The sequence below is a fragment of the Tripterygium wilfordii genome, chromosome 3, assembly GCF_013401445.1.
Source record: "Tripterygium wilfordii isolate XIE 37 chromosome 3, ASM1340144v1, whole genome shotgun sequence".
Taxonomy (NCBI): Eukaryota; Viridiplantae; Streptophyta; class Magnoliopsida; order Celastrales; family Celastraceae; genus Tripterygium; species Tripterygium wilfordii.
In genome coordinates this window covers 12958030-13092868 of record NC_052234.1, presented here as the reverse complement: position 1 = coordinate 13092868, position 134839 = coordinate 12958030, and the positions used below count along the sequence as shown (strand labels likewise).

General features: G+C 38.1%; 22 protein-coding genes, 1 long non-coding RNA gene and 2 pseudogenes across 46 annotated transcripts in view; 9 read left to right on the top strand and 16 right to left on the bottom strand.

Moving 5' to 3' along the window:
- LOC119988325 (probable LRR receptor-like serine/threonine-protein kinase At3g47570) overlaps window positions 1-2560 on the bottom strand; it is a 3394-nt gene extending 834 nt beyond the window's left edge. The window contains exon 1 of the mRNA XM_038833323.1: window positions 1-2560. This exon is cut by the window's left edge and continues 168 nt beyond it. Coding sequence (XP_038689251.1) covers window positions 1-2500 — 2500 coding nt within the window. The 5' untranslated portion in view covers window positions 2501-2560.
- Window positions 2561-4779: 2219 nt separating this feature from the next.
- On the bottom strand, window positions 4780-6176 carry LOC119995671 (leucine-rich repeat receptor protein kinase MSL1-like). The gene is made up of 5 exons (XM_038842172.1): window positions 5830-6176; window positions 5706-5778; window positions 5219-5443; window positions 5027-5135; window positions 4780-4913 (listed from the first exon to the last, which is right to left on the bottom strand). The coding sequence occupies exons 1-5, from the start codon at window positions 6174-6176 to the stop codon at window positions 4780-4782; spliced, it is 888 nt and encodes a 295-aa protein (XP_038698100.1).
- A 3441-nt stretch (window positions 6177-9617) lies between these two features.
- LOC119988334 (putative receptor-like protein kinase At3g47110) lies at window positions 9618-12844 on the bottom strand. Its single transcript, XM_038833335.1, has 3 exons — window positions 11313-12844; window positions 10299-11225; window positions 9618-10204 (listed from the first exon to the last, which is right to left on the bottom strand). Exons 1-3 carry the CDS (start codon window positions 12826-12828, stop codon window positions 9765-9767), a joined length of 2883 nt encoding a protein of 960 aa, XP_038689263.1. The 5' UTR covers window positions 12829-12844; the 3' UTR covers window positions 9618-9764.
- A 335-nt stretch (window positions 12845-13179) lies between these two features.
- On the bottom strand, window positions 13180-18576 carry LOC119988392. 9 transcript variants are annotated; one of them, XR_005465593.1, is made up of 9 exons: window positions 18309-18576; window positions 18148-18217; window positions 17760-17858; window positions 16902-17446; window positions 16514-16612; window positions 16311-16359; window positions 15975-16217; window positions 15651-15765; window positions 13180-15537 (listed from the first exon to the last, which is right to left on the bottom strand). It is a non-coding gene; the product is annotated as an uncharacterized LOC119988392 (long non-coding RNA). The 9 variants fall into 9 exon arrangements; XR_005465603.1 differs by having other exon boundaries at window positions 13180-15765; window positions 16514-16627; window positions 16902-16990; window positions 17185-17446; XR_005465592.1 differs by having other exon boundaries at window positions 13180-15765; window positions 16902-16990; window positions 17185-17446.
- Window positions 18577-20571: 1995 nt separating this feature from the next.
- On the top strand, window positions 20572-24124 carry LOC119988922 (putative receptor-like protein kinase At3g47110). 3 transcript variants are annotated; one of them, XM_038834191.1, is made up of 3 exons: window positions 20572-21032; window positions 21126-23322; window positions 23446-24124. In XM_038834191.1, the coding sequence occupies exons 1-3, from the start codon at window positions 20628-20630 to the stop codon at window positions 23874-23876; spliced, it is 3033 nt and encodes a 1010-aa protein (XP_038690119.1). In that variant the 5' UTR covers window positions 20572-20627; the 3' UTR covers window positions 23877-24124. The 3 variants fall into 3 exon arrangements, with proteins under 3 accessions (XP_038690119.1, XP_038690128.1, XP_038690111.1); XM_038834200.1 differs by having other exon boundaries at window positions 20572-22344; window positions 22456-23322; XM_038834183.1 differs by having other exon boundaries at window positions 20572-23322.
- Window positions 24125-24212: 88 nt separating this feature from the next.
- Window positions 24213-27744, bottom strand: LOC119988941 (putative receptor-like protein kinase At3g47110). The gene is made up of 2 exons (XM_038834211.1): window positions 24948-27744; window positions 24213-24866 (listed from the first exon to the last, which is right to left on the bottom strand). The coding sequence occupies exons 1-2, from the start codon at window positions 27679-27681 to the stop codon at window positions 24484-24486; spliced, it is 3117 nt and encodes a 1038-aa protein (XP_038690139.1). The 5' UTR covers window positions 27682-27744; the 3' UTR covers window positions 24213-24483.
- A 1551-nt stretch (window positions 27745-29295) lies between these two features.
- Window positions 29296-32650, top strand: LOC119987567. The gene is made up of 5 exons (XM_038832506.1): window positions 29296-29616; window positions 30332-30371; window positions 30439-30599; window positions 30681-31382; window positions 32153-32650. The coding sequence occupies exons 1-5, from the start codon at window positions 29398-29400 to the stop codon at window positions 32378-32380; spliced, it is 1350 nt and encodes a 449-aa protein (XP_038688434.1). The 5' UTR covers window positions 29296-29397; the 3' UTR covers window positions 32381-32650.
- LOC119995670 lies at window positions 32456-35988 on the top strand (annotated as a pseudogene).
- Window positions 35989-36580: 592 nt separating this feature from the next.
- On the bottom strand, window positions 36581-45653 carry LOC119991905 (putative serine/threonine-protein kinase). 6 transcript variants are annotated; one of them, XM_038838477.1, is made up of 9 exons: window positions 41211-41456; window positions 40893-41059; window positions 40550-40662; window positions 40266-40476; window positions 39611-39848; window positions 38974-39124; window positions 38089-38371; window positions 37896-37962; window positions 37563-37802 (listed from the first exon to the last, which is right to left on the bottom strand). In XM_038838477.1, exons 2-8 carry the CDS (start codon window positions 40963-40965, stop codon window positions 37907-37909), a joined length of 1125 nt encoding a protein of 374 aa, XP_038694405.1. In that variant the 5' UTR covers window positions 40966-41059; window positions 41211-41456; the 3' UTR covers window positions 37563-37802; window positions 37896-37906. The 6 variants fall into 6 exon arrangements, with proteins under 6 accessions (XP_038694416.1, XP_038694397.1, XP_038694405.1 ...); XM_038838488.1 differs by lacking the exons at window positions 37563-37802; window positions 37896-37962 and adding an exon at window positions 36581-37480 and having other exon boundaries at window positions 41211-41457; XM_038838464.1 differs by having other exon boundaries at window positions 37896-38371; window positions 41211-41455.
- Window positions 45654-48073: 2420 nt separating this feature from the next.
- Window positions 48074-50755, bottom strand: LOC119995201 (protein yippee-like). 3 transcript variants are annotated; one of them, XM_038841629.1, is made up of 6 exons: window positions 50677-50755; window positions 50369-50536; window positions 49322-49365; window positions 48600-48708; window positions 48426-48481; window positions 48267-48357 (listed from the first exon to the last, which is right to left on the bottom strand). In XM_038841629.1, exons 2-6 carry the CDS (start codon window positions 50462-50464, stop codon window positions 48273-48275), a joined length of 390 nt encoding a protein of 129 aa, XP_038697557.1. In that variant the 5' UTR covers window positions 50465-50536; window positions 50677-50755; the 3' UTR covers window positions 48267-48272. The 3 variants fall into 3 exon arrangements, with proteins under 3 accessions (XP_038697556.1, XP_038697557.1, XP_038697555.1); XM_038841627.1 differs by having other exon boundaries at window positions 50369-50541; window positions 50677-50751; XM_038841628.1 differs by lacking the exon at window positions 50677-50755 and having other exon boundaries at window positions 48074-48357; window positions 50369-50464.
- Window positions 50756-52120: 1365 nt separating this feature from the next.
- LOC119995195 lies at window positions 52121-54607 on the bottom strand (annotated as a pseudogene).
- A 700-nt stretch (window positions 54608-55307) lies between these two features.
- LOC119987606 (chlorophyll a-b binding protein CP29.1, chloroplastic) lies at window positions 55308-56549 on the bottom strand. Its single transcript, XM_038832522.1, has 2 exons — window positions 55982-56549; window positions 55308-55822 (listed from the first exon to the last, which is right to left on the bottom strand). Exons 1-2 carry the CDS (start codon window positions 56480-56482, stop codon window positions 55463-55465), a joined length of 861 nt encoding a protein of 286 aa, XP_038688450.1. The 5' UTR covers window positions 56483-56549; the 3' UTR covers window positions 55308-55462.
- Window positions 56550-57372: 823 nt separating this feature from the next.
- Window positions 57373-60540, bottom strand: LOC119984373 (E3 ubiquitin-protein ligase AIRP2-like). Its single transcript, XM_038828289.1, has 5 exons — window positions 60069-60540; window positions 58871-59021; window positions 58641-58707; window positions 58234-58465; window positions 57373-57695 (listed from the first exon to the last, which is right to left on the bottom strand). Exons 1-5 carry the CDS (start codon window positions 60131-60133, stop codon window positions 57485-57487), a joined length of 726 nt encoding a protein of 241 aa, XP_038684217.1. The 5' UTR covers window positions 60134-60540; the 3' UTR covers window positions 57373-57484.
- Window positions 60541-61262: 722 nt separating this feature from the next.
- On the bottom strand, window positions 61263-63653 carry LOC119986138 (probable envelope ADP,ATP carrier protein, chloroplastic). 4 transcript variants are annotated; one of them, XR_005465207.1, is made up of 3 exons: window positions 63140-63653; window positions 62101-62783; window positions 61263-61656 (listed from the first exon to the last, which is right to left on the bottom strand). XR_005465207.1 is itself a non-coding variant. In XM_038830699.1 (3 exons), the coding sequence occupies exons 1-3, from the start codon at window positions 63491-63493 to the stop codon at window positions 62580-62582; spliced, it is 459 nt and encodes a 152-aa protein (XP_038686627.1). In that variant the 5' UTR covers window positions 63494-63653; the 3' UTR covers window positions 61263-62579. The 4 variants fall into 4 exon arrangements, 3 of the variants coding, with proteins under 3 accessions (XP_038686627.1, XP_038686635.1, XP_038686617.1); XM_038830699.1 differs by having other exon boundaries at window positions 61263-62624; window positions 62724-62783; XM_038830707.1 differs by having other exon boundaries at window positions 61263-62909.
- A 1312-nt stretch (window positions 63654-64965) lies between these two features.
- Window positions 64966-67915, bottom strand: LOC119986120 (vacuolar cation/proton exchanger 3-like). Of its 2 annotated transcripts, none has more exons than XM_038830673.1 (10): window positions 67507-67915; window positions 67333-67400; window positions 67166-67194; window positions 66705-66901; window positions 66264-66608; window positions 66066-66182; window positions 65921-65974; window positions 65717-65833; window positions 65530-65620; window positions 64966-65438 (listed from the first exon to the last, which is right to left on the bottom strand). In XM_038830673.1, the coding sequence occupies exons 1-10, from the start codon at window positions 67780-67782 to the stop codon at window positions 65377-65379; spliced, it is 1356 nt and encodes a 451-aa protein (XP_038686601.1). In that variant the 5' UTR covers window positions 67783-67915; the 3' UTR covers window positions 64966-65376. The 2 variants fall into 2 exon arrangements, with proteins under 2 accessions (XP_038686601.1, XP_038686608.1); XM_038830680.1 differs by having other exon boundaries at window positions 64966-65433.
- Window positions 67916-71971: 4056 nt separating this feature from the next.
- Window positions 71972-74892, bottom strand: LOC119986822 (protein N-terminal and lysine N-methyltransferase EFM7). The gene is made up of 7 exons (XM_038831519.1): window positions 74705-74892; window positions 74539-74600; window positions 73528-73661; window positions 72845-72990; window positions 72663-72734; window positions 72449-72556; window positions 71972-72365 (listed from the first exon to the last, which is right to left on the bottom strand). The coding sequence occupies exons 1-7, from the start codon at window positions 74763-74765 to the stop codon at window positions 72202-72204; spliced, it is 747 nt and encodes a 248-aa protein (XP_038687447.1). The 5' UTR covers window positions 74766-74892; the 3' UTR covers window positions 71972-72201.
- A 2698-nt stretch (window positions 74893-77590) lies between these two features.
- On the top strand, window positions 77591-79356 carry LOC119984451 (GDSL esterase/lipase CPRD49-like). Of its 2 annotated transcripts, XM_038828410.1 has the most exons (7): window positions 77591-77812; window positions 77933-78010; window positions 78147-78287; window positions 78363-78439; window positions 78538-78663; window positions 78770-78920; window positions 79197-79356. In XM_038828410.1, exons 1-7 carry the CDS (start codon window positions 77702-77704, stop codon window positions 79206-79208), a joined length of 696 nt encoding a protein of 231 aa, XP_038684338.1. In that variant the 5' UTR covers window positions 77591-77701; the 3' UTR covers window positions 79209-79356. The 2 variants fall into 2 exon arrangements, with proteins under 2 accessions (XP_038684338.1, XP_038684328.1); XM_038828400.1 differs by lacking the exon at window positions 79197-79356 and having other exon boundaries at window positions 78770-79153.
- Window positions 79357-79493: 137 nt separating this feature from the next.
- On the top strand, window positions 79494-82581 carry LOC119984448 (GDSL esterase/lipase CPRD49-like). The gene is made up of 5 exons (XM_038828392.1): window positions 79494-80453; window positions 81241-81318; window positions 81533-81673; window positions 81770-81990; window positions 82114-82581. Exons 1-5 carry the CDS (start codon window positions 80343-80345, stop codon window positions 82325-82327), a joined length of 765 nt encoding a protein of 254 aa, XP_038684320.1. The 5' UTR covers window positions 79494-80342; the 3' UTR covers window positions 82328-82581.
- Window positions 82582-84021: 1440 nt separating this feature from the next.
- Window positions 84022-89522, bottom strand: LOC119995283 (LIMR family protein At5g01460-like). Its single transcript, XM_038841739.1, has 14 exons — window positions 88922-89522; window positions 88705-88790; window positions 87689-87804; window positions 87433-87543; window positions 86999-87097; window positions 86768-86890; window positions 86240-86302; window positions 86093-86157; window positions 85792-85901; window positions 85574-85688; window positions 85377-85442; window positions 84710-84820; window positions 84546-84612; window positions 84022-84458 (listed from the first exon to the last, which is right to left on the bottom strand). The coding sequence occupies exons 1-14, from the start codon at window positions 89269-89271 to the stop codon at window positions 84411-84413; spliced, it is 1530 nt and encodes a 509-aa protein (XP_038697667.1). The 5' UTR covers window positions 89272-89522; the 3' UTR covers window positions 84022-84410.
- A 7278-nt stretch (window positions 89523-96800) lies between these two features.
- On the top strand, window positions 96801-111660 carry LOC119991164 (symplekin). 2 transcript variants are annotated; one of them, XM_038837402.1, is made up of 27 exons: window positions 96801-97206; window positions 98439-98598; window positions 99353-99445; window positions 99520-99622; window positions 99741-99909; window positions 100204-100381; window positions 101123-101251; window positions 101338-101895; window positions 102090-102698; window positions 103775-103843; window positions 104716-104832; window positions 104921-105166; window positions 105715-105762; window positions 105855-105992; window positions 106901-107065; window positions 107165-107227; window positions 107307-107414; window positions 107516-107599; window positions 107693-107740; window positions 108342-108416; window positions 109504-109599; window positions 109676-109756; window positions 109841-109912; window positions 110527-110571; window positions 110657-110740; window positions 110859-110962; window positions 111086-111660. In XM_038837402.1, exons 1-27 carry the CDS (start codon window positions 96992-96994, stop codon window positions 111228-111230), a joined length of 4002 nt encoding a protein of 1333 aa, XP_038693330.1. In that variant the 5' UTR covers window positions 96801-96991; the 3' UTR covers window positions 111231-111660. The 2 variants fall into 2 exon arrangements, with proteins under 2 accessions (XP_038693330.1, XP_038693339.1); XM_038837411.1 differs by lacking the exon at window positions 96801-97206 and having other exon boundaries at window positions 98461-98598; window positions 99524-99622.
- Window positions 111661-112521: 861 nt separating this feature from the next.
- LOC119988621 (carboxy-terminal domain RNA polymerase II polypeptide A small phosphatase 1-like) lies at window positions 112522-116061 on the bottom strand. Its single transcript, XM_038833728.1, has 6 exons — window positions 115649-116061; window positions 114943-115071; window positions 114741-114861; window positions 114573-114654; window positions 113101-113254; window positions 112522-112989 (listed from the first exon to the last, which is right to left on the bottom strand). Exons 1-6 carry the CDS (start codon window positions 115934-115936, stop codon window positions 112870-112872), a joined length of 894 nt encoding a protein of 297 aa, XP_038689656.1. The 5' UTR covers window positions 115937-116061; the 3' UTR covers window positions 112522-112869.
- Window positions 116062-119173: 3112 nt separating this feature from the next.
- LOC119992172 (dnaJ homolog subfamily B member 1-like) lies at window positions 119174-122595 on the top strand. The gene is made up of 3 exons (XM_038838838.1): window positions 119174-119456; window positions 119555-119976; window positions 121996-122595. Exons 1-3 carry the CDS (start codon window positions 119292-119294, stop codon window positions 122432-122434), a joined length of 1026 nt encoding a protein of 341 aa, XP_038694766.1. The 5' UTR covers window positions 119174-119291; the 3' UTR covers window positions 122435-122595.
- Window positions 122596-123648: 1053 nt separating this feature from the next.
- Window positions 123649-126563, top strand: LOC119992183 (PHD finger protein ALFIN-LIKE 1-like). Its single transcript, XM_038838850.1, has 5 exons — window positions 123649-123913; window positions 124005-124037; window positions 124555-124777; window positions 125266-125386; window positions 125957-126563. Exons 1-5 carry the CDS (start codon window positions 123829-123831, stop codon window positions 126200-126202), a joined length of 708 nt encoding a protein of 235 aa, XP_038694778.1. The 5' UTR covers window positions 123649-123828; the 3' UTR covers window positions 126203-126563.
- Window positions 126564-127802: 1239 nt separating this feature from the next.
- Window positions 127803-129366, top strand: LOC119995398 (myb family transcription factor PHL7-like). The gene is made up of 6 exons (XM_038841878.1): window positions 127803-128277; window positions 128370-128446; window positions 128549-128588; window positions 128681-128738; window positions 128821-128890; window positions 128966-129366. Exons 1-6 carry the CDS (start codon window positions 128172-128174, stop codon window positions 129344-129346), a joined length of 732 nt encoding a protein of 243 aa, XP_038697806.1. The 5' UTR covers window positions 127803-128171; the 3' UTR covers window positions 129347-129366.
- A 1585-nt stretch (window positions 129367-130951) lies between these two features.
- On the bottom strand, window positions 130952-134235 carry LOC119995467 (probable 2-oxoglutarate-dependent dioxygenase At5g05600). The gene is made up of 3 exons (XM_038841979.1): window positions 133622-134235; window positions 131798-132131; window positions 130952-131498 (listed from the first exon to the last, which is right to left on the bottom strand). Exons 1-3 carry the CDS (start codon window positions 134143-134145, stop codon window positions 131250-131252), a joined length of 1107 nt encoding a protein of 368 aa, XP_038697907.1. The 5' UTR covers window positions 134146-134235; the 3' UTR covers window positions 130952-131249.
- Between the last annotated feature and the right edge of the window lie 604 nt (window positions 134236-134839).

The window sequence follows — 134839 nt, the reverse complement described above, 5'->3', positions numbered from 1 at the left end:
AATGGTAATGGAGGTAATCCAGAGCAGATGCAACATTGATAGCTATATTCAACCTCTGGATAAGGCTTAATTTCTTAACTTGGTATTGCACATCAGGTATTGGATGCAGCCACTGGTCTAGATTTCCGTTGGACATGAATTCAAAAACTAGAGCTTTGAATTCATGGCCTTGATGATCAATGCTTGAGCAGGCAGTGATGACCTTAAGGAGGTTGCGGTGTCGAATGTTTCTCAAAGCATTGCATTCATCAATGAAGCTTTTCAAAGCTCCCGGCTGTTGAAGGTTTAATACCTTAACTGCAATGGACTTTCCACAACCAGGAAGAATTCCCTTGTACACAGAACCAAAACTACCTGAACCAATCAAATTTTCTACGGAGAAGCCATTTGTTGACTTCATTAGTTCTAGAAAAGACATATCTGGTTCCCATTCTATAGAGGGAGGAGCAGTTGCTCTGCTCCTTTTGTTTTTCAGAACACAAATTGTGGCTAAAGAGCACATGAGACCAAATGCGAAGATAGCTGAGATAGTTACAACAGTAATTACTTTGGTGGAGAGATGCTTTCCATCTCTTTTCCAGACGCATTTCTGTAGTCGTAATTCTGCAATGCCACCACAGAGCTTATCATTTCCTGTGATGAAGATTGCACTCGCATTTGCAAAGACTCCTCCTTGTGGCACTTCCCCTTCGAAGTCATTGTTTGACAAATTGAGATACCACAGAGATGAAAACTTACTGAGAAATACAGGAAGCTGGCCAGACAAGTTATTTTGCGAAAGATCAAGATATACTAAACCCTTTAAAGTTTCCAAAGATTGAGGTATCGTTCCGTCAAACGTGTTACCCTCCAAATGCAAGTGTTCCAAACTAGTACAACTGCTAAGTGTGCTAGGAATTCGACCTGATAATCTGTTATGGGACACGTCCAATTCCATGAGATTGTTCAAGTTTCCCACTTCAAGTGGTAGTGAACCAATCAAAGAATTATAAGACATGTCCAAAGCAATTGAAAGGGAAGGAAGACCAAGGATCTGCTTGGGTATGGTGCCACTAAGATAGTTCCTTGAGAAATACACATCCTGCAAACGTGTGCATTTCCCAAGACTTGCAGGTATGCTTCCTTCCAACCTGTTATCATCCATGTATAGCTTGGCCAATTTAGTCAAGTTACTTAGAGAGGATGGGATTAGCCCTGAAAACCTGTTAGAGAACAAAAATAACCCCTCTAACTTGTGAAGGTGTCCAATACCCTCAGGAATACTACCGCCCAAATTGTTTTTTTCAAATCCCAAACCGGTCAAGTCAACAAGGTTCCCAATCCCAACAGGGATGTTTCCATGAAGAAGATTGCCCCCAAAAGATAACTCCTTTAACCTAACTGAAAGATTGGCTATGGAGCTTGGCAATTCTCCTGTGAAGAAATTACTTGAAAGACCCAATACCTCAATAGTAGTAGAATTAGCCAAATCACTCAGAAAACTCAAGTCACCTCTGAGGCTATTCAAATGAAAGTTAAGTCTAATTAAATTTTTCAAGCTTCCTAGGCTTCCTGAAATGGTCCCTGTTAGACCATTTTCACGGAAGTCAAGCCTCTCAAGTCCAGAAGCATTTGAGAATGACTCAGGGATTGGTCCTGTAAAACTATTAAATGGACCGAGAAATGCTTTTAGCTTAGGAAGTGTAAGGCCAATATCCAGAGGCAATTGCCCGTGTAGTTTGTTTTGAGCAACTACGAGACCATATAAAGAAGATATATTATAAATTGATGAAGGGATCATACCAGAAAGATTGTTTTGAGAAACTTGAAAAGAACCCAAGTTAGATAGATGGCCGAGTTCATCAGGTATGCTTCCTTGGAAATTATTTCCTGAAAGGAAAAGACGTTGCAGAGAAGAGAAATTCCCTATCCAAGTTGGAATGTTTCCAGTAAGGTCATTGAACCCCAAATTCAGAACTTCTAATTTCGATAAGGTACTAAGCTGGTCAGGGATCTGCCCCACAAGCTCATTGTACATCATATGAAATGCTCTTAGTCCTGTGCAATGTGTAAGATTAGCTGGAATTCTTCCACCCAAGGTATTGGAGCTCAGATCCATAGTTTGTAGGCGCAACAGACGACCCATTTCTTGAGGAATTTCGCCATGAAAGCTGTTGCTTGTGATGTTGATTTCAGTAAGGAATGTGAGGTTTCCTATGGAAGGGGGTATACGCCCAGCTAGCCCACGGGACGCCAGGTTCAAAAGTACGATTCTGCCATCAGATGAATCGCAAGTAACACCAACCCAGTTGCAGAAATGTATTGAATCATTCCATGAGCTCATTAATTGGTGTGGATCTTCATCTATCATCTCCTTGAAATCAAGTAAGGCTGATAGCTCAGTCACATTTGGTGAAGTTGGTATTGCTGCCGATCCCAAGTTGGCGATCAGGCTTAGAAAAAGAAATCCATGAACGAGCACAGACAGAATCGAACTACAACTGGAACAAGATTTCTTCATATTTTTTTTTCGGAAAAATCAGTTATTGGTAGTTCATGTAGGTAAGTTTCCTAATAATGCTGATCGTATTTGGAGATTATATTATGGACCAAATCACACCAAAATGATTAAGATGGGCTTGTCTCCTTCCATAGAGCTCTACTTTAGAGCATCCACAATGGGAAGAATTTGAAGTACTTGAGATGATACTTTCTTGATAAGTTAAGTGCTAGATGTTCACAATGGGTATAATGGAGTGTATTTCAAGTACTTGAAATGTTACTTTTTTGATAAATATAGTGCTACATACACACAATGGGTGAAAAATTACACTTGAAAATTTAGTTGTGGAAAAGGGATACTTGAGAGTTGGAGTATGTATATAGTTGATGAATAGTGAAGAGAGAGGTGATGAATAGTGAAGAGAGAGGTGATGAAAAGGAAGAGAGAGATGATAAAAAGGAAGAAAGAGAAGATGAAAAGAAGAGAGAGATATGAAAAAGAAGAGAGAGATGATAAAAAGGAAGAGAGAGAAAATAGAGAAAGTGAGTATGAAGTGTTGGAATGTATGGAGTGTTGATGAATAATGTATATTGTGGGATTCACTCATCCAATTAAATTGTGCCACATAGGATAGATGAGAAGAGAGAGAATGATTTTGAAGTGCTGGATATTTGGTGCATCACTGTGGATGCTCTTAGTAGGGTCTTCTACTCGTCTAAGTTATGAAGTCCTTGGTCAATGAAGTCAACGGTAGGACCGGCTCATTAATAACATTTGAAATCTGATCATGTATATTTTTCCTTATGAGTTAAGACAGACAAGGAAGGATGTAAACGTCCATATGCTTGACTTAAAGCAAAATTTCCCAAAATGGACCATTCTGCTACGCTTAGATTCAAAAATTAACCGTAGCGATGACAAACGCCAAGAGAAGCCTCCAAAATAAACTCTCTGTGGAAGTGTGGAGCCACATACATTTTACTGATATGAGATAATATCTAGGCAGCCAACCACCTTCCAGAGATGGGAATCAGCCCTTTGCCTCAGTGGCATAGCACCTGGCTGGTCTTGGAGCCGGCCCAGGTTCGATTCCGATCCAACCCCCACCCGCTACGGGAGCCTACTTTAAAAGTAAAAAAAATAAAATTTCAGAGATTACATATATAAGCAAGATAAAATGATATTTAGCAAATTAAGATATTTCTTACATCTCATATTCAGATTGTGACAGGAGGGGACAGACTTTACAAAATTCAAACCGTTTGAAATGTCTTCATTGACAGACTTTACACATTAAGGCAAGTAAGGCAACTGAGCAATACACAATCACACGAACAGTTGGCATGCACAATTTGGAGACAATGAAAACTTCATATTAACAAGAATTTAGCCAGGTAATGACAAAGAAAGTACTTATCTTCTTATTTCACGGTTTCTTTGTTTATGCTTTTCATCCTCCGCTGTCAACAGCTGGTTATCTGCCCTGTTTCAATTGGTCCAGCCACAGTCTGCCCTGCATCAACCATTCATTTTGATTAGTTCCAGTAGCCACATAAGGTCACTTGATAAACCAACTCAATCAATGTAGCGGGAGCTCATTTGGTGCATATTTCCATTTAAATTACTTGAACTGCACATAGTAACAGCTACTTTAATAAGTTGCTGTAAGAAATAGACCTTTACCTATAGTTAAAATGTTTGTGCAAGTTTCTTCTTCAATCCTTATTTAATGGTCATAAGAAAATTTAACAAATGCTTGTTGATTAGTACAATCCCCTATTCCCCTGTTCAATATGTACTTTTCTATCAAATTTGAAATTTGTATTTCTAATAATAACCATAGAAATTAGAGAAACGACCTGGGATCATGGTGCCCAGGGCCACTGGCGGATTTAGAAAGACGCAGTTTGAGATATATAAGCACACATCATGCTTATTAGGCAGCAGCCCGTGCCAGACTCTTGAGCTGGTCATGTCCATACTATCTACATATCATATTTTGACTTTTGAATATAATCACATTAAGCACCCCGCAGTTGAAGTTTTAATACCTTAACTGCGGCGAATTTTCGATCCCCCCCTTAACACAGCACTGAAACTACCCTGATCAATCAAATTTTCCACAGAGAAGCCATTTGTTGACTTCAGTTCTGATAAGATAAATCATATTCCCGTTCTTTAGAGGAAGGTCCACTTGATTTTTCTCCGCCTTTTTTTAAGACAACAGAATGTGGCTGAACTACGATGGAGACCAAGTACAAAGATGGCTGAAATAGTGACAGCAAGAATTACTTTGGTCAAGAGATGCTTTCCATCTCTTTTCCTGGAGCATTTCTGTAGTTGTAATTCTGCAATGCCACCACAGAGCTTATCATTTCATTGATAGAGATGGCACTTGCATTTGCAAAGACTCCTTCTCGTGGCACTTCCCCTTCGAAGTCATTGTAACTCCGTAAGAAAGATCAAGACAACTTGGTTATGAAAACTTACTGAGAAATTCAGGAATCTGCCCGACAAGTTATTTTGGGAAAGATCAAAATTTACTAGACCCTTCAAAGTTTCCAAAGAATGAGGTGCTGTGAATTTGACCAATAATCTTCTTGTGTATGGTGCCATTAAGATTGTTACTTAGAAATTCATTTTCTGCAAACTTCTGCAGTTTCCAAGACTTGGAAGTATGCTTCCTGCAAGTCTATTTTGCTCCATGTAAAAGCCGAGTTAATTTAGTCAAGTTACCCAGGGAGACAGAATTAACCCTGAAAACCTGTTATAGTTCAAATGCAAACCCTCTAACTTGCGAAGGTTTCCAATAACCTCAAGAACATTACCGCTCATATTGTCTCTTTCCAATACCAGATTGGTCAAGTCGACAATGTTCTCAATCCCAAAAGGGATGCTTCCGTGAAGAAGATGCCCCCCATGGCAAACACTTGTAACCGAATTGAAGGATTCACTGTGGAACTGGGAAATTCTCCTCCAAAATGGTTATACGAAGTTGGATACTAGTACAATTAGCCAAATCAATTAGAAAACTCAGGTCATCACCAAGGCTATTCTCCTCAAAGGAAAGACTAATTAAATCTTTCAAGCTTTCTACGCTTCCTGAAATAATCCCGTTAGACCATTTTGAGCAAAGTCAAGCGTCTCAACTCTCAAGCCCGGAGCCATTTAACAATGACTCAGGGATAGGTCCAGTAAATCTATTAATTCCACCAAGAAATACCTTCAGTTTAGGAAGTGTAAGGCCAACAGCCGGACTGCCGGAGGCAACTGCCCGTGCAGCTGGTTTTGAGTAACTGAGAAGAAGTACAAGGAAGATATATTATAAATTGACGAAGGGATCATACTAGAAAGATTGCTTACATAAACCTGTAAAAAAACCCAAGCCGGATAGATGACTAAGTTCAAAGGGTATGCTTCCTTGGAACTGATTCCTTGTAAGTGAAAGAAGTTGCAGAGAAGAGAAATTCCCTATCCAAGCTGGAGTATTTCTCTTAAGGTCATTGACTGCCAGATTCAGAACTACTAATTTTGATAAGGAACAAAGCTGGTCAGGAATCTGCCCGATTAGCTCATTGTTACTGACAACAAATTCTCTTAGTTCTTTACCATGTGTGAGATTAGCGGGAATGTTTGCGCCCGAGTTATTGTAGTAGCTCATATTCAGAGTCTGTAAGTGTAGCAGATGACTCATTTCGTGAGGAATTTTGTTTAAATGTTAATAGATAACATATTGGGTTACTTTGAAATATAAAGTTAGGCTTTGTTTAAAATATTAGTTAAACATTGAATTTTATTAATATCATTGTCTGCTTCCTTTCTATACTTCTATTGAAGAACAAAAACAAAGGTTTTGGCACTCCCAAAACTCGAACAAGACCGGCAATTTTTATATTTCAGTCTTAGTTTCATTTCCTTTGAGATTAAAGAGAAAAGATAATTTAATGCCCTAAGAACTATCATGTATATAATGAAAACTCAAAATTGCAATATAGATCCAGTTAATGTCCCGTGTAACTGTGCAAGGCTCATGTAAATTGTAATAGAGAATGCTGTCACAGATCGCAATCCTCGGCTCATCATTGGCAGTGATGAAAATCTCCGGTCCCCTTGCTTTCTTAGATATGGATAAAACAGGTTGGCTGAAACCCAGATTGAAAAAAATAAGCGTGGTGGGAGAAAAAAATGTTCAGGTAACTGAGAGGGGTGGAATGGAAGAAAACAAAGAAGGTAATCTGGGTAAATTTCCTATCTTTGTGACAATGCGTGTTCACGTAATTGAGCACACAATTGAAACCTATTGAAATCTCTTCAATTGTAGGTCAGTTTTGTCATACCACCAAAGTTAAACTAAGACACAGAGCTAGACAATCACTCAAACAGTTGGTGTGCAACAATTTGAAGGCAAATCAAGCTCGATATTAATAAGAGTTTATCCAGTAAATAACAAAAAGAAAGTCACTTATCTTCTCATTTCGCGGATCTGCCTTGTTCCTTCTTGTCTTCCTTTTTTCCCAATTGGATAAGATTCTTCTTTTCTTGCTTGCTTGTCCTCTATCAACAGCTGGTTATTTGATGCGATTCAATTTTATTTTTTTTTTGTATGGCAAACAAAGAGACAAGAAACACCACTTACAAACCACACCATGTCAGACCAAAACAATGATCTGGGGGATCGCACCCACTATACAACCAATATTGCAGCTCTGGAAGTCGGTGACTGGGAATGCTACCTGAAAGTCTCAAGGTAGCGGCCCATTTGGCGAAGACATCCGCCCAGACATTTTGATGTCTGCTAACCTTTGAAATAGACCAGCTCTTAAGCTTGTCTAGCTGATTGCGAGTCCCCTCTATTAGATTTTCAATAGCCCAAAGAGAAACCAAATCCGGTTGAGCAACCGCATTAACAACAATCAAAGCATCCCCTTCGAATTGCACCTCCTGCAACCTGAGATCTAGACACCGTTGGACACCCAATCTCAAAGCCAAAGCCTCACCAACAGCTTGATCTACCCGGATAGCACAAGAAACTGAAGCAAAAATGATATCCCCACCTGAAGACCGAGCAATGGCAGCTGAAGCAGTAAGGTTGTGACCCATAGCTGTATCAAAATTTACCTTGATCCAATTCAAAGGAGGTGGAACCCAATTTGGATGAATAATATTTTGAACATAGCGAGAAATCCTCCAAGCTTGGCAATGTTGATTATGAACATGCTGAATTTGAGCTACCAACAGGTTAATTGATCTCACTGGAGTCCCATGAAGAACATCATTTCTATACCTCCAAGTATGGTCAAAAGTCACCAAAGCCAACAATTGAAAAGCTTGACAATCCTCTCTAGAAATACCAATCAGATGGGGATTAATCAACACCTTGACCCAATCCGCCCTTCCTCCATGAGCCAAGGTAGGCACATTCGTGATCCATCTAGAATTGCTCCACACCAAGAGAGAAATCGATCATCCAAACATGAGGTGATCCAAAGTTTCCCTTTCAAAATTACAAATAGGACAAAGCTGTTGTTCCTCTGAAATATGCAAAATACCCGACAATCGAGCCCTAGTAGGTAGAATATCCCAGATTATTTTCCACAATAACAGATGAAATCTAGCATGAACCTTCATCTTCCATAGTTGCTTCCAATAGATATCAGAAGGCGACTCCAAATTCATTGGAATAGTGGCATTTGCATTTAACATATGATGTGCCACTTTTACTGAATATACTCCAGTATCATTAATATGCCAAATCCACCTATCCTCACCCAAGCTTTCTGATAAATGAATTTGAATAATATTATCAACTGTTTCTTGCATGAATAGCCTCTGAATCAATGGAATATTCCATCTTCTAGGATTAAAAAGCATTAAAGAGTCCACTGTGGAATCATCTCTCATAATGGAACTATTTTGTCTGGCAATTGGTTTATAACCAATCTGGGAAGGAATCCATGGGTCATGCTAATGGAATATTCAATTGATTCAGCTAGAGTTTTCACTGCATCAACAATTCATCTTGATAAGTTTCAGCAGCCATATTGACACTAAATGACTAAATAATTAGATCCAGATCCAGGCCCAGACCCAAGCCCAAGCCCAAGCCCAGCAACAAGCAGGCCTAATTAGTCACTAGAAAACTGACCGGTCGACTAATGTTAGGTTTGTCCAACTTATATACGTCCAACTTTTATACTGCAACTCAAGCCCTGAATCCACCGATGTGAGATTCACCAATGATGTTTACATCAATCACACCCCCTACGACAAGCCGCTGCTACCCCCTCTGGGCCCCGACTGACACGTGTTTTCGAAACCTACTCTGATATAGATCCAGGCCCAAACCCAGCAACAAACATGCCTAACTAATCACTAGAAAACTGGTTGACTAATGTTAGGTTTGTCCAATTTATACACTGCAACTGAGGCCCTGAATCCACCGATGTGAGATTCACCAATGATGTTTACATCACTCAATAAACCATCTCAATCAATTTGGTAATCATCATTGCTGTTGAATGTAATTGTGTGTACGCCCAAAACGAACTGTCTTTTGGTTCCATAATTTTTATTCCCAGGTTTACCACTGCCTAGAAAAACCTTTCACCAACAGAAAATCGAATGTCATGGACTATCCGGTAGGGAATGGTTATGGCGACTGGGGAGAATGGGAGTGAGAAAGATGGTTGCTGGCAGGGGAGAAGTTGTGTTTGTCGGGTCTTTACTGTTTAGAAAAGGGAAAGTCGCGTTTTGGCCCTTTGGGTGCAAGGCATTGGGGTGAGCCATGGGCCTGAGCTTTGCTGATTTGGATATCATGGGCTTCGGCATTATTGGGCTGTTTTGGGCTTAAAGAGGGAGCTGGACCGGGCCGTTGCTGGAGCCTGGAAGAGTAATTAACATCAGCCCAGGTCTTGAGTCTAGGGTTTAAGCGTGGGCCTCGGCTTTTATGGGGTTTGTTTTGGACTTGAAGAGGAAGCTGGACCGGGGCGTTGCTGGGAGAGTAATTATTGGGATATTTAGTCACACCCATGTTTTCTAAGCACACCCGAACTTACTCGACTTGGGTTGACTTTGCTTTCACTCGTCTTTTTTTAGGCAATAGAATGTAAGCTGACGATGATAACATCTTAGGCAGAGCCTAACTCCATGGTTCAAATTAAGCCATATCGCGTGCGGATATACAATCACATTTCACTTATACCACACACATTATTCACTTCAAATGATGATACATCATCGCTAAAGAAGATACCATTCTACAGCCGGTATATTTGTGTCTTGGTCAGGTCCTCCTTCGGTTACTGTCCTTGGACACAAGGAATGAACTTTTAATAGCACCCAGTTTGTTGACAACAGCATTCATAGGAATCCGATTTCCTGGCGATGTTTCAGAGCATGAAAGTCCAATTCTCATTACTGAAACCAGGCATTCCTCTACTTTGCTTCTGGTGCTGGCTTGGGCTTCATATCGATTATACATAGCTTTCTCTTCTCTGTCATCTTCATTTTCCATTTCATCATCATTTTCCCCTCCAACAAGCATTGTTGGGTCAGCAATTTCCATGACATGATCAGGCAAGGCCATAGCGACAAACTCGTGAATTCTCATATTGTTTTTGAACATGTCATCAGTTGGTCTTTTTCCTGTAAATAACTCCAGAAGTAGTATTCCATAGCTATAAGTGTCTCCCTGCAGCGAAATTTTGCTTCCCACACCATACTCTGCAATTTGTTACCATATATTTCATTAGAATACAAATATGAATAGTTAGAATATTTCAACTAGTATTCCTTAATTACAAAATACAATATATACCTGGAGGGATGTAGCCGATTGAACCCTTTAGCCCAATTGAAAAGGTTTGATCCTTGGATGCTTCAGAGAGAAACCTAGTCAATCCAAAGTCACCAACATGGGCTGTCATATCTTCGTTGAGGAGGACATTGCTTGGCTTCAGGTCACAATGAACAATTGGAGTGTGGCAATGGTGATGGAGGTAATCCAGAGCAGCTGCAACATCGATAGCTATATCCAACCTCTGGATAAGGCTTAATTTCTTAGCTTGATATTGCACATCGAGTATTGGATGCAGCCACTGGTCTAGATTTCCGTTGGACATGAATTCAAGAACTAGAGCTTTGAATTCATGACCTTGACGATCAATGCTTGAGCAGGAAGTGATGACCTTGAGAAGGTTACGGTGCCGAATACTTCTCAAAGCATTGCATTCATCAACGAAACTTTTCAAAGCTCCCTGCTGTTGAAGGTTTAATACCTTAACTGCGACGGGCTTTCTATAACCAGGAAGAATCCCCTTGTACACAGAACCAAAGCTACCCGAACCAATTAAATTTTCCATGGAAAAGCCATTTGTTGACTTCATGAGTTCTTCATAAGACAAATCTGATTGTGATTCTTTCGAATGAGGTGCAGTTGATCTTTCCCCCTTTGTTTTTAGAGCACAAAATATTGCTAAAGAACATAGAAGACCAAGTATAGATGCTGCTGAAATAGTTACAGCAATAACTGCTTTGGTAGAGAGAGATATTCTGTGTCTTGTCCTGGAGCATGTAGGTAGCAGTAATTCAGGGATGCCACCACAGAGTTTATCATTTCCATCGATGGAGATGACAGTCAGATTTGCGAAAATTCCTTCATTTGACACTTCACCTTCAAAGCCATTGTTTGAAAGATTGAGGTGCCTCAGAGTTGAAAAGTTACTGAAAAATCCAGGAATCTCGCCTGAGAAGCTATTGAGTGAAAGATCAACATCCACTAAACCTTTTAAAGCTTCCAAAGATTGAGGTACTGTTCCATTAAACATGTTACCTTCCAAATGCAGATGTTCCAAACTAATACAACTGCCAAGACTGCTGGGAATTCGACCTGATAATCTGTTATAAGAGAGGTCCAGTTCCATGATATTCTTCAAGTTGCCCACTTCAGGTGGAAGAGAACCAGTCAAAGAATTGTGAGACATGTCCAAAGAAATTGAAAGGGAAGAAAGGCCAATGACCTGCCTGGGTTTGGTGCCCTCAAGATTATTACTTGAAAAATTGACAGTCTGCAAACTTCTGCAATTTCCAAGACTTGAAGGTATGCTTCCTTCAAGTCTATTTTCTTCCATGAAAAGCCGAGTCAATTTAGTCAAGTTACCTAGAGAGGATGGGATTAACCCTGAAAACCTGTTATAATTCAAGAATAAACCCTCTAATTTGTGAAGGTTTCCAATGACCTCAGGTAGACTCCCGCTCAAATTGGCTCCTTGCAACCACAAATTGGTCAATTCAGTAAGCTTCTCAATTCCAGAAGGCATGCTTCCATGGAGAAGATTCTGACCCAAAGTTAAAATTCTTAACTGACTTGAAAGGTTTGCTATGGAACTAGGCAGTTCTCCTCCAAAACGATTATATGCAAGACCCAATACTCGAAGCCTAGTACAATTAGACAAATTACTTAGAAAACTCAAGTCACCAATCTTTCCATCTCCGAGGGTATTATCATCGAAGTTGAGTCTAACTAAGTTTTTTAAGTTCCCAAGGTTTCCAGGAATTGTCCCAGTTAGACCATTTTCCGCAAAATCGAGCACCTCAAGTCCGGAAGCATTTGACAATGACTCAGGGATAGGTCCTGTAAAACTATTAACCCCACCAGCAAATATCCTCAGCTTAGGAAGTGCAAGGCCAACATCAGGAGGCAAATGACCGTGCAGTTGGTTTTGAGCAACAGAGAAATAGTACAAGGAAGAAATATTATAAATTGATGAAGGGATCATACCAGACAGATTGTTTCCATAAACCTGTAAAAAACCCAAGTTCGGAATATTGGCAAGTTCAGCAGGTATGCTTCCTTGGAAATTATTCAGTGGAAGGGAAAGACCTAGCAGAGAAGAGAAGTTCCCTATCCAAGCTGGGATATTTCCAGTAACGTTATTGGCCCCCAGATTCAGAACAACTAAGTTTGACAAGGTACTAAGCTGGTCAGGGATCCTCCCCACAAGATCATTGAACATTATATCAAATTCCCTTAGTTCTGAACAATGAGTAAGATTAGCAGGAATATTTCCACCAAAGTTATTGTAACTCATATTTACCTTCTCCAGGCGCAACAGACGTCCCATTTCTTGCGGAATTTCGCCATGAAAGCTGTTGTTTGCAATGTTGAGTCTAGTAAGGTATGTGAGGTTCCCTATAGAACGTGGTATAGGCCCACCTAGCCGGCGAGATGCGAGGTTCAAATGTATGATTCTTCCATTAGATGAACTGCAGGTGACACCAACCCAGTTGCAGAAATGGATTGAATCCTTCCATAAGCTCATTACTTGGTTTGGATCTTGAACTATCATATTCTTGAAATCAAGTAAAGCTGATAGGTCAGTCTCATTTGCAGAAGTTGGTAGTGCCGCCGCCAATGGCAAGTCAGAGCTCAAGCCGAGCAAAAGAATTCCTTGAAAAAGTGTCAGCAGAATCCAGTTGCTACTAAAACTATAATTCATCATCTTTTTGGGAAAATCGCTATTGAAAGTTCATGTAAGTAAGTTTTCTAATATAGTCAATTGTGTTTTTATGCTTCTCAGAGTGCAAAAATATCCTTTCTTCTATGAGGAGCCACATGCATTTAAGTATAAGATAATCAAGGCAGCCAACCACTTTGATGTCCCTTGCAAAGTTATGATGATATTTAGCCAACGACTTGGTTACATGCATTTAATTTTCATTGGCATCATTGGAAGGTCACATTAATTTGTTGATAGCGACTGAGGTGATGGACTTAGCAACCTATTGAAACGCCTTCATTACATATTACTTTGCAGTTTTATCATACCGTAAACGCAAGCTAAGAAACTGAGCTAGACAACTAGTCTGTTAGCACCACAAGAACACCAAGATCAGCAGCTGGCTTGACCTGAAAACACTGTCAACACTCCAGCACCCTGCAATCTTCACTTCAGAAGTTCAACAACAAGGTCAGCAGCTAGCTAAACCTTACACAGCAAGACAAATTCACGAAACAACAAACTGAAGTGAAGTAGAGATAAATAACTGATCAAAGGTTGTAACTTGCAGAGAGAACATTCATCTATTCAGTCTGCAATTTGTAGTACAGTACAGCCACACACGAACAAACACAAGCTTTTAGATGCAAACTAGTTTTTTGGAACTAGCTAGCCCACGTGGCTTACTTACAAACATAAACTAAAACAATATAAAACACTAGCATCCAACCCGCGCTTTGCGGACACGTTTTTTATTGGTTATTTCTTGGGCTGATTGTTTTCCGTCTTCTCCCTCGTAGTTAGTTTTCTTTGGTATTCTTGGCATTCTATGGTGCTTTCAAAATTGGATATTGGTTAACATAGGATTAATCAATTTTGTACAGAATGATTAAGGGCTCCTCTTTAAAATGATGACAATGGAAAACCTAAACTAATCCATAAAAATAAACCTTGTTCAGTTAGACAGACGTTGATTTTCCTTTCTCCTCACATTGTTTATGTTCATCAACCAAATCATGCTTACAATACAATAAGTATGGCCTTTGGTGAACTATGATAAGTAAATAGAGCAGGGCAGTAATTTTGGTGCAGCATCTTGTTCGTGGAAATACAATGAAAATCCACTAAAATTTGCAATAATTATCTATATTATCATGCTAAGCATTGCGTGTCTCGAATTTATGCTTTGTACCCGTTTTCTCAAAGGGTTTATGTCCAGATCCACAAGTTTAGAACATAAATGTCGTGCATGTTACAACAATCTAATCTAATCAAAGAATCATATGGACATAATGGAGTTCTGGAGTCTGGGCTGCAATCCATTGTCGGAATATAAATTAACTCAATTAACAAACCAAAAAGCAAATCAATACTCTGAATTCCCAATATTTCCCTAATAAATGTATATTGGTATTGCAAGAGAATTAAGATCGACAAAGAAGCAACCTTTCCTTTAGAGATAAACATCCAGTTAAAAATCATGAAAGCAAGCAACAATCATGAAGAATTTCAAGCAGCTCCAATCATGAAGATTTTCAAGCAGCTCCAGTTAAAAATCTAAAGCAAGAACAATCTCAACAAAAAAAAAAGCATAAGATAAATGGGATCCGCATGTCACTGGCAATTAGCAGAACAAATGCAAAATTAATACTTAAAGTTCCCAAGACCTTAAAGAAACTACTACTAAAAATATAAAAACTTAAAAATCACAGAAAACAAGTAGAATACAGCAAGATTGATACTTGGAACTTACATGGATAGTTTAACAATTAACATTTGAAGAATTAAACCACCAAAAAAAATACCCATGGGCCATATCCCAGCAACTTAAGATCCAGTGCTTCAAAGCAACCCCGAGCAAGAGAATTAAGTAAAAAAATCACAACATAATGAAATTAACTCACATAAAACATCCTAAAGTTCAAAGCTCCAAAGCAACCTAAATTTGGAAAAAAAAACCTCACAATAGAATAAAATTAACTCATAAAAAACAGAGAGAATAAGCCATAATTGGGTAAAAAATATTATCAACATTGTTAAAAAACTACTATGTTTACAATATTATCAACATTGTAAGTTATTGCAGCTTTTGCTAATTCATTTTTACCAACTCCAGTAGGGCCACAAAAGAGCATTGTCGCCATTGGCTTGTGGATCCTTTAGTCAAGATATGTCCAGTATGTCCTACTTTCTATAGTTGCTGTAAGTCAGCAGTAGAATTTCACATAAGAGGATATGTAATTTGTATTTAAGATTCATAAATCTTACGAAAGGATTTTGCAAATAAATAGCAACTGGAATCTTTCTTATTAAGATGTTAAATATCATCAAAATTTCATTCGTTGACACTATGAAGCAAAGAAATGACTTACAGAAGACTATTCTAATGTGCAAGACCACATATACTTAGTCGTAAGGTAAATGAACATATAAAACTATCCAACCTGCCCCACATTTGGAAGTAATTCCTCATATTTCATTGAGTGGTAGATACTTGATCAATTGTTCCGTCTGTGTAAAAATTTAGGGATTTCTCCATGGACTGGAAGCTTATATGATCTGCCAAAACAAAAATATTGTCCATCCAACACTCACTTACTAATAGACAATACAATATTGTGAAAGGGCAGCAAAAATGCTATTTGAAGGAGTTTGAATTTCAGGAGCAGAACCTCCTTCATCCAATATTCCTTGATTCCCTCACTCCATAGAAAGAAAAGCAAATGGGACTCAATCCTTCGATTCCCTTTAGTCTAGTAATGAGGAAAGCGCGAAGAAGAGGAATACCTGATCTAAGAGAGAAAGTTCCTTAATAGCCATGTAAAATGCCCAATAAATTGGTTGCTAACATGCATAGAGTTTTGAAGATTATAAAACCCTTAAAACCCATGAAAGGCCTTTTGTTACGAATATCATCAGAGAGAAAAAAAATTTAACACTGAGCATGAAATAAAGCAGAAAGTTAAATAAACAGATGTAAGGCATAAGAAACTTACAATGATTCAAGCCTTTGATCCTCAAATCTTTCTGTTCATAGAGCCCAATCTGGATTCGAGCTTTTTGAGACAATTTATCCCGAATGTAAAGCAAAATCAGCCAAAAGAAACCTCAGAAATCCAATAAATACAAACAAATTGAAGTAGATCTAGAGAGAAAAAGGAAATAAACTTAAATTAGGTTCATATGTGTATCTACCACTCGTTCGACCCAACCTGATCCACCTCTCACAGGTGCATACACTGCATATGAAATACGTTAAATATGTTGGTAATTCGCTAGTCAGAATTGCCAAGGAAGCTGTTGAGCAACTAAGGATATGTCAAAATATATACCTGATACCTCATGATAGTGAATCCAAGGAAGCTTTTGAGCAATGCAGCGCTGCAATGCGCCCAACACAACCCAAGCAATTGGTTTGTAAAGCAAAAATTGTATAGTGAAATCCATTTGTAACAAACAACCGCTTGAGAGATATTTAGACCGAGCAGGAACAAAAATCATATCTAGATGCAATCATCTTGAGAGTAAAACTCACCCACAGAAAAAAATTTGGCGATGCTTCAATGGCGACTTAAATGGCATTGATAGAAGCTTCTAATTGCACCGAGCCACCAACTTGCAGAGCATGCCCTACCTACAGATATCGAAACTACAAAAGAATTAGTTCCAATTCCATGAAAAAGATTTGTGTGAAGTTATTTTTTTTTATTAGAAATAGTATCATTCATTCATTCTTATTATGGTAGTATGCTGAAGTGAAGAAGGTGGACAAATGATAAGAAGAACAGAAAATAATCAGATATGTAGAGACATAGATAACCCGTGGAAGCTATTTCTAAGTTACGCTTTAACACCAGAGGAAAATGAAGAGCATGACCTACCTGCTACAGATACAAAAAATACAGAAGGGAACATGAAAATACCTTTGAAATTTTATATTCGTTTGGCTTCTTCTTATGATGAGAGGTTAATTAGCTTTGTTTGAACTGCAGTTGTTGGACACGAAAATACTCTGATATGGAGATGCCAGAGGAAAACCATTACAGGAACAATAAAATACGGATGAATATATTATTTGACTATACAAATTATGATTAGCACGAAATATACTATATGAATGTTAGACATAAAAATGAATGTTAAGTATCCAACTCATTAAACTATGTTCCAAGAAAAAAAGGGTCAAGAAGATATACAGTAGCTTACTTAAAAGGCATTTTGGAGAGGATCCATGTAATCTGCTTGTTTCTTCCTGCATGCCAACCTGGTCTTTGGCTCATTAAAAATTATAGGGGCTGCTAGATGGTTGTAACGAATCCTATATTTAAGATATAAGAATGAAGTAATCAGATAGTCATACCACTCTGAAGATCTAATGAGATATGGAGGTTGTTTCATTCAGCAAAGTCAAGCAATATCCATTTGTCACTACATATTCACGACTTGCATCTTTGGTAGCAAGCTTTGCCTGGAAAGCAAAGGCCGCCAACAAAATTCAGTGACAGGATTAAGGGGAAAAAGATAAGCACGATGCATTCTTGGAAATTCTTTACACAAAAAGACAGATTGGTGACACTAATTTCAAGTATACTGTGTTTACTATCTTCCTACAGTTCCAAAGTAAACAAACAGGTTACTACTTTTTTTTGATAAACAAAACAGGTTACTACATGAGAGTTACACTCTGGTTATTTTGGCGAAAATATCATTCTCCTCCATCAAAGCCCTGTATTTATATACTGCTCATGCAGAGTTCCTGATTTCTATCTCCTGTGGCTCACCTAAAAGCCTTTAGAAGGTGTTACTGTACATATCGCAGAGATGGCAAACGTAGCATAGCATTTGAGGAAGCAAACGTACCATAGCATTTGAGTTTCTGCCTGCCATAGATAGATAGCATATCAGGAAATAGATCTTAAGATAAGTTTAATCTTTTGTACTATCCAAAGAAGCTCTACAGCCTATAATTGGCAATAAGGCAAAGTTTGTTTTCTGTTGTATTAAAAATCCTTCTAAACCACGAACGAAGGGCATTAACATTGGATGGGGCAAATGGTTGTTTACTGTATATCTTACTTAGATAAAGAATATAGTAATTGAATTTAATTTGAAGCACAAAAAAGTAAAAAAGTTCCAAATGATTCATGGCATAATATCTCAGTTATGAACCTGTGGCAGATACTCATAATGGAAGAGGACAGCGAACCACAGGTCGAAGCCAAATAGCAAAAAAGCCGGCCTGCGAAGAAGATACTCAGGTAAGCCCAGACAAAGTAAGAGAGATAGCCTAAGCCACAAAGAAAATTGAAGGCAAGATAATGACGAACAACCTCCAAACAACAGCAATACCAACGAAAGATGAATCTGAGGTCCTGAGCTGAGGAAAAAGAACAGTGGGGAGGTAATTCGAACAACTCGCAGGGATTGAAGAGCTGAGGTAAAGTTAAGGCATCGAGGACAACACACCGATCGATGTGGTCCGCGAGAACTGATGATGCAAGAGAATATTGAAGATGCATGAACCGCAGAGACGCAAGAACCGAGGCAAGCTGACCGAAGTTGGACGGCGTCGTTTTGGGCAAAGAGGCGAGGCTACAATCCAAACACAGACGACGTCGTGTTGCTCACAAAGCTACAAAAAGAAAAAATCAAGAGCAAAAAACGACGCCGCAGCGCCTCATCAGCCAAAGGAAAAAAGGAGATACGACAAATAGAGGCATAGTAACCTATGCTATTGAGATGTCATAAGAAAACAAAAGGCAAACCCAGAGTTTAGAAGGACGAACCAGACGCGCAAGCGCACGACACAAGAACAACAAAACAAAGTAGGCACATACAAAACGACGTCGTTTTGCTGGGTCAATTGCTCAACAAAACAAAGACCAATCGAGACAATATGGAAAGGAGGGGCAACTCGCCAGGAAATCACTCTAAATCTTTGAAGTTTATATATACGTAAGGAAAAAAGGAGATACGACAAATAGAGGCATCGTAACCCGTGCTATTGAAATGTCAGAAGAAAACAAAAAGCAAACCCAGGATTTAGAAGGACGAACCGGACGCGCGAGTGCACGACACGAGAACAACAAAACGACGTCGTTTTGCTGGGTCAGTTGCTCAACAAAACAAAGACCAATCGAGAGAGTATGAAAAGGAGAGGCAACTCGCCACGAAATCACTCTAAATCTTTGAAGTTTATAGATATGTAATAGATAGATAGATAGATAGATATGTAAGGGAAAATGCAATGGGAATTAATTTGCTGAGTCAACATTTTTGTTGACCCGGTCCCACCTCTATTACACAAAAAGTCAAGTCAAACACGAATTCTAATACAGCCACATCAGCAAAACACAAATTTCTATAAACTTTTTCTTCCCACACACTTTCTCTTTCCACCCAACCCAACAACATTCCATTCCTCCATATTATCCACAACAAAACTACATCAAAACATCAAATATCAATACATCCACATCAGCAAAACACTTATCTCAATACAACCATATAAGCAAAACACATTTTACAATACAGCCACATCAGCAAAAGACAATATATTTGTTGACCCAATACCACTTCACCATTGCATTTGCCCTAATAGATAGATAGATAGATAGATGTTTTGGAAGGTCAGACACGTAACAAGCTAAGTCAAACATAAATTAAACTTAGTCAAGTAAAAAACAAGAAATACATCACATAACTAAGCAAACCTCACTGCGATTCAACATAGTCAAACAGTTGGTGTGCAAAATTTGAAGACAAAGCAAACTTGATCTTAAAGAACAGTAGGCAACGAAATGACAGAAAATCACTTATATGTGGATTTCTTTGTTTCTTCTTTTCTTTCCTTTCCGATGTGAACTGCTGGTTATCTGCCCGTGTTTCAATTGGGGATAATGTTAGAGACCCTTAAAATTTGATTCTCAAAAATCCCCCAAATCTATGTGGCATTAAAATAGTCAATTGACTAAAAACACACATGTAGGCCCATTTCATATCCAACACTACACATTAAATGGAGGTCTTTTGGGGGTCATTTTTTGAGGATTTCAAGTATTATTCTTCAGTTGGTTGAAGCCATCTCAATCAATTTGCCAATCATCATCAGTGGTGAATTTAATTGTGTATATACTGTATACCCACTTCGGGTTGAATTTGCAATTTACTTGAGAGAAATGAATAATTTCGACCCAAGGGTAGAAATCAACGCTTAATCAAATTTCAGGAAAAATACACTTCAAACCCCTTACCGACCGATTGACAAATTTGTAATCGCATTGAATTTTCGCTTTGACCTCAGTGCCTCGGGTCTCTTGTCTTCAGTAGAGCGTAAGCCGACAATGATGTTAACAAAAATACAATCTTTACTTAATATCCTAAGCAGAGGTCAACTTCATATGTTCAAAATTTCAAAGTATCCAGTATTTCTTGTTTTTTTTCCTTTGAATTTAGTATTCAATTTTGATTGATATTAACGAAATATCATCACAATAAGATCTGGAAGTAACGTCAAAGTGGTTGGCTGCCTTGATTATCTTTCCTCGTAGAAGAAATGATATTTTTGCACTCTGAGACGCATAAAAACACAATTGACTATATTACAAAACTTACCTACATGAACTTTCAATAGTGATTTTCCCAAAAAGATGATGAATCATAGTTTTAGTAGCAACTGGATTCTGTTGACACTTTTTCATGGAATTCTTTTGCTTGGCTTGAGCTCAGACTTGCCATTGGCGGCGGCACTACCAACTTCTGCAAATGAGACTGACCTATCAGCTTTACTTGATTTCAAGAATATGATAGTTCAAGATCCAAACCAAGTAATGAGCTTATGGAAGGATTCAATCCATTTCTGCAACTGGGTTGGTGTCACCTGCAGTTCATCTAATGGAAGAATCATGCATTTGAACCTCGCATCTCGGGGGCTAGCCGGGCCTATACCACGTTCTATAGGGAACCTCACATACCTTACTGGACTCAACATTGCAAACAACAGCTTTCATGGCGAAATTCCGCAAGAAATGGGACGTCTGTTGCGCCTGGAGAAGGTAAATATGAGTTACAATAACTTTGGTGGAAGTATTCCTGCTAATCTTACTCATTGTTCAGAACTAAGAGAATTTGATATAATGTTCAATAAGCTTGTCGGACGGATCCCTGACCAGCTAAGTACCTTGTCAAAATTAGTTGTTCTGAATCTTGGGGCCAATAACGTTACTGGAAATATCCCAGCTTGGATAGGGAACTTCTCTTCTCTGCTAGGTCTTTCCCTTCCACTGAATAATTTCCAAGGAAGCATACCTGCTGAACTTGTCAATATACCGAACTTGGGTTTTTTACAGGTTTATGGAAACAATCTGTCTGGTATGATCCCTTCATCAATTTATAATATTTCTTCCTTGTACTATTTCTCTGTTACTCAAAACCAACTGCATGGCCAATTGCCTCCTGATGTTGGCCTTACACTTCCTAAGCTGAGGATATTTGCTGGTGGGGTTAATAGTTTTACAGGACCTATCCCTGAGTCATTGTCGAATGCTTCCGGACTTGAGGTGCTCGATTTTGCGGAAAATGGTCTAACTGGGACAATTCCTGGAAACCTTGGGAACTTAAAAAAGTTAGTTAGACTCAACTTCGATGGTAATACCCTCGGAGATGGAAAGATTGGTGACTTGAGTTTTCTAAGTAATTTGTCTAATTGTACTAGTCTTCAAGTATTGGGTCTTGCATATAATCGTTTTGGAGGAGAACTGCCTAGCTCCATTGCAAACCTTTCAAGTCAGTTAAGAATTTTAACTTTGGGTCAGAATCGTCTCCATGGAAGCATGCCTTCTGGAATTGAGAAGCTTACTGAATTGACCAATTTGTGGTTGCAAGGAGCCAATTTGAGCGGGAGTCTACCTGAGGTCATTGGAAACCTTCACAAGTTAGAAGGTTTATTCTTGAATTATAACAGGTTTTCAGGGTTAATCCCATCCTCTCTAGGTAACTTGACTAAGTTGACTAGGCTTTATGTTGAGGAGAACAAATTGGAAGGAAGCATACCTCCAAGTCTTGGAACCTGCACAAGTTTGCTGGATGTGAATTTCTCAAGTAACAATCTTAATGGCACCATACCCAAACAGTTCATTGGTCTTTCTTCTCTTTCAATTGCTTTGGTCATGTCTCATAATTCTTTTACTGGTTCACTGCCAGATGAAGTGGGCAACTTGAAGAATCTCATGGAATTGGACTTGTCCAATAACAGATTATCAGGTCAAATTCCCAGCAGACTTGGTAGTTGTATTAGTTTGGAGCACCTACAACTGGAGGGTAACATGTTTGATGGAATAGTGCCTCAGTCTCTGGAAACTTTAAAAGGTTTAGTAGATCTTGATCTTTCGCACAATAGCTTATCAGGGCAGATTCCTGAATTCCTCATTAAGTTTTCATCTCTAAGGCAACTGAATCTTTCTTACAATAACTTTGAAGGGGAAGTGCCACGAGAAGGAATCTTTGCAAATGCAAGTTCCATTTCCATCAATGGAAATGATAAGCTCTGTGGTGGCATCACAGAATTACTACTACGAAAATGTTCCGGGAAAAGAGATCGAAAGCATTTCTCCACCAGAGTAATTGTTGTTGTAACAATTTCAGTCATCTTTATGTTTGGTCTTCTGTGTTGTTTATCCATATTTTGTTATCTAAAAACAAAAAGGAGAAAATCAACTGCAACTTCGTCTGAAAAATGGCAATTAGATTTGTCTTATCAAGAACTCATGAGGTCAACAAATGGCTTCTCCGTGGAGAATTTGATTGGTTCAGGTAGTTTTGGTTCTGTGTTCAAGGGAATTCTTCCTGGTGATGGAAAAGCCGTTGCAGTCAAGGTGATAAACCTTCAACAGCATGGAGCCTTGAAAAGCTTCATTGATGAATGCAATGCTTTGAGAAATATTCGACACCGTAACCTCCTGAAAGTCATTACTGCCTGCTCAAGCATTGATCTTCAAGGTGATGAATTTAAAGCTCTGGTTTTCGAATACATGCCCAATGGAAATTTAGACAAGTGGCTGCATCCAACACCTGGTGACCATTATCAAGCTATGAAATTGAGCCTTATTCAGAGGTTGAACATAGCCATCCATGTTGCGTCTGCTCTTGATTACCTCCATAACGATTGTGACACGCCAATTGTTCATTGTGACCTGAAGCCGAGCAATGTCCTTCTTGACGAAGATATGATTGCCCATGTTGGTGACTTTGGGTTGGCAAGGTTCCTCTCTGAAACATCAGAATATTCCTCCAAAAATCAAATGCTCTCAGTTGGGCTGAAGGGTTCAATTGGCTACATCCCTCCAGGTACTTTTGTTTTTTCCTTTTCAAACAAATTACTCCTACCAATAATCAACATAGCTTTGCTAAAGAAGATAATGCACCTTCCAAATTCACCTATTTGCATCCTAATCTGGAAACTAATTGCAGAGTATGGCATGAGCAGCCATGTTTCCATACTGGGAGACATCTATAGCTATGGGGTACTGTTGCTGGAGATGTTTACAGGAAAAAGACCAAGTGATGACATGTTCACACATGGTACTAGCATTCAAGAGTTTGTATCTCTGGCTTTGCCTGAACGTGTCATGGAACTTGCGGACTCAACAATGTTCGTTGGGAATGATGAACTGGAAAATGAAGGTTACTCGGAAACAGAAGGGATACACAACCAAAGTACAATAGAGGAATGCTTGGTTTCTGTGATGAGAATTGGTCTTTTATGTTCTGCAACGCCACCAGCAAAGCGGATGGCCATGAATAATGTTGTCAATAAGTTGCATGCCATTAGAGACTCATATATGAAGGACAGGAACAAAAATGTCAGGCAGACACAGAGGTTAAGGAAAATGGTTTTGTAGTACCTGTTGGTTTTTGAGACTCAAGTCTGCCATGTTTCTTATTCTACTTATGTTTAACTTGGTCAATGTTTGACCAAGACTTGTTTTACTTATAAACAATAATGTTGATGCCAGGTAAACTAGTTTAGTCTAAGAACTAGGTTGTTGTCTTAACCTTGTTTTATCTCTGTGTGTAAGAACTTGAACGTGTGCTTGAAGTTGTTGTTCTTTCTCCGTGAGAATACAAAGATTGAACTTGTTCTGTGTTATTATGACTTTCTATTCAAGAACCGCATCTGTGTGAGTTACAAGCTGAAAACTTTCTTGTACTCTGAAAGAGAGTGAAGTCCAGGTACTTGATCATGGTCAACTTAGAAGACACTGTCTTAGAAGCTGATCATCTGTGTTTGATTTCTACAGTACCTCACATGATCTTCTGGTATGTTGTATGTTTATATATACAGTGATGACCCCTCATATATACCATGACAAATTGGAACTTAATAATACATACTATTCCATATATCGATATTGATGCATTTCGTTTATTGTTTGCTTTACTTGTATGAGTTTTTGCCTCTCACATACTTATAACCTGCTTGGTTGGTTTATATAGTTCTTAACAGATCTAATAATAATGCTTCCTGATACGCTGCAATTCTTTCTCAACATCCCTTATGTCCATTCGCTCTCTGGGTGACTCCATTGAGCAAGCAACTCCAATTCTGAGTATGGCAATCAAGCTCTCATTCATTCGGTCCTTCCTGATGTGTCCCGTGATAAAAGACTCTTCAATGGTTATTTCCTCTTCTTCTACACCGCCAGCAACAAACAATGGATCCAGAATTTCTGATAGTCGTTCGGGCAGATCATTCTTGACAAAATTGTGGATGTTTAATCCATCTTTAAACATGTCATCTGTTGGCCTCTTTCCAGTAAACATTTCCAGCAGGAGGATCCCATAACTGTACACATCTCCACATGTTGAAACCTTGCTTCCCATGCCATATTCTGCAAAACTCAAATGCAGAATCATTTATCTAGTGCAGCACTTAAATAGATATCATAACCTAAAAAACAGATTATGTTTACCTGGTGCAGCATAACCCATTGTCCCCTTCAATCCAACAGAACTGGTGTGATCTGAAGGGCCCCTGTTCGTGGCATCTGGAATGAGCCTTGCTAACCCAAAATCACTGATATGAGCGGTAAAATTCTTGTCAAGAAGAACGTTACTTGGCTTCAAATCACAATGAACAATTGGTGATGGGCAATGGTGATGGAGATACTCCAGAGCAGAAGCAACATCAATGGCAATGTTCAGTCTTTGGAGAAAGCTCAACATCCTCGAATCGTTAGATACATCATTTACAGTTGAGACCGGATGTAGCCAACTCTCCAAACTCCCATTGCACATGTATTGGTAGACTAAAGCTTTGAAGCTGTTACCTTGAAGGTCAACACTCGAGCAAGCAGTCAAGATTTTGACAAGATTCCGGTGCCGTATGTTCCTCAAGGCTTCACATTCGGTGATGAAACTCTTCAAAGCCCCGTGTTGATGTAGGTAGATTACCTTCACTGCAACAACAGTTTCATCTGGACCGAGCAGTCCTTCGTAGACGGAGCCAAAGTTACCAGCTCCAACCAAATTGGCAGAGGAAAATCCATCTGTAGCTTTAAGCAGACTTTCAAATGAAACCTTCAGAAATACATCTTTCTCCAGCATTGGTTCGTGGAAGGCACGGGATTTTGTCTTTCGCAGTCGATTGATAACTAAAAGAGACATGATCATAACTAGTCCTACCAGTCCAGAGAGTAATGCAATCATCAACTTTAGTCTTTGAGATGATTTTCCTTTCTTTGAACTAATGATTGCACATTGTTGCAGATTTAATGGAGGTATGCCTCCACAAAGCTTATGATTTCCGATCAACGAAACAGCTGTTGCATTTTTAAAAATCCCCTCCATTGGTACCTGACCATCAAAATGGTTGAAAGAAAGATTCAAATTTGTTAAGGAAAGATTCTGAAGAAACTGAGGAATTTGGCCTGATAAGTTGTTGTGCGAAAGATCCAAGTCCCTAAGTCCTCTCAAGGAGCTAAAAGAAGAAGGAATGGTTCCTTCAAAGAGATTTCCTTTCATGTGCATGTATTCCAAGGCCACACAACTGCCTAGACCACTAGGAATTTCTCCAGACAACATGTTGTCAGAAACATCAAAGTACCCAAGATTCTTCAAGTTGCTCACTTCTGAAGGCAGGGGACCGGATAGTCGATTTTGAGCTAGACTTAGAGAAATTGTAAGAGAAGAAAGACCCATAACCTTTTCTGGTATGGAACCATTGAGACAGTTTTGAGAAAGGTCTAAATCCTGCAACTTCTGAAGGTTCACAAAAGAAGAAGGAACCAATCCAGTCAAGCGATTCTTTTCAAGATGAAGTGAAAACAACTGGGTTATGTAGCCAAAAGATGATGGAATTTGGCCTGAAAATTCATTTTCCGATAAATCCAATCGTCGTAACATCTTAAGCTTACCAATGCTGGAAGGTATACTCCCTGTGATATTATTTTTCCCCAAGGTAAACTCTGTCAAGTTAACAAGTTTCTCAATCCCAGTAGGTATGCTTCCAGATAACTTGTTCCCACCCAATTTCAATTGCACGAGTTGGGTTGAAAGGTTCGTTATAGAATCAGGAAATAACCCACTGAATTGGTCATTACTCAAATCCAGCACCTGCAAATTCCTACACTTTGTCAAGGAATCCAAGAAGCTCATGTCGTCAGCTTTTCCAGTCCCAAGAGGATTGGATGCAAGAATTAGAGACCACAGATTAGATGAGCCTCCGAAATCAATTTCGATTTTTCCAGTGAAGTTACTGCCATTGATGTCAAACTCAAGAAGATTTGACGCATTAGATAATGAGACAGGGAGTGATCCAGTAAAAGAATTGTGACCAATATTCAATACTTGCAAATTAGGAAGCGTAAATCCCAAGTCTGAAGGCAGAGTTCCCTGCAGTTGATTAAATGGCAGGGTAAAGACAGTAACTGATGACAGATTGAAAACTGAAGGAGGGATTGTACCAGAAAGTCTATTTAGACCAAGTCCAAGGAAATTCAGTGTCTTTAACCGGCCTAGACTATCTGGTATATGCCCCTCCAAACTGTTAACTGACATAGACAGAGATCTAATAACAGAGAGGTTGCCGAAAGAATCCGGGATCGTCCCACTAAGATTGTTGTAGTGAAACTGAATTCTCTCTAGTTTTTGCAATGATCCTAGCTGAAATGGGATTTTTCCAGTTAATTTATTGAAACCTAAACGAAGCCATACAAGACTTGAACATCCAGAGAGATTGGCTGGAATCTGTCCAGAGAATGAGTTGTTGGAGAAGTTAAGGTACTTCACTCTATCTAGACGGCCTAATTGAGAGGGAATTTGAGCATGAAAGTAGTTGTTTTGGAGGTTAATACCAGTAAGGAAGGAAAGATTTCCTACGTGAGGAGAGAGTGAACCAACTAAATCATGAAAGCTTAAGTTCAAGGTGATGACTCTTTGGTTAACGTCATTGCAGATCACACCTTCCCAGTTACAGAAATGGAGAGAATTGTTCCAGGAGTTGAATAAGCCAAGTGGGTCTTGAGTGATTTGAGATTTTATGGCAAGCAATGCAAGGTGGTCTGTGTCATTTCCATTCAAAGCGGTGGTTGCAGCAAGAGTGGATTGTGGTGTGTATAACAAGGTGATGAGACATGATAGAAGAAGTGAAGTGGAGAAGATTGTGAATTGCAGAATTGCAGAGTTGCATGGAATAGAAATTGTCATGGCTACTGGCTATGAGAAAGCAAGTGGTGGGTATTTGAGTAGAGAAATAGATGGATCGAGAGGTGGCTATTATGTCTGCTTCTTGGAGGGACGATTTATAGATATAAGTTTTAACCTAAAGACTATATATATTTATTTATTTATGATTTAATGTAAAGATTACAAGCTTGAAGCACTTCACCAACCCTGATATGCTCATAATAATATATGAAGAAAAAGAAAACACTAATTTCTCGGAAACTCTCACGTAGACTCGATGCCCAATTGGTCAAAGATTTGGCTTTCAAACAATCAAGTTTGACTTCTTGATTCCCTACTTTTGATCTCAGCCGTAAAATGACTTAAAACGGATGCATAAGAAAATGCCACGTACTGACGTACAGCTCCCTAGCTGGTTGGGTTAGACTCGCACAGACGCACTTGCAAGTCTTGCATGCTTTTCTACTTTGTATTAATTATCTCTAGACCTCGTATATTCGGTATGATTTTTAGATCGTGGTTTGGGTATAGTTATGGAAGCCAGGAAGTGCAACTTTGGTCATCAAGCATATCACAAGCGATGACTTTGACTTGTTGACCTTGTCACTTGTGCATTGACTATATAGCACGAAACACAAAAAGAAAAGGGCAAAGCCCCTTACAAGGCCCACCCATGGACTGGTGGTTCATGTCCAGTCCAGTCCATTATGAAGGGTTCATAGAAGGTCGTTTTAAAGAGGAGTGGGAATGCAGTCAGCATTAATTGGACTGGTTAGGAATTAGGATAAGGAAGATAGAAGAAAACTACTGGTCTGGCCGTCTCGTGGTCCATCCCTTAGAAGCATAGAGTCAACTCAACTCTATAATGGATTAATGAGCTGCATTTTATGACTTGAATGAGAGGCTCAAAATAGCAAGTATCGACTCTCAAGTCTTGCGTATCATCCATCAGCCTAGACCCTAGTTGCACAATTTGATTCTCTTCAGTCTTCTCTCGGTTGGTTAGGGTCTTAGGCTCTATAACTCTATGGACTTGGGCCCACTAAGCACACTATACTAGTCCACTACATTAGCCGGTAGGCCCAAGTAATTAGCCTTTGGCAACAAGGCCACAATCTATATAGTATTACTAGTCAACTACATTAGTCATTAGCCAGTAGGCCCAAATAATAAGCTTTTGGCCCAGTAGGCTCCCATCTGAAATCGTAACTGTCGACCAAATGTTTTGTAAGACCCAACACTCCAACAGCCCAGCTACACTAGGCCCAAAATAGTAATCCTATAAATAAATACTGATGATAATAGAAGAACCAAATGATTATCACATAATTATTTTATTTTTTTATAAATAAATTTCGTCGGCCAATGAAGAAGAACCACAGGAGCGGTGGGAGAGTATATAACAATCAATCAGGTAGGACAGTGAAGACAGATGGCAATAAATGGAGCGCAAAAATCGAAAGCGGTGAGGCAACGTACCGTGAGGTTAAAATGGCTGATCGAAGAGCTCAAGTCACTGTTGGTTGAGATTCTCACGTGAATGTGCAGATTCAACACACCACGTGGCACAAGATCCGCTCATTCTTGTTATTTTCCGACGAGGACCCACCATTATATATGACACATCATCGTCGCAATAACCACCACCAGAATCTGATTGCTTTTACAGAAACAGACGAGTAGCGCTTTCACTTCTAGACTTCTCTCTCTCTGCGTCTCTTTCTCGCTCTGTTAGTGATGAAGATTCTAACGAGTTCTTGCTCCAAGATCGTCGTCGACGGGACGAGAGACAGCGGGTTCCTGTTCTCGAGGAACCTCAACCTCAGTAGACCGGAAATTTATGCAGTGTTTTCGAAGAAAGCTTTCAGTAATGTCAGGTTCTTGCATGTGGTTTCGATGCAACACAGGGGAATCTGCGCGATTTCAGCATCATCTTCAATCTCGCCGGGGCCTGAGGTATATGATTTTCTCTGTCGGTGTCTATGTTTCTTGTTTCATGGATTATTGTTTGTGGATTCTGGGGATTTTATTTGTCAAGTGTTTTTACTTTCTTGGTTTGTGAAACTTTTTACGGCTTCTCGGATTCTTTTCTTGCTATTTTGGTGCTGAGATAAGGCGTAAGGAAGTAATAGTGAAGTGGAATACTTTAGGAGTGTATTTGCAGGATTCTCAAGTTGTCTTTCCTTTGCTTGTATATAATGGATTGCATTCCTGGCACTACGAAACATGTATTAGCTTTTCCATTCAATGCGTTCTGTTCTTGATTTTAATTGACTTTCAGTTAACGGATCAAATTTGTACGATTTACTTTAGTGATATCAATTTCCCAGCGATTTGCACAAATTTGTGGTTCTTTTTTTCCCTAGTATTTTTGACTCAAAGTAACCTTCTGATAAAATCTATGAGGCACTGGTGCCTTGATCTTTTAGCTTCTTTACAAGTAATAATAGTGTTGCATGGTTGGAAAATTATTGTGGTCAAAAAGCTTTTTGATGATATATGTTCAACCTGAAATTTCATTTAGCAATTAAGCACCATAAATCTTTCCCCAAATCTAGTTTGATTATCAGAGAATGGAGACAAGAACAATATACGAGCTTTGATTTGGTATGGTTAGTGAAGCTTATTGTCATCTACTGAAAATTTTCTTTTGTGATATCTATTTGTGTAGGCAGACCTGGAAACTGCCGAAGCTGAAATCCCAGAGAAAAGTAAGTGATTTTTTGTTGTTATGAAATTTGCATTTCTTAGTCTCAATGTGAGTCCACTGCTTTGCAGATCAATGGAAGACCATTCATGTCAAGTTTCAGCTTCAGAAGGAGTGTGTGTTTGGAGATCAAATTTTCATTGTTGGAGATGAACCTATGTTCGGCTTATGGGACCCTGAAAGTGCAATACCACTGAACTGGTCAGATGGACATGTTTGGAATGTTGATCTGGTGAGTGGAAACTCAAGGACCCAGTTTCATTTTTGGTCATTATGAATACTGATCCTGTAAATTTATCTTTGGTTTCATCAGGATGTACCCATTGGAAAGCCCATCCTATACAAGTTCATACTAAAAGGAAGCACTGGGAATATTTTGTGGCAGCCAGGCCCAGACAGGGTATTCAAACCTTGGGAGACTATGGAAACAATAACTGTTCGTGAAGATTGGGAAGATGCTGACCTTCAGAAAATAACAGAAGAAGCGGCTGCTGTTAACTCAGAACTGTTAATTGCTGAGAATTTTACTTATGAAAAACAGGAACTGGTCCCCAATTTAAACCAGGGAGGTATTGTTGATGACATTTCTTCTCCGACTAGGCCGTTGACTGCCACACATAAAGAACAAATTGTTGGTGATGTTGCACCTCCACAAGAGAAGTCAATGGCTATGGTGGCAGATAATATTGAATTCTCAAAGGGGGATTCTCCAATGAATTCATTGTATAAAACTGTTCCTGGTGAAGAGAGAATTAGTCCTAAAGAGGAATTTATGACCACTGCAAATAAGAATATGGTGATTGAAGAAGGTATTCTTGGTAATAATGGCAGATCTGCAACACTGAACAACTCTGAAAGCGAGAGAAATCTGGTTACTCAGGAAGGAGAACCAGTTCTGGTACCTGGCTTAACCCCATTATCAGTGATGTCTGCTGAACCAGATGAAGACGAGAGAAGAATTACCATTGATGGATCTGTTGATACTAGTGAAGTTAAGAGTCCCAACTTTCCAGAGGTAACTGCTTGATGAATGTTACCCTGTGTTTTCATTTTCACCCTTTGTTTTTTCGTTCCCATCCTTTTGTCTTCTACTACGTCAAAAATAACAAAGATGTTCCCCTTTCATTAGCTTTTCCAATATTAGGGAGTTCTTTGTCCCAAAACATCTGCTTTCAGCTTGTATCTTCTTGAAATCCATGCTTGCTAGAAAGAATTTTTAAAGGCATTGCTTATATTGGCAAGGCAGTTGTCTCACTTTCTCAATTGCGTTGGTTATGGAAGATTGGAACAACAGGTACCTAAATGCCAACGTGTTTTGTCTCTCTTTTGACGTGCCATTGGCAGTTGAACAATTGGAACCGTATTAATAATGTATCGCTGCAGTCTGCAGAAATATTTGTGTGCAAGTAAAGAAGTTTTGAGGTACTCCTGCATGGTGTGGAACATTTTTTTTTTTTTTTTGCTTGAATGGGAGATGCTGTTTGTGTTGAATTGAGATTGTCTACATTTCTTTGAGAGATGCAAAAAATAATCACAAGCATTTTCATTGAGCTTGAAAATTCATCAGAAATGCATTCATCATCTGATCATTAACTGCTGCCAAAATATTGCTCTATCCAAGCTATTTGGTTAAACCCTTGCCAACATGGTACTGCAAAAGCATTGCCTGCTTCTCTTGACGCAGATTTAATGGACTGTTGTACTGTTCGCATATGCAATTCTTGACATCCATCTCCCACCTTGCATTCTTTCTTTTCAACTTGACTTAGACATTATTATATTCAGTTTGATGAGAAGCATCAACCTGTTGATGATGATCTGCATCAAGAAGGAATGACTGGAATGTTTAGTGAGGGGGATGGACAGCCTGAGAACGAAAAACTCCTTTCAGCGAAAGAACAGCAACCGGACACTCAGCTACAAAACCATAATGTGTGGCACAATGACATCAGCTGGGGCCGTACAGCACTACAAAAGCTTCTAACAAGTATTGGATTTCTGAAGTTCCAGTAGTGGGGATACTCTGTATTAGATTCACTCAAGCGTGTAATTTTTGGCTCCTCTGCTGCCTGATTTTCTATATGAACTATGAAGTGGCAAGAAGGAGTTGGGGGACAGACATTTCTGGTATTTGTTGTTTGTAAAATCAGGGCATTGTATGTCAAATCAAAAAATAGTGTGTATATTGTTTGAGGGCAAGTTTTGCATTACATATTGATTCAGAACATATATTGTTAGATTTTGTGAATTTTACTGACTGCCATCCATATGTATATTGCTGGATGAAATGTTCAACAGGGAGAAATCTCACGGAAGTACTTAGTAGTGCTAGTATTGCAAGTTATGTATTAGAAAAATGAGATGATAATTGGTGTAGATTTTTCTGCAGAAAACTGATGTCCGTTATTTACAGCATTTCCGGGCTTCAGTATTTTCCTGGAAAATACTTTCAGCCTCAGGACCAGCCTCAGGACCAGGAGGCTGGTATCAGTATGTGATTGTGCTTCAGTATTTTCATTGGATCAATTGGTATCAGTGTACAGTGGCCTGAGGCTGAAAGTATAGAAGGAATTGCTGGACTTCATTGGGAAATCCCAGATCTCTTTGTTTTTCAATCCCTGATGATCTTCATGATGGGGAGTTCATTCTTATTCCTGTGTGCAGCGATTACCTTCATTTTATTTGTACCAGCCAAAACCGAAAGGGTTATCACCAATCAGGTCACTTTTATGAAAAAGAAGACACTGCTTCCACCATGCAATAACCTTGAGAAAGTAGTGAAAGGGTCTCTGTGTTTCCTAGTTCGGATATGTACGGTACTCGAGATCGGAAGTTTTCTTTGTAGATTTCAGGTTCCGTTTATCCCACTTTCGGGCCTCATGAGCTTCGGCACAAGCATGATTCATGGATTACCAAAAAAAATTCGCCATAAAAAGTTAAAACACATTCCCGCCCAAACAGCAGCTACACCCAGAGAATTATCACTCGCGAAATCTGTGCGCATTAAAGAAGGTGACGCTGTCTAGAGCGTGAAAGATCCTGTGCACTCAAAAGTCAAAACCATTGTACTCAATCAGACGGTGACGTTTTTGCTCAATTTTTTTTTTTTTTTGAGTACAAGTATAAACACAATATACGACGCATCACTAGATCAAACCTATGTCAACAGACCTCACGTAGGAGGCACAAATCAAACCCACGTAGGGGTTGACTATCAAGCCCATATAGGGGTAGACGAAGCCCACATACCTCCTTGTAAATATTCGGAGAAGGTGGGATTAGGATCCACAAATTTCATAAACAACGCTTTACGTGTCAAGCAATACGTGTTCGTATGTATTGATGAGATTTCCTTTTTAGATGAAGAGAAACCTTTAATCGCCTGTTAGACTGACTGAGGTCTGGAAGGAGAGAGCGAAAAAGAATCTTTGCCATTCGACTCTTATTCGAAGTTCGATGCCAATTCGGTCGAGGACTCCTCCGGAGACTCGTCACCGATTTTCGGCTCCCAATCTTACAGCGTCGGCGGAGATGAATCCTTTTCTTCTCAGCAGGAAGTTAACGGAGGTTTTGGGGCAACTGAGGGCTCGATCTTGCCACCGTCGTCGGAGATGGAACCGGAGGAGGATTTCGCACTGAGAGAGTGGCGGAGGTGAGCTAGTGCTGTCAGTTTTCGTTCTACTTAACTACTCCTTGATTTTTTTTTCTGTCATCAGTCACGAGCTTAATTGAGTATTAGAACTGCATCACGTAGATCTCTTGAACTTCCGTATTTTATGTTCCTAGCAAAAGATTGTTTGATTCGTTGCTCAGCTTCGTTATTTCTCGTAACAAGCAGATTTAGTTTTCAATTCGTAGCTCAGCTTCTGTACCTTATGTTGTTTGTTTTTGCTTGTAATGATCTGTAGATCTACCATGATCATGTGTTTGCGAATGTCATGTAAAATTGTGGATGAAAGAGCAGGAAAAACACGATCAGATTTGAAGATAAGGAGAAGCAGGAGAAAGAGATGTTGCAGCTGATAATAGCAGAGGCCTAGGAGTACAAACCTGAGTTCTACAGGAAGTACCAACTTGCCGATGAGAACAACAAAGCTTGTAACAGAGAGAAGGAGAAGGTGAATGATGTTAAATACTGTTTGCACTTTTGTGATTAGATGTTTATATTGACAATTTCGGAACATGATTAGCTGAGCCGTATCATATATTTATAGTTCATCCAACACTCATCCATAAATTCAGTGAAATTGTTGACTCAAAAAAACGTAGGCAAATGGAAAACTATAAATAAAAAAATGGAGTTTCTGTTGAATCTCATTGGTCAATGCTAGTGACCTTATTTGGTTAGTTGTAGAACTAGTAAGTCATAGTAAAGGAATACGGTCAAGTTATGGAGATTACTGATAAATCTTCACTTGAGTTCTTTGTTTATTTGGTCGCAATGAGCATAAAGTTGTGGGTAGTGTATATGGTAATGTGATAGGTGTGGATGCACTAGCGAATGAGTTGCAAACTGGCAATATTTTGGCAACCTCTTCCTATTTGTGCAATGTGGACTTGGTAACTAGTTGTTAATTAATGCTGATTGAGATGTATAAATGGCACATATGCTCAACTATGTTCATATCACTTCTAGTTCATATCTCTTTGACGTTAAGTATCATTTCATTTATCTTTTCAATTTGAAGAAGCGGGATTGATCTTTACATCAAACTGTTGGCCAGAATCACATATGCTTATTCATGACTTATTGTCAGCTATATTTGGCAAGCCGAGATAAGTTCCACACTGAAACAGGACAGAATTTTTGGAAGGCAATTGGAGAACTCATTCCACATGAGGTACCAACTATTGAGAAGAGGGAGAAGAAGGATCAAGAGAAAAAGAAGCCCGCCATTGTCGTCATCGTGGGACCCAAGCCTGGGTAGCCAACAGATCTCTCAAAGATGCGTCAGATACTACTGAAGCTTAAGCACAATCCACTGCCCCATATGAAGCTCCTCATGCTCCTTCTGGTGCTGCTTCTACAAAGACACCAGCTGCGGTAACTCCCGAACCTAATGCTACTGCCTGACTGAGGTGCTGATGGCAGCAAAATCTGTGAATGCATGTAAAGGTATGCCCAATACCTAACTAAGGCCTCTTTTTTCGGTTTCCAAGAGGTGTCAAACCAGAAAGAAAGATACCGGGTCATCCCTTAAGAGATGCCTAAAGGGCACAAAACCAAAACAAGAGAGAGAGCTGGGGTTAAAGATGGCACGGTTTTAGCTTTCCCGCTTTGATCAGGTGGCAGCTGTCGGGGTACTAGTAACTAGCGTGTGGTTCCTCTCTCTTCTTCTCTAACGGCTGTCGGTCTGCGTGGTCTTGAATAGTGGTTCCTCGGTTGCCTTCAGGTCTCGATGCCGCATCTTCTGGTCTTGGTTCCTTTCGGACGTGCAGGTGGATCCTATCTCCTTCCTTCTTTTGTTTTGGTTCCCGTGCGTGTAGGAGGTCTTTTCTCTTTGGTCTTTTATTACCATATATTCATTGTTTGAGCATAGCTTGCAGCTTAATGTTTCCTATATTAAAAATTTTGTTACTTTTATCAGTTTGATAGGTTATTGTTTTGATTTGGTGTGGTTTGTTCTGCTTGTGCTTTTAATTTTCTTGTTTGAAGCTTTTCTTTGAACATGTATGGCTTTATCTTTGTGCTTCTAATCTGCTAATGGGGTTGCTGCTTTGAGCTGGTGCTTGCATATGAAGCTTTCATTTCCAATGACATATATCTATCTTGCAGCCATGCAGCGTCTGGATGCAGTCATGTAGTTCTCTCTCCCTCCTTTTTTTTATTGGGATGGAAAGTGCGAACAGTGGAATGGGGCGGCGGTTCGGTATTATACGGTGTGTTTTGGTTAGGGGGTCCCACTCCCACTGATGCTCCCGCAAAGCCAGGCAACATGGTTCGAGCTTCGAAAATTAGTCAGCTTTTACGCGGGGGTGATCATGGGCCGGGCCTGGTTTGGGCTAGATAGCTAAATCAAAGCCCGGCCCATAAAGGTCCTAAATGTGGGAATGCTTCTACAAAGCCCAGCAATATGTTTCGACTTTCCAAAGTTGGTCAGCCTGTATGCGGGCGAGTGAATCATGGGCCCGGCCTAGTTTGGGCTAGATTTAAAAATATGTTGCATCTCGGGCCACGCCAGGCCCACTTAGTTTATTACACAAAAATTTCTATTGAAGCCCGGTCTAAATCTAAATAAGCTATAAATCAAAGCCCGCCCCTTCAGGGAAAAATAAGTGCGGCTCAAACATTTCTATTGAACCCCGGTCTAAATCTAAATAAGATAAATCAAACCCCGGCCCATAAAGAGGGGCCTAAATGTTAACCCAGTACAATGCCCAGCGACATGTTTCGACTTCAGAGTTTCCAAAGTTTATCAGCCTTCACGAAACTGAGTGAATCATGGGCCGGGCCTTGGGCTAGATTTAACAATATTTTACATCTCGGGCCACTCTATGCCAGCCAAGCCAGGCCCCCTTAGGTTATTGGACCAATATTTCTGTTGAAGCCCGGTCTAAATCTAAATAAGCTCAATCAAAACCCAGCCCTTGAGGGAAAAAAAGTCCGGCCCAGAGAGAATGGCCTAAATGTTAACCCAAGTCTGGTCAATTGAACCGAAAACAGTCAATGGCCCAGATTGGTTTGGGCCAGAGGCCCAAATTATTTTGGGCTTGAGGCCCACATACGTTTGCAAGAGAGACCCAGGTTCCTTTGGGCCTGAGGCCCAGATTTGTTTGGGCTGAGGCCCACATATGTTTGGGGGTGATGCACAGATTAGTTTGGGCCAGAGGCCCACATACGTTATGAGGCCCAGATTCGTTTGGGCTGAGGCCCAGAAATGTTTGGGCCTTAGGCCCACATACGTTTGAGGCCCAGATAGAATGGCATAAATGTTAACCCAAGTCTGGTCCATGCGCAAAACTAATTTCCAAGCCCGTGTTTCACCTGACGAAGTGTTCCGTGCGGCCGTGCGCCTCGAATGGTCTTCATGCTTCAACATTAGTGGGCCTCTTACCTTCATCTCATGTGAAGCCCAGCATCTGTTCCAACTTCCAAGGTTAGTGCGCCTCTACCTGATACCGTGAAAAGTCCAGTATGTTTCAACGTTAGTGGCCTCTACCTGTTAAAAATTTATTATAACGGATAAACCAAACAAGTAGCCCAATCACCGCATGATTTTTCTATTCCAGTCTACTACATATAAAACCCAAATTCAAATAGTAAAATGCTAAACAGAGTCCTTCACAATCACAAAGGACACTGATCATTTTCCAACACCAATCGTCTACAGCCCAATAAGAAAATTAGCTGCTAAACAACTCTAATCTTCCACTCTGCAGTTCCCAACTCCTAAGCCTCTTTTTCTCAAAGGGAAAAGATAATAATTTCTATGGCCTGAGAGAAAAGGCATAAACTGATTTTTATTTTTGATGAAAAGAATTTCTGAACTAATTACCTGTATATGACTTTCAACTTAGATCTCTTTACCTCGTATTCTTTCAGGAGGCGTCCCAATCGCAAGGGGAGTAAGCATCGGGCTCTATTTTTGAGCCCACTAACAATGCATGCAGGAATAAGAGACAAAGCTCAGTTGAACATCATTATCTTGGAAGCATATGTGTCATACTAGTTGAGCTATATACATGGCTTGTGGTTATAAGAGGATCGACGAATTGCTTACCCTTGTTTTTCTGAGAAGATGATGTCTCTTCCGAACTACCTACACCCAAGTGCTGAGAAGCATGTACCCTGTACACCCCTGGCTCGGTTAATACTTTCTCATTAAGGTGAACATCTTTGGCAAGCATCTGTTGTACTTGCTTCATGTTGGGTCTCTGTTGCGCAGCTGCTTGGGTGCAAAATAGTGCAACTTTAATGAAGCGAATCACCTCATTTTCTGGATATTCTGTCAATTCTGGATCAACCATATGCAGAAGCCTTTCCTCTCTCCTCAGCTTCCATGCCTGCATCAACATTTGAATTTCAGACCTTATATTTTCTGTGAATATGTTAAATATATAATAATATGATTTTTGTAAGATCTTGATAAACCAATTACATAATATTCCGTATGAACACCACATAATAAGGGCTCTTTTTACATGTTACAGTAAGACTAACATTAACCGAGCGATGGTGTGCAAACTCTTCATCTTCAGCATTGACATGGCAGAGGGGCATAGTACAACAATGGAACTAGATTAACAGTCTGTCAAGCGAAGGCTTTAGAAATGATTGGCTACCAATTCACCTAGCTACCAACTAAAGACCAAATGGGCCATCGCATAATTAACCAAGTTCATAAGTATAATTTCTCATAGAATCATCCATCCAAATGATATAGGAAAAATCTGACGAATGAACAAAAGAAAACACTTCCAGAAGCTATCCAGTAAAAGGTAACATGTGATGCATTAAAAATACCAGGAAAAGTTCTCAGCTGCTACTAATCCAAAATCATTGAGTGACAGACTAATCTAACATATACCACATTACCGAACTTGCAATAGAATACTATTTTCTAAATTAGATAAGTCCAATCAATGAAAAGAGTTAGGAAGGATACCCATTCAGCAAGAGCCAACAGATCCTCCTCAAATGCTGCCTTGCTACTGCTTTTCCCACTAATTATTTCAAGTAGAAGTACTCCAAAACTGTATACATCTGCCTTTTTTGTGAGCTGTCCTAGAAGAGCATAATCTGGAGCAAGATATCCCCTGTGTGCATATTAAAAATGTGGGGAAAGATTGTAAAAATCAGCAAAGGATTGCATAATTCTATGCAGCATGATCTGATGCAGCTTATGTCATGATATAGTCTCTTCTTTAGTTAGTTGAGGTTTCACTTCTTTCAGTGTTTCAATTACTCTATACTGCCTCACCCCCATCAAGGTTCTTTTACCATTTGAAGAGGTGAAGAAATATCCAGTCTCACTCCTCTAGAATGGGCAATGAAATACACGATGAACTCCACAAAAATATTTGATTTCACAAGAATACAACAACCTAGACTGGATGAGCTAATCTCGTTTGACCTGGTATTACCCATATGTAGATGATTATAATAATTTCTAAAAGCATCATAACCGCTGACTCTAGGGGTCACCACCGAAATCCTAATCCAAATCTTCTTTCCATCAAATTTCTCGAAGGTAAACAGCCTATGGAGTTCATGGATTACAAAAGATAAAAAGTTATACTTACATTGTTCCTGCCACTCTAGTGCTAACATGAGTGACATTGTCAGGAAATAGTTTAGCCAGCCCAAAATCCCCTATTTTAGGGGCAAAATTTTCATCAAGAAGGACATTGCTAGCTTTTATATCTCTGTGTACAATATGTGGTTCAGCTTCTTCATGAAGAAATGCAAGACCAGAAGCAGTGCCCAGACAAATAGCAGCTCTTTGGGGCCAGCTCAGAGTAACATGTTTACTTCTTGAGCCTGAGAATGAGTGCAGAACATTAGCAGAGAAAAACCATAAAATTCCTATTGGCATCCTTATCCATCAAGCTAGACTAGAGAATAAAGAATAAATGAAAACCACCAGGCTAGACCAGAGGCAGAGAGAGAAATAAATCAAACTCATCAATTGTAAAGTAACCGAAAGAATATGTATTCTTCTTCTTCCAAGGATCCCAAATTTGTATGATAAATTGGGTTTGGTATTCTCATCATGTCAAACTAGCCCAACAAAAGAAAATAAACCACAAAGAGCATAAGCACTTTGAATAATATCAGGTGGTTAACCAATGACAAGCAGATGCTCAACTATGCAGGTCATGAAACACGAGAGTACTGAAATATAAAGAATTATGTAAGTTCAAAAATGATCAAATAACTTCTAAATTCTGATATTACCTAGTAAGACACTTGCAAGGCTGTTGTTCTCCATATATTCATAGATCAATATTCGATTATTTCTCTCAACACAACACCCGACAAGTTCAACAAGGTTTGGATGTCGTATTGTTGAAATCATTTTTATCTCCGTTAAGAACTCATGCGTTCCTTGTTTAGATTCTGCAGAAAGACACTTGATGGCTACTTGAGTACCATTTCTTAAAACTCCCTGCGATCATAAAAAGGAATGTAAGGCAATCAACAAAAGAAAATCAAAACAAAAGAATGATCATTGGTCTCACCCTATAGACAACCCCAAAACCACCTCCACCAATCCGACATGATGGATGGAAATCACCTGTTGCTGATCTCAATGAATTATAAGAAAATTGCCTTACATTGTTGGTGGCAATCTCTAACATGCACAAATAACACAAGAAACACGAGCATGTCAGAAAATATGAGTAAATCCCTAATCACAGGTACAAATTAAATAATGAAACCAAAAAAAAGCTATAGAATCACAATTAGATGCAATACTGTGACGTAATTGATTGAGCTAATTAGAATATAAACACATCAAACTCAAACAATCAATATCTAAAACTCAGTACACAATTTGGATCTGTATCTCCATTTTCATACCTTCTCCCTCCGTCTGACCTCGCCTGTCCGTTTGTTTACAGCTGTTGAATACACCAAAACAGCTACTCGTCATTACACCACAATTCAAACGCCCTTACGCAGTAAAAACTTCCAACCACACATCTTCTTCAACGGATTCAACCCTGAATCATCACACAAGTCGCCCGCTGTAGACATAACAAGCACAAACTACCATTCAAACAACAAAAGCAATACATAGCTCAACACAACAACTGAAATGAAAATCAAACGCATGAAACTGCAAAAAGACGCAAGAACAGTAAGCAATTGAACAGTCGTGGAATTAAAATCCCTAACCTAATCCCTAGAAGCTTTTCTGGGACGGCACCTTGTACAAGAAGGAAAAGCCCTTGAGACGAGTGTTTGAAAATGAAAAGGCAATAACAGTTTCCATAATTCACCAAATATAATAAAAAAAATGTTGGAAGGGTAGGGTGAGTGGGCCGTGCGTCTGCGAATTTCCACGATTGGTTAATTATTTTACCACAAAAGATCGGCAAACATTATTACGCAATAGGCATAGAAGAGGATGAGAGTGCGCGGGTTGGTGAAAGAGACGGCGAAGACCCATTTTAAAGCTCCTTCTCGCATATGGACAGCGTGGCTTGGCTATACAAGTCATTATCTGTGGACTTATTATAGTTGGAATTGTTGGAATCGGACAATATTTGTCAATTTTGTCTGAGCCGATATTCCTTGGCCATTTCAATGAACCACAGTGGGTCGTTCCTTTGAATGCTTTCTTTTCGTATGTGAATGTGAATGGTGAAACGTAAGTTCTTATGTTGGGGTCCAGAAGGTTCAAAATTCGTTGGGTGGTTGACCTATATGCATCGTTCAACCAATCTCACAATGTTTGATTGTATGCAATTGTGAATGTATGACCAATTCGCTTGCTTTCTATTTCATTCACCACAAAACAATGATTACACCAAACAAAATAGGTACTGATTTTCTCATTTGCTTTTATTACGTAAAGTTCTATTTTGTCTGCTTTGACTTTATTATATTTTGAAGAGAAGATGTGCTCAACTTGTTAGATCTCGTAGGGTATGCCATATGATAAACATCATTTTCCCTATTTAAAGCATCACTGTCCTTCTAGTCCGAGTTTTTATGCTCCCAAACAACACGTTGTGAGTATTGTGCATTGTTTGAAATTTTCACCAAATCACAAATTTCCAAATTTCGAGTTTTTTTTTTATTTTTTTTCATAAGATCCGTTCTTTACCCAGCAGTAATCAAATACAATTTGCAACAATCATAAAAATAAATAAATAAATAATTTCCTAGTGATCGAATGTGCCCACCCACTACCCACAACGTCTATCACTCTATTATTCAATTTTAGCCATCAATATCAATCATTGTTTCTCTCCATTTTCATTTTTATATTATTTTAGAATCATATCTTCTTCGAAAAAAAAAAGAGACAAATGTTGACGGAAGATATTAGAATTAAACAATATGTAGCGGTCTTGCCAGTAATCACTTTTGTTTTATATTATTTTGCAATGAATAAAATCTCCTACCAAACAAAGAAATACGAATGGCATGACAGGCAACAACGGAGATTAATAATGTGCATAAAGAGACGCCATGCGGATATGACTCTAGATGCATCCATGCATAACGCGATAAAACAAGAGTTTTCATGTAGAACCTGTTCCCTGAGTAGGCTGGGGGTACAATGGGTCATCTGTCATGAAGGCTGCTGGCAGGGGAGGAATTCCCTCTATTACTCCCACAACCATTGCTTTCCATTTCGTTCCTATCAGAGAATTTTGAGATACTGTTGACGGGGAACTCGAAGCTACTAGCATTGCTACGAGGAGAGTCTGAAGCACTACCACTCCTTGAGCCTCCAGATCTCATGCTGTACACAGAGGAAGCTGGAATATTTGTCACAATTGGCCGTAAATTACCTGAAATGCTTTTTCTTACATCCTGTACCAAAGAAAAAAGGGCATAAAATGAGGAATGAGACATTTGGAACATAGAAACATAAAAAAATCCAATTGATAACTAGCTGCGAACAGACGTCTTCTCTTTTATCATTCAAGATATTTGATATCCCCACAACAAGAAAACATGATTTCAAGGCTACTTGAAGTACTGAGCACCAATCAACAAAGCAAATTAGGCAATTCATCATCCAGACAGAACCAAGGGGTTACTTGATCTGGGTATATTTAGAGAAGGGAAAGGACTGCATACCATATGCCTCAAAGCCATATCAAGTGATTTCTTTGAGAGCGTTCTCCCGAAAGACTTCCCAGAAAGATTATTATGAGCAGAGCGAGTATCGTCTTGCTTTGGTGGCGCCAATTTCCTCATGTTCACCACTCTTTCAACCATTTTTGTTCCAATAAGAACTGGGTTCACATCATCAATGTTCTTCGTGCGTACTCTGCTCTTTGCAGTTGTGTTCTTCTGAGCAACATGGACACTACCATATGAAGCCCTTCCTCTGGTAGGCGAGCATGATTGCTGTCGTGGTCTTCCATTGGAACTGACTGCAACAGAAGGTGACTGACCACTTGGAGCTCCAGGCCTAATTCTAGAGGCTGAAGCTGGTCTCTCTGGCAATGATGTTCTTAAATTTGGAGAACAACCACGTGATGGCACTGGATTTTTTGATGATGTGGGGACAGGCTTTGTCACGGAAGAAGAACAACCTCCAGGAGCAGCAACATTAGGTGCACTTGATGGTGCAGACGGTCGTCGGGTTGGAGTTGCTGATCTTGATGCTGTCTTTGAAGCTGTTACAGAAATTCTTGTGGTTGGTGTAGAACAACGTGTGGTGGCTTTACTTGGAGTGGAGGATCTCACTGGAAGAGCCGTAGGTTTCATGGATGTCAAGGTGGCCCGGGAAGTAGGTGTGGATGATCTCGAAGACTTGGCACTAGTGGGCAAACTTTGCGATCCCGCAGGTAAGGAAGATCTAGTAGCAGATGGGGAGGGTCTTCTGTTGCCAGTGTTGGAGAAATTCAAACCAAATGGCATAGTCTCGGGCTTGGCTGCAACATCGCTCCTGGCCCTGGATGAGGAGGGCCTTCTTTTACCAGCATTGGAAGAATTCAATCCAAAGGACATCATTGTAGGATTGGCTGCAACATTGCTCCCAGGAGCAGGATCTGCTGGGATATTTTCAAACTGCAACATGAATTGGAAAACTATAATATAGAATGCAAAGTAGAGAAAAAGTTTTAAACAGTGGAGAAAACTCTGCAAACAATGATTAGATGCAATTACGCAGCAACAAAAGTAGAGAATATATGAACAAATAGTCTAGTGCCAGCCTGCACCAACACAAGGCCAAATTCGTACCATGATAAGTTAACTGTAAGAATGCTGCAGGTAAAAGTCATAAAACATGGTGATTCCACCACAGAATTTCAATCATTCACAATTACAAATAGTTAGGGTACTTACCCTAGATCTCAAAGCATTGGGACAGGAATTTGCATTCCCAATCTCAGTCATTATGGTTTTCTGTGAATCCTTCTCCAGATGAGGAAACAGTGGGGTACTCGGTGGAGTAAGAAGCCTGAACATAAAAGGCATCCCCCATGAATATGAATCCAATTGACATACCAAAAGACAAAATACATTGCAGATTACACCAAAGTAATATAATGTAACATATTTCCATGTAGCAATCAAAAGTCTACTAATGAATAGCTACCTGCATATATTTACCACTATTCTATATCTGCACATCTGATAAGTACCAAAAAAAAAATATTAGTAAAGGAATGCAATTGGGGTGGGGGTAACAATTATAACCATTCAGTGGATTCACACATTACGGCTATTGATCTACTATGTTTACTCCTATAATTTTAATTCTCCAAAATTCAAGTCATTAATTCGGACAAGATTAATTTCAAATTTTCCATTAGGAATTTTCACTTTTTCAGACCACTGTTTCGGCATTTGCAACTCCAATGGTGTTAAGTTCTATTTGTTTCAGCAAATGTTGTCCAATTTCAAAAGATCAAGAACTCGTATTCTCTTAAGCAATAAATATAAATTTAGATCATATTTTCTCATGCGTAGCCTCGGGGATAAAACAAATAAAGCATCTACAACTACAAGCATTATAAACACACAAGCTATACGAATTTGCTAACAGAAGCATCGACATCAACACAAAATCTTTAGAGAAAGAAATGCAACATTTTCTACTGAATGTCAACAGTTTAGAAGATTACCAATCGAAGTCTGTTTTTTCATTCTCCGAGTTCAAGAAATTATCGACAGCAGTCTTTCGCTGTGGCACAGAGGACACGATCTTCGTGATAGGAGATATCCCTCCGTTCGACGCTGCATCAGTGCGACAACACAACAGCACGAAAATCAGTTAATTTCAAATTAAAATAAGAAGACTCGTCATCCACTAATCTTTCTCTTTCGACTACTGTAATTCCAGAAAGACGACACCATACCTGGAACAGTATCGAGTTCACCAGAGTCGTGGAGGCTCGGAAGGTTGTTTTTCTCCTTCTCCATCTCGCACCTACGCATCTCGAGGAACAGCGCGAGCTCCTCGTCTCTCTCTTTCGTCAGCATTATCCCTCTCTCTATGTATTCCGTAAAGCAGAGAGCACCAGATCTGGAAACTCAGCTCCTAGAAACTACTTGTAATCAACAGAGACTGCTTTGTATTCTTGCAGAATAACAAACTTTCTCCCTGTTTGGCATTTGCACTCAGGTTTTTCAAAATCTGAAGAGAGTGGACACATGGCAGGATTTCCAAATTTTGGATGAACCAAGCTCATGTGAAATGACCATGATAATCAATATAAATACGAAATTGCCATTCTGTTGCAAACTTTGATATTACATCATTGACTACTCATCTCCAGGCAATAAAAAGTACCATACAAAATCCTGATGGGCCCGAAGGCGCATTCCTTTTTTTATGCATGCAGATAATTAATTAAATCATATTTATACCCTTAAATTAAGATTTTAACAGCATAAAATATGGTTTAGCTGTTAAGTAAGACGTTAAAATCTACAAAATTTACTGGATTAAATAAAAAAATACAAATAAAATCAGTCTTGCGAGCTCTAAGATTTGCCCTATTATCTTTGTTAAGAAAATAAGTATTCCCATGTTCAAAATAAGTAATCTCATTTGAAAATCACAGATATTGCGAAAATTGGAACCAAAATGAGAGGGGCAATTTCGTATTTATGTGGAATAACGAGACCCTTTATTTTAGCAATTGAGGCACAACATTCTTGTGTCAGCACATGCGTGATTGCTCGAGTGAGTCTTGAGTTCAATTAAAATAGGCCGCGACATAGGTGATTAGTCCCATGAAAGGAATTCAAAATGATGCCGAGATTTGTTAAAGGGCAGTTGGAGTTCTCCAGATGGACTGGCCGGCTATCAGCAGAGAATTTGAAATCGCTTCGTAAATCGTGTGTTTTTATAAGTTCGGACAATTGGCAGTAAGAGCACTTTAGACAACTTAATTGTAAAAAGGTCATAGACATTTTTAAAATTGTAAAAAAGTGCAATTTAAGGGTAATTTGGTCATCTGACTTAAGATATTTTTTAATTTATACCTATAATACCCTCCTCTTTCTTCTTCTTCTTCTCCCTCCAACTATCCAACTCTAGTGTGTCCTCTCTTTCTCTCATTCTTCTCTACTAAAAGTTATCTCCTTCTTTCTCTCCTTCTCCTTCTTCTTCTTCTTCTTCTTCTTCTTCTGGTTCTCGATCTGGTTCTTCGTTGTCTTCTTCTCCATTTTTGGTCGAGTTCCTCCTCTCTTCATCTCCTTCTTCGTCGTTGCTCAATCTGGACTGCGTCGAGTTGCTCTGCTTCGTTTTTGACAGATCTGGACTATGCTTCATTGTTCAATCTGGGTTGTGCTTTGTTTTTTTACAGATCTGGACTCTGGTTCGTTTTTTGCAGAGATGTATCGCTATAGTATCACCAACACCAAAAAACCACTAAAATGATGAAACTAGTATGCATACTTCATCTTCCTAACTACTTTTCCTTTCTTGATTTTCTTTTCTTGGTTACCTCTCTTGTTCGTTTTGAAAAAACATTTACAAGTGCAGAGATGTATCACTATAGTATCACGAACACAAAAAATTCATTAAAATGATACAATTGAACCAATATGCATACTTCTTCTTCCTAATTACTTTTCCTTTCTTGGTTTTCTTTTCTTGGTTTGTACATATCTTGCTCGTTTTGGAAAAACATTTACAGCTGCAGAGATGTATCACTATAGTATCACGAACATCAAAAATCCACTAAAATGACATAATTGAACCAGAAAGACATGTAATGCTATCAAATTTACATTCTAACATTTATATCATCATTTTATGAGCCAAAAATATAAATTGAACACTAAATTGGATCTTCTATTTAAAAGTATCACTATTGTATCACAATTCGTGGAGAGAGAAAATCAAAATTGAGGTTATTTTGGTAAAAGATGATCCCCAGTGTACTTTTTTAAAAGGATGTTTTAGTGATTGTACTTTTTTACAATTAAGTATAATCTAATGTACCGGCCTCCAAAAGTCCCTTTTAAGTTCGGTGCTTGCCTCTTGTTTTGGACCCGAATCAACTATCAAGTCTGTCTGGGTCAATCGGTCTTTTCACTTATCTCAAAATGTGACTTTTCACTTGCTACTTTTGAAGCCCACGGTCCAGATTCAAATGGGCTTTCCCAAGGAAAGTTGTGATGAGTAAGAGTTGGCCGAGCCTATCCACAAAGGCACAAACCTTACTTTATTGTTCCCAAAATTTGAATGGCCAACATTTCAATTGGGTTTTAACTGTAGACTACATTGGGGGGAGAAGAGCTTCAGGAATCCATGTCTCCATGATAATATATCTCATCGGCCTTTAGGCCTAATGGACTCGCTTCCCTTGGAAGTAGCAACACAAAAGGCTAATACCCATGATAGAAAATATTCTTAGTTTCTCAGAGGCTTGGTTATCTAGTCTCCATTGTCAAGGAAAGATGTAAGAAATCAATGGAAGTATCAGTCTCTACAAAGCATTTCAAAATGTAGTACAGTTCTCAAGGCTACAGGAGGGGAATTTTATGGTTATCGATAAGGGAAGGAGAAGAATGTCAACCGCTGAGTGTAAAATTGGAAATAATGTGTGCATCAGTTATCCCATAAGTACTTTCATCTATATGAATATCATTGTTAGATATTCCGAAATAAGTCTAATATGGCTGTTTGCAGAACAGGCTAGAATAAGAAAACAATGAAATTTAAGAACCTGGATAGCAGGCTTTGATGAAACAAAATTAGAAGAGGATGTACATTTGAAAAAAAGGGGATCAATTTGCAAACTGAATGACCAATCAAGCATCCTCAGCATCGCTACCAGCAACCTGAACTTCCGGACGGACCCTGTACTGGCTTCCATCAGGGCCCAACACCTTAAACCTGATCAACAGGGAAATTCAGACACCAGAACAGTGAGGAAAAAAAAACACTCAAATTGTAAGTGGTACCTCTCAAGTATAAATTTTCCCTCCTTGTACTGCTGAGACTTCTCATATGCAGACTCCTAAAATCAGAAAACAGTATCAGGGAAATAGAGTCAGGAAACAATGAATTGATGCAAAGCACTGCACTGAAAAAGAAATGCAGAAGCACAGGCTGTGAATTTAAAATAGATACAGTACATATTTCCAACCGACAATTGAACCGCAACCAACGCAGAATATATCAACAACAGTGTGCATTCCAGTCATCATCATCCGCTCTTCTTGTTCTCCAATTGTTATATTGACACTGCCATTTATTAAGAATGAAAATTCTTAGTTAAATCATTTAGTATGAAAAAATGTCTACAACTCATGCATGATGCTGTTCAAAGGCAAGAAAACAGGAATGCAATTCATTCGCCATAGAAGGGATTACAATATCAACCATTAGGCGTTGGCTACCTAAAATGTGGAGCATGAAAGAGACAGACTGATCGGGAAAAAAATTTCCACCAAGATTAATTTTCAATACCAGATGTCAGACTTTTGGTTCAATACAGAATGGAAGTGGTTCACGACGATGAAGATGATAATGATGATGAATGTATGTCAGACTACTTCAGTTCACAGCAGGAATGGAAGTTAGCCTACTGATATCGGCATGGTTTTTCATATTAGTTAAGAGAACAAGTCATGTATTTTGGACAGCGACAATTTCCCAAAAAATATGGGTTGCTCTAGTATAGTGCATTCCATGGTGCAGAAGAATTTTTAATCATAAGTGCATTCACTTGTGTGAATGGCTGCAACATGCTACGCCTTTGATAGATACCAAATCACATGCTACATAATATAACAAGAAGCCAAATACCATGAATACTCAACTTTCCCTGAAATGCACAAAAATCAGGAACACTTACACCTTATCAAAGAGATAAGCTCTGCCATGCCTGCAGTGGAATGACTGGAACATGGGCAAAACAACAGTTAGAATTGGAGGCAGCATATTGATGCCCAAAGCGACTCAAGTCACTCAACATGATCAAGACACAGAGCACTCAAAACATGACATGATGACACTGAATGAGGGGTAATACTGTAATAGAGAGGAATACCAGATTTATCTTTGCAAGGACGAAGTTTACAAGCATAAAAGCCAGCCGCAAACTGGGGTCAAAATCCACAGATCGTGTCTCCAACTAGAAATATAATCAAGGTACCCCTCTATTCATGTAGATCACCAAAACTAGTTTTTTCAATAAGGCTTAATAGTGGGAGAAAATCAGAAGAGAATGGACTAGCATCTGTCTTCTAGGAAGATAAATTGATAAGAATCAAGGTAAAACAGATATATTGAAGGTTAAAAATCACATTCATGTCCTGGAATAATAGCATTTCTTGTGTTTTTAAAGTTGCAGAGTTTAACAATGATAATTAATGAACTAAATTATCAATTAAGGCTTCAAATGCAAATACATTCATCATCAATCGAAGAAAATTTCTATTCCTTATTAGACAAAGAAATCGTAGAGAAATGGGACTGGAAAGGAAACAAAAATTATTCTTACCAATACAGAATTTAAGCATCCCACAACCTGAATGCGTTTAAACAAGATCAATGGTATGCGTTTAAACAAGATCAATGATACTGAAACATGCTACAAGATCACTATATGTATTATTTCTTCGTAGATGAAATGAGCAAGCACTAGTCAACAACTATTTCAACAATTTTCCCTTCTAATATCATTGTCAATCTCTATGGCTAATTTTTCCCTCCTACGCCTTGTGAATTCATTTGCCCTCCACAACTGCAGAGGACCTTAACACTAGATTTTCCATCTAAACCACACTACTAATACACAAAACACAAGAATATCGTATTCCAACATGAACAACAGTAGAGAAAGAAACATAAAATCAATGGAGAAAGAAACATAAAGATCGATGGATTTATCAAAAAGAACCTTGGATAGGATATCCTTGGATAAACCAAGATGGGTATGGCAGTGCTTGCAGCTATAGAAACTTCCTTCAAGACTGATAACAAAAATCCTCCCCATGTCTTTCCTCTCTCGCTTATCTGATCAATCGATCATATACCAAATTTTCTGTCTCTCTTGCCGCACAATCACCTGAACTAGAAAAGAAGATCAAGAATAATTCAAGAAAACGGATCAGAAATCGAAGATCAACACGAAATGCCGCACAATGCATCTGTTATGAGAAACGAAAGGAGCAATTATCAGAAATGCATCGGCTTCATTGATCTTACCAGCAGTTGCAGTTACATAGAGCAGAAAGGCTACCAAGGCGTAACATTTAGAGAAAGGTGCCTGGCGCGTGCCCCTTTAATATACACACTTTTGTGTTTTTATATAATTAATGCTTTAATAATATTCGAAATATGAAAATCTGGTTTGAGGGAAACGTCCTTTCGGGCCTGACGAATGACGGAAATGTCACCACGTTCCGACAGGGTGGTTGGAATCTGCTGTAAATTTTTTACAGCAGGTCCGCTGTAATGACTCTGAAAACATTAAAAAAAAATTATTTTATTTTTAAAAAATTATGGATATGTTTTGATGAGGTTTAAGAGTGTAACGGTATATTTTTTGTCTCATACAAAAATCAAATTGAACATGAAAAAGAGATGAAAATTGTGAACCGTTGAATATAAACCCGTAACATTATATGTCTATCTTATGATGAATTTGATTTTTATTTGGGATGAAAATTATATAGTAGATTCGTAAACACGATCAAAACATATTCATAATTTTATTTTACTTTTAGAAAAATTTTAAACACTTCTTATTTATTGAGGTGGGGTCGCCTGTAAACAAAATTACAACAGACCCCCGACACCCGTTCCTACCGGGGAGTTATTGCCACGCTGTCACTTTTGTATTCCAATTATTAACTAGTCTTCTTATCTTTAGTTTCAACTCATCTACACCTCGTTGCCCTTTAAACTTTTTTATCCCAATTTGCCCACTTTTTTTACATAGAAAATATCGCCTGCATTTCCCCGAATTAAACCTGTATTTCCATCAGCAATCCAGTATCCGATGACAATAAAATATTAAAATCAGACCATGCGCAATTTCTGGGACTCTGCAATTCCCAGATTATATTTAATTCTCAGTTAATAGTTTGAATGAGAATGATAGATTTTGAGAAATTTTAGAGTGTCCTCATCTATTTCGTGCACGTTTTCATCAGTTCTGTGTTATCTGCAATTAGTGATGCCCAACTCCTAAGACCAGCAGTAAAGCAATTATTGGTCTGTATTCTATACATACAATCTACAAAAAAGAAGTCTCTGTCCTACTAATGCCGAAAGTGTAAGGTAAAAGAGATTTTAAAGAGACGCTAAATCTGATTGTGACAAAATCATTCAGAACACCTTTGGCCAATTAACAAGCTACTGAATTCTCAGTTGTTGAAACACAAATACAATTGCATTGATAAAAGCTTATTTCCTGACATCCACACTATTGCATTGATAAAAGCTTATCTCCTGACATCTGTGGAATCTCCATGTCCTACAGTTTGGAAGATCTGAACAAGTATACCTTTACGATGCAACATCATCTCCTTCATTTGGAATCCATTCAAAGCACTTGATGGATTCCAAATGGAGATCAGAACCGGATGATCTCCAAGCAACAGTCTTGCATAGCAGTGTCAAAAATGAATTGGTGAAGGAAGACAAATATGGAAAGAGTTTAAAATTGCAAAGGGGTGTGGAAACACTTACAGGCAGTCCTTATAATTCCTTTAACCGCAGAAAAAAAATCCAATCAAAGAATATTGGGTTTCATAAAACTCAGGGGGAAAAAAAGTCTATTAGCATGCAAAAATAGGGCTTTCCTTGAATTTCAATTAGGAGAAAGTCTGTCTTGAGGAACTATTCCGTTGACCTCACCAACTCTCTGAGGAGGCCATACAATGTGGGTGACCCTCCCCCGAACTAAACCCAATGGAACCTGTCACGAATAGCCCACTTGGTTTAGCCATTTAGGTAAAAAAAGGAAATGTTTTTGACTGTTGGAACAATTATCATCACAGTTTTCCCTTTGCCATTGTTCAAGCTATGCACAAATAGGGTGTCATGGAAAACTTACCGGGCTAAAAGATCTTGAATCCAAGCTGAATGCGGGATTGTCTCCTTCAACCAAACAATGTCCTTCAGGAACCTTGACTACATCGTAAGAATATGGTGCTCCAATCCAATCCCCTGGTAAGCCGATAATTCTCTCTATATATTTCTCCTTGTAATTACTTGGGAAGCTGGAGAGGGATTCCACTTTAGTAACATCAGATTATAACACGAAAGGTTTTGCATCAATGACATGCTTCAAAACTATTCATACACTGTCAAGTGTAAACTGATTGGAGAGACAGATTGTGTGTATGTGTATCATAACTGAAATGTTTTACATATGATAACGATAACCAATCTCGATATCATTGACACACAAGATTAATAACTTAATAAGACACTAACCCATTCTTACTTTGATCAAATTCTCAGTACTCAGTTTCATGCACTATGTAATGAAAATAAAACCAAAGAGTCAATGACTTGTTAGAAACTCAATTACAGGATGAAAAACAACTAAAAGAATGACTTCTTGGTCAAGTGAGCCAACTGCAGAGATCAAAATTGACCAAACGAATAAAGCCAACTCAGAGTTTGAAAGATACTGGTTGCGGATCGCAACTAATTCTGATACTCTAGAACTATCTAAATCACACTGAATCTCTAACCAACTAAAACCAATTCAATTTAACTGGTCAACACTGAGCATCAGCATTGTCAACCGGACCACACAGCATCACAAAAATCAGTAAGAGGAATTCACAGTTATCATGGCAATTTCGAAAACAAATTTCATTTTATCTAATGCAAGTTCGATTTTAATATTATATATGCCTTGCACACTACAATTGGTTTGGCATACATTTGTCTCAGCTCCATAACAATGTTGAGGAACATATTATTTATAATGGAACCAAAACTGGGTTATTAGAGCAAAATATAGTACAAATGCTTCTTTAATCAGAAACGGAGAGACCTTACCTGAAAACTACCACATCACCGTGTGAAATTTGTAATTTGTAAGGCAAAACTTTTCCACCAGAACCATGTCATCTGCATCCAAACCATGATAAGACAATGATAATTGGCTAATTGCAATGGAGGTCCAACACTTGCTTTTAAATATATTACCAGTTAGTGAATTGGTTCCAGGATTAAATGTGGGGATCATGGAGGGCCCCCGGACAGGAACAATACTGGCATAATCTGAAATGGTGAAGGTAATGAGCCCAAATGTGAAGCACTTCTTTGCCACATCCCATAAGAATTTTCGAGTTCCCATGTCCAAATTCGTCTGGAAATTTGTGTAGTTGAAAAAGTAACCTATTAGAGCATACCATCAACAATGAAAATTTCAGCTACTCCTCCAATTACAATAATCTCACATTTCAATCATTTTTTACTGGCATAGAACTATGTAACGCAAAAAATCTCCATAATCATTCGATAGCATAAGCACAGGTATTTCAAGATGGCTTGTTGCCATTGCCAAAGGAGGCAGACACTCTAGCATGAACCCACACCCATTAGAAGAAACCAAACAAACAAAAACATAACAATACATGACTACACCAAGAGGGGAGAAAAATTGTAACGAAAAATTTCCCCACAGAAATCCGTGTGAGGCCAAAAGGAGCTCACACAGCAGGCAAGAACAGAAGGCCCATGGATTGGTCCAATTAGGTTAGGGTTTAAGGGTTTTTGCATCAAGCTCCCTCTCAGGCGTTTCAACAAACAGATTCAATAACAACAACAACTATCAACTACTCCCGTCGACATTACATTCTAACGTAAACAAGTTAATGGAAGCAAGATCACTGACAGGAATTCCATGTATTAACAAACAATATACTACGAATTGACCAAAAAAAAAGGGCATACGTACCGGTCAGCTCAGTCTTGACAGTGGTGAGATCTCCATAAATTGAAACCGCCTATATGCGTAATTTCAAAACCACGCGACGCGAGGAAGAAGGGCCTGGTATGTAAAAGCTAATACCATCAAAATTCATAAATTTTGGCGGTGAGTTTGGGTACTGGCAAAAAATAGGAATTTGCTTGTGAGTTGAACGAGGCGGTGAAGAATGGTTATTCAAGTTTTTTCTGTTTATTTATTTCTAAACAATACCTAGCGTATTTCTCATCAATGACCAAACGGTGCCTAATAATTTAAACTTCGACAATTGACAACGACTTAAATTGGATGTTTTTTTTTTTAATCTTTCCAAACATACTCAAAATAATCATCATGATTTTAATTAAAAGTATGATGAAACTTTTGAAAATTTGGCATACTAATAACCCCATCTAAAAAGGTAAACTATTAAAAATGTTTTTTCAATTATCTAGTTAATTCTTCTATTTATAACATTTAATATTGATATGCATCAATTAAAAACACAAGTTCTAATTTTCATATATTAGCGTTGCAAAAGTGTTATAAACGAATGTGTTTCAACCAATCTTCACCTACTTTTTTCAAACAGATTACCACAAGGTATTGGTTCCTAGTAAAAATCGAACTTAGAACATTACGAGTATGTACAATTTGACCCATAGAAATTATTGAACTCAAAACATTCCGAATTCATACCGTTTGACTAAAGAAATTCAACACTACATTATCACTAAAGTGATTCATTTGCAACTCCCTAAAAGCCATTACCAAAAGAAACCTGGATCACAATCCAATAATAATATTTCACTTTTTTCTCGACAATTATTTGGGTATGGCCGTGGGGGGTTTGTTCATAAATTATTTGGAGGAGGGGATATGATTGCATATAGATCTAATTGCATGTTACCCTAACTGGTATTTGCTATTACTAAGATCATCGAAACATAACGTGACAAACATAAGCCAATATAATCCCGCTTATAAGTTTTTACAAGGATAGTACAAATACTGAAATACAGTTACAGCCCAACAATTTCTTTCGGTAATGAAAGAAACTTAGGAGCTCAAGTTGTCAATAATGGTTGTGTGTAGAGGGTCACTCAAGTGGGTAGCCCAGTTGTTGAGTGGGCCTTTACCAGTAACAGCAGCTTGGACCGCAAAGCCCAGGAAACCAACCATTGCAAGGCGGGCGTGCTTGATCTCAGCCGTCTGAAGAGTCACCTTCTTCTCTGGGTCAGCAGCCAAACCCAGTGGGTCGAAGAATGGGCCTCCTGGGTACAGCCTCTTTTCCGGGTCCAGCTCTGCGTTCCTTTGGAACTCAATGTACCCAATCACCAAAACCTCAATCCAGATCAATGCGGTTATGGAAAATGGGAGTGGCTGGCCCAAGTAGGAGGACCCTTCCACCAGTTCCACCTGAAAAATGTAAACAGAACATTCGATAAATTCTTGCCTAAACTTGCAGATTTTATTGGAATTCTTGCCATATATTGCAAACAGAAGATCCGTATTTACAATAGATAAACAAATTAGCGTGAACTACAAGTGCATGAAGTCATTTGAAATAGCAATTACCTTTCCAGCGTCTTGCCATGTGACGCCGGTTAGCGATTCTACAGCAAGAGCGCCAAGAGTAGCCAACATGGCCCATCTTCCATGAATCAGCTCGCATTCCCTAAACCTCTGCAACCCAAAAACCTCGCTGTAAGGCTGAAGCGTAGTCGACTTCACATCTGCGTCCTCTGTCCGGGTCCCGATGACATCACCCGCCAAGTTCTTGGACAAGTTCTGGTCCAGCGAGTCGATGTCGAACTGCAAGTACTCAACGGGTTTGCCCAGCCCGAATGGGTCGAATCCGTAATCACCCACCAGGGTCCCGTCAAGGTACTCGGGAGCCTTCGCTCCCGGGAACCACAGGGGACGGTCCGTGGTGGGCTTAGCAGTTTTTTTCTTAGGTGCAGACTTCTTTTTCCCGAATCCGAACCTTGCCACAACCCGACCCGATTTGGAATGCACGTCCGGAAGGCGTGTTCCAACGAGGGAAGATGTAGCGGCAGCTGCCGTTGTTGCGGCCATGACTGGATGCTAACGTGTGCTTGGTGTGGTGCTTTCGAGAATGATGGGGTGTGGATGGTGCTGAGAGGGAGATGCAAGCGATTTTTTTATTAAGGCTTGGTGGGTTATCCACGGTAGCAATTCTGTGTCGTTGGATTGAGGGAGCGTATCCATCTGACGAATGGTAAAGAATATGCCTTATCCTTGCCTTATCCGGTGGGGTTGTAGAATTTGCCCCACACGGGTGAGGCTGACACAAGTGTGATTTTTTTGTGTGGTTGTGTTTGTTGGCTTGGCTAACAAAAAATCTGTGTCAAAATCGTATAATATTATTACCTTGTCAGAAAAAATATAAAAAGTGTGTTCATTAAAAGGGTGTAAATGCTCATATCCAGGGGTGTCTTTGAATGTTTTTAAGACCATAGGGGATATATTTTCAACTGACCCTAAATACGGGGGATGATTGCATATCTAATTAGTTAGGCCTTTTCAACCCATTTCATGACCAAGCCCAGAAATTGGTCCATTACTCAAGCCTATTCATTTAGGCTTTTTCGTTAGACCCATGTCATTAGCCAGTTATTTATCCTATTCCTTGCAGAGGAGCGATAGAGATCCCAAGTTCTAAAGCAAAAATGCCCAATTAATCAAAAGGACAATACTAGAGACCCTCAAAATTTGATCCCAAAAGTCCCCCAAATCTATGTGATATTAAAATAATCATTAATTAAAAACACACATGTAGAACCCACTTTATATCCAACATTCCACATTAAATGAAGGTATTTTGGGGGTAATTTTTTAGGGATCCCAAGTATTATTCTAATCAAAAAGATTGCTAAACTGGCAGAGCTACCGCGTTCTTCAACATGGAAGGTTGTGATGAATAAATTTCACCAAGGAGGCAAGGATGCGGTAGAAAAGAATAAACATATGATTCGAGACATAAATGCTTGTCACAAGATCAATATATACAAAAATTGTATACATTGAAGCGGATTTATGTACAGATATAAAGAAGTATCACTCGTAACGGGGATCATAAGAGACAATCATAGAATCCGGGACAATGAGAGGCAACTTATTAATGTACATAAGCAGCCTCTTCAAGTTTTCCCTGGTGATTGCAGATAAATCAACCACTTCGTTCTTGCCAGGGTAGATCCAAAGGTCACCTGAATTCACTCTTTTCAGACTATCCCGACAGAATGGACATGATTGTGACCTTGCGAACCTAAGGATATGAACAATATATAATAAGCATAAGAACCAGTCAGTGCAGACAAACCAAAAAACAATGAGACAACACAATAACACATCTTTACAATCTATAGACTATAGTGACAGCAATCGTAGATATGAAATGAATGATCTCTAACTCACAGGATAGGCATTCTTCAAAACACCGACAATTTGTGTGAAATTCAATTTAGAAGGAAGTCGCAAAAGTTTCACACGATATATTGAACTCAAAACCGTATTGAAAAGCCATACTGAAAATGCTGGAGAAACATGGCTACTATAATTTGCTAGTCATTTTGCATCAGATGTATAGTTTGAGTGAATTTCCTTTCACAGGCAACAAGGTAAATGATTTTCTTTTCTTCACAATGAGTTAGTTGGGACAACGTCAATGTTTTAATGATGCTTACTATGTTCCCATTTGAAGATTATAAGACAGTTATTCACCACTCTCCTTGAAACATGTGAGAAAAAAAAATTCAAGAGATAATAAAAAAGTAAGTGCATAAACTATGAAATACTCAGCTTACCACGTTTGATAGCACTTCATACACATTGCATGATTGCATTTGGGCAATACAACCTTGCTGTCAATCTCCATACAGATGCCGCACTCTTCTTCCCTTTCTAACTCAATCTCAGACAGCTTTCCTTTGTCCACCTCATGTCTTTTCTTGTACTCGGCACAAATTTCTCTCTGTTTCCTGTCTTCTACGTCAGTTAAACCGCCTTGAAGTTGCAATAAAGAGGGAAATATTACTCCTGTCACACGCAACCAACAGAGGTAATTGAACTACTTAATGTCAAAAACATCTCCAAAGTAGCCAGGGAACTTACCATGACAACAATGGAAAATAGAAAAGTATCAACCCAAGGAACTAATAACTAATCAAATTTCTCCTGGACTTGAAAGACAACTCCAAAAGAACCCACTCACCATAGAACTCTCTTATACTAGCTTTCCTTTCAAGAACGGACATGGTTGTCTTCCCATCAACATATGCCTGCAACAGATTATCATAGTCTTGCCTTCATAGCAAGAAGATAATATTTCTTAGTTATTGCTTCATATGTTAGCAGAGTGGAGTGAATCAGTGAAGCAATCAATGACTGACTGATGACAACTACAACATCATTGCATCCATTGCAGCAGACAATGAGAATCACCTTGTATATTAGGATCCTAAGTAATCCTAAGGCACCAGCAAGGTGACAATCAGTCCACTGAACAATAAAGAGAAAAAATTGAGCGGCTGGGCTATAGGACAGTCTCATTTGAAGACAGGCGCCATCAAATTCCCCATGATAATCCGATGCCCTGTATAGTGCAAAAAAAATTTAAAACCTTAAGTTGCAAGCTCAATATAAGAGGCGACGGCAGTACAGCACGTTCCATAACAGTCAAAAGTCCTCAATCACGTAGTAAAGGATCCAACTCCTGATGTGCTAAAATAGAGCTACAAAAATGTTGATAACTGCACAACGGGCTCTAGAAGGGAGGAAAAAAAAAAACCCACATCAGCTAGAAGAGGAACAAAAAGCCACTGGGAAGCCTATCATGTTAAATAATTTCTACATTATCAGAATGGCGCTCCAAGGCATGCATACAACAAATATTGAAAACTTCAAATAAGAAATAAGCTGCATTAAGTAGGCACCAGGTTTACTGATTATTCAGTCATATATACATCTTTTCCCTAACAAAATTTTGTGTCATAGCCGCCAAAGATGTGACTATTGGAGCAATGAAACCCAGATTCAGGGTGTCATTATCAATTTATCAATGCATTACCCTCAATCAATTCTACGGTAAACCCGATACTGGAATCAAACATTACCTTGAGTCTCAAACTCAAATTATAGAGTTGGTATTCCTCCAGATTAAGTTAGTAAAGCTAGCACTAATCACACCACAAAACCAAAAAAGCCTGTCACAAGATTACCGCAAACATAGACCAGAAAGAATCATAACCCAATCCAGGAAAAAGCATATCGCATATAGTCATACCCCATCATTCATATCAATTTCATCGTCACAATAACATCAGATTTCAGTTCTAACCATTAATGTTTACATATGCCACATGCTCACAAACGACAAAGACCCAATTATAATCAGCACAAGACAGTATAGAACGAACGAGAATACAATAATCAGAAAGATTGATCGAACCAAATACAGTTGTCGAAAAGACTAACAGAGAACATCAAAAGGTGTAAAACAGCAAAATATATTTGAGAAGTTGATTCGTGAGCTAAAAAAGGAGATCAGTAAAAATAAAACAAAATCCAGGAATTTATTGAAAGGGGAAAATACCCAGTATCAGTTAATTTATCAAATTCGAAAAGAAAGAGAGTAAATTACAAGGTATTAGCAAACTGAATATCAGCTTCGAGAGCTTTGAGAGAATCCTTGAAAGATTTGCGCATTTTTTCTCTCTGTCACCACCGACAATAATTCCCTCTCTTTCAAGAAGAAGCCTCCATAAGTCACCTCTCACAAACAACAACAAATCTTGCTAGTTTCAGCAAACAAATTCATCACAAAAGAACGAATCTCACAAGAAACCCAAATCCGCGACTCCTCCTGGAAGCTTAACAGAGACCTCTCTGTAAAAGTGAAGATAGCCAAGGGTGTGGGTTTAGGCTGCTTAGCTACTATTCCTCACTCTTCGCTTGGAACACACGTAACAGTTTATCTCTCTCCTCGGTTGAGTAGTTTATGCTAAACAATGAGAAGAGAAGATCACCGAACTCCACTGCCTCTGCAATTACTAATCTCTTATCTCTCCATAACCTTACCTCGAAATTGATCAACTGATCGTTTCCCATTGTTTCTCTTACCTTACATGGCAGTGATCCAAGTTTAATCACGGGCCAAAATTGAGTCTCAGTGGTGATTATTATTATTTGATTAAAAGTTTTACGTGGCGGAATTATATTGGGGTGTGAGTTAAAGTTATTGCATGCCTCTGCGGGTGATGTAATGACAGGGCCATTTCCGTCTTTATAACGGAGAGGGAACCACCGACGCTTGGTGAGCAACTGAGCCTGCAAGATGTGACCCAACAGTCGCATGCGGGCCCAATGGATCGTTGTTAATTTCGACCGGCGGCGCGTTTAGCGCGACGTGTTGCGATTGGTGAATAAATGGAGCCCACTAGTGAGGCCCAAAAGCCCAGCTTTAACCACACATTTGGGCAAGAGACAAAAAATCCTATCCTATCATAGATGTAACATGTTATGCGTCCGTCAGAAAAAATCCCAGGTGAAAAAGCATTGATGAGGAATATTTACACCCTTACTTAATTAAACACACCTCATTTTAAATAAACCTCAACTAAAAACATAATATTTATGAGTACACCCTAATTTTAACTTTTTTCAAGTTTAGCCATGTGTATCCCGTGCACAACAAATACGATCTAAAAAACAGAGAGTTTTTCAGGTGAAAAAGCATTATTAAAACTATTTACACCTCTTATTTAACTAAACACACCTCATTTTAAATAAAACCCAACTAAAAACATAATATTTATGAGTACACCCTAATTTTAACTTTTTTCAAGTTTAGCCATGTGCATCCCATGCACAACAGATACAACCTAAAAAACAGAGAGTTTTCTTGCTTATTTCAATGACCAAATTGAGCTATTCCTCTTGCTCTAGAACGATGACAATGTTCAAAGCAAGCTTTTTGGCAAGTAGAGCAAACGAAATGTATTCTGCAACTTTGAACCCATTGTAGACCAAGAGAGCTTCAGGATTTCCCTTGCACAAACAACTCATAGCAAGCAGGAGCTCTGGTTTCGACCCACCTTGGTAGTGAGACTCATATCCCTGGGATTGGATTGCGAAGTCGAAAGCTCATAACAATGTCAACAATTTTCTGAAACTCCTTTTCACTCGCAGCAATTAGACGCATAACAATGTCCATGGTAGTATCCTTAATGCTGCAGGAAACAAAAAGGGAAAAGGGGATTTATCAGGCAACAAAAGTAAAAACAATATCAAGAAAGTCAACATCTCCCACGATCAAATGACATCCATCGTCCTACGCTTAAAACTGGTAGGGGCTGAAGGTCCTCAGAAATTCTGCATAGACAGAATTATTTTAAATTGAAATAACTCAGGATTAGCACATAATTTGAACTAATGTGAAGAACAATATCAGACTCAGTACAAAAAAACAATGAAAGGTTTGCATGTGCAGCAATATATAAACAGGACTTATTATTCTTTACAGTGCATCAAAACCCTAGTCTACTTCAATCCCCAAGTGGACAGATGCACCAAAAGACAAGACCAGATTCCATAACTACTGCAGATAACAACCGGCCATCATGTTAGATATGGCAAAATTCAAAAACCTGGACAAGGCATTAGTGGAAGCAAACCTGCTGTTTGGTAGGGTTTTTACTTTTTAATGCGTAAGGCAAAACACCCGGGTACAAACCAATAAATCCATCACATTCAATGATTACCTGCATACATGATTTCATACTTAATACCATGACTTCATTGAGGAGTCAGGAATTAATGAAACAAAGATGAAGCGTGAACTTTAACTAAACTTGGGTAAATTTTGGCTCATCTATCCTCTCAAAAGTCCAAACGACGCAGTGGAGGCAAGAATCTGGTTTTGAATTTTCTGAAGGCGGAGGAGATGCACCCTCAATTCCAAATTCCATAATTGCGTTTGTCTTCGCCACACCTTCTAATTACTTGCAAATTTACAAGAGATGCTTTATCTTTTTCTTTTTGGTCTTACGCAAGGTAATTCCTTCCATTATCTTATGCTTGGGGGCTGGGAGAAGGACAGATATGTCGAATAGATATCTGATTCTTATGCGCTCAAACCTTGAGAGGTTTCATGTCAAAAGCCAAAGCATTCAACAAACTGAATCATCCATCCTGCAACCTTGATTTTCAAATTTTATTCAATATACATGGATAGAAATAGAATCAGGCCATGTGAAGCAAGAGGGAAAATAAAGCTCAGGCAGAAAAAATGACATACCTCAACGAAGCCAATCGCCGCCTTTGCACTTTCTTGCTGCCCAACCCTAACTCCGTGAGTCTGCAAACAAGTCGCATCACTGAACAAAGCTCCAATTGAAACAGCAATGTATATTGCAATCTAAGAAAATGATTCAGAATTCCCTTCAGCTAGGTGCACACAGATCTGGAGTCTCAAATTGTACCCCTACCACATCATATATCCCTCTTAGAAAATACACACCCAAAGCTCACAAAGAAGAATCAAGGACTACTATGACAACGATCTGGACAGCTAGGTATTATTCAGCTCCACGCAATTAGCTGGTATCAGAACAAGTAGCGAAGAACTCAAAAATTCCAAACCAGAAAAGAATTACATCGATTCATAGCAAAGGACTCCGAACACAAATTCGCATTACATAACTAAAAATATACCTGCCTAAGAATCTTGATGAGGTCAAGAGGAGCCATGACGGTCTTTACGGCGGCTTCAGCAATGGCTCTGGCAAGGAAGATGGCGACGTCTCTTGGTACGTACGCGAGTGCAGCCAACGGATGCTTCATGAGCTGAGCCTGACTCGGCGCAAACTCGCTAGTATTTCTCTTCTGTGCCATTGAAATGCACGAAAATTTACCGACGCTAACGCTACTATCACTGCTGCAAAAACTGAGCCGCGCCGTTCCTCTCCATGGAGGCTCATGGTCATCAGTTCCGGTAATGAGACCGCGGTGAGACATTTCGAGGCCTGGAATTTGCCGAAACGTTAACACAGCTCTCTCTTCTATCATGATTGGTTTTGATTTAGACAAATTGAGAATGTTAGGGAGAGGGGCAAAGAGTGTGAGAAAAATATAGAAGAAGACAGAGTGTTTGCTGGAACAAAAACTAAACTGAACTTTTTATTGCAGTCACAGATAGAGAACTTACAACTTACATGTAATGTATAGAGCTTCCACCTAGGAATGGCAAAAAAAACCGATCCGAACATTATCCACATGATACCCGGTCCGTTTAAAACCCGAAAACCGATCCTATAGGTTTTGGAAACGGTTTTGGTTTTTGTTTTCAAACCCGTCATGGTTTAGGGTCGGGTTTGGTTTTTGGTGTCGGGTTTCGGGTACCCGAACTGTTTAATAAAAAGATTCATTATAGCAATAATATTATAAATCATCTATAAAGATATACTACTAGGATATTAAATTATAACATGATAAAGCATATTAAAACGTATATATTTATAGAAGCATACTAATAAAACTATAAATTAGACTAATTTGAATTATAAAATCATAATTAATATAAATCATACTCAATATTAATTTATATTAATATAATCTTCAAATAAAAAAATAAAAAAATTAAAAGTTAAACGGTAAACGGGTACCCGATAATAAACGGTTATGGAACGGTTCCGGTTTTGGAAATTTAAATGGTTTTTTAAATGGTTTTGGAACGGTTTTGGTATAGAATATATTAAATGGAAACGGTTTTGGTATTTTATAAATGGATGGGTACCCGACCCATTGCCATCCCTACTTCCACCAAAATGCCTAAAAGCAAGTAAATAGGAAAGCCCTAGAAAGCACTACCAGCCTTGACTAACAGAACCCACTACTCCCTAAAGACTAGGACAAAACATAACAAATAATTTTTTTTTTTTATAACCACTAGAACAATCACAACACCCCATCCTTTTGGCCGAGCCCTACATTATAAACCTTAAGGGAAGGGTTCAACTACCCCCGCCAAATCTCTGGGCAAGTCATTTGCCCATCCTAGAGGCCCAAGACCGCTAACCCACACCTATCCGAACGTCCACGACACATTAATCCGAATGTTTCGACTAAAATCTGGGGTGGACGAGTATCTCATTAGTCCTCAAACCACTAGACCAAACAAGCGGGGATATAACAAATAAGTTTTGGATCGCGGGGGCTGCGGATGTTTTCAAAATTGAAGGGGAATTCGTTTGGGCCCTCGTATTTATAGTCGAAATGTGAGGCTCCATTAAAGTTTAAGGCCCGAGGCTTCGGTCCAGTTACTTTAGCCCAAATGATTATCGCTAATGCTCTTCGACGGCCCAAAGTGGTAGCAGATTGGTCTGTCGAATGAAATGATTGATGAAGCTCGAAGCTTGCTGTTAAATGGACCGCTTGCAATTAATGGGCCGGATGGAGTCTACTTCGTGCTTTTGGGCTTTGCTCTACTTTTGTAAAGGGACAATAAATAATAAATAAAAGCAGTACAACATATTACTCAATTCAACACAACAAGAATTCCCATTTATTGTATTTCGACTGTGCTACATACAGTAATGAAACGTCCACTCCATTGGCACTACAAGCAACCATACCCCAACCCAGAAAACCAACCGAGAAGGAAAAAACCACACAACATTCTGGAAAACCTGTTTACTAAATATCCTGCAGTTTGTCTTCCATCTCCAATTGTAATTCCGTCAAAACCATGTAATCATCTGGAAATTTACAAACTTCTGTGAACAATAAATTAAGAAATGCAGATGTTGGCTTTCCTCAGTCTCAGGTGATCGGCGACCAAATGAAATGAAAGAATACAAAAGGCAGTGCAGTTTCCAATATCTGTTCAAGTTTCAAGCAGGGATACCATTCGCGGATCGACCAAAAATGGCCACGTGGATCCTGCAATTCCATTAAGCTCCTAAGACTGCTCCGGTTGAAGATTGAAGTCCCAAGTTAACGACATTCCCCTGCTCTATATAATTTGTCAAGAAAACTGAAGTCAATATCGTGAAGGGGAAAGAAAGAAAATCTCAGAGGAGTTAGCTAGTGTGATAAGTGCTTACTGAGGGGGATGTTGGTTACCCAAAAGCATGCTCCAATTACAATGTAGCACAACAACATAACCAATCCTTTCATGTAATGAGAAGTCCCATCCTGTCCATTTTCAGCAAATATTAAGTTCATATGCAGAAAATAAATCAAATAGTTACATTCTGGCTTTCATATGTAGTAGTGCTGTAGTAGTCTTACTTGTAAACTGAAAGCTGTGACAATTATTGCGACGGCAAGAGAGCCTGTCTCAAGAAGGTTGAAATTAAGATCCATTTCGATGCCCATAATCCAAGCCATGATAACACAGAAGGGAACCTGCAGAGTCACATTTCCAAACCCGAATTCAATATAAAGCTTTCAAATTCAATGTGTGTAGCTTTTGTTTTTGTTACAAAGCCTTACCGCGAACATCGAAATTTGAGTTGCAGACCCCAAAGCAACACCTAGAGTTATATCCTGCATTTATACCCAAAAGAAAGTATTCTTAGCAATCTTCCTGATATCAGGTCAAATATATATATATGTATATGTATAGATTATTCCTTACCAACTTGTTCTTGAAAGCGAAAATAATTGCTCCTGCATGTTCAGCTGCATTTCCAACAATGGGTAGCAAGATAATGCTAATGAAGCTCACTGAAATTCCCCAAGATTCTGAAGCAGCCTGATATCAGAAGAAAACAACTATTAAGCACACAATTATATATGCTTTTTCATGTATTGGATGTTGACTATATTAATATACCTCAATTGTGCCCACAACATATTCTGACAACAAAGCTATAACAGCAGTCATCCCAACCAGCCAAGCAATTCCGCTCCACAGTCCGATCGCCGCCGTTTCTTCTGAACTCACATCATCGCCGTCCTCAGAATCCTCTTCTGCCTCAAATAACTGTCTGTGTGTGAATAGTTGGAAGACTATGTATCCAGTATATGCAATTAGCATCACAAAGCTACTCGCTCTTGACAAATTAAGCGTCGGAACAGCTGAAAGAGCAGTCGAAGCCGCTGCGTATCTGAACATCAATGGCAGCATATGGCACAACAATCCCAGTAGCAGAAGCATCGAGTTCACATCGGCTTGTCGCTGTCAATGACACAAAAAGTCAGATTCTGACTAGATAGAATGAAATTCAACCACTAGATGTTATTGGGTACTTGAGAAAACATAAAATTAACTTACTCTGTCATATTTTTGTTCCTGTCTAATATTGGCAATCCCACCACAAAAGAGTGAGCTCCCAAGAACCAAAAGGAGGTTTGAGAGTATAGAACCTAAGAGAGAGTACTTCACAAGAGCTACTTTGTTTTGGTTTAATGCGAATATCGCTATGATCAGCTCGGTCGCATTGCCGCATGTTGCATTCAAAAGCCCTCCCACTGCAAATTAATCAGACAAAACCATGACATATTAATTAACTTCAAAAAAAATAAATTAATGGTCCCATAAGAGAAATGCCTTTTTTAAGAGATTTGTCATTGCATTACTTTAAATAAACAATTATGACAGGGATGTTAACCGTTGGTATCCCGGTTATCTCGGTTATGTTGTATGCACATGAAGGGTAGTAGCTCGGGTGTGTAATATTACAATATTTAATAACTGAAAAGGAAGAATAAATAATTGATCATAACAAGTGCTACCTGTTGGACCAGTGAAGTAAGCAATTTGTCTGCACGTAGAAGAAATAGAAAAAAAAAATGAAATAAATAATTAATGAGCGTTTTAATTAAGTAATGAAAATAAAAAATTATTAACAAATTAATTAATTATGAAAAGACTGAAGACGATTCTATACTCATATACTCACTCAGTCAAGAAGCTGACACGTTCTGCCAGTGGAGTAAGACCAAGCAAGCTCAAAGCGAAAACCCATGGCTGCGGATTGCACCAAAACAAGTCAAAAGATAATCCCAAAATCGGCCATTAATGAATGTGTGTTCTCTAAAAAAGAACAAAAAAAGGTGAAAATTAAATCACTTACTCTGCCAAAATTATAGACTTGGGCAATAATGGCAAGAATCACAGCAGGGAAAAGAACAGAAAGTTTGGTTCCCAAAAAGACCTCTTGAAAATTGGTCAAAACTGATTTGACAACACCAGGCTGAATCTTTGACACAATTCTAAGGTCAGACTTTTTGCGCAAAGAAGACGAAGACATGTTGTGCGCAGTTCGTCCATGACCATGTCGATGTTCTCGACTCAAGGCCTTGATGTTGCCTTGCTCCAGTAGCCACGCTTGGTGATCCTGTGAAGCCATATCTTTTGGTTTCTACTGTGTTGACGCACAAAATCAAAGAAATGATTGAAAAGAATAAATTCTAGCTAGCTAGCAAGAGCAAGGGAGATGACTCTTTTTTATTCTCTCTCTATTTCTCTGTTTGTGAGATGTGAGAGTGTGAGGCACATAGTGATATATATAACAGAAGAAACGCGATACTATCTATGGCAAGTGACTAAGTGAGTGATGGAGGTTGGTAATCAGAGTCTCAGAGATATCTAGGCACCTTCCAGGAAATTTCGTAATTTTAATTATTTAGTTTAGAGGTTGGCAGTGTCAGGTGGCCAACACTTTCATTTTTTTTTTCTGGCAATATTGCATATTACATGCATGATTTTGTTTGTCTTAGGGATGACAACGAGTTTTGAGAGAACACGACTAGTTCAATAGTTGATATGACAGGGTATGATATCTCATATAAGTATGAAGTTCAATCCTCCCCTCCCCTGTATTCAATAATAAAAAAAAAAGACACGAGTTTTGGTTTAATCACTAACAAACAAATGTTTTTAATGTAAAAGCTAAAGCTAGATTTAATTTACAAAGTGACTAATAAATAATAATCAATATTTATGTTTGTTTTCTTGAACAAGAAATCCAAAAACTGATAGGTAACGCATGTCTTTTCATCCAGATTATATAATTTTCCTGCCGTATCAAACATTGATTGTTTCTCTCTGCATATATATTTGATCACGTCACGTAAACGAGAGCGAATGGTTAATTAACAGTTTTTAGGTACAACCGTACAACGATTTGCAAGTACAAATCACCGTACCATGAACCATCACAGGAAACTTCCCAGAAACTTCTCCTATTTTAAGCACATTAACAAAGACAGTTATGGGAGTTAATTAAATTTATTACTGGTTTTATATATTCGTGGGATGACAAATATGGTCAAACTGACAAGGCAAAGTCTTCATACGGCACCGTTTCATGCATGAATACTCTCTGGCGTGGCAAATTAAAACCAACATAAATTATAAGAGGCCAATAAGTGTTTTAAAGGTTAGTGTTTATATATATGGTAAAACTTTCTTAATGAACAAAAAGACACTTTAGGGAAGGTAGAAAGAAGTTTCCTGTCATCTTTTACTGTTCTTCAAGAGTGCAAAGGGCCTATAAATTTGGTTTGATAGCACAAATTACCAGTTATGTCATGTAACTTCAAAACTTTCGCCATGAGTAGATTGTTGTTGAAGTTGTTCTGATTCTTCTTCCCTCATTTCCTCTGCGGGTAGATAAGATTTTGAAATCTTCATAAGCAAACACACATATATATAATATACATCTCTTCCTTATCGCCCCACAGTACCTTTTGCATTCTGGTATAAGTAGATTTATTTATTTTATTCATACATTTATAGGGGTTGCAACGAGGACTTACACTACTGGCCTCCATTGTAGTGTCAATGTGTCACTCTTGCTTTAACTATTTAGCGATAGTCTAGTTGGTTATCTCTCCGAACTTGGGATATATGGTATCTGAAAGTTGAAAGTTCTAACCAATCAGCTGAGGTATTTCCTTGTAGAATCCTAGTTCCATAGATTTGTCTCACTTCCAACTCCCTATCCGCATGGGTTCATCCTAGACTCTCAGTCTTACCTGTCACCAACATAGTACAAGTTGTTCTAAGCCTTTTGACGGTCCGAGATTTACGACTGCATGTTGTTGGATTGTTCGGTTACCCAAAAAAAAAAAAAAAGTGTTATTGTTATGATTTAATGGAAGTTTCTCATTTGATGTTTAATTTAAAGCATATCAGTGTGGCTTATCTTTTTTAAAAGTACCCTCTCTTCTTTCTTTTTTCTCATAATTATTAAAAGCCCCTTTTTGCACTCCAAAATTTAACATTGAGAAAACAAGCAAGCTTTGCCTTACATTTTAATGTCACATGCACATACACATGCATAGGACCCAGGATCATGCAAGAAAATAGTAGTATTTGTTGTGGTTTTCTCCACCAATATATATATACGAAAAACCCGTCCAGTCTCGTAAAAAACCGCAAGTAATAGCGCTCTCTCGCTCACTTACCATGATACTCCAATACTGGAGCCCCCCATTTGATTCTAGTCCACATCCTTGAAGCAAACAATTCACGTACCAGATGGTGCCACGATTGCATACATGTGTTATGAATCCTAGGAACTTTCGGCGAAACTTCCTATTACACGTACAAACACTTTGGTGTCATTTCGGACCGACTTTGAGATGATATTATTGAACAATCTGACAAATACTTGCTGCAACCATTTGCCCCTTTTATCATTGTTTTCGTCATTTTAGTTTTGTATATATTGTGGCCATACTCTGTCTAGTTACTAGTGTCTATCGAAAATCGACGTCTCTAGTTTCTTAGCCACTTATTGTCAAATAACTTGCCAAATAAATCATTTTTGTAGATGATTGCATAATTTGTATGCCCCAGTCTGCAGCTTCCGCGAAGTTTCCTCCCTTAATTTATTCCAAAAACGGCAGCATTTCGATTGGGACCAGACATTCTGCAGTTCGCGTATCTGTTATGTTGAACTCGTGTCCATTTCTTGTAGCTATTTAATATGTAGAAAATTATGCTCCATTTTAAAAATAAATAAAATTATTTGATTAATTATATACTGGCAATATTAATACTAAATATCTTCATGGATTCCTGTCTGAAGATAATAATACTTGATATTTTATATAGATTGCGAAGATAGATATATATTTAAATGTGCATGGGTGCAATTGTGCAAATGGAAAGGGAAAAAAAAAAACAAACTGAAAACAGTATCAGTCTAATTAACTAAAGCCGAGAATAGGAGATAGCCTGGTTGGTCAGGTTGTCTGCCCAGGACCTTGAGGTCCAGGATTCTATTCTCATCAGGAGGTTTGGGATTTGGGTAATTTTCCATCCGTAGTGGTGGCCTTCATGCCGCTCGGACATGGCTTAGCGTGTGTGTGACCTGTGGGCCTTTAAAAATAAAATAAAATAATTAACTAAAGCCAAAACAAGTAGTGCAGGTCGCACATGCCCGACGGCCCCAGAAAATTGAATTAACGAAAATGACAAAAAAAATAATTAAACAAACAGTACCATATTAATTAATATATGTTATTATTTGGAAAAAAATGCAGCTTTATTGTAGTTCTCATGAATGCATGACTGCAGGTACGTACCATGTGGTGCCGTACAGATTTTTGAAAGATAAAAGAAGACCTCGTCGTCATCAGAAATACAAAAGTAAAATGCGGCACGTAAATGTAATGTGGATCGATTTTTGAATCACACAAGGACATGCACTCTGGAGTCTGGTTCTCTCCCACTAAGCAAATATTTATAAGATTTGAAATTGACTAACACGTGGCAAGGATTGACTGATATATATATTACTATTATGGGTTGGTCGGTTAGCAAATGACTTCGATCAATAAACTTACGCAAGTTCAAATTGAAGTGCAAAACTCCACCTTGAATCAATTTATTTCGTAATGCTATAAAATCAATTTTGACATGTGTGACATATGAAAGGAAATAATATTTGTGTATGGGATAAAAATATTTATCCCAATAATCAATCTTGATCATTGATTAATGGGAAAGTGGGATGGAGTTAGTGTTGCTAGATGTTACTCCTTTAAAAAGGATTAGGGGGCTCCGCAATTAGTTTCAAATTATAGAGTTTACAATTGAAATTCAATGGATTAAGAGATGTATCACATCACACCACATTTTTATTTTTTTATTTTTAAAATTTGTATGATTTTTTCTTTACCATTGGATATGAATTGTAGACTCTAAGGAATTGCGAAGCCCCCAAATCCCTTTAAATGTAATGATAAGGATCCTAACAATTAATATCTCAATTATGTCAGTCGTTGAATTGCATACACAAGAATTCATGTGAGATATGTAAAATTCATGAATTCATATGGAATATGGAATATGTGGAGTGCACAAATTCACTTGAATGCATAGATATAATTGAAATACCAAAATGCTGTGATCTTTATCATTTCGGCTTTCCTATTGTAGCTTCTTGGGTCCTTTTATACCTATACGCACAGCCAACCATAACTTAGGGCTTACCTAGACGGGCTCCAAAAAAGAGCCGAAACTATGGGCCAAATCTCAACGCCACAAACCAAAACAAAAGCCCAATGACTTTCACGGAGCACATGTGAAGGGCAAAAACAGAGGTGGTAAACCAATAATGCTGAAAATTACCAATCCAAGTTCCTTGACATTAAGAAAATTGACGAGCAACTAGGTCTATGACCATGCCATTCTCAAGATGATGGTAATGTTAAAAGGTTACATACCTAATCCAGCTTCAAAATTTTCAAATAAGGCGATTAAGCACTACTACAAATTTCTGAATCAGTGGACTTGACGTCAAAGACAACCAACCCTATCTTGCTTGTTTTGGACTGATACAATAAACACGGGAACCAAGATGTTTCACATCAAGACCAGCTTCCTCACAACCAGCGAAAAACAGTGATTCATCCTCCTTCCCAATCCGTCGTCTCCAACTCATGAGAAACGCTGGCCTGGGTAAACCCGCAGGAGTTTCTGCAGCAACAGGTCAAGAATTAACAAAACAATTCAATTTCAGTTTGTACTTCTATAAGAAACAGATCAATTGATTCACATACCACCATTCTGTTCATTCTCCATTAAAGGAAGTGATTCGCCATCGCTTGGTTTGAAAGATTTAAGGAGAAAGTAAAGTGTTTTAACCAAGTTCGAATACTGCTTCACATCTTAAGAAGCAAGGAAAAAGAAAATATAGTCGTAAGTATTCTCTAGAACATTTGCTTCCAGCAATTGATTAATATTAAGCGCAGAAGTTGACGGTCTGAAACTTACACAACAAGATATCACTAGCTATAACCATGTCCCAGTCTGGGTCAGTCGCGGGGAAAGCATCTCCCCAAGTATCTGATAATGCAAACCAGTATAGTTGAGTTAAATCCAATTCAAGAAGAATAATTAATTGGAAAATTCGCAACAAATCACACGAGTAAGATGACAAATAGGAGGGCACTCACGCTTTATGTGAGGAAGCACTGGTGAAATTCCATTTGCCCTGCAGTTGTGAGCTATGTTCTCTTCAATTTCTTGATCCTCATAGTCTGACGTAGTGATATCAAGTTTAAATCTTTTTCGAAGAAAAATGGCCAATGCTCCAGTTCCACTGCCATTGGTTCAAAGTAGTATCCTTAGGGTGTATAAATCCAACATCAAACCTACAATAATCTGGAGCAGTTTGCCAAGTTGTGATAAAATTTATGAGTTCAATTGGAAGCATTATGAGAAGGAATATGAGGGATCATCGATGCTTGAACAAGAAATACGGTTCATGCATAAAACAGAGCAAGCTTTAGCTTTGCAGCTTCAAATGCTTTCAGTGCTCAAGTCTCCTGAGAGATTACAATTCAATTGTTGATGCGAATTGGACAGCATGTGGCACACTGCACAATATTTGGGTCTTAAAATAATTCCACAACAACCATAAGATCCAGAAATTCACTTCGAGACAACAATGAGTTAATTTGGAAAATAGATATGCATTCATGCAGTTGCACAGAAGTAATTCCAGTAGGATTAAACTGCGCAGGTCCTGCAGGATAGAGATCAAATAGAGGGAGTGGGAGATTGTCCAGTTTACATCATGATCCTGCAGTCCCTTCAAGCGAAGAAATCTTAAGCAATAACTAATGAAAAGTATTACCTGCCCAATTCAATGCAACGACGCCCTTCAATACATGAGGGGTGTTTAACTAACCACTCAGCAAATGTGAATGTCCCTGGCCAAAGTAAATTAGCATTTACCTGGTGAAATGAAAATTCCCGGATAAGCAATTCCTGCGACAACTCAAAAACACAGAGAAACTTGTAAGCAACATGAAATTCCACCAAGCTTGAAAAGCTGTGAACCACAAAGCGGAACAATCATTCACCCAAAAGACTAAGGTATAATCAATACCGCCAATGACCACATCTTGAAAATCACCATCAATAGCTATGTGCATAAAAGTCGAATTTGCTAGTCACAAATTCAGTGCCTCTTATACGTTCTACTAATGAACTCACAAACATCAATATTCCAGACTAGCAAATTGTTTCAAGTGAAATAAGTTCATTGTCAGCCATGCTGCAATGGTCGAGCCACTAATAAGCTTTTATACTCATCCAGTCATACTTTAGCTCCCCACTGCTGATATAGCTGTGGAACTAATCTATAAACCATCTTGTTCGCACATCATATTTTACTGCTCTACTCCCAGCAAATAGATCTCCAGTTGAAAATGATAAGCCTAACTCCAACATTCAATCCTTAACACAAGTTCACAACCCATTAAGGATCTCAAAGTAAAAGGGAAAATCACACTTCTCTTTCACCCTTTTGGCGCTAATTCAACTCCTCCAATACAAATACAGATTTCTAACCAAGTATTAATAGCAGCACTCAAGACCAGGTAATTGGCTAGAATTATCAATATTTACCCATGCAAGAAACTTAGGAACACGGTATCACAACAAAATGAATTCAGCTGAAAAATCACACGCGAAACATATCCAACAAAGAAATTAACTGGAACTTGCGTGAAAACAAGTCATATGACAACCAGCTTATCAACATGCAACTACTGAACTAAAACGTAGATTGAACCTGAGAAAAAAAATGATAAAAGGGTAAAGATTCACAACATAAAGCTCTATTATTTCAACAAATTACTACCATTCCGGGAAAATTGTGCTTCCTCTCCACATAGCTCTGATTGGTCTCCGTAGTTTCCTCATCTACCCAGGAAAAAGAGAGAAAGAAATATAGAGATTTCAAGAGTTCAGCAAAGCGAGAGATATTGCAGGATCATGTGGAGGAAGTTAGGGTGAGTAGTGCAAACCAACAGAAGCATCATCGTCGCAGGCAAAAAGCGAAGACGTAGAGAAGAGAGCTATGTCCATCCTTAATTTCTTTGATTCCTTGAAAAGTGTTCTGAGCTGCCGTAAACACGAGCGACGGCCCTGCCGGGAAAACGACAGAGGAGGAAAAACCAGAAAGAACTCTTGACGGTGGGAATGCGGGACTTCAAAAGGTTTAGAGCCTAGGTAATGCCACCAGCCTATTGGGCTATCTAGGCCCATTTAGCAACTTCGTGGTTCTTTCCCTACGGCAACAACTTGGCTGGCCCAAAGCCCACATTTTGATTCTGTCGGACGGCAATACTTTGACATATGGGTCTTAGAGGCCCGCCAACAGAAAACAAGGCCCAATACTAAATGCGTCTGTTTTACCCTCAATTCAAACCGATCGACCTGCACCAAATGAGACCTGTATGCTGTAATCTGTATCAAACCAAACGCATCTTTCAAAAGAAAAAAAAAGCTGAAACGCAGTTTAGAATGTTGGGTGATGCTTTTTTTAGTATGAAAAATCCAGACCATCATTTACATCGAATGGATCAGAAGTTGCCACGTCTTCAATGTTTGGTGTAAAATAAAACCCGCAGAATCTTCTGAATCCCTTGGTAAAGCCTATTGCCTTTGCGAATGGCTTTCGTCTCCCAGATCTGGGAGTCGTGTCTGATAAACAAACAAATTGTGGGTTTTTCTGCCTTTTTTTACACTCATCAATGAGTTATTGGGCTGCTGTACATCAGATTACAGCAGCCCCGTTGTAGTAATTTTGAACATTTATATTATTTTTAAAAATAATAAAAAAATTATATATGTGTAGTATTTTGTTTAACGAATCTAATCATATATTTTTTGTTTGAAATAAAAATCAAATTCATCAGAAAAAGTACATAAAAAATTTTAAATTTATATCCAACAATTCAGAATTATTATATCTTTTTTATGTTGAATTTGATTTTTATTTCTAATAAATAATATATCGTTGGATTCATATAAATGATCATAATACAAATATAATTTTTTTAAAATTTTTAAAAAATCTACTCAAAGCTATAATAGAATTACAGCGGGACTGCTGTAAAAAAACTACAGCAGCCCCTAATAACTCCTCATCAATAGGAACTCTGCTTTCAGATCGAGCGATTGTGTGTGGTGATATGTACTTTAAGAGATGAATGGATATGGCAGACATTTATCTCATTGGAGTACAAACATAATGTGGGTGTTTGGCAGTGCGTTTGCACTGCGTTCAGTTACAACACACCTCACAGCACCACAGTTTTTTGTGACACGCCAAACAGCTTTTGCGTTCCAACTCACCTCACAGCACCACAGCTTTTTACCTCACAGCACCTCACCACACCTCACAGCACTCCCAAACGCTTACAATGTATATTGAATTGTCCTACGTAATCAAATTAGGTCAATTATTTTATTTTAGATTAATGTACAATATAAACTTTAAGTGATTTTATATTAATATTATTAGTCATCTAATATAACCATAATTTAGATATGTCAAACGCACCTCACAGCATCACACCGCACCGCACCACAGTTTTAAAAGTGATGCGCCAAACAGCTTTTTGCTTTTCAACTCACCTCACAGCACCACAGTTTTATAACCCACAGCACCACACCACACCTCACAGCACCACACAGTTTTATAACTCCGTCACGTGTTCAGATTCCATGACCACGTGGCCTACAGTTACGGGGATCCAAATCCAATGTGCACACCTAAGCAGGCATCACTTCAAATATTGTGTGTGTTTGGCAGTGTGTTGTAACTGTGTTCAGTTGCAACACACCTCACAGCACCACAGTTTTTTGTGACACGCCAAACAGCTTTTACGTTCTAACTCACCTCACAGCACCACAGCTTTTTACCTCACAGTACCACAGCTTTTTACCTCACAGCACCTCACCACACCTCACCACACTCCCAAACACTTACATTGAATGATCAATGATCCCAACTGCATGCAGATCGCATTATAATTTGTTTTAGGCCCCCACAATCCAACCTTCGCAGTCATGACAGTAATACGATTTTTTTAGGGCACACAACCTTTGACGCCAATTAGTGTATGCCTAGCTTTGTTTTAGGGCACATATATAGGCGTGACAAAAAAAAAAATCAATTCCAAGTTATTTTCAGGGAGGATAACATCACATGTTTACGGAACAATGATGACAATATTACGATTTGTTTTAGGACATACAACCTTTGACTCCAATAAGTGTACGCCTAGATTTGTTTTAGGGCACACAACCTTTGACTCCAATAAATGTACGCCTACGTATAGGCGTGACAAAAAAAAAATTGATTTCGGGTTATTTTCGAATAGGATAATATCACGTGTTTACAGAATATTTACATGTTCATATCCTAATCCGGATTGAATCTCGAACGTACTTAATTGACTATACCCGAATGGCCGAATTGGTTTAAATTCAGACAAATAAATTGGACAATAAGTTAATTGTAGTTAAGGTCCGGACAACTAAACTGGATAAAATTTACGTGTTTGGACATTGACCCAGTTTTAAATTGGACAAAAATTTTATATTTAGATCTAGATTTTGAACACATAACATATATTCAAATTTGATTTATTCTAGAACGGACAAATTCAATCATCCAAATCGGACATAATTTTGTCACCCGACCTACACAGTCAAGTTTCTTCATGAATCCTGCCTCATAAGAGAGGCACACTTAGATGAATCCTTCTACTCTGACATTAATTCAATTAATGACCCCACATGCAAAAATTATGTGCTTGCCTGGCATGTGCTGCCCGGGAGCCACAATAATCAAAACTACGGAATTTCCTGTAAAAAAAGTAAAAAAAAAGAAGAAGAAAAAGGCTATTGTCTTGCTATATAATGGAGACCCTTTGGGAGACGTATTTCATCAACTGACTTTCGATCCAATCTGAATTTGGAGTTCTAATTAGAAACACAAAGAGGGGAGAGAGATGGTTGGACCAGCAAGACCTCAGTTTGTTCTGTTTGGTTCGTCCATAGTTCAATTCAGTTTCAAGGAAGAAGGATGGGGTGCTATTCTTGCTGAAATCTACTCTCGCAAGGTACGCACCTTGTTCCTCAATTTCTTTATTAACAACAACCATATCAGAATCCGACTCGCCCTTTTCTTCTCTGATATTTTGTTTTCATTATAATGTGATTTTGGTTTGCAACTGATACAGGCAGACATAGTGGTGCGAGGTTACTCAGGCTGGAATTCAAGGCGGGCCGTGCAGGTTCTGGATCAAGTTTTCCCAAAGGTACGTACGTACCACCATGACCAGGCCAAGGATGGCTAATACTTAGATCTATTGTTCACTTCACCGAGTAATCGAATGTTTTCCTCCAATTAGTCTTGCCCTTTGACTTTGTCATTTTTTGTGTGGTGTGAAAAAGGATGCCGCTGTACAACCATCTTTAGTGATTGTCTATTTCGGCGGCAACGATGCGCTCGATCCTTACCCAGGTGGATTCGGCCCTCATGTACCGCTTCCTGAATATACTGAGAATATGAGGAGGATTGGTTTGCATCTCAAGGTATTAATTTATTAACCAAACAATACTTGCTTTATTTTATGTGGCATATACTAATACAGCTAGTTAAATTGCCAGAGCCTATCAGAGAAGACTCGCGTCATTTTTCTTAGTGTTCCTCCGGTCAATGAGGAAATGATTGTTGAATGTGACAAGTGGGTTGGTTCTTCTCTGCAACGTTATATTGTAACTTTTAGTTTTGCTTTTGAAATTTGTGTTGGAAACTAACCATTGGAGTACTGTTTGTGGTCAGGAAACACGAGACTTGCCGTTTGTACTCAGAAGCTTGTTTAGGTGTATGTAGAGAGTTAGGCCTAAAGGGAGTTGATCTTTGGAATGCTATACAGCAAAAACCAGATTGGATGACTACCTGCTTTCTGTAAGTTGTTCTTTTAACCCAGTTCGAGCGAAGGAATTCATGTATATATAGAGAATAGTGTGTTGTTATGGAGCATTTTCCAATCAATCCCATTTTTGTATTGTAGGGATGGAACTCATTTCACAAAGGAGGGGAGCAAGATGGTGGCTAAAGAGATACTGAAGGTTTTGAGAGAGGCAGAGTGGGAACCAAGCCTACATTGGAAGGAATTGCCTACCGAATTTGATGAAGATTCACCCTATTATCCAGTCAGACCTGTAAATACCTCCAACACCTATTTCGACAACACATACACGGAATGGGAACTGAGTCCTTCCTTTTGAATTAATCAATTCTGTATTTGTATGCAGTAGAGTGCAACTCCTAGCTCCATTAGTACTGAGTGCTGCTTTTTTTTAATGTCTGTGACCATTTTGATATTTGCCGCAAATAAAGGCTGGCAGATCATTGAAGCTAGCTTTATATTCATGATGTTTGTTACTTTGTTTTACTGGTCCTTCTCTACCGATGATTTTTCAACGTCTTGTGTGTAGGAGATGGTGTAGAGAGAATATGTTGGTGCAACACACAACAAACAAGTGAGGACAGTATTTGGATCACTGGTTGGACTAAGGTCAAAGTGGAAAGGGTAGTCTGGTTGGACTTTGTTGTTTGTCATGAATAATATTTGATTTTATTATGTATTGTCTCTGATGTTCTCTGTATCTGGATGGATTTTGGCGTTCCAGTTGGCTTAATACGAAAATGAAACATATTCAATTAGTCAGAGGAGATAATCAGATAATATGAATTTACTTAAAATTATGTAATAAGATGCATTCGAGAATTAAAAAGAAAGACCGACACACCTTATACCGTGGTGTGTTCTTTTCAAATCTGCTCCAGCTGGCCAGGAAGGTGTGCTCTGTTTAAATTCCCAATATCAAATGGATCGGAGGGTCGAACATAAAACCCCTTATACCTGATTTGTGTGTGTGTATGAGCTTGATCCTCATGGATGCGGTCATGAAAAAAGAAAAAGTAAAAAATAAAGTAAAAAAGAGGAACAATGATGAAGAAGAAGACAAGATAAGAGTCATCCACAACGATCAGGCCGAGATTTTCTCTCTCTCGAAAGGGAAAGTAGCAACTGAGCGACGCTGACAGAGAGAGACGAAAGCATCAAATTAGGTTAGAAAGAGAGAACTGGTAAAAGTTGAGAGATGGTTGGTTCAGTAATTTGTCCTGTTTTGTTATAATTTGAAGGCTTTGAGTTTGAGAGGGATATGAAGGAGGAGAGAGGTAGAAAACAGAGGTAGAAGGAGATTCAACGGCTACCAGCCAATCAATAATGTACGAATTGTTTTAACAAAAATAATTGAGCTGACAGATATAAATAAACAAATCCTTCAAAATTGAATAAGTGAAGCTGCGTCGTTTTGCCTTCAAACCCACGTGATGGCACATGACAGAATAAACCAAGCGACGAGCGTCAAGTCGTCAACTAAATGAAACTCAGCTCACCCTTCACAGCAGAGCTGAGTCAAGAGAGAAAGAGACCACACAAACAGAGACTTGCGGAGATAACAAGGACGAGCATGATCTGAACAACAATCGCAGAAGCTGAGAGTTTATCAGGTTTGGCTCTTCATTATCAAATTAGATAACCGGAACTGGTAAAATTCGAGAGGGACAGAGAGATGGTTGGACCAGTAAGACCTCAGTTTGTGTTGTTTGGTTCATCCATAGTTCGTCTCAGTTACAGCGAACAAGGATGGGGTGCCATTCTCGCTGACATCTATGCTTGCAAGGTAACCTCCTCCTCCTTCTTGATTAAATTCTATCTATTAATTATTTGCCACAATAATTGTATGTGGATTCCACATTTGAGACTTTATTTTGTTTTAGCCACTCATTTCTTTTGAGTTGGGTGGAGGGCGGAGGGCGTGCCCCACCACATCCCGTTATAATCTCCACTATCGACTGACTGGCTGACCATATAATCTTCATGGACCATGGTAGACAAATTGAAGTGGTGGACCTGTGTTTCTTTCAATCACATCCTTAAATATAGGGACCACAATCTGTTGGGATGCCTCGGTGTGAGTGGTATATAAGGAAAGTCTTAACACCTCTCAACACAAGTCATGCGTAATCTATGCCTAAGAAAGCAGCAATGGCGATGATTCATAAAGAACAAATCGATGCGGACTCATGTCTCAAAAGCCGAGATGTGTTTGAGCTTAGATTTCTTGCACATCTTGTTGGTTATATTCAATCTTTACTTCCAAAAGAACTTCACTATTCAGTAACAAAATTTTCAACTTACAAGATTGTTTGGTTTTTAATGACGTTAACCATCAATAAAGCCAACCCGTCCTACTCCTTAACTTGTTTTAAGGAAGCCTAGCTCTCAAAGGGATACAATGAAGCTGAACAGGATAGCTTAGAGCTCAGTTTATTAATTTAGGTAATGTAAGCAGCAGAATATATATATATATATATATATATATATATATATATATATATATGTATGTATGTATGACTTGTTTATATGTCATATACTTTGTGTGATTTTGAGTTTGTGCTTGAGAATAGGCGGATATAATTTTGCGTGGATACTCCGGTTGGAATTCAAGGCGTGCAGTGCAGGTTCTGGATCAAGTTTTTCCAAAGGTATCGTCTGTTTTGATTGCTCATGCTGCATACATGTCAAAGATGAACAAAACAAAATCGAGTTTAGGGTTTACACATTGCTTAGTTTCCAAGTAGTACAATAAGATTGGCATTATGTTGTCGTTGAATTCTTGTTTCCTCAACACTCTTGTATTTCTTTCTTTCAACCTATACTACATATGACTCTGATATTCTGCTGTTTTTGTGTGAAAAGAATGATGCCGCGCAACCATCTCTAGTAATAGTCTATTTTGGTGGCAACGATTCAATACAGCCTCACCCGAGTGGCCTCGGCCCTCATGTACCACTTCCTGAATATATCGAGAATATGAGAAAGATTGCGTTGCATCTGCAGGTACTCTCAGTTGATGTTTTCCTATTTGTTTCTGCTTTATGGCAATTAATATTTCTTTCAACTTGTTATCGACTGAAACAACAATTTGATTGTCAGAGCCTTTCAGAGAAGACTCGCATCATTTTTCTTAGTGCTCCTCCTGTCAATGAGAAGTCTGTACGTGTAGTATTTGGAGACATTAATCGAACAAATGAGTTGTGTCGTATATATTCAGAAGCTTGTTTAGAGCTGTGTAAAGGGCTGGATGTGAACGTGAAGTGTGTTGATCTTTGGACTGCACTGCAACAAAGGAAGGATTGGTCGACTGCCTGCCTCACGTGAGTTCTTTGAACCGATTCATTGAATACACGTCCTCCTTGATGTTTTGAATCCAACATTTCAATTTTAAGCTTAGAATCGTCTTCCACAATTAATAAAGACGGTCTCTTATTTTTCTGCAGGGATGGAATTCATTTGTCTTGTGAGGGGAGCAAGATAGTGGTTAAGGAGATACTGAAGGTTTTGAGAGATGCAGAGTGGGAACCAAGCCTACATTGGAAGGCATTGCCTACTGAATTCCCTGAAGATTCACCCTGTTATCCAGTCGGTCCAGATGGGAAAACCACTTTCAACATCGCCGAGTACGATTCTTACAGACATTTGCAATGGGAATAGCATTCGCTACTTTTAATCTCATGCAAATGGAGAACACTGCACTGGAACTCAAGAAAAGTCGTAAAATCTATCGTGTTCAATCTGTCAATTTCCATGAGCACAAGAAGAATGTTGATCACATTTGTTCGCTTCAATTTCGCATCTGTTTATGTTATTATGGATTTCCTCTAGTTTTTGGACTTAGAAAGTCGTGGTTTTTAGGTTGTGGGTTCCATGTGATCCATATAAAATGGCATGCACATCTGTTTACGTTATTATGGACTTCCTCTAGCTTTTGGATTTAGAAAGAGTGGTTTTTGGTTCGTGGGGCTCCAAATATCCCACGTGATTCATATAAAATGATATGTGTTCATCACAGTATTTGAAATAGCAAGCTTTGACAAAAAAACATTGGAATCTTTAATATTTTCTATTAATAAGTACCATCAATGAGCAGGCCAACGATCAACTTGCCTGCTCATCTATAGTTGCCTTGACCAACTTGCCTGCTCATTTATGGTTTGATCTATACCCCAAGGAATAACTTCCACAACTGCTGCTCAAAACAATGCATTCTAAGAGCATTCACACCAGTTTATCTTAACAGATTCCTTAAAATACAGATAAAAAGTCATTGTTCCATATTTTACAGATTTCCTATCCAACCAACTCTTCATCAGATTACCTATCATATTTTCTACTACATTAAAATAACATTTCTTTCTCTTTCCTTTATATATTCCATTTAACTTTTATAAATAAGATACCAAGTAATTGACAAATTGTTATTACTAATAATTAAGCATATATTGATGTCTCGGTAATAAAAAAAATTGAAATAATTTATTGAAAATTAAAATTAAAATTTTTTTCTCTCCACAATATGCACATTGCTATATAGTCTTCACCTACCAATCCCCACAATAATCACATTGCTATAGACTTCACCTACCAATCCCCACAATAAGTCTTCACCCACAATACCCACAAAATCAATTGTAGTTTATTAGAAGAATCGAACCAAGGAAGAATCGAATCAGATAACAAATATGTAGATCGACGAGTCTAAAGACAATAACATATTGAAAGTGCAGTAGAGAGACGAAAAGTAGAGTTACCAAAATGGAACTCTTTTTAACAAGCTCGAAATGGAGAGCAAGAATAAATACCCGACAAAGGTCGACGATGAATGACGAAGGTGGATGATGCCGGAGAAGTTCGGAGAGAACGTCGATGAGAGAGGCGTGGTTTCTATCGTACGAGAGAGAAAATATTGTTTTTATGTTTATTGATGGAAGAAGTAATAAATAACATTAAAATAATGATACACAACACTACAGTGGTTATCTAGATGTGGGTAACCACTGTAGCAAATTCTTTATAATAGGGAAAATTTAGGGAATCTGATGCAGGGATGTTTTTTCGACAAATTTTCTATAATTGTTTCTTAATTTACAAACTCATGATTAAGTAATCTGATGTGAATGCTCTTAAAAGCAAAGTCACCGGCCATCTTTCAACTAGAGACCAACTACATTAAGCAAAATTCAGAATTTCTCTGCTAAAAAGTGAACAAGAAAAATTAGTTACTATTCAAACCAGAAAAGGTTCCTAGAGAATGAAAAATAACAAAAAAGAAATTAACATAAAAAGTTCTTTGGGTGCACCAACGTTATAAAGAATTTGAGAATTCGAGAGAAAAAACTACCAACGCAAAAGCATGAACATAAAATGGCTGCTCATTGAAATTTCAATCATCAAATATTACATTCCATGAAGGGAAGTTACATACCATCAAAAAGAAAATAAGTGAAGCTACAAACTGAGTTGCCGAAGTCACCTCAATTACGTACCAAGCCAGTGTACAACATTAACCAAACAAAGAATTATACATACAAGCGGAGAAAACAGGCAGAAACAACAGCAGCAGCAGCAGCACTCAACTACCACTCCCAACCAACTTAATTCGGATGGCACGAGCCTACTCGAACTTCATGCAACATGGACAAAACTAGGCGATATCCGAATATGAAGCACTCCAAAACTGATCCTTGGCTGAGAATTCTGACGGCCCCATAAGTGAATGCTCCAGGAAATACACAACTTAAGAGGAAAGTTGGAACCTGCCACTAGGTTTTTTTCTTCTCCATCCCTGAAGTTTCCAGAGTTCAAGGCAAGTATCAGTCAAGGCATAACAAACAAGCTAAGAACACACAAAGAACAAGATTTTGAAGCTTACAAAGGCAACGTAATATACAAAGGTCAAGCCCGCTAGAACAATAAATGCAATTTGAAACACATTATACCTGAACAGAACGGTAAACATATAAATTATCAGTCCGTTATGATAGCAGAATAGATAATCAGCCTACATATATATTGTAACCTCTCTCTCTCACTCACTTGTATAAATATTTAATGCCACGTAGTGACTGCAGAGTGTGGCCAAATATTTCCTGAGCTGCAGTTGCTTGTGCATAGTAACCAAAAGCCGTCGAGCAGAACTGAATCACACTGCAATTGCAAAAAAACCAATAAGATTCAGAAATGGCAGCAAATGATTGTGCTATGCTAAGTTGCTAACTTAAGCACCTACACAGTACCCTATTATACTTGCATCAGTGACTCTAACAACACTTCTACTACACTAATCTTGTAACATAATGAAAATCTGAGGGCTAAGTCTGCCTTCACTAAACAGGTTACTTCCAATTTTTTCATCAGGGAAAACACAAAAAATATAAAATATGGGTGAAACCTAAAAGCTTAAGCAAAAGCCAGATGTAGTTTTCAAAACAAAAACAATAAAAGAAAATATTGAATTAAAGAGCAAAACATTGTCTGTTAAACAGAGAGACCCTTAAAAAGTCAGCAGTTTCAACTTGGCAATCCCATAACCAATGCTAAAGCAGTATGTCGGGCACTCTTGGCCGTGAAAGAAAAAAGCTTGATTAAGAGATGGAATCAACTGTAACAATGTTAAAGTACTGGCTAGATCACAATCAAAACACACACCCAAACAGTCAGTTTTTGACATGCATAAACAAAAGTAATTCTTCAGGAAGCAAACCTAATCGAGCACAGAAGAATGAGTGCCACATTGAAGAGAAATGAGTTCATTAGAGTGGCTCCCCACCTGTGAAAAGAATAATTTAATTTACAAAAGCCAACAAGAGAGTAAGTGCCAGGCAGCCAGGATTATAGTTGTACATAGCTAAAGATAAAAGAAAGGAAAATTAAAATGACAAACACCACAAAACACATTACTTCATGGGATGAATCGTAATAAAAACTAATCTCAGACCAAGCATCATGGCACCGGCAATCACGGCAAGCAGAAGGTAGAAGCAAAAGAATGCAAATGCAGCAGTGCCCAAAAGACCTGCCACCGAACAAATAAATATTTTCAAAGAAGGTCAATCAAGTAACAGAAGCAAAAACGAAGACAATTTGAGGAAATGAAATGTGAAGGTGTCAGAAATTACCCCAGACATCATCAAGCTTGATGAAAACCTCATTCAAGAAAGCAGAAAGAGGTGGGTCAATCAACAGGTATATGACAATATGTGCAACCCAAGCCACTGAAACAATCAACCTAATGATGGAGAAGCACATCAATATTGAATCTGAGACTGGCAGGATTAAATCGAACCAAAGAAGAAAATTCGGGCACAATCAAACAACAAAAAAAATTCAGATTTCTAAAACCATTTATGATGTCAAGCCACCTCATTACACTAGTAAGAAATTGAACATAGTACAGGAAAGCATGAAGTCAGAACTTACCCTAAGATCCCCAACACAAGTTTTGCCAGGTACCCAAGAACAGTCAAAGCCCAAGAAGTCTCCGCCTAGAGAATCCACGCAAAAAAATTATTATCAGAAGGAAAATTGCAAAAGAAGGCTCTCTATATATAAAGTTCAGGCCATCACCTTTTCCCCTTGAGGGTACATCTCCTCTAAAAGCTTGACATCTTCTTCCAACTGAAGCAGCTCCTACATAGTTAAGCAAACATATAATAAGCTACTAACACTATGAACCACTAAGCAATAGAGATCCGTGTGTCAAACTAATCCCCCGGACCTCGATAATGTATCTACAATATCAATAACAATCAATTAAAAGTAAAATAACAAATACCAAGTTACTTTGGATGCACAATTTATAATGAAGCACAGGATACATTGATCAAAGGAGAAAGTTAGCAACACATGAATAACATAGCGCCATCGTGAGGGTACATGTCATATATCATATTAGACCCAAGCTTAAACTATCTAAGTCCATACCCGAGATATGTCTTGATGATACATCCAATAATCCCCATTCCCGTGAATAAAACAACTCCGTACACAATGCTCCCACAGTGGACGAGCTATAACATGTACACAAACCCTACTCCCATTCCATGAATGTATATATTTATACATGGATCAGAAAGACTAGGGGTATATCAATACCTTTTCAACAGCCTTTACATTTTTACGCCATTTTCTACCCTTGGAACCACTTCTTTCTTCTTGATGGAGGGCATCAGCCGCTTTCTTCAGTTCCCTAGCTTTTTTACCAAGCTCAGTTGCTTCCTACAGAAAAACAGCAACAATCCTCCATAGCAAAACATAAGTATCCACCTTCCATGACTGTTTAGGAATGGATTTCAAGTTGTAACAGTGAGTCAAATCCAGACGCACCTTTATATACTGTGAGCGAGTGATAACAGCCTTTGGACGCCGAATGAATGCAAAAATAAGACCCAGAGGCAGACAAGCAATTCCAACACCACCGAAAATCTGAAAAGAAAAAAAATGAACCAAGTCCATCAATAGATACAGCTTAGAAGAGGAAACAGGAACACTAAAGTAAATCCATGTTAGGGAATCCCCAAACATGAAAACCACAAATGAAGACTATAAGCATATTCTGATCACGATCGAAATTCAATTAATCAGATAACGGGATACACTAAGCACTTTCAATTAATTAACATTCATGCAAATATTATAACAATAATAAATATAAAAATGGAATCACATTGCCTTCTAAAACTCCAGAACATTTAAGCACACAGTCAGGAATTTCCCAAAATGAAAAGAATTGCTTGGGAGGTTAAAGGAAATGACAGTACCGAAAAAAGTACAGATCCAACAATGGTGGCAAGAGCAACAACATATTCTGGAAACGTAGTGCGCATTGTCCATGTTTTCTCTGAAGAAGCACTCGCCAAATATGCAGAGCACTATAACAAAAGGGAATAAAAATGAGAATAACGGCATTATGGCAACAGAGAGAGCTCAATGATTCTTATTCAAACCATAATGAGAACATAAACAAGACCGCTTCCTCAATTACAGAACTAAGAAACAAGTTGTCCATCAACCAACCTGGCGTGCACCATTTCCAACACATTGTTGAGTGCTAGAGTAATCCCATGAATTTGGGAAGTTAGCGGTGGATGACGAGAGATGCCTAACAGTGAAATCTACTTTTCCAACAAGCCCTAGTTTAGAAGTAAAAAGCATACCTCTGTAAGAAGCACATCAGAGATAACCCAGAAAACAATTATATGCAAAACAAAAACAACAGGAATGGCAAAAAGTTAATTTTTCTCGATAATTAAATTGCATGTATATCCGGAGTAACAATGTAAAATCTTGAAATACACATAATCTAATATGCCACAAAAATATAAATTGTTTATCTCTGGAATCATAAATTATAGGAGTACTTTTAAAGCAGACACATGAGCTGTTATACTGTTGTCAGCAGTCAGCCATCAAAGACAGTCTGTGTTCCAACGAATCAAAAAATGTTCTAGAGACAATATTTCCATCTATCTTAGCTGTGTTTATTTATGAGCAATTGAGCACATACACAGCTTAACATGGATCTGGAAAGGCAATAAACTGCCACTTTTCCAACATCGAACCATTTATCTGTAAAAAATTGCATAACTTTCCAAGTTCTAGTCAATGTGAAACCTCCATGCCTGAATGTTAACGACCGCAAACACTCTTTGTGTGGTCTTTTTAGCTAAACCTAGCAGTTCTGCTTCAACCTCAAAAATATCACTCAGCTCAAATCAAGCACGCTTAAATCAATTTCAAACCTCCATGCCTTAATGTCGAAGACCTCAAACACTCTTTGTGCGGCCTTTTTAGCTAAACCTAGGCTAACTAGCAGTTCAGCTCCAGCCTCAAAAATACAACTCAGCTCAAATCAAGCATGCTTAAATCAACCCCAAACCTCCATGCCTGAATGTTAAAGACCTCAAACACTCTTTGTGCGCCTTTTCAGCTAAACCTCAGTCTACCTAGCAGTTCAGCTTCACCCTAAAAATACCACTCAGCTCAAATCAAGCACGCTTAAATCAATTTCAAATCATGAACAAATAACTAACCATATGAAATGCCAAGCACGAGACCGCAGACAATAGCAGTTGTTACCACCCACAATAATGCACTTTTAATCCTCTTCCCAATGCTCCTGCAAACGAATCACGCACAGTCAACCCATTCAATTTGTCACCAATGCATCCATATGACACTGAATACATAAATTAAGCATATGAAATATTCTATTTCACAATAATAAGCGACAATTTGCAATATACTTACTTGTCCTGGTCCGCTTCATAGTAGAACATGGCGAAGGGGATTACGAAGAAGACAAGAACAGCATCGACAATGTAGACCGCAAGCCATAGATCCTTCATTGGCAAGGTAAGATTGCACGCACCATTGTATATCGCGTGGCGACAGGCCTGGCGATTAGCCACATCGGCAGGCAACATCAAGATTGAGATAGCGGCGACAGAAAGCCCAAAAACAACGACGAATTTAGGGAAGTAAGCCTGGTTCTTGTCGTCAGGGTGCTGGTAGTTGACGAGGAGGTATACATTGAAGATGAACACCAAGACGCACACCACTATAGCGACGATCACGAGAGCGAGATTGAAATCGCCCATCGTACCACAACCTCTCGATTCGAATCAAAACGACCGATATCGAGAGAGACAGAGGGGAAATTAGGGTTTGTTTGTCGTCTGAATGGTATTTGCGGATTTTTGTAGATCCGGTGGATTTCAAAATGAAAAACACAGGGTAGAGAGAAAGAGGTTTGGCTCCAGTGAGGTTGTTTCTTTCGGTGGCGAATGACGTGTGAGGTCGAATGACAGTGATAACCTTGCAGAAACCATTTATCACCTATACAAAAAGGAGGAAGTTATAGGAAATTATAGGCATTGATGTAAAATCGGCTGCTCTTCTTGATTATTGACATTCGATACATCCTGTCTAATGTAAACGAGGCCCTTATTTTTTATTTTCAATGTTTAGGAGACCTGTAAGAAATAGTAAATAAGAAGTAAGAACGACTCGTGTGCTCCGCGGCGCACAAAACGTTACCAGAACCAGACGATCTAGAACGACAGCGTATTGTCTTTTTTTTCTTTTTAAAATTTTTATTAGACAATAAGAAAATCATACAAAATGAATGTGGATCTGATCCCATAAGCCTGCTTAAATTTTACATGGTTAAGGTATGACTAAATGTCACCAAACAATTTTGCAAAATGGCATTTTAGAATTGTACACCATTTTTGTCCCAAACCCGACCTGAATGGTCAATTTGGGTTGGGCTCTAAATTTTTGATATGACCTGATGTTGATACTTACATATGAGCCTTACAAATAAAAAAATGCGAGAAAAAAGTCAGCACACATGTCGTGCGAGAGAAAAGGGATCATCGTGTGTGGTGTTTTAAAACTTTTTGAGAACCTTTTTTTTTTTCTTTTTCTTTTTTTAAATTTGGAAACCCTGTTTGTAGATTTTTCATAAAAATCAAAACAAAAACACAAATAAACGTTATTTTTATTTTTGTTTTCTATTTTTTAACATCAAAACAAAAATTAAAAACAACAATGATACCAAACAGGGGCTAAGGGTACTTTTTTTTTCCCTTCTTTGTTTTCCATTTTTACCATTTTTATTTTTTGTTTTCAAGTGATTTTTGTTATGATGAATGTATGTGGCTAATTCAAAGAATGTGGATGTCCTTATACATTTCATGTATTAATGATATCATAAATGTGGATGACTCTTCACATACTATTTGGTTCCTATAAAAGGGACATTATATGAATAAAATGATGAACTTGGTGACAATCATCTGAATATATTTCTTTAAAGATTTCTTATATTTTCTATCACGTTATCAGCACGATAGCTCAAGGTAGAATTCTTCCTCAAGTCTTGTATATATTTTAAAACAACATTTGAATATGACTTAAGTATGTGTACTGATATGTGAAGTTTACGTGCATGTATACATGACTAGAGGTGTAGATATTGCTTATATATATATATGCTTCAATCTTCGTCTACTACGTACTTGAGTTATTGTGTTAAGCAGAGTCTGGATTATCCTAGTTTGCATAAATAAACAACTAAGTTACAAATGGATGCGTTCAGACATAGGTAAGCCTTAGGTTTGTTTGTTTTTTTTATTCTATCCACTTTCGTTTGTTTAATGATGTTGTACCTACCTCAATCCGTACTCTTTTGATTCTCATATGCAACTCTGTCATTTCTTTTTATTATCATATATGTCTGTTTATGAGATAAGGACCTGAAGTCCCTCTACCTCTCATCATATTGGACAAATTTTCATGAGCTCGAATTTGCCTATTTTTTTTTTTCAAGAACATGTCGAACCTTACGAAGCTTGAATTTGTCGCTCTTGACATCTCCGGAAATAACTACCTTTTCTTGGGTTAGTGATGCTGAAATCAACTTGGAGGCTATGGGTCTCGCTGAGACCATTACAGATGCAAATAATGCATCTACAATGGACCGGGCAAAGGCTTTGATTTTCCTATGACGTCATGTCGATGAAGGGCTCAAAACTGAATATCTCACGGTGAAAGACCCGTTGATATTTTGGAACAATCTTAAAGAAAGATATGATCATCAGAAAACTGTCACTCTTCCAAAGGCCCGCCATGACTGGATTCACTTGCGCTTGCAGGATTTTAAATCCGTCCATGAGTATAATTCTGCTCTCCACAAGATAACCTCCACCTTGCTACTTTGTGGAGAAAAGATCACTGAGGCAGACAAACTGGAAAAAACATTCAGCACTTTTCATGCATCAAATGCCATTTTGTCTCAACAATACCAGGAGCGTGGTTTCAAGAAATATTCTGAACTAATCTCCTGCCTTCTCTTGGTTGAACAAAACAATGAGCTCCTCATGCGAAACCATGAATCTCGCCCAACTGGAACCACACCGCTTCCAGAAGCAAATGCTGCAACAGTTCCTAGAAAGGGCTCCGACAAAGCTCGACTAAAGGGTCGCCGCACTTACAACAAAAATCATTCCATGGGCCCCCGAAAAGGGAAATTCCTCAAACACAACAAATGATAAATTTCCAAGAACAAGGCTCCAACTGGACATGCCAACAGTACTTGTTATCGTTGTGGATCAACTAGGCATTGGGGACGTGTTTGCCGCACACCCAAGCACTTGGTGGATCTTTACCAAGCCTCTCTCCGAAGCAAAGAGAAAGTTGTTGAAACAAATTGGATTGAATCCAATCCCTCGGGCTTGGGCAATGTATCCCCAATAAACAATACTCCTTTGGATCCCATGGATTTGGTCAATGATACTCCTTTGGGTCCCATGGATTTGGTCAATGCATGCCCCCTAGCTACTACTACTTCTATTGGTCCTGTGAATGCACCTCAGTTTGATGCTCTCACTTATTTTGAGGACACTGATGTTGTGTGCAATGCATTTGACTAATTTTGGATTTCTATCCTATCCAAGGCCTTTAATATTTAATAAATCCTATGAATAACTGATGTATTCAGAGATCTTAATAAATTATTAATATTTTTCATATTTACTATATTCTCACTTTACAAATTATTTTCATTTATTTGTTCTCATTTCTATGAATTAAACCTATCTTTCCTTCAACTTTCTTCTTGTCCTTTGTTATTGCTTAATCAGTCTTATTTTATGTTTTAGACGGTATGGACGTATCTCCCACAAGTCTCCATCTCGATAAATTTGGTGTAGACATTTGCCTTGCCGATAGTGCAACTACACACACAATCTTTCGAGACCCCAAATATTTTGTAGACCTTGTTCATACCAACACAAAGGTCGACACCATTTTGGGTTCTGGCAATCTTATTGAAGGCTCTGGCAAAGCTTTCTTACTACTGCCTAATGGGACTCAACTATCCATTCCTGATGCATTGTTTGCATCAAAATCCAAAAGGAACCTATTAAGCTTCCGCGATATTCGTCGAAATGGATACCACCTCGAAACTCGTGACGTAAATCATGTGGAGTTTCTTTGCATTACATCTGATATTAATGGCCACAGACATATATTAGAAAAGCTTCCTGCTTTATCTTCAGGGTTGTATTATACAACTATCCAAATAGTCGAAACTTATGCCATTTTACATAAAAAGCAAGTTGACTCGACTACTTTCATGCTTTGGCATGACCGTCTTGGCCATCCAGGGTCTACTATGATGCGTCGCATCATTTCCAATTCGTTTGGACATCCTTTGCAACCTCAACATTCCAGCTTAACCAACAAGTATCCCTGCTCTGCTTGCTCACAAGGGAAATTAGTCGTGAGACCTTCTCACCAAAAACTAGATTTTGAATCCCCTATTTTTTTACAAAGAATACAAGGGGACATTTGTGGACCGATCCAACCTGCTAGTGGCCCATTTCGATATTTTATGGTGCTAGTGGATGCATCTACAAGATGGTCCCATGTTTGCCTATTATCAACTCGAAATGTTGTATTCGCACGGCTACTTACTCAAATTATCCAATTGCGTGCACATTTCCCTGATCATCCCATTAAATCAATACGAATTGATAATGCTGGTGAATTCACTTCTCCAACTTTTGATGACTACTGCATGTCCCTTGGGATCACTATCGAGCACCCGGTACCTTATGTACATACCCAAAATGGGTTAGCAGAAGCTTTTATTAAGCGTCTTCAATACATCGCTCGTACTCTTTTAATGCGTACTAAGTTACCTGTTTCTGCTTGGGGGCATGCTATCTTACATGCATCATCATTAGTTCGATTTCGACCCATTACAAATAACCAGTACTCCCCCATACAACTGGTATTTGGTCGTCCACCCGATCTTTCCCATTTACGAGTGTTCGGTTGTGGTGTTTATGTACCTATTACACCTCCACAACGTACAAAAATGGGACCCCAACGTCGATTAGGAATTTATATTGGTTTTAATTCACCCACGATTATTCGATATCTTGAACCTTTAACGGGTGATGTTTTTACCGCTCGTTTTGCGGATTGTCACTTTGATGAGACAATTTTCCCGTCGTTAGGGGGAGAAAAGAGTGTTTCTATTGAACGACGTGAATTATCGTGGAATACATCCACTATGTCTTATCTTGATCCACCCACAAAACAGAGAGAAATTGAAGTACAAAGAATTGTCCAGCTTCAACAAATTGCAAATCAGATGCCAGATGCATTTGCCGATACAGCTAAAGTGACAAGGTCATATATACCTGCTGCAAATACACCCGCAAAGATTGATATACCTGTTGGATCAACCAGTGTTGCAGCCAATGAATCCTCGGTTGCACGACTTAAGCGTGGTAGACCTCTTGGTTCAAAGGATTCAACTCCTAGGAAGCGAAAAATGAAAGCATGTTCTATAAATGCTCCTAGTGAGATAATTGAAAACGAAATTCACTCCCAACCCACAATTTACCATGAAAATAATAATGCCCCTGAAGAGGCAAAGGTACCTAAAAATGTGGAAATTTCAATCAATTTCGCATACGCGGCTGAATTGTGGGAACGTAGTGAGATAATCATCGATGATATTTTTTCCTTCGCAGTAGCTGCAGAAATTGCGAAGAGCAATGAAGAAATTGATCCACGCTCTGTTAAAGAATGTAAACAGAGAATAGATTGGCCAAAGTGGAAAGACGCAATCCAAGCTGAATTAAGCTCCTTAGAAAAACGGGGGGTGTTTGGACCCATTGTTCAAACACCACGTGATGTAAAACCCGTTGGTTACAAATGGGTATTCACAAGAAAACGCAACGAGAAAAATGAAATTGAAAGATATAAGGCACGCCTTGTTGCTCAAGGTTTTTCTCAAAGACCTGGAATTGATTATGAAGAAACTTATTCCCCTGTAATGGATGCGATTACATTTCGTTATTTGATAAGTCTTGCTGTTTCGGAAAAACTCGACATGCGTCTTATGGATGTTGTTACTGCATACTTATATGGAATGTTAGATGCTGACATCTATATGAAAGTCCCAGAAGGGCTTGACGTACCAACAACGGTTGCACAATCACAAAAATTATATTCCATCAAGTTAAGACGCTCTTTATATGGACTAAAGCAGTCTGGGCGAATGTGGTACAATCGTCTTAGTAAGTGTTTAACTAGGGAAGGTTATATTAATGATGCTAAATGTCCATGTGTTTTCATAAAGAAGTCGAATTTCGGCTTCGCGATTGTGGCAGTGTATGTTGATGATATGAACTTAATTGGAACTCGTGAAGAGATCATCAAGACCGCTGCATATCTAAAAGGTGAATTTGAAATGAAGGATCTCGGGAAAACCAGATATTGTCTTGGCTTACAACTTGAGCATTATCCCGATGGCATTCTGGTTCATCAATCAAACTATACCGAAAAAATTCTAAAAAGATTCTCTATGGATAAGGCATACCCATTGAGCACTCCAATGGTAGTACGTTCTTTGGATATTAAGAAAGATCCATACCGTCCTAGAGAAGATAACGAAGAGATTCTTGGTCCTGAAGTACCATTTCTTAGTGCCATTGGCGCTTTACTCTATTTAGCTCAATGTACTAGGCCAGATATCGCATTCTCAGTAAATTTATTGGCAAGATATAGTTCAGCGCCAACACGTCGACATTGGAATGGAGTAAAACATATATTGCGATATCTCCGTGGGACAACAGATATGGGTTTATTTTATTCGAGAGATTCCATGAATGACCCAAATCTTGTTGGATACGCAGACTCTGGATATCTTTCTGATCCACACCAAGGTCGTTCACAAACTGGATATGTATTCACTTGTTGTAATGCTGCTATCTCATGGAAATCTACCAAGCAGACTATGGTTGCAACTTCTTCCAACCATGCAGAGATTCTTGCCCTCCATGAAGCCAGTAGAGAATGTGTCTGGTTAAGATCTCTAATTCATCATATCCGCAGCACATGTAGTCTTACTTCAACAATGAAGGAACCGACAATCTTGTATGAAGATAATGCCGCCTGTATAGCACAAATTAATGAAGGATTCATCAAGGGCGACCGCATTAAGCACATATCACCGAAATTCTTCTACACGCATGAACTCCAAGAAAGTCGACAAGTCCAAGTCAAGCAAATTCGTTCCCAAGACAACCTAGCAGATCTTTTCACTAAGGCTTTACCAAAATCAACTTTTCAGAAGTTAGTCCACGGCATAGGGATGAGACACCTCAACAAAAGATCTAAATGATTTTTCATCAGGGGGAGCGCATTGTATCAACATATTTCTTCCTTGATCAATTTATATCCTACATATAAGATTGACAAGGTAGGATGTTCAATGTGTGAATTATGATTTATAAAATAGGTGTACTCTTTTTCCTTCGCCTAGGTTTTTTTCCCACTGGGTTTTTCCTAAGCAAGGTTTTAACGAGGCACCTTATCATTATCACACAGACATCCAAGGGGGAGTGTTATGATGAATGTATGTGGCTAATTCAAAGAATGTGGATGTCCTTATACATTTCATGTATTAATGATATCATAAATGTGGATGACTCTTCACATACTATTTGGTTCCTATAAAAGGGACATTATATGAATAAAATGATGAACTTGGTGACAATCATCTGAATATATTTCTTTAAAGATTTCTTATATTTTCTATCAATTTTTTATTTTTCTTGTTTTTTAAAATGACAATCAAACGTATTTTCGAGTTATTTAATATTTTTCAAAAAATAAAAACATAAAAAAGAATATACCAAACATATCCCTAGAGTTCCCTTATCCAAGAGCCAAAACTGAAATGTGGGCCTAGACATTTTTAACAATAAAATCAGGCCAAAACTTGAACTGTGGGGCGGATACAACAGACCAGGCTTTCAACTTTGAAGAATGCAAATTAGACTGACCAATTTTTGTAGGGTCATTTGGCCTTAGGTTTATTTACTAAACCCATTGGGCTTGATTCCGGCCCAGATAAATTTCCAGCCCACTAGGGAGGACATGTTTCTCTTAAATAGTAAGAATTGGACTGGGCCCGGGGCGACGGCCCATCATAAACGGTAACATGATCTTTCCAACCCAGATTTGGAGTTATGTCCGTGAGGCGTTATACAAACGGTAACACGACTCTCCTACTCAGATTTGGATTTCCCTTGTGAACTTTCCAACCCAGATTTGGAGCTCTGTCCGTCGTTTCAATTTCATAGGCGTTATACGACTCTCCTACTCAGATTTGGATTTCCCTCAACCTCACTTGACATTCAAATCTCTCCTCCCTCTAAACCCTTCACCTACGTATATAATAAGCCCATGGGTTCGCGGCTATAAAACGCATGATTAGGGTTTCTCTTGGCGATGGTGGGGATGTTGAGTTCAATCTCTAGGGAAAGGCTCTTGAGTCTGGCGAACTCAGCCAGGACAGCCAGTGAGATATCTTCGAAGCTCGACTACTTGCGTCAATTGAGGCGAGTGTTACCCCACGAGAACCTTACCTTGCTATCCGAGCTCCTCCCTCGCCTCTTCGATCTCCAGACCGACCGGTTCGCTCCCATTCGCAAGTTTGCCACCGAGTATGCTTCTTCAAACCCTAGGCTTCTTGTCAAGGATTACTTTCTTTTTGTTTCGTCCACCTAGCAAAATTTTCTTTTATATTTCTTAGTTTTCTTCTCTCTTTCCTCCTTTCATATGATTGAGGTTGAAAGTGGAGTTAGACATCACTGATATGAACATTCATTAGATTTTGTAAAGCAGTTAAGGATATGATCTTTTATGATTTTATTCGTCAAGTACCTTATTTGTAGAATTGGCCTAAAAACTGCAGCTTGTAATCGGAAGTATGCGTCCTTGACATTTGTAGATTTGGTAGGTGAATCTGATCATAGTTTCAACGATTTTCTTTTTTAATTCGGAAGAACTTGATACTAGTTGTTCACTCCTTTTTTGAATGTTATAAGATGGTTGATAAGTATCCTGTAAAACTAAGTGAAGTAGCCTGGGGAAACAAATGCTTTTGCTATGCAAGATTAAGTGTTTCCGAGCCCTTTCTGCACTTGTTTTTGACCATATGCTATGGGAATTCTTATCAGTCACAGACCCTAAAAAGACATCCATTATAAAAAAAAAATAGGAATGAAGCAATATGGTCTTTATTTACTTTTAGAAGCAAATAGAAGAAGGGGAAGATGTTTTAACATTCTGTTGCCTTTTTTTCTCTGTCATTTTTTTTGATGAATTATAATGTTCCTTTGAATAGTTAGTTGTAGTATGAGGATTTTCTGGCTCACCATATTTTGCTAAATCTGTATTCTAGATATTCTGAAGACTGTTTGTCCGGTATCACTGAGAACAAGTTGAAAGGAGATTTAAAAGTTGCCAAATAGAGAGTGTGGTCATTTTCCCTAAATATGTAATTATTCACTAGTTATAAGTTATAACATTGTTTTAACTTAAATCTTTTCTTTATTTTTTTTAAAAATTTGGAGTAGGGACCCTACTATTATTGATTGATAATATTATTGTTGTTTCAATATTTGGATTAGTCATTGGCCTATGACAGTTCATTGTACGCAATTAAATTTTGGTTTTGGTTTTTTTATTAAAAAAAAAAAATTAGGGCCCATTTTATAGGTAATTGGAAAATTTTATCCTCTATTTTCTATTTCTAAATCACTTATTATCGGAATCGAGATTATGTATCACGCACATATCAGATACATTATAAAAGTAGGTTCTTATAAAGTGTTTTTATTTCCTGAAATAGATGTTTTATGTTTAAGGAATATTGATCTTCCTTGCAATGTAGGATAATTGGTGAAGTTGGAGTCAAGCACCTTGAATTCTTACCTGAAATTGTACCAGTTTTGATGAATGTATTGGATGATGGGGAACCTCCTGTTGCTCGACAAGCTATCACTTGTGGATTGGATTTCTTCCGATGCACTCTTGTTGAAGTTGCTATTCAGGTGGGTTTTCTGTCTTTTTACTTTTATATTGAGGCCTCTTGGCCTGTGGTGGTTTTGTATAGTGATTACATCTTAATCATGGAACATTGCTTGGTTCATAAGAGATCTTTAAAGGAGTTTAAGGTGATTGCAATTGAAGGCTTGTAACATTCGCATGCATTTCGGTAGATGCCTCATTGAAGGGACTTGAGGCCTGTGTGACGTCATCCTATGTGTGTTGGTGGCTTGGTGCTTCACGACATTTTATGTTCAGTTTCTTCCCATGTAACCATCGGTGCCTTCTAATTTTCTTTCGAAAATTATATCAATGATGAGAAAACTTTTCATGATTTCCACTTTATGAATCCTTTCCAAGCTTAACCATCCAACTAGATTGTTACACACACACACACATCTATTATAAATAGAAAATCTATGGTCTTGTAACTAATGCTAATGACTACTCTCTCATTGTAATATGAGATTGAGGATAACGTCGGGTTTGATCCCTGCTGTGTATTTGTGACTGTACTTACTAATCATAGAAGGAAAAACTAGTATAGAAAAGAAAATTGATCAACATGTGACTTTGTTCCTTTGGTCAGTTATGATAGCCCTTAAATTTATTTCGGGAACACGATATGTACTCTCAGTGAAGAAAAATAAAGAACTGAATGTTCCATGATAAATCCTAAACACTAGATAGTACAAGAGACCACATGCAGTATCCACTTTCTTGTGCCTTGCTCACGTTTTCCTTAATTTTGATTTTCAGGGTCTGCATATGAGTGAATTGAATGATTCGCTTCAATTGTCATGGGCATCAATGCTAGAGTTGAAGGACAGGATATACTCAATAGCTTTTCAGGTAACTATAATTTAAGAAGACATGTAGTTTAATTTTCATGGCTGCCTAGTTCCTTGGAATAACATATTTTCCAGCCAGGAAGTGGTGGGGTGAGGTTGCTAGCTCTGAAGTTTGTTGAAGCTGTTATTCTTCTTTATACTCCTGATCCTAATGGCTCGTCTGAGCCCCCTCATGATGGTAATATAGCTTACCTTTGCCTTTTGGCCCAATAGGCATGCAAGAGAAAACTGCATTGTTTGATATTTTATACTGGCATTTGCCATTTCTTTACTCATTCAGAAAACCTGGTTTGTAGGGAAGCTTTCGGAGTTCAATATATCTTGGATCCGCAAAGGTCATCCTGTACTCAATGCTGGAGACCTGTCAATTGAGGCCAGCCAAAAGTTGGTTTTATTGCTTGATCTACTCCGGTTCCCAGCAGTGAAATCTATTAGTAAATTAGTCATCATCGTGCTTGTAAATAGGTACGTCATAAAATATCTTTCTTAGCAATTTCTTAGCATAATTGTTGGCTCATACACCATCTTTAATCCTGATAAGTAACTTTCTGTACCTGATAACACATAAATTTTTAATGCTGACACATAAAGTCATGCTAATCTCTATATAAACTGTAATTACTCTTAAAAATATGCTTATAATCTTTTGTGAGAGACTTGTGGCAGCTTAGAAAAGATTGTTTAAATATTGTTCTCTGTTGACAGATTGCTATTATTTCTTTTTTAATCTTTGTTTTCATTTATTCTATCCTTTACCAGCCTTTCTTCTATAGCAAAGAAAAGGCCTGCATATTTTGGACGTGTTCTCCCTGTTTTACTTGGCTTGGATCCGTCAAGCTCTGCCTCTGAAGGGGGGGTGCATGTATCTGGCGCATGTCATGTTCTGAGAAATGCCTTTCTCTCCTGTTTGAAATGTACTCACCCGGGTGCCGCACCGGTATTTATTAATTTTAATTGCATATATTTTAAGCATATCGATGGATTTGTTTTCTTTAACTACAATTAATCTTTTACGTTCTCATCTGATTTTACTATTTTCTCTTGTTGGATTTGGGATTATGTTTCAGTTTCTGATATATTCTTGCACATGTATTCCTCCTTGATACTCAAGCTGAGAACCTCTGCATAGAACATGTACAATAGATAAATACGTAACTTAATTCCATAAATTGATTTCTTTGGAGTTTCATGTGGACAAGCATACAAAATTATGGGGTGTGAATGCAAAAAAGTAAATGGTCCCTTGTATATAACTTTTTGAACATTTGAACTATTCTTTGAGATACACTTGACTTTACTTTGCTACATGCATGCTTCTAATAGAATCTTGCATCCTAATCATTCCCTTTCAGTGTATCTTCTATTTAGCAGTTGTCCTAAGGATTCACTGGTTGTGATTTTGTACTCAAGAGGATAGTATATGAGATGGAAAAAAGTTAGGAGCTTTTATATTTTGTTAGGAGGCCCTTTTAAATTTTAATGGTCTCATCCGTAATTCCTGTTGTATTTCCACTTGAAGAACATCATAATCCTAGTATTTAAGATGGTTGTGCATTTTGTTCTCCTAGATTTGTAGATTTTTAAAATAATTACATCATTGTTTTTATATTTTTAATAATACTCTTCACTTGTATTTTGTTGTAGACAACACTTTGTAATATGGTATTTCGTTTTGCAGTGGAAGGATCGTTTATCAGATGCCCTGACGGAACTGAAAGCTGGGAAGACAGCAGATAATTCTCTGCATCAAGTACACAACATTAATGAAAGTGGAGAGGAGGTGGAAAAAAGTTCATTACTGTTTGAGGTATGTTGCTGTGGTGATGCTTACGCACTTAGAAGTTCAGGTATGTACATCCACAGCTACTTGATAATGGTTTTAGCATTTTACAGGAACAGAAGCCCTCTTTGAAAGTTATTCATGTAACTGATAGTAACATGGGGAGGAAAAGGTCTGGAGCAGAGTACAGCAGTGATATGGTGGACAATGATTTTTCTGGAAAACGAGTCAAATCAACATCTACTGGCTCAGAGGAGTCAAGCAAAGAATTAGATAGGAACATTGACTTCTCTCGAGATGACTCTCCATCAGTTGAACCAACCAATAACAAAGGAGCTGGAGATAGTGGCCCTGTGCTCCAACTTGTTGCTATGTTTGGAGCGCTGGTCGCTCAAGGTGAAAAAGCTGTTCCATCGCTGGAGATTCTCATTTCAAGTATCTCTGCTGATTTGCTAGCTGAAGTGGTGATGGCAAATATGCGCAACCTTCCTCTAAATCATCCTCACAGTGAAGTGGATGATGAGTTACTGCTGAACACGAGTATAGTTGGAAGTGAAACTCAAGCCAAGTATCCATCATCATTTCTAGCTGGTGTACTTTCACTTTCTAGTTCTTTTCCACCAATAGCATCACTGCTCAGTGGTCATCAGTCAGTGTCGAATGATATTGTGGTACGATTTTCTCCTCTTTTCCCTTGGCCTTAGATAAGATTATTTCATTCCCCCTTTTTCTGTCCCTTGAAGTGAAATCATTCCCCCTTATATATCTGGCTTCTTTCTGATTCCCCCAAACCTTTTTCATTGTTATTCTTTTACCCTTAAATTTTTCTAATTCTAGGAACTTCACGTTTTGCTGGAAACTACAGGCACCACAAGATGATGAGGATATCGGTGTTGCAGCTTTGGGTGATCATACTGCTGATGGTGCTGAAACAACTCATGGGACTCAAAATGAAGTGTTACCCATTAGTATTTCAGTTTCTTCTGTTGTACTTTCTGGAGTGGAGGGTGTTTTTCCTATTCCTCATGATACTAATGATATAGGAAATTTAGAGGGTGAGATACCTGGTCTGGATTCTTCTGCGCATGACGAGGGTCTTTCAGAAACTCTGGTTGCTTCTTCATTTGCCTCTACCGATTTAGAATATACCAGTCAAGAGCAAGTTAATTGTTCAGGAGAAAGGTCGCCTATGGAAATTCTTCCATCAATATCAACAGATAGGTCAGAAGAGCATAGTCCTAGGGCAGCAGTCCTGGATTCCAACAGCCTGGCGTCCTCAACTGCAACTTCTGTGGGTTTGCCCTCTCATTTTGCCCTGCCAAAGATGGCAGCACCTGTTGTTAACCTTGCTGATGAACAGAAAGACCATTTGCAAATTTTTGCATTTACACGCATTGTTGAGGCTTACAAGCAAATAGCAGTTGCTGGAGGTTCGCAATTACGTTTTTCTCTGCTGGCTTATCTAGGTGTTGAGGTAATTATTGTTCCCCGTAGAAATTCTGTCTCCTTTTCAAGTAGTAGTTAAAGTTTACTTGATATTCTAGACTCTCTTTGAGTTTGATCAGTTGATTGTTGTTGGTTGATGCTGTTATTTCCATGATCCTTATATTATTCTATTTTATTGGCATTCCTTCTTTTCGGTTATTCGTATGGTAAAAATGTTTGAACGGTATTGATTTGACACCTCGAAGTAGTGAGAACTGTGGAATGACATTCTTTCTTTCTTCAGCTTTATTGTAAGTTGTAGTCAAGAAAGTATTTTTGGACTTGTTTAGTAGTCACTTTTCATTGTTAATACTTCCATTATTTTTCCAAAATTATTCTTCATATGAGTTTCCTATATATTTATTTTGTCAAATTAGACATTTTTTTGGCACATCATGCATTTCTTTCGGAATATATTGAAAATCGTTGAACCTATGAACCTTTCTCTATGTTTAGACTAAATCTGATAATCCTATGTGATGCGCTCATGGAACTTGTAAAAGCTGCAGCACAGACTCTTGTTCTGACAGAGTTGTGCAGTGGTTTTTTTTTTCTGTGTTTTGAACCCCGTGATGGCCTGATCTCAGTAAGCAACTGTATGGCTGCATTGATGCCGTCCCTTGCATCTTTTGGCTCTCTTATTCATTTGGATGAATATTCATGCATAGTAAAGTCATTTTCTTTTCCCTGTCTAATCACTGATTTTCTGGACATTTATTACTATGCTTTAATATTCCACATGCAGGAAATGGCTGCCAATATTTTGTTTCATAACACACAAATGGTCTGATGTCATTTTGCTAGCATACGCCCATGAACTGTTTGGTGCACTTTAATCAACTACTATGTGGAATCATGTATCCATCGTGTGTTTTATGGGATTTTGTGCACAATATCATTATCACGGCACTACCTATATCTTGTCTTTCCTCGTTCTGCCGACACCTCACTTTGCCTTTGATGTCCTCGTAATAAAAGTTGCATACCTCATCCTATGCACGCAACATTGATCATCAATTTCGTGCTATCTTCCTGTTTTATGCTTATTTGCTTGATCTCTTGCAGTTTCCATTGGAGTTGGACCCTTGGAAACTATTACAGGAGCACATATTCTCTGATTATTTGAGTCATGAGGTAAATAAGATTTGTATTTCTCTTTCTTTAATGCTTTCCACCCCTCCCCCTCCTGCTAGTGTTGTTCTTCTGCTTATTAACAGGATAATGATTTTGAAATCATGGAACTAAACCCAAAAAATCTATGATAAAATGAACGTAGCTTACGAATTTAGCTTATCTCACAGAGATGAACAGGAGGCAGACATAATCACACTCCTGTTCACTTGCTGATTTTATGCATGTACTGTTTTATTCTTATGGTTGCTTTGAAAAAAATCCAACAATAATGCATCATGTTTGGGTCATAATATTACTCGAGGAAAAGCTTTTATTTTCCCAAATGCAAAAAGAGATTTATTCATGGGAACTAAGCAACCTAACCTATTGTTGTATCAATATACCATAGAATCCGGCAGAGAATCTTTGAATGCACAATGGAAAGAAGGAAGAAAGCCCCAAATTGTGTGTTTTCTAAGGATCGGACAATTGTTGCTAACATTAGACTTCTAATAAACTCTAACCCTCTATTATGTTGAAGCAAAACAAATTTAACTCTTCATTTCCTTCCAATTTTCAAATTAATTTAAAACAATGAATGTTCTAATCTAAATTTCTGAAAAGAAAGTGGGACTAAAACGACAATAAACCATTCGAAGGTTGTTATTAACCCTTGCATTTCATTATAATGTTTCAGCCTCAATAGTTTTGAGAACTTTGTCAAGTTCTTTGTTAGTATAGAATATGGATGTATGTTTCAGATTCGAAGAAGTTTCTTTTTGTCGTGTTAAATAACTATATGTGACCACCTTAATTTTCATTGTTTCTATATGTGCTTTCTATTTTTCTTGTGTTGCTAGTTGTTGCTGACAGTCATTGCTTGGTGTATTCAGGGTCACGAGTTGACATTGCGCGTCCTCTACAGGTTATATAGGGAGGCAGAAGAAGGGACTGACTTTTTCACTTCTACAACTGCTACTTCTGTGTATGACATGTTTATTCTGGCTGTGGTGTGTAAGAAACTAAGAGTACTCCTCGTGTAATTTCACTTCGTCTTTTCACAAGCTGTTTTTTCCAAGTAATTTTCTTTTAATGCAGGCTGAGACACTTAGAGACTCTTTTCCTCCATCGGACAAATCTCTGAGTAGATTGCTCAATGAAGCTCCTTATCTGCCTAAATCCATTTTAAAATTATTAGAGTGCTTGTGTTGTTCCGGAAACTGTGAGAAACCTGAGAAGGACTTGCAAGGCGGAGATAGAGTGACCCAGGGTCTAAGCACTATATGGAGCCTCATTTTGGTCAGGCCTCCTATTCGGGATGTCTGCCTGAAAATTGCTTTACAGGTTTATTTCTAATTTTCATGAATACGCTGTAACTGAAAGTTGTCTTTGGGAAGTGTGTGTAAAACTTGTTAGCTTTATTTCATGCTTTCTTGCTATCATTTTTTTGTTGATCCCAATGTTTCCTTCTCATATTCATCAACTTATTTTGATCTGCTGAAGTTGTCATCACTTTCTGTTGAATATTGAGTGCAGTGATTAGTGTAGTAATGTTACTATGACTATCTACACTTCTACAGTATGTCGATCATCAAATCCTTTATCCTAAACAATTTCTGGTCAGTCATATGAATTCATGTATGTCACATAAATTCTCCTTCGCCACTCATTCCTGTCAAAAGCTACACTCTTGACTAATCTTATAAAATCCATGTAGCTTCTTATCATAATCTACTGTATGGTCAGAAAGATAATTTTTACTGAGTTTTTTTTTTTCTTCAAAATTATGCCCTTTAATTTATTTATGTTTTCTTTTTGGTGATTAAGAGATGTCTTGTAGTATTTTTTTTTATTTTAATGTTAACTATAACTTTTCTTTATTACCTCTTTAGAGTGCTGTTCATCATTTAGAGGAAGTACGGATGAAGGCTATCCGTCTGGTACGTACTTACTAACTTGGTACTGAAAAGTGAGCTTACGATTATGTATGATTCATTTTAACATTCTACGTTCTGACTTCCCCCTTTTATAGGTGGCAAACAAGTTATATCCCATGTCGTCGATTTCTCAGCAAATAGAAGATTTTGCAAATGAAATGTTGATATCTATGATAAAGGATGATGCTATGGAGAGAATGGATGCTGAAGGCTCTATTTCTGAGTCACGGAAGGTATTAGTTTATGCATTGATTTTTGAACCTTTGAAAGTGTCAATGAATTGAGCATATTATGGCTGTGACGTCTAAATTGATTTGTAAAATTTATTTGCCAGTTTAATGAGAATGTATTTTCCAGTTTAATGAGAAGTGGAGATTTGGATTTCATTCTAGCATTGAAAATGAGAAAAATTATTTTTTCGAACTTTTGCTTTACTGTTGATCAGAGGCATGTTTAATCACTATCGACTGACAACCATTAAATTTTCAACAGACCAACTATTGATACTAATTATTTTCTTAATGTCTCTGTCCCTTGCCGTAGAAAACCTTACCAAAGGAACTTGCAAAGTGACTGACATACTGTAAGGCTTAGTTTATTTCCATGGGTGATTTATTACTGCCCAATGTTTCTCCAACCCGGACCACTTTATATATGTCTGGAGTCTAGTTTGTTCATGTCTGTTAAGCTCTATGAGAATTATGCTTTTTGTCTTCCTTCTGTAACATTGCTTGACTACATGGCATGGATTGATTCAATTAGATGTTATAAGAAATTATGAATATCTACATGGCGCATACCAAGTGGACTCTGTAGTTAGTTTTGAGATCAATGTGTACAGGTGAGGAGTACTCTCATAATTTGCGTAGATGTTATTACCTATTGCGTTTTTTGATATTGCTACTTGACCCCTGTTTTCTTTGTTTGTTTCTTTATTTGTTTGTAAAGGAGGAGAGCGGGGGGTTGTTGGGTAAGCAGTGGTTTGGATGGGTTTGAAGTGGATATTTAATGTCAGTGAAGCAGATTGTTGTTTTCTTTTTCTTTCTTTCTTATTTATATTGTTTTATCAACGTGTTGTGGGAAAGGTTTTTTTTTTTGGTTTATTCAGTCTGTTCTGGACCTCTGGTTGCAATTTAAACAGGAATCTGACTTTGAAAACCCTTCAAATGAGCATCACTCAGTCAGTGCCATCGGTAAGGATGTCTCCTCTGAGACTCATCAGTCGTGCACAATTCAGAGTGAGTCCTCCCTCTCAATGCCTGAGGCCCAGCGGTGCATGTCACTGTATTTTGCTCTTTGCACAAAGGTTTATTTCTTGATTAATAGTTGAAGTTTTTCTAAACATGTTACTATTTACCTATGTAATCCACTATTCCGCTCATCCCTTAGATACTTTGTTTGACAGAAGCACTCCCTCTTTCGCCTAATATTTGTTAACTATGAACGTGCATCAATTGCTGTTAAGCAGGTTGGTCAACTTGTATTGAGGCCTTCAAAATTATTGCCAATGTTTCTTTGAGCTTTTACTTGATAGTGGTGTAATGCAGGCAATACAACGGCAAATCCCAATAGTAGTCCGTACTATAGGCTCGTCATCTGTTCTCCTTGAAATAATCTCAGACCCTCCCAGTGGAAGTGAGAACCTTCTGATGCAGGTGGTGATGATGTATCCGTAGTATAGTTTTTCATAAACATGTTGAAGATGAAAGTTACAATCCCTGAAGTTTTTCCTTCCATTTCCCCAAATTTGGATTAGGTTTTGCATACCCTTACGGATGGGACTATTCCTTCTCCGGAGTTGATATTTACCATCAGGAAGTTATTTGATTCAAAACTAAAGGTACAAACACGTTGCTTACTCGTCAGTTGAAAGAAGTATGGATCTTGATTGATGTGTATCTGGTATTGGTATTGTACTTCTGTTTAATTACAGGATGTGGAGATATTGATTCCAGTATTGCCGTTTCTACCAAGAGATGAGGTTTTTCCCCCCTCCTTAATGATAGCTTTCTGCAATGATGCTTTTCTCATTTGTTGTTTGGCATACAAAATGACTTGCAGAACTCCTTTCTGTATACATTTCTATAATACAAATATCAACTCTGGCAGCAATATCGTTTGTGACTGGAACAAGTTTTTGTATGCCAGAGAACTTTTTTGGTGCTTTATCTTTTGCTTTTGCTATTTATTTTGGTGCAAATTTTGTTTCCTCAATTTAGTTTCATATGACCATATATATTTACATTTATACCTTTGCCCCTACTAATTAGAACTTTTTAATATAATTCTCAAGGCCTACGAATTTGCCACCACTGACCCAACAACTTGATTAGCTGAATTCCCAGTGTGTTTTCTATGAAGTGGAATACTGGCAGATTTGCCAAATTGTTATTGTTGTTCTTTATTCATACTTGCACAGAACTTTCTTGCTTTTATGTGCAAATATGCAATAGATCCTGTGACTTTTCATGGTTTGGGGAATTTCTCTATGTTCCCATGCTCGAGATTTATGTTTTCTGTCAATTTGCTTGATTCAAATTTTTTTGCATCTTCTCTTTGTATTGAATAGCTTATTTTGCTAGGTTTTTCTGGTTTTTCCACATTTTGTTAATCTATCACTGGAGAAGTTTCAGGCAGCTCTTGCTCGTATTGTACAGGTATCTATTTTCCCTCTTAGTGCTCCGGAACATTGGTTCTACTTGCTATTTAGTTCTACTTCTCATGTAGTCTTCTCAGGATCTTCATGCAGTATTCTCTTGTATCGAAGGATAACACATCTTTAGTGTTTATAGTAATTTTTTATAGCGTATCTGAGAACCGTGTTAGGATGTTTTATAATGTGCTACTGTTGCAGAAACTATACCATATTTAGCATGTATCATATTCTGATTGAAGAAATCGCACTTTCAAATGACGTTTATGTTATTCAAGACCTGTGATTTTGTAAATACACACACATTTTTTTTGAAATTTTTTTTATAGTAGCTGTTATGGCCTGTCCCCGAGGGCACACTGCGGGAGCCTTGTGTATGGGATTTGTTTACCTTTTTTAGCTGTTATCTAGTCTCAGCTCAATTCATACTTTTGTAGTTCTATCTGTCAATCATCTCCTTTGGTTTTATTTTTCTGGCAAATTTTTTTTAATCGTAGGCATATGTTTGAGTAAGTATGTTCTGCATCTTCACTAGAAGAATCACTCAGTTAAATCAGGCTTAAAAGTTTTAAGTAATGCCTTAAACTTCTTCTAATACATGCCATATATTTCTTTTTCAATGCATCATTTATTCGCCAATCACCAGTAGGTCTATATATTCAGTCTTCAGTCTGGTTTTCAGTTGAAATCACGCTGAATAAGGGTTACGCTGGAAGGGTGGGTCCAATGTGCCGCACCTTGTCGAAGTTTCATCATGTTAATTGAAAATATTTAGTTTTTTTCCTATTTTTTTAATAATACATTTAGTGAGGACTGTTGTTTTTGAGAGGAAACTATTCATTTGACAAGGCCTGTATGGGGTGCCTCATGTATCAATAATAGACAATACATCCAAAAGGATGGTTTCACTGTCCTCCCACGGCTACCCTTTCCAAACAAAAAGTGGTTCAATTCTTTTATCTAAAATGGACCGCTTAAAGGGTTCAGCATCCTGGAAAACTGTTTGAATGTAATATTTCCTTCATTGTTAATTCAAATTTTCGTTTACATATTGCTTATCTGTTTATTTAACGTGGAATTTCAATGCTCAGGGAACACCTCATTCTGGTCCAGTGCTCGATCCTGCTGAAGTTTTAATAGCAATCCATGGAATTGATCCTGAAAGAGATGGAATTCCCTTGAAGAAGGCATACCTTCTATTTTTCTTTCTTTTTATAAAACCTGAATAACTCGCACAAGTCAATAATCTTCTTCAATTTTCAGGTCACTGATGCATGCAATGCCTGTTTCGAGCAACGACAGATATTTACCCAACAAGTTATTGCAAAAGTCTTGAACCAGTTGGTTTGTACCCTACGAACTTGCTACTTTAAGTTGCAGGATTTTCAATAGTCTTTATCTGAGCTCACATATTATCCACATGTGCAGGTTGAGCAGATTCCTCTTCCGTTGTTGTTCATGCGTACAGTACTGCAAGCAATTGGTGCATTTCCTGCGTTGGTAAGAACTTAGATGGAAATTTGAATTTAGAGAAGAGAATTATCATTTAGTTTTGAGCTTATTTATACATTCCATTGAAATGAGCCATCTCATTAATAAAGTTCTGAATGCTGAAAGAGTATATCATCACATAATTGCTGTTTATTTTTGACCATTTTGTAGAATTGGTTACATTTTTGGTTCCAGTAATTTTAAGAACAATTAATTCCTAATTCTTATAATTCTGAAGGATCTGTATTCTTTTTTTTTTTTTGTTCATTGTTAGTGATCTTTCATTTTGTATCAGTTGCTGTTTAGACTATCTGGCTATTTCTAGTGCATCCTAATAGTGTTTGGGGCAGTGATGATGCTGGACACCTTGCACAGGATGTTACTTAGGTGGGAGCAGCACATGTTGACCTTTGCTGTTAAGAATTCTTTGTTTTGAGAGATTGATTGTTCGAAAGCCAAGTTGTTTGTCTTTATAAAATGCCTTTTTTATTGATTCTAATGGTTGCTTCATCAGTACTGTAATGAGTACTTGACACTTGACAGTCACCCTGATATTTGAATTTAGTTTCTTTATACATAATTTTCGTGGTTTATTCTTCACACCACCACTTCAATTGTTGTAGGTGGACTTTATATTGGAGATCCTTGCTCGTCTTGTAAATAAGCAGGTGAGAATTTTAATCATATAGAGCAAATTGCAAGTAACTTTATGGATTTTGCCTATTTTGTGGTTGATTTAATGAATGGTTGCAGATATGGAAGTACCCGAAGTTGTGGGTAGGATTTTTGAAGTGTGCACAATTGACCAAGCCTCAGTCATTTGGTGTGTTACTTCAGGTGTGCTATGCCATGTTCATTTTTCGAATAATAGTTTTTTGCTGGAAAAGTTTTTTCAGCTTTTGAACATTTCCCCTTTGTAATCTTTCTGGGCCTGCACCCCCTTGTTTTCTTTCAGCTTCCTCCGCCCCAGCTAGAAAATGCATTGAATAGAATTGCAGCACTTAAGGCCCCTCTTGTTGCTCATGCAAGCCGACCTGATGTTCGCTCTTCGCTTCCCAGGTTTGTGAAAACCATTAGTTTTGTTGATTGAACATATTTCACAATTGAGGACTTATAATGATTTGGAGATGACTTCTGCTTTATTCTAATTATACAAACTAATCTTTGATTTACCTATTTCAGGTCTAAGTTGGTAGTTTTGGGATTAGCTTCTGATCCTCAGAGTACGAGCCAAATACAAACGAGTCAGGCTGAAACCGGGGATGACGCAGTAAACTTGGATAAGGAGGCTGCAGCAGAGAAAACTAGAGAATCATCTGCTAGTTGATGATTTGCCTTGAAATTAGTTCAAGTGATGCTTTTTATGCATGGATCACCCTAACATATATGCTTACCCTATAATTTGGATGGGCTGAGTTATATCCTGGATTTTGACAGTCCATAAGGATGGATGGGAACAATGGAAGGCACACCTTCGCTTCAGATTTTGGGAATTCAGGAGACTACGGGAGTCCACAATTGATTATGAAAAGGTATGCTGACAAATATGCACGATCAATATTAATGGTCTGTCTCTCGTATTTTGCATTCTTCTTTTAATGCTATTTCTTACTTGCCCAAAATAAAAAGGGCTGCATGTACATTTTCTAACAGGGCAGGGGGTGATTTATTGTCGATGTAAATTAACAGTTAACTTCTTCCCTTTTACATTGAGGTCTTAAAAGTAAAATAAATGGTATTGCTTACATTTCCTCTTATTTGATTATTATGATTTGTAAGGTGAGAGGTGCAGTTATGTAAGTTACAATTGATCTTCGGGCCTTCCAAAGACAAAAGGGATTGAACTTTGGGCCCAGAATTAGCCCTATTCGGTAAGCCCAGCCTGAGGCCCAAATAACCTGTCTTGAGTCATGTGCAAGAATGTTGCGCCTATGGTTTTTGGACTGGCTTAAGTTTATAAAAACTGACTGTTGATTGGATGGCCCAGGAAAAAAAAAGACTGATCTTATGGCCTAGTAAAGGAAAGCCGGCCCGCCAATACCGTCTGTGCCCAAAGGCCCGGCCTTTGTGTTAGAATGCCCCTCACATCCTCAAGGCTTTACCACTAAATTTTTGGACTGGGCTTAAGTTTTATGAAAATAAACCGTTAACCGTCTGGCCCAGCCCAATAATATTAGATCTAAAATAAATCAAATAAGGGAGACTTATCGTAGGTCCAAATCCGTCCAAGGAAACGCCAGACCCTCCAATAACATCTGGGCCTATTGCCCAAAGACCCGGTCCTTGTGTAAGAATGCTTCACCAATGGGCTTGGCCTTACCACCAAATTTTTGGACTGGGCTTAAGTTTTATGACAAACCGTTGACCATCTGGCCCAGCCAAATAATATTATACATTAGCGTATTTTACTATTTTTATTTTTTTTTACTTAACCAAAAAAAAGTCTTTTACTTTTTTTTATGTTATCCACTTTATATTATGTTAGTGCATTTTAAATTAAATAGAAAATAATCTATTTATACGTTAATAAAGTCCCACATTGAATAGGAGAATATACAATCACTTAATAATTAAGAACATTTCCTTGGGTGGTTGTGATAAGTGTGTACCCAAACGTATAATAAAATCTAGCTAAAATGTAAATTTCATAATAGCTCTAATGTTTTAGTGCAGCAAGTACATTAAAACACGTCATAGGAGAACATGAAAACTCGAAGCTGGGATGGGTTTAATTAATCCTATGTCATTCTCTAAAGCCTACTCTCCACAAACCTGGGGCAAATCATCTAATTTACTAGATATGATGGGACCCCTGAATGTGGTGACCCCATATAAACTTAATACCGTGATCAACACCTACGCCTCTACAAGAATTCACAGCATCTGGTGGTGATATGTTTCTAAACTACACATATACTCGGGAGCCTTTCAGAATGGCAACCATCCCGTATCTGACAATAGTACTCTCACAAGGGATTTCCATGCATTTGAAACCACTCAGGCATGTGGAATCTCTCATAAAGTTCAGGCCTAACATCCTTCTGGAGGGAGAGGTGTTTAAGGAGTGGAAGGATGACCTCTAACAGCTAGCCAGGTAATTAACAGGGAAATGAGCAAACATGAAGAAATATATCACATATATACAAATGAAATGAAAGAATTATCATATCTATCTGGCATTATAAACAACTATATACCTGATTATCGCATGGCTGTCCAGCAGAGAATGGAATGCACGGTATTCCATTTAGTGGTTGTAGCAAGAAACTATAGGGGTTGTTACCAACAATCACAATTCTGCAGAGATCTTTTGACAAGCTAGACAGATCCTTGATGTGTTCACGGAGTTCCCTGTCATCCACACAATGTTAATAGCTTGTGAAAAATGTAAATAAGGAACCAGTAATTATTTTGAAATTCAAAAGGATGACAAACACATTGAACTCCTTAATCTTAATTCATTCTCGGGCAGCTAAGGTAAGGATCTGGTTTTAGGCTCTCATAAATGTTCAAGTTCTATTTAATTATTGCATCCAGAAACCATCTCTTTTATACTGTATACTTCATGTATCAATCCTTGCTCAGATTTTCTCTAAGCTTTGGTTTATGAGTCCGCCTTGTCTGGACCTGAGCTGCAGTCCATCAAGCCACAACTTAGGATGAACTGTCTGGGAGGTTTAATACCCTAGGGGATTTGTGGACAATGAAATCAACTGCAAAATAACAACTACCAGCTATGGTAGCACCAATGGATTCACATCCTACGAGTTGCCTAGAAATTAGAAATTCAGTTCATTTCACTGTAAGTATCTACCAATTTAATCCCCTCCATAACCCCTTTTCCCAATTATGTTCCAGCATTCCCCTTTCCAAATTATGCTAGATAAGTTGTTCCATGCCAATGGCCTCTTTACAAGCAGGACAAACTTCTATTGTAAGAACATAACACTCGGTGTATGACCTACTCACACGAAACATAATCTCTCCTTCAAAAAACCCATATCATCTCTCTTATTGACCACCAGCAAGCGAATTATCACAAGAGAACTAAGACCCCAGCACTTTGTTGAGCGGTTGTTTGACCATAATCTATCCGACTCCCCCTAGCACTTGTTATTTATTTATTCATCGCTCGAACTACTCCTACCTGCCACTTGGTTATCCAGACAATCCCATGTTGCATCCTATTGGTGCAAATAGCATTAGATGCTCCAAACCTGACTAGTTGTTTGGCACACTAGTTATCAAGCCTGCATCTAAGACCAATGGAAAAAAAAAAAAAAAAAAAAGGAGCAACCTATGGCAGAGACTTAAACCAAATAAACTTCAAAGCAAACGCAAAATTAAGGTCCTTCAATGAAACTAAAGAACATTGTTTTTAAAAAGACACCAAAAATTGCAATCATGCAAAATCCCAAAATTTTGACTGCATTCCAGCGAATATGGCCAATATAGCATCAAACATCACACTTCTACAAAAATTAATTCATGCCATGCCTATCTACATGTATAATTGTAGATTGAGGTCAATTGAGACCTTAAAGATGTTCTCAAAGTAAAACAACCCACACTGGAGCATTTGTGTGACACATAACCTTTAGCAGTCCAACGGCTTAGTATAAGTAAGCTAAATAAAATTTGTTTACCATTAAGTAAAAGCAGTACTTACGTGCTAACAGTTGAAGGACGATAAAGACGAAGTTTGAATTGACTATCCATGTCTATCCTGTCAACAAGTGGTTTAGCATAACCTGCATTTGTTATCCAAATACAGTGAACAAAAGAACAGAGAAAATAATAAACAATGAGATCTTGAAATGATAATAAAGCAGCAAACCTTCAAGGCCGGCGGTGAACAGAACAAGATCTGCAAATTCACCAATCTGTTTCAAGAACTCCCGTAAACCAGGTCTTTCAAACACTGTCACATGATTGATCTTCGGTTTTCCTTCACATTCCTGTTAACATGAATTACTTTAGTATTTGAACAAGTACTTGTTAAGTAAACATGAATGTGTGAGACAGAGAGAGAGACTAGCCTTGTCTGAAGATAGACATTCTAACTCAAAACACTTTAATCCGGCATCTGTTGCCTGAGTGCGAGTTAGAGGAGGCAAGCTAGATGTTTCATAGGCACATACAAGTGTCTCGTCCAAGTCAAGAACAACCTGCACGCCACAAACATCAAGTTAAATAAAGCAAAATTTTCACATTCATCAAAACTAACCACATGGATTTGAGGAGCTCTATAACAAACATACACACATTACATCAATACATCCTTTCAATAAATGAGGAGCATTGAACAAAGACATGACTGAGAATCACAACCAAAGTATGAAGCATTAAGTGCATAATTTCATAGTTTACACTTTGGTTAGCATGTCGTGCTGCATTCAGAGACCGTCCCTTCAATTAGAAGCAGCCGTTAATAAGCAGAAAGTCATTGATTGACTAATATCTATGACACTCCATATATGAGTTATTACATGACAATCAAGCACAGATATAGTCCACAGAAAACGATAAGTACTACGAAATGTCAAGCACCAAAGGATTCAAGAACCTGCAAACGGAGAAAGCTCATTTCACTTGATTAAGAACTTATCCATCTGTTATCGAATCAGTCTCAAAAAAACTGCTCTCTTACTTCGATATTCTCTATAATACAAACACATCAAACTACGAAACTCAAATATCACAACTAAAACAACAATACAGAAAAAGAATCATCATAGCACATACCGTGAGCTTATCTAAGCGATGATCACCAAAAGCAACAACGTGCGTATGCGCAGGGGACAAGGAATCGTGTAAAGAGGAGAGTTCGACGTCTGGAAGGACCTTGAAAGAGGGAGAAGAGGAAGCAAGGAGAGGATGCCTAAAACCAATATAAGACAACAGAACCCGCGCCATGGAAGGTGCGCCTCTCAGGATCTGCCAGAACAATCGGAGAAGGAAAGAGAGCCAGTTGATCAAACCTCTCCATATCTGCAACGATCGCGACACGCACACCTCTCCCTGTTCCGCCATTCAATTCGAACCACGCTCCAACAATTCGAACCACGCCCGCTCTTTACATCATTACGGACACACATTGCGCTTTCTGTTACTTTATTCCTATTTCTGCTTTCCGTGATTGATTTAGGGGTAACCCTTGACTTAAGAGTCTGCCTTCAATTTATTTTTTGAATAATGCACCCCAAAAATGATCCTTAAAAAACTCTTATTTAATGTGAAGTGTTGGTTGTAAATTAGTTTTATATATGTGTTTTTAATCAATTACTATTTTAATTTCACATAAATTTGAAGATTTTTGGGAGTCGCTAGCATTATACTTATTTTTTATGCCCGAGGTATTAACTATTTATTATCTAATTTTAAACATGCTAGCCCAGGAATGAGCCCAAATATAAAGCCCAGGAAATAATGGGCCTACCCACAGAAAATTTGGGCTTCCAGAGACATTGTCTTTGTGTTCGTGGGCTTGGAGAAAGAAGTTGTCCTCTCTTCTAACTTGTCTAATGAAAACAAATCTCACGCCCTAAAGCATCTTACAGACTTACACAGTTACACTCGTTCGAAGAATCATATATTAATCCATGTACACTATTTTATTTTCTATTTCAAAACCAAGTGTGGCCTCTTCTTCTTCACAAGTGACAATGCTTCGGAAACATGTCACTGCATTGTTTATCAAAATCAAAGCAGGGAAGATGGGATTTCATTCCACTAGAAAAGAAGAATCAATCAGACCATCTTCACCGACACTCAAACATCTAAAGACATTCAAACTGTCCAATTTAGACCAGCTTATGCAACCAATTTATCTTCCATTTGTGTTCTTTTACTCTCATCAGATTGGTACCCATATCTCTGTCGAAGACAAACTCACTTGTCTGAAAGATTCATTGTGGAAAGCTTTAACTCGGTTTTATCCTCTCGTTGGACAGATCAAAGATCTTACCATGGTCGAATGTAATGATGAGGGAGCTTTGCACATGTTCTAAGCCCATTAGACCCAACATATTTTTGGTGCCAACAACATGCATGGCAGTGTAAGTAGACGTCAAAGCAAACATGTTGAAACATATTTTACAGTTGGGAAAGAACTGGCGATGGAATAGAAGCGTGGGCGACTTTGAAAGAACATGACATGAAAAAATTAGAGCATGATCCAGAGTTTATGGTGCATGTCAAGTCGAACCCTGTTACTTCTGGGTCAAAAAGATTAATGTCCAAAACTCTCCCACATGCTGTTCAAGAAAATTAAACTATTAGTTTCGATCTTTTATTTTTTAAAAAATTAGTTGAATAAGTGTAAGCTTCCTTCATGGCATGAGGTGTTTCTAAATTGAAGAAATTGATTTTGTTAGGTGCTCTCACCGTCAATATCTTCAATAAATATTAAACTCTGTTATCCTAATGAAGATAGGTAAATTATTAAGAGTGTGTTTGGATTGAGGGATTTGGAGGGAATGCAAGAAAAATGAAAGGTATATTTCTTCCAATTCCATTGTTTAGATAGTTTAGAAAAAATTAAGGGAAGAGATTTGGAATGAATTGGAGGGAAGATTTCATTAAATTTTTATCAAAATACTTGTTCCCCATAATGGAGTCATTTGGAAAGAAGATATGACTTATTAAGTTATTTATAAATTAAAAACGTATTTTACCATTGTACATAACACTTTAACATAAAAAATAAGGTAAATTAGTAAATTAAACTAATTTTTTTTCATTTTTTTGTTTATGTATCCAAACATGAGGGAAGTATATTCTCCCTTCCATTCTCTTCCTTCCATTTCCCTTCCTTTCTCCTCTCCTAAATCCCTCAATCCAAACATACTCTAAGAGATTAGTTTTCGGGTAAGTTAGATAAAATATTCAACCCTCGAGGAATGGTTGACATTTTTGGATATGCTAGTCCACTTCTTGGGATGGGAGACATGGGCGGATCACAAGCCAACAAGTCTGGTTTTTGAAGAGGCATGTTTGGTTATGATTTTTTTTATTTTTTTATAATGTGTTTGGATTGATGGATTTTGGACGAAGAAAAGAGAAGATAAATGAATTTTTCTTCTCATTTTCTTGTTTGGATAGTTAAAAAAAATAATAAGGGGATGAATTTGAAGAGAATTGAGGAGAAGATTTCATTAAACTTTTGGCAAAATACTTTCTCCCAAAAATAGGGTCATGTGGAGGGAAGGAGTGATTAATTAAGTTACTTATAAGTTAAAAACTTATTTTACTCTTGAATATAATACTTGAACATAAGGATAAATTAGTAAATCAAATCAATTTTCTTTCATTTATTTTTTATCTAACCAAACATGAAAAAATGAAGAATATTCTACTTTTGTGTGCATTTTTTAATTGCTTGGGGCTTGAGATTTGATGCTTTTATAAATACTTCAATATGAACATGGCAGCCACGATTTTCCCTCCACAACTTTTGACAACTGATGTGCCTGCACTTATACTGGCAGAAGCAAACTCTTCTTCGTAATGACGAAAAATGTGTATTGAAATTTGGAAAAAAAAATATATATTAAGTTTAAAAAATCAGGTGAGAGTATGTTCAACAAACATGACATACTCTGATTTACTTTAGTCAATCAACGTTATCAATACCCAAGTGAATAATTGAATAAAATTTTATACTCGTTCAAAATATCTTTTAGAAATTAAATCATATTAATCCATGTGAGGCGTGATGGGTGACAACTAAAAATAATGTTAATCCAGGTCATTCGTGACCAGATGACAATTAAAACAAATAATTAATTGCGTTACTTTTTATACCCTCATTTTTTACTTCTCACACCCCCTATCAGATTTAGCTTTATTAAAAAGATGAGTGTCTAATCACTGTCTTTATCTCCAGGAAGCATTCAATTGTATTCCTAAATATGAGATCCCAATTTAATAAAGGCCGTACACACTAATAGATTTTGAGAGAAATCAACTGTATTGTTTGTAGACGGTTACAAATGAAGCATCAATTCACATCTTGGCCTATGTGGTCAGAGTAAAGGTGATAACGGATGGAAGTAAAGGTAAAGGTCCTCTAAGCCCATATTTTATCTGGGTCGGCCCATGATTTTATGGGCTTCCTAGGCCCACGCCGGTGTACCCAAAAGCACAAAAGGCCCTGGGGGTTCTGCCCCACCGACACAATTGTAGGACGTTGATTATTTAGCCCAGAAAACCATGGGCTTACAACTTACAAGGAAACAATTAAACAAACATACATTGTCCTCGTGGGCTTGGACCTATAACTCAATCCGTATCGTCACTGACCAGTACCTGAAAAGAAATGTTCCGGTGATTAACTCAGTCACCCTCAGACGCTGAAGAAGAAGCGAAGGAGACGATAACATCAGGTATGGGCGTAGATTACTACAAGGTTCTACAGGTCGACCGGAATGCCAAAGATGATGACTTGAAAAAGGCTTATCGAAAGCTCGCCATGAAGTGGCATCCTGACAAAAACCCTAACAACAAGAAAGACGCCGAGGCCAAATTCAAACAAATTTCTGAGGCATACGATGTATGATATGAATCTTTCTCTTTTTTCCCTCTTGATCTTCATTGTGTTGGAGTAATCTCAATTTCCTGTTTATTGCGTTGCTGTTTTGTGAAGTACAGGTTTTGAGCGATCCCCAAAAGAGAGCGGTATATGATCAGTTTGGTGAGGAGGGGTTGAAGGGGCAGGTTCCGCCTCCGGGGTCGGGCGGTTTCTCTGGGGGCGGCGATGGCGGTTCGACGACGTTTCGATTCAACCCGAGGAATGCCGACGATATTTTCTCTGAGTTTTTTGGGTACGCTAGTCCGTTTGGTGGGATGGGAGATATGGGCGGGTCACGGGCCGGCACGTCTGGTTTCTCCAGAGGCATGTTTGGTGATGATATCTTCGGGTCGTTTAGAGCCGCTGCTGGGGAGGCATCCGGCAATATGCCTCCGCGAAAAGCTGCAGCTATAGAACGTACCTTGCTGTGTAGTTTGGAGGATTTATACAAGGGTACCACCAAGAAGATGAAGATTTCGAGGGACGTAGCTGATGCCACTGGGTAGGTTCTTCACATCTCTGTTTTTGGTTTTCAAGGAAAAAAAGTTAGGTTTTGCGAGATTTGTTAAGACTTATCCCCTATCGGTTATCGGTTAGGTTGAAGCAAATTTATAAGTTAAGATCCAATCTTTCTATCCTAAGAGGCCTTTTAAGGATAAAACCGTGCAGGCCTTAGGCTTAAAGTGGACAATTATGTGGTGCTCTCACGAGCATCCGATTTATAACTGGATTCACATTGGTTTAATCCATTTGTGTCTACAATTGCATATTAAGTTTGTGCTATGCCTATGTTGTTGTTTTTTTTTATAAATTAGTATTCTTAGTTGCTTTTGGCTTAGGTTTTGATGGTTTAAATAGATAAAGTGGAGGTGCGTTAAACTATATGGAAATATGCAATATGATTTTCTTATTTCTTATTATTTGGAATGCTATATGACTTTCTGATTGTTGTGTTGAGATTGTTTATACTTGATTGTTAATTTTCCTGCAGTATATCTTTTTAACATCTCAATAGAAATACGATATACTGATTTGCTGTAGATTTTAAGTTCATCGTTGGATGTAATGTATAGCATTGCATCTGTTATTTCCATTACCATGTAGTTTTTATGTGTCCATAGTTCCATATCCTCTGGGGGATAATTTTGCCACAATTTTACTAAAGAGGTGCATCAGGGTAATGGGTATTTTATTGCTGATTATTGCAATCTTGTTTTGTGGTGTATATATGCATCCTTTTTAGGTTTATCTCATCATCTTTCATAAGCCTGTTGATGGTGGCATGCATTTAAATCGTTGTCATTTGAACTAGTGGAAGTAAAATTCCACTTTCTTTGAAAAAACAATCCCTCAAATAGGCATCCAGAAGGTGCTCTCAAGTACAACCAAGACAAATGAATGATACCCATTATATCCACTTGCATGAGTGCATCAAATTATACCATATTACTCATATGAAGGCAGAGTCTTTAATTAATTGGTTAAAATTGATCGCAAAGAAAATCCAATGCCATCATAGCTTTGTCTATTTTGGTCACAAGAAGGATGGCTTTTTGAAAGAGCAAAAAGAGCAACTCTGGTTGGAATTTAAGGTTTCCATATGTTTTTCTTGAAACTCGCCCTTTCCAAAATTTCCTTGCTGCACCTAACTTAAAAATGTTATTATGAAAGTAGTGATGAGTTTGTTAGTTTTGATGTTTCATTGCACTAAGTTAGATAATATCCGATCTTTGTAATTTGTATTGAAGCATTTAAATTAGATGTTGTTTTGGGGACATATACCTCCAATATAGGACAGAAAATTTGATGCCCACGAATACCTTATACACTTTACTTAAATGTTAATTGAATTGCATTAAATTGATTTCCATTCTTAAAGGTGCGAGCGGAGTTAGAAAACGTATTTGTATCATGATACCATTTTTTGGGACTGTATGTTGAGCTTGTAATTGTTGTTTGCAAACTCAAAACACATTTTCTGATGTGTGCTATTGTATAGGGCCACTTCTGAGGTTTGCAATGAGGGGAAGATGGTAGAATGCAGTGGATAAGATACTCTTTCATTGTTTTGGCAGGAGAGAATTTGAATGATAGAAAAAAAGAAAGAAAAAAGTGGGAAGTGTTTTCACCCAGACAATGTTTAGTTTCTATATCAGAAGTAAAGTAGATTTGACATGGGACGTTGTGCTGATACAACTAGGAGTAGTTTTATTAAACCTTATGTATCAAATAAGATTATGCAAGGACCCAAAATTTAACATGCATAGTTAATTTCTCCTTCACCTTTTTCATCTTCTGCTTGATTTTTGTGCCATGGAAGGGAAGTTACTACATGTTTTTGATGTGGCATTTTGATTCATAATTCTGATGTTCAAAATTTTAGTTTATCAAAATGCAGGACTGCATGATCTAAAAGCTCCTGTACAGTTGAAATAATTGGTGGCTGACCGAACTCATTATGCAACCTAAATGGTCATTAGATTTTTTTTGTAGACTTATTTTCTATTATATTGTTGTGTAGGAGACCTACGACTGTGGAAGAAATTCTTACAATTGAAATCAAGCCTGGTTGGAAGAAAGGGACAAAAATTACTTTCCCAGATAAGGGAAATGAACAACGAGGTGTTATACCGTCAGATCTAGTTTTTATCATAGACGAGAAGCCTCATGGCGTCTTCAAGAGGGATGGTAATGATCTTATTGTCACCCAGAAGATATCTCTGGTGGAAGCTCTGACAGGGTACACTGTAACGGTGACAACCCTGGATGGGCGGAATCTTACAATCCCCATCAACTCTGTTATCAGTCCAAGCTATGAAGAAATTGTTAAAGGTGAGGGGATGCCCATCCCAAAGGAACCAACCAGGAAAGGCAATCTGAGAATCAAGTTTAACATTAAGTTTCCCAGCAAGCTTACTGCAGAGCAGAAAAGTGGCATCAAGCGGTTAATATCATCATAGAAGGCTGGTGGTAGCACTCCCTCCATACTATTTCCTGAACTTGTGTAACATTGCTTTATTATTATTATTATTGTTTTTTTCCCCGGTTGTTCTATTCTGGCAAGGAAATGCATTTGCTTTTGAATCAAAATCCTTCATGTCAATTATTTATTCTTCAAGTCTCCTACTATTGCTTTCCCCATGATTATAGACTAAGGTGGAGTTTAGCATTGCTTATTTATAATCCAAACTAGCAAGAGTGGAAAATGATGGATGATTGTTCTTCCCTTTTCATTTTCATGAAATTTTTTCCTACTCTTTCTATGAAGCTATGATGTTATTGCCAAATGAAACAAGTCAAGTCCTTGTTCTACATAATGGATATTTGCTTCAGTAATAGATTTTAGTTGGAATGCCTTAGTATGATCACGGCATGAATGCCAGATCTTTGTGAAAACTTCGGATTTCAACTGAGAACACATCTCCCCATTGTATGATACCGTTGTTTGTCAGGCGACTTCTCTTTTATTTCTTAAGACCGTCTCTGTGTTTCTTTTTATTTACTTTGCGTGCCAAAAAAGGAGACCATTACCAAAAAAGTGAAGATCCGTTGAAAGTCTCAAAAAGAGCAGAGTTTTAAAGTCTGTTGACATCGGTTAATGTTAGAAATCCACGTCCTGATTCTGGACTATATCGTCCGTTTTAAGGTTCCGCTTATTGCGTCAGATTCTAACGGATTTATTCCTTCTAAGTTTAACAAGTGGGCTGAGTTGGAATAAATTATATTGTCTGCTTTGAGGTTCTAATTTCCGCATCAGATTCTCACGGGTTTGTTCCTTCCAAACCCAACAAGTGGACTAAGTTCAACTCATCAAGCTAGGAAATTGATTGTAAAAGGGTGAACTTGTCCATACATCCACACATTTTTCCGGATATGGGATGACAGTTAAGTTTAATAGTGACCGCGCATCAACCGCAACCATTTTAGAGATCATGACAAAGAAGTTAATTGAAGCTCTCAACTTTGAATATTTTAGGAGAATGGTATGTGATGGTAAGAGTTTGAGGAGTATGTTATTTGAGAAGATTGGGAAATTAATTATTCTTTGGCATATTGAAACAAAAACAATTAGGGTATGGATACCTACCCGATATCACCTTTTTAACCCAGTAAAAATACGAGTGTGGATATCGGTAGAATAAAAGGGTATGGATCCAGGTCAGGATCCCCGAACCCTACCATCTAAACTCGTCCGTCTGTTTCGGTTTTCACGCTTACTTGTGTCTGTTTCTCCTCGATCCATCGTCATGGTCTCACCGTTTTTTCTCCACTGTTCGTAGTTCTCTGGAAAGTACAGTCGCATTTTCTGTAAATTCTAAATCTTATTACGGATCTTCAGTAAGTTGCAATTGAAATGGGCTCAAGTCCTCGAGCCGTAGAGGAGATCTTCAAAGATTTTAATGCTAGAAGAGCTGGTGTTGTTCGTGCTTTAACTCACGGTAACGCCTCTGTCTATTCTGTCTCTCACTCTCAATTTCTGTCTTCTTTTGAGATATGACCTAGACGTTGCTGTTGTTGTATTTCTGTCAGATGTCGATGAATTTTACGGACTCTGCGATCCAGGTAATCCGTGATCATGTAATTGTAGATCAAAATTTCGTTTTTTCATTTATAGGGTTAGGTTTGCATGGAAAAAACTTTGGCTCCTCCGAGGTTCAGATTCCGGTGAGGGGTGGAAAGTAATTTGAATTTTTGGTGTGCATTCTGCATAGTATTGTTGTCTAATAATTAGAATTGGCTGATAATATGTATGTATATTCGTAAATTTCAAATTTTCAGTGGTATTGTTTCTCTAGTTCAAAGTTGAATCTAGAGTTGGGGATGAAATTTATAGAACATGAGTAGCGTATTAAATTAAATTTGTAGTGATCTCACTAAACTTGTATTTGAGTTATTTCGAGAAAACTTAACTGGGTGAATTATTATGGGGTTTGTGACATGGAGCAGGTGGGAATCTTAGTTTTTTTCATTCATCTGCTATTCCCCTGTTTTTCTCAAGTACTACATAGTACATATTGCTTTGGGTTTCGCGTTGATTGGTTGATTCTAGTATCATTTCTATTTGTCTTTAATGGCATAGACAAGGAGAATCTGTGTCTGTATGGACATCCAAATGAAACCTGGGAGGTAACTCTGCCGGCAGAAGAAGTTCCTCCAGAACTTCCTGAACCCGCACTTGGGATTAATTTTGCTAGAGATGGCATGCAACGCAAAGACTGGCTTTCATTGGTCGCTGTACATAGTGATTCTTGGTTGCTTTCTGTTGCTTTCTACTTTGGTGCTCGTCTTAACCGCAATGAAAGGTATCTTGTAGCTCTTTTGATTTTCTGAATGCATGTGGGGAATCATGGGTGGCAATGAAAGGCAAGTGTCCTCCATCCATTTTATTGGGACATAGCTGAGAATTCATTGAACATTGAAGTTCCTTTATGTGATTTCATTGATCTTTTTAAGCTGGGTCCTGGATAGGGAAATGAGGCTGTTACTTGCCAGCAAATTTTGTGCTTTAGAAATTTTGAATTGATGGCCTGAATTCTGGCATTCCAGATTCTTTGATGAATTAAATACGCATCACTTCTGAGTTCTGAATGCCATATAAAATACAATTTCAGTTTTATGCGTCTTCCATAAAAAGAACAAGCTTTTCCTGAAATTTAGGTCCTGTTATATGCTTGCTCGTATTTATCTCATTTATTTCAGCGTTCCAAATTTCCTTAAAATGTTTTTAATACAGAGTATTGCATCAGTTATGGCTTGCTTTGTAAATTCTTGTTGTCACTTGGCTTTACAGGAAACGACTATTTAGCTTGATCAATGATCAGCCTACTGTCTTCGAAGTTGTAACGGAAAGGAAGCCTATAAAGGATAAACCAAGCATGGGCAGTGGAAGCAAATCTAAGGGTAGCTTGAAGGTTTGATCAAACAAACTCTTTTCTCGTAGTTATATTTGGGAACCATAGAAACTTTGATACTGGATGGTTTAAGACAATGAGATAATTTGTAGTCTGGATTCTGTTTCACACTTTCATATAAGATGATAATTGCAGTCAAGAATACATTAATGGTCTGGATTCTATTGGTCAATTTTAAGATCTTGTATGTTAAATGACACCGACCAAGTTTAAATTGAACTAGTTCTATATGCAAATGCCCCTTTAGGATTTCAACTCAATCTCCTTTTCCTAAAGAGAAAGATAATGGAAAATTAAAAAAATGAGAGAGAATCGTCAATTTAGAAGTTTTCATCAGCTACTAAAATCAGGAAAAGAGAAAGAAAAGTCTGTCAAGTGATAATAGTCAAGTAAGTTGCATGACAATTTTGGTTACTGTTACAATTCTAATGAGGTTAGCATAACCGTAGTCTTGGAACATTGGATTTAGTCTTTTGCCCTTTTCCGCAGTCTATCTTTTGGCTTGCTGTATATTACCATCTAAGGTGTACCACTTTCCCGAGCCATTGACTGGATTTTAATTCTATGCAGAGGTCGAGTGATGGCCAAGTAAAAACCAACCCTAGGCTCACAGATGAGATTTACGAGGATGATGGAGATGAGCAAAGTGAAACCTTCTGCGGGAGCTGTGGTGGAAATTATAACGCAGATGAGTTTTGGATTGGCTGTGACATCTGTGAAAGATGGTACCATGGAAAGTGTGTGAAGATAACACCTGCTAAGGCTGAGAGTATTAAACAATACAAATGCCCGTCTTGCGTGAAGAAGGGCAGATAGTGCTGGCTATCAGACATAACTGGAGAGAACACAGAGCATTTCTTCTGTTGCTGTAAATGTGAAATTGGAACGTCACAGTTTTATGCAACTCATATGTTAGGTCGTTCACTTATAAGGGATTGCATCTGAGAGTTCAAATTCGCCCAATTCCCTGCAAATTCGTTGCCTATATGTCAACTTGTGTCTTAGAGTTCTTACTTTTATCATACAGACGATGTCTGTCTGTATAATTACAGTTATCTTATAACTTCTATAGTAATTTAACCGAAGGAGGATGTTCTTTCCACTAGTTTTCTTAATCATCTTGACTCCCTTTTGAATTGTTCTGAATATGTATTGATTTCTTTAGCTTTTTCTCTTAGTCTTCATTGTGCATTTATGCAAGATGTATTGCACTCCTATTTTTCAATATCTATGTTTGATTGTAAAGCCCAGCCAACTCTACTTGTCAGCTGGCTAGTGTTACGTCCAATGCTCGCTAGTGAGCGATTTTGTTGATAAATCGATCAAGAATCTCCTTGAACATTGGTATGTTCTGTATCGGTAATTTGGGATCAGAGGCAGTATTACTGTTACTATCGCCTGTTTCAAAGTTGTTACCCTAACCCTTCATGGCTCAATTCAGATGGCTTAACCTGGTTTGCCTAGTTACACATTCTTTCGACGCATCAAGCAACTAGGCAAACCTTGCAATTCACCGGCCGAGTAGGATCAGAGAATCTTATTTGACTTGGAATTTAATTTGACTCTACAAAGATAATTGTAGACACTTTTGAGTTTGAGGCATCCGGTACAGATCGCCATACCACCTTTTCACTGCATAGCTGTATTTGTCTTGGTCCCCTACACTCGTAATCCTTCCCCCGTCCCCACACAGCGGTCATTGTCATTTCATTACCCAAGCTTCTGAGACAGCATATTCACTGACTTCAAGTCGCTCGGATGGCTCTGGCAAGGAACGGTTACGTTGGACAGGAGCTCCACGATCGGTTTGAAGAGGCAGTTAACAGACTTGGCGGCTTTGGATTTATGGTTCACTATGAATACATTGGCCCGCACACTTAGTTTTTTGCCGTCACACCTGAAGAAAAGCTGAGGCAGCTTCAAACTAAGCCCCGGGAAGACATCCAATCCATTATGAGAGAACGGGAATACGCACGTTTTTTCATTACCCGGATAGAAGCGAGAAGGTAAATCCATCATTCCCGCCCTGTGACCTCCTGCTCTTCAGAGAGGAGCTCGATCATTTGTAGAAAAATTCCAAAAAATAAAATAATAAACAAAGAAAAATGTTAAATCCCTTACTTGAGGTCCTGAACGGCTGAACCACTCAAGAGAGTCTGGGCTAGGTGGGTGATCAAAATTGAAATGATGAGACTCTCGGGCCCAAATAAAGAGGCTGTCCAGTCGGAACTCGGAGCCTGAGAAAGAAAAGCCTAATACAAAAAGCACGAATAAAAATAATAAGGTTAGAACTTAGAAACTTCCTTGTCCCTAAAAAGGAGGCCCCTAGCGTTGAAATTGAAACTTAAAAGAAAGCCCAATCCAACGAATAATGATCACCTGGAAAACTCCGTCATCAGTCGAGAAATTCGAACACCAACGCTTTGCTTGATTTCTTCTCTTCACTAGGTATTGGCAATGGCATTGCCTTTGCCTTTACCCTCCATATGAATCCCAAGTCACACAATGGCCAACTTGGTTTACAAGTGCGTACAATAGTCTTTGTCCACATCAAGCACCAACCCTGAAATTCTACATCCTAGTAAACAACAAAGAAACTCTTTTAGAGTCTGACTTTGCTGAGACTCTGCTTTAAATCTTGGTTTACAACGACAATTACAGACATTTTTGGGCATCAATAGTTTCCTAGTTCCCATCGCTCAAAGCTTTGTACTTGTCTTGTTCCTCATCCTTTTTAATCTTCCGCAAATGGAAGCCATTGCCATTCCATCTGATTAACTCGGATATGGTTTCAAATCGTTCGGATGGCTCTGGAAAAGATCGCTTAAGGTGGACACAAGAGCTACATGATCTGTTCGAAGTGGCAGTTAACAAACTTGGCGGCCCTGACAGTAAGTCTGAAGAATTTAATTGCCAATGTATTTTTATGCGTGATGTCTGTGTATTTTTATTTTGTTAAGGTTAATTTGCATGTTCTTGATAGGGGCAACACCGAAGGGCATATTGAAGGCTATGGGTGTTTCTGGACTCACCATCTATCATGTTAAAAGCCACTTACAGGCACCTCCTCTGCCTCTCTGGTTCTCTGTCTCTGTTTTCTTTTTGTTTTTTTTAATTATTCCATGATCTTACAATCTAGTTGTTTATCTACTTGCTCTTCAGAAATATAGGATCTCAAAATTTATTCCAGAGTCGACCAACAGTAAGTTCAGAGCATATTCGTTTCAGTATCTAATCGTTTCTTAATCAGACCAAGATCAAAAATCTTAAAAATTTATATTTGTTTCTGGTCAGGAGGCAAGTCTGAGAGGAAAAATCTCTCTGAATTATTCCCAAATTTTGGCACAACGTCGTAAGTCATACCGGATCTCCTAGAATTACTTGATGACTTTTTCTTTACTAACTCATTATTAATTTTCACAAAATTCTGGTAGCTTGGCTCAACTGAATGAAGCTTTACGAATGCACATGGAAGAACTGTGCAAACTGGATGATCAAACTGAGGTAGCTAGCCAATAATTTTACGTATATATTATCATAAATTAATTTAGTATGCTTGATGCATGTAATATATTGAAGGTTCAAAGAAGCTTGAAGCTTAAAATGGAATCCCAATCAAGATTTTTCGACAGAATTGCAGACGATCATCGAAACAGGGCAGCGATTACTGCAAAATTCAATTACAAGCCTTCCTCATCATCTTCAGCATCATTGCCTCCACTAGAGGAGTCAGAGTCTAATGCTAAAGAATTTGAATCCGATTCGGATGGTGACGTAAATCAAATACAATCCGAAGAATTTCAAGCTCTCAAGAGGATGAAGATGACCCAATACAATGATGTTTCCAGTACTCCATTGTTTAAAGTGTCAGAAGTTTCATATGGTGCTCATGAAGGTATCAGCTTTCCTTGGAGTAATATTGCATCCTGCCCTTCGCCTTTAGTGCCTAGCTTTTTCTAGCTTTGCTTCAAAGAATGTGATTCTGAAGAATAAGAAAGAAAGAAAGACTGCCATATTGTAAGATGTATTTGATTGTTTTCATGGTCACTTCTTAATGCGGTAAACATCTTTTTATTTGTGGCACGACTGCCTTTATGGGCCATAATGGGCCGAGTTAGATTTTTGTTTTTTTTTCATTATAAAAAGAAAGCCCACAAATAATTTTGGGCCTTAAAAATATGCCGAATTTGCCGACCCATAATACTAGTCAAGACTGAAGACTCACACACAAAATTTTGGGCCTTAAAATGCACCGGGCCATACGGTGAGTCAGACTCAGACACGGATGGCGGTGTCACAACTGTCAACTCATTCACATTCACGAGATATTTAATTCACGCGGGCATGACAATCTTGTCTGGGCCACCACACCCTCTTCGTTTTGGTCAATGCTTCAAATAAACGTGTTCACTCATTGTAGGCTTCTCCTTAATTTTAAGTTTTCAAGTCATCGATTTATGCTGCTTTAAGCTTTAACAAACGAAATTTACATCTTGTTAATTAAGTCTTTAGGTAATACTATTCTATTACAATAGTCTACAACCTACGTAGACCTAATCTTAACCATGTAATGCTTATCAAAAAAAAAAATCTTCACCATGTAATATATATATGTCTGTGTGTGCGCGCGCACGCGCGCTCATGCGTGGATGCAAAAAATGAAAGATCCACACATCAGTTGCTGAGATGACTGATGCAGCGACAAGCCTCTGTGAATCTTGCAAGAACAAAGGTAGAGGAAGGTCTTTTGTGGCCTGGGACACTCTTACGTTCAAATTAGTGTCAAACTTAAGAAATTCTAATAATCTTGGTTATTGGAAATTGCAGTGCGTGAATCAGAGAATATGTGTAACGTACCTTGACTCAGCCTCAGCCTCAGCCTCCTTTATATAGTGGTTAACAAGTGAGGAGATAAAATCTTTCCTTGACGGTTGATATCATCATTCTTGAGGTTTTGTGTTAGAATCAAACATGTTGATTATAATCTCCTGTTGTCCTTGGATGTTAGCTTGAGAGTTGTAAGATATATCCTGGGAGCTGAGAGTTATGATCCTCTCTCAGCTTTTATTCTTAGTACGGTTTCAAGGAAGCTGTTGCGTAGACTTTGTTCATGTAATACGTGCAGTTGGCAAGACATTGTTTATTTTTCTCATCCACAATATATATATATCCACCATACATGTTAATATGGAAGGTGGAGAATGCTATATATGAATATATGTAGCAACGGGGATATAATTAACACCCACGTGACATAAATCTAAGTTGCCCATGAATCACGCGTAGTAGTTTGGTAAATCATGAAATGTTTAGTTTTTATTGGTGGTGCAATCACAGTTTCCATTGAATTCAACTTCTACAAACAACAAAATAGATTATTATGGTCAAAAGGACCACTCGATCGCTAGTGATTCGTACCGACTATATTGAAAAAGAACTCCCATAGCCATAGGGTTATGGGCCTATTTGTGAGTGAAAGTTGACATGGACCGCAAATACAATCAACACGCGCGCGCACACACATATATAGTAATGGAATTGGTGAAAAGTATCAACACGTGAATATTTTGGTTCAATTTGATTCTTGAAGAAACCCAAGCAAACAATCACAACTTCACATGTGAACTTAACTAGTGGAGAAAAAAGGCATGTTTGGGTTCCCACAAGAATCGCTTTGTCTTGATTGTTATTAATTTCCTGAATTGACATAGATAGGCAATTTCTTTGACCGGCAAATGCTGAAGAAGAAAATTCTTCAACTTTTTGCCTGCTAAAGCTAAACATGAAGAATCATCATTACATCGTGAAGAATGCAAAATGTGCTTATTGGATATAGCCAAGCTAGCTAGCTATACCGTGGAAACTATCTTGAGGACTTGAGTGATTCAACTTGTTTCTTGCCACAAGGACCTTTTAACCTAATGTAAAGTCTGTACTGATCATAAGTCATCGGTGGATATAGCGCAGGCCGGTCTTCCGTTACAAAATTCTTCATGGGTTCCATGGGTATATCGCTCCTAGGGTTGTAGAAGAACGCCAGAGAGACACGCTCTTTATTTGAATTCACAATAACACGATGTTCCACACTCTTGTAAATTGCGTTGCTTAGTACCTAAACACGGCACAAAAAGGTTAATGAGTCAAAAGATAGATCACATTTTAGTTGAAGTATTCCAATTCAAGCTGTATAATACCAAACTATAATGGCTAAGACCTTGATACTTATAAGGGAGTTTTTTTGGTAACCGAAAAATTTATAGTCCAATATATACACAGAACAGTTGGGCCCCAATTAAAGCTTATTTGTTACTAATAAGGGAGTTGCCTATTGATTCAAAGTCATTACGATAAACCAACCGGAAAAGGAATTAAATTGTGATCCAAAGATGGAGATTATGATGGAAGTTAAACCTGAATTTGGTCTCCAATGTTGACAATGAAAGCATTAGGAACAGTCTTAACAGTAACCCAAGAATCATCGACTCGACGGACTTGTAGACCGGCGATGTTTTCGTCCGGCAAAAGAATTGTCATGCCGCCAGGGTCAGAGTGAGAAGAGAGACCAAGGGTAAGGTCTGGTTGTGGACATTTTGGGTAGAAATTAGCCCTCATGCATGCCCCAATGTTTTCACCACCAATAGCACTTTGAAGTTGATCTTCTCCCAGTCCAAGGTTTAAGGATAGTATTTTCATTAGCCTCCCACATAGTTTAACCACTTCATTTCCATAGTCAGCTACCAAATCCCTGCGTATGAAAATATTTCAGTTACTCTCCCATAAATCCCAACACTGTTTAATAAACCGATTCAACGAGAGAATAGTCTAGAAATTATGCGAGGATAAGGTTTACATTTTATCCGGAACGTGTATGCTGAGTTGTTAACTAACACGCAATAAGCATTGTGAGTGATAATTGATAAAAGCCTCAAATGCAACATGGCATCCATAATTAAGGAGACTTTCGTAGAAACTTCAAAGGCCTTTTATACGCGTATATATTGACCATTTGTGACATGTTTTTCATGCATAAAATGCCAGGATGGATTGGCATTAGTCTTCTTTTTTTTTTGGTTTTCAAACTACCAGACAATGACCTAATTCTTTTGTTAACAAAACGTGCGTCTTAATGGACTTTCAAGTCAAGCTACCAAGATTGATTTTACAATTATTTCCTGATTACGTGAAGTGCGCATAAATCATTGATCGTACTTTGTCTAAGTGAACGACAATCAAGAAGATTGAATTTCAAGGTAGCTAGAAACATCTTTTCTTGTCGAAACTTTCATGCAATTTGAACCAAAACCGTCCAAATGTTGAAAAACATTTATGCTCCATTTGATAGAGCGGAAATATTGATTTTCAATGCTAACGGAAAAATTATGAAAAAAAAAACTAAGTTTAAAGCTGTGAAATATTCTGTGAGGTGTTTGGTGAAGTAAAATGTTGACGCTAGCGGAAAATCTGTTAAAATAAAGTATTATAATATTAGATTTTTTATTTTTATATTAAAATTTTATGATTTTTATAAAAAATAATTTTAAAAATTGTTGAATAAAAAATAGTTTATGATTTTTATATTAAATTTAATCTAATAATAAATATAATTTTATTAAGAGTGATTTTAAGAATAATATATAAATATTTAAAACATTAAAAAAATTTAAATTTTTTTATGAATATGAGATCAAGAAATGTTAAGTAAAAAATATTTTAATAATAAATATTATAAAACCAGTATTTATTATGGGTCCATATTACTTTTTTTCAAAAAAAAAACAAAGTCAGGCCTCATTATTATTTTTTGAACCCAAAAAAATAAAAATAAAAAACTAAAAAAACAAAGGTTTTACCGCCTAAAGTGTCAATGAATCCACTGAACATAAGCCAACGGTTCCGTAAAGCGGGAAAGGTAGCAAATATGCTTTGAGCACCGCTGTGCCAAACAGTCACTTAATGTGCACAGTAGAGGTAGAAAGTGAGGCAAGTTAATCATCCGAAGGAGAATGATAAAGATCACAACAATTAGTATTTCAGTTATCTCATATGCTAAATTGAACGTACAAGATTCAAGTGAATTCGTGGGTTTCTCAGATCACACATGATGCACATAAAATCATTTGTGTACAATTCAATAGCTAATATAATTGAGGTACAAGTGGATGGGATCCCTATTATAACTGTAATCATACACTGCCTCTCTCATGCAAATTAAAAACCCAATTAGATAATGCTTACCTACAAGAAGTCGGCAGAGCAGGCCACTTGTTCCGGTTTCTCATATGAAGAGGCAAGAAATTTAGAAAGAAATAGTCGCTCCAATCAAGAATCGCTCCCTTCTCTACACCCAATCGACTCCCATACCCTTCGTACGTTTTAGGACTGTTTGCGTACTCTTGCTTCACCTCAGGCGGCAAATAGAAAAACTGACGCCAAACCTCGCGCGTGCGACTCATCAACTCATGGCTCACTCCATGATTCACCACCTGAAAGAATCCCCAGTCGCGGCACGCGTCAGATATGCATTTCAGTGTCTTCTCTCTCAGTATCTTATCGTTGGAATACACGTGTTGGAGATCAATGACAGGAATATTGTCGTTGTGGTGGTCGTCATTGTGGTTGATCAGTGTTGGTCTGTCAGTGGCAGGCTTGACGTAGCGTTCAGGGATTGCAGTTATGCCACCCTCTGCCAAGGACTGGACTCGAACCACTGGCTCAGGCCAACCACTCTCTAAACAACTCATGATGGGCAACGTGAACATTAATTGTTGTGAGATTTTAGAGAGACTGTGTGTTTGTGTATGTGGGTTATGATCGATCCTCTATATATAACGATTGGGATTTGATTGAGAGGAATTGGTTTCGGCGCCGTGAACGAATTGAGTTAATTGGGACACCTTTTATTACACAATATAATTATATTTTCTGGTTTCAGAAAATTATGTATGTGCAGAGTACAGGCAATAAGATATGTGGTGACTGGTGAGTCAGTCCAGGTAGACAGCTAGTGCCAATTGTGGAGTTTCTTTTACACACGTGCATTTTGAGGGGGTATTAGTATACTTTTTGGTTTTCAGTGTACTTTTACACGGCACAAGTGTCACTTAAACATTGGTGCTTCCATTCAACGAAGACTAATTTTTCTACCCCACTTTATAAAAAGATCAGGACTTTAAAATAATAAAAAAAAGAAACGAAAAATATATTACAAAATGATTTGATTGGGTACTGGAAGAAGAAATATTTTTTTGCTTGGTGCGATCGGGTAATAAATTACTGCTGTGTTTGAGGGATCGAATTACCAGCTTTGGATTCCCCCATTCAGGACGGGTTTCCATATTGTAGGTAAAATGTGCGCTTTATTAATTATTACCCGAAAAAGCCGTAATTGATTTCCTACGTAAAGTGTTTTGATTCACTGATCTCTAATGCATATAACTGAATGATTTTGATTTT

Coding starts and splice junctions, on each gene's coding strand:
- LOC119995398 (XM_038841878.1), top strand. CDS start 128,172: ATGGTTTCAAATCGTTCGGATGGCTCTGGAAAAGATCGCTTAAGGTGG. Junction 128,447..128,548: donor ATGTTAAAAGCCACTTACAG/GCACCTCCTCTG, acceptor CTTGCTCTTCAG/AAATATAGGATCTCAAAATT. Junction 128,739..128,820: donor CCAAATTTTGGCACAACGTC/GTAAGTCATACC, acceptor AAATTCTGGTAG/CTTGGCTCAACTGAATGAAG.
- LOC119988334 (XM_038833335.1), bottom strand. CDS start 12,828: ATGATAGTTCAAGATCCAAACCAAGTAATGAGCTTATGGAAGGATTCA. Junction 11,226..11,312: donor GGAACATCTGCATTTGGAAG/GTAACATGTTTA, acceptor ATAGCTTCTCAG/GCGAGATTCCTGGATTTTTC. Junction 10,205..10,298: donor AATCGGCTACATCCCTCCAG/GTATATATTGTA, acceptor AACAAATTGCAG/AGTATGGTGTGGGAAGCAAA.
- LOC119991905 (XM_038838448.1), bottom strand. CDS start 45,488: ATGCTGACGAAAGAGAGAGACGAGGAGCTCGCGCTGTTCCTCGAGATG. Junction 45,243..45,364: donor TGAACTCGATACTGTTCCAG/GTATGGTGTCGT, acceptor GCACTGATGCAG/CGTCGAACGGAGGGATATCT. Junction 44,070..44,348: donor CCAATGCTTTGAGATCTAGG/GTAAGTACCCTA, acceptor TTCATGTTGCAG/TTTGAAAATATCCCAGCAGA.
- LOC119987606 (XM_038832522.1), bottom strand. CDS start 56,482: ATGGCCGCAACAACGGCAGCTGCCGCTACATCTTCCCTCGTTGGAACA. Junction 55,823..55,981: donor CATGGCAAGACGCTGGAAAG/GTAATTGCTATT, acceptor TACATTTTTCAG/GTGGAACTGGTGGAAGGGTC.
- LOC119984451 (XM_038828400.1), top strand. CDS start 77,702: ATGGTTGGACCAGCAAGACCTCAGTTTGTTCTGTTTGGTTCGTCCATA. Junction 78,011..78,146: donor TGGATCAAGTTTTCCCAAAG/GTACGTACGTAC, acceptor GGTGTGAAAAAG/GATGCCGCTGTACAACCATC. Junction 78,288..78,362: donor GGATTGGTTTGCATCTCAAG/GTATTAATTTAT, acceptor TTAAATTGCCAG/AGCCTATCAGAGAAGACTCG.
- LOC119986120 (XM_038830673.1), bottom strand. CDS start 67,782: ATGGCTTCACAGGATCACCAAGCGTGGCTACTGGAGCAAGGCAACATC. Junction 65,975..66,065: donor TCGCTTTCAAGAACAAGTTG/GTAAGGAATAAT, acceptor GTATAAATGCAG/GATATAACTCTAGGTGTTGC. Junction 65,621..65,716: donor TCACAGCTTTCAGTTTACAA/GTAAGACTACTA, acceptor GAAAATGGACAG/GATGGGACTTCTCATTACAT.
- LOC119992183 (XM_038838850.1), top strand. CDS start 123,829: ATGGGCTCAAGTCCTCGAGCCGTAGAGGAGATCTTCAAAGATTTTAAT. Junction 124,038..124,554: donor TTACGGACTCTGCGATCCAG/GTAATCCGTGAT, acceptor TTAATGGCATAG/ACAAGGAGAATCTGTGTCTG. Junction 124,778..125,265: donor CGTCTTAACCGCAATGAAAG/GTATCTTGTAGC, acceptor TTGGCTTTACAG/GAAACGACTATTTAGCTTGA.
- LOC119992172 (XM_038838838.1), top strand. CDS start 119,292: ATGGGCGTAGATTACTACAAGGTTCTACAGGTCGACCGGAATGCCAAA. Junction 119,457..119,554: donor AAATTTCTGAGGCATACGAT/GTATGATATGAA, acceptor TGTGAAGTACAG/GTTTTGAGCGATCCCCAAAA. Junction 119,977..121,995: donor GACGTAGCTGATGCCACTGG/GTAGGTTCTTCA, acceptor ATTGTTGTGTAG/GAGACCTACGACTGTGGAAG.
- LOC119984373 (XM_038828289.1), bottom strand. CDS start 60,133: ATGCGCAAATCTTTCAAGGATTCTCTCAAAGCTCTCGAAGCTGATATT. Junction 59,022..60,068: donor ATTCAGTTTGCTAATACCTT/GTAATTTACTCT, acceptor TGCACTATACAG/GGCATCGGATTATCATGGGG. Junction 58,466..58,640: donor TAGTATAAGAGAGTTCTATG/GTGAGTGGGTTC, acceptor TGCGTGTGACAG/GAGTAATATTTCCCTCTTTA.
- LOC119987567 (XM_038832506.1), top strand. CDS start 29,398: ATGAAGATTCTAACGAGTTCTTGCTCCAAGATCGTCGTCGACGGGACG. Junction 29,617..30,331: donor CAATCTCGCCGGGGCCTGAG/GTATATGATTTT, acceptor CTATTTGTGTAG/GCAGACCTGGAAACTGCCGA. Junction 30,600..30,680: donor ATGTTTGGAATGTTGATCTG/GTGAGTGGAAAC, acceptor TGGTTTCATCAG/GATGTACCCATTGGAAAGCC.
- LOC119984448 (XM_038828392.1), top strand. CDS start 80,343: ATGGTTGGACCAGTAAGACCTCAGTTTGTGTTGTTTGGTTCATCCATA. Junction 80,454..81,240: donor CTGACATCTATGCTTGCAAG/GTAACCTCCTCC, acceptor GCTTGAGAATAG/GCGGATATAATTTTGCGTGG. Junction 81,319..81,532: donor TGGATCAAGTTTTTCCAAAG/GTATCGTCTGTT, acceptor TTGTGTGAAAAG/AATGATGCCGCGCAACCATC.
- LOC119995467 (XM_038841979.1), bottom strand. CDS start 134,145: ATGTTCACGTTGCCCATCATGAGTTGTTTAGAGAGTGGTTGGCCTGAG. Junction 132,132..133,621: donor GCTCTGCCGACTTCTTGTAG/GTAAGCATTATC, acceptor TTTCATACGCAG/GGATTTGGTAGCTGACTATG. Junction 131,499..131,797: donor ACATTGGAGACCAAATTCAG/GTTTAACTTCCA, acceptor TGCCGTGTTTAG/GTACTAAGCAACGCAATTTA.
- LOC119988922 (XM_038834183.1), top strand. CDS start 20,628: ATGATGAATCATAGTTTTAGTAGCAACTGGATTCTGTTGACACTTTTT. Junction 23,323..23,445: donor AATTGGCTACATCCCTCCAG/GTACTTTTGTTT, acceptor AACTAATTGCAG/AGTATGGCATGAGCAGCCAT.
- LOC119995671 (XM_038842172.1), bottom strand. CDS start 6,176: ATGAGTCATCTGCTACACTTACAGACTCTGAATATGAGCTACTACAAT. Junction 5,444..5,705: donor TTACACTTCCTAAACTGAAG/GTATTTCTTGGT, acceptor AGAATTTCCCAG/TTCCACAGTGAATCCTTCAA. Junction 5,136..5,218: donor GGTTAATTCTGTCTCCCTGG/GTAACTTGACTA, acceptor TGGAAACTGCAG/AAGTTTGCAGAAAATGAATT.
- LOC119995201 (XM_038841629.1), bottom strand. CDS start 50,464: ATGGGGAGGATTTTTGTTATCAGTCTTGAAGGAAGTTTCTATAGCTGC. Junction 49,366..50,368: donor CCAAGGATATCCTATCCAAG/GTTCTTTTTGAT, acceptor CCCATGTTCCAG/TCATTCCACTGCAGGCATGG. Junction 48,482..48,599: donor CAATTGTCGGTTGGAAATAT/GTACTGTATCTA, acceptor TTCTGATTTTAG/GAGTCTGCATATGAGAAGTC.
- LOC119995283 (XM_038841739.1), bottom strand. CDS start 89,271: ATGGGCGATTTCAATCTCGCTCTCGTGATCGTCGCTATAGTGGTGTGC. Junction 87,098..87,432: donor TTGGATCTGTACTTTTTTCG/GTACTGTCATTT, acceptor TTTTCTTTTCAG/ATTTTCGGTGGTGTTGGAAT. Junction 85,902..86,092: donor CTTGTGTTGGGGATCTTAGG/GTAAGTTCTGAC, acceptor CTCCATCATTAG/GTTGATTGTTTCAGTGGCTT.
- LOC119988941 (XM_038834211.1), bottom strand. CDS start 27,681: ATGACAATTTCTATTCCATGCAACTCTGCAATTCTGCAATTCACAATC. Junction 24,867..24,947: donor AATGGGTTATGCTGCACCAG/GTAAACATAATC, acceptor TGAGTTTTGCAG/AATATGGCATGGGAAGCAAG.
- LOC119986822 (XM_038831519.1), bottom strand. CDS start 74,765: ATGGACATAGCTCTCTTCTCTACGTCTTCGCTTTTTGCCTGCGACGAT. Junction 73,662..74,538: donor AGCACAATTTTCCCGGAATG/GTAGTAATTTGT, acceptor GAGTTGTCGCAG/GAATTGCTTATCCGGGAATT. Junction 72,557..72,662: donor AGCTAGTGATATCTTGTTGT/GTAAGTTTCAGA, acceptor TTGCTTCTTAAG/ATGTGAAGCAGTATTCGAAC.
- LOC119986138 (XM_038830689.1), bottom strand. CDS start 63,493: ATGATAGAAGAGAGAGCTGTGTTAACGTTTCGGCAAATTCCAGGCCTC. Junction 62,784..63,139: donor TCATCAAGATTCTTAGGCAG/GTATATTTTTAG, acceptor ACTTGTTTGCAG/ACTCACGGAGTTAGGGTTGG.
- LOC119988621 (XM_038833728.1), bottom strand. CDS start 115,936: ATGGCGGAACAGGGAGAGGTGTGCGTGTCGCGATCGTTGCAGATATGG. Junction 114,655..114,740: donor GTTCACCGCCGGCCTTGAAG/GTTTGCTGCTTT, acceptor TAACAAATGCAG/GTTATGCTAAACCACTTGTT. Junction 113,255..114,572: donor CGTCCTTCAACTGTTAGCAC/GTAAGTACTGCT, acceptor TGTGGATGACAG/GGAACTCCGTGAACACATCA.
- LOC119991164 (XM_038837402.1), top strand. CDS start 96,992: ATGGTGGGGATGTTGAGTTCAATCTCTAGGGAAAGGCTCTTGAGTCTG. Junction 104,833..104,920: donor ACATGTTTATTCTGGCTGTG/GTGTGTAAGAAA, acceptor CTTTTAATGCAG/GCTGAGACACTTAGAGACTC. Junction 105,167..105,714: donor GCCTGAAAATTGCTTTACAG/GTTTATTTCTAA, acceptor TTACCTCTTTAG/AGTGCTGTTCATCATTTAGA.